A 120,940-nucleotide genomic window follows, 5' to 3' on the forward strand; every position below is an offset into this window, starting at 1 on the left:
ATCCTCACCAACATTTTATTATTGCTTGTATTCTTGATAATTGCCATTCTGTCTGGAGTGAGATGAAGTCTCAGTGTAGTTTTAAGTTGCATTTCTCTAATTGCTAAAGATGTTGAACATTTTTTCATATATTTGTTGACTGTATTTCTTCTATGAAGGATCTGTTCAGTTCTTTAGCATACTTATTGATTGGGTTATTTGGGTTTTGTTTTTTTTTTTTTTTTTTTTGGTGTTTTTTGAGTTCAAAGCTGTATCTGAGGTGCAGGTGGCAAAGATTTCTCTATTTCTGTAGACTCTGTTCATGGTCTTGATTATTTCCTTTGCTGTGAAGAAGCTTTTTAATTTGAAACCTTCCTGTTTATTGATTCTTTTTTTAATATATACATTTTTTTAGTTATACATGGGCACAATATCTTTATTTTGCTTATTTATTTTTATGTGGTGCTGAGGATCGAACCCAGGGTCTCACACATAAGAGGCAAGTGCTCTACCGCTGAACCACAACCCCAGTCCCTGTTTATTGATTCTTGATTTTACTTCTTGCGCTATAGAAGTCTTGTTGAGGAAGTCACTTCCTAAGCCCACGTGGTGAAGATTTGGGCCTACTTTTTCTTCCATTAGGCGTAAGGTCTCTGTTCTAGTGACTAAGTCCTTGATTCGTTTTGAGTTGAGTTTTGTGCAAGGTGAGAGAGAGAGAGGGATTTAATTTCATTTTGCTACATAAGAATTTTCAGTTTTCCCAGCACCATTTGTTGAAGAGTATCTTTTCTCCAGTGTATGTTTTTGGTGCCTTTGTCTAGAATGATGTAACTGTATTTATGTGGGTTTGTCTCTGTGTCTTTTATTCTGTACCATTAGTCTAAATGTCTCTTTTGGTGCCAGTAGCATGCCCTTTTTGTTACTATAGCTCTGTAGTATAGTTTAAGGTCTGGTATTGTGATGCCTGCTGCTTCACTTGTCTTGCTAAGGATTGCTTGGCTAATCTAGGTCTCTTATTTTTCCAAATGAATATCATGATTGCTTTTCTATTTCTATGAAAAATGTTATTGGGATTTTAATAGGAATTGCTTTAAATCTAACAGTTTTGGTTGTATGGCCATTTGACAATATTAGTTTTCTCTGACTGATAGCACTGGAGATCTTTTCATCTTCTAAGGTCTTCTTCACTTTCTTTCTTTAGTCTTATATAGTTTTCATTATATTGGCTTTTCACTTCTTTTGTTAGATTGATTCCCAAGTATTTCATTTCATTTTGGGGGGGGCGCGCTATTGTGAATGGGGTAGTTTTCCTAATTTCTCTTTCAGTGGATTCATCACAGATGTATAGAAATGCATTTGATTTATGGGTGTTGATCACTTATTAGTTCTAGAAGTTTTTTGGTAGAATTTGTTTTGATCTTCTAAATATAGAATTATGTTGTCGGCAAACAGTGATAGTTTGAGTTCTTTTTCTATTTGTATCCCTTTTTAAAAAAAAATTTCTAGTTGTAGTTGGACACAATACCTTTATTTTGTTTATTTTTATGATTGAACCAGGGCCTCACACTTGCTAGGTGAGCACTCTACCGCTGAGCCTCAACCCCCAGACACTACTCCCCCACAATCCCTTTAATTTCTTCTAATTGCTCTGGCTACAGTTTCAAGGACAATGTTGAATAAAAGTGGTGAAAGACAGCATCCTTTTGAAAGAGGGAATGCTTTCAATTTTTCTCTATTTAGAATGATGTTGGCCTTGGGTTTAACACATAGCTTTTACAATGCTAAAGTACGTTCCTCCTATCCCCCCCCCCTTTTTTTTTCCTTGGGGGGGTGGTGGTTACTAGGGTTTGATCTCAGGGGTACTCGACCACTAAGCCACATTCCCAGCCCTATTTTGTATTTTATTTGGAGACAGGGTCTCACTGAGTTGCTTATAGTACCTTGCTTTTGCTGAGGCTGGCTTTGAACTTATGATCCTCCTTCTCAGCCTCCTGAGCTGCTGGGGTTATAGGCATGCACTATATTTCTAGTTTTTCTACTGTTTTGAACATGAAGCAGTGCTGTATTTTGTCATTCTTTTTCTGCATCTACTGAGGTAACCATATGATTCTTGTCTTTAAGTCTATTGATGTAATAAATTACATTTATTGATTTCCATATGTTGAACCAACTTCACATCCCTGGGATGAATCCCACTTGATTGTAGTGTGTTATCTTTTAAATATGTTTTTGTATGTGATTTGAAGAATTTTATTGAGAACTTTTGCATTTATGTTAATCAGGGATATTGGTCTGTAGTTTTCTTTGCTTGATGTGTCTTTGTTTGGTTTTGGGATCAGGGTAATAGAAGCTTCATAGAATGAGTTTGGAAGGATTCCCTTCTCTTCTATTTCATGGAATAATTTGAGGAGTATTGGTGTCAATTCTTCTTTGAAGGTCTTATAGAACTTGGCTGAGAATCTGGTTCTGGGCTTTATTAAGTTGCTAGGCTTTTGATGGCATCTTCTGTTTCATTGCTTGAAATCGATCTGTTTAAATTGTGTATGTCCTCTTGATTGAGTTTGGGTGGGTCATATGTCTCTAGAAATTTATTTATGTCTTCAAGATTTTCTATTTTATTGGAGTATAAATTTTCATAATAGTTTGTGATTATCTTCTATATTCTTCTATAGTGTCCATGTGAAAGTTCCTTTTACATTACGAACTTTTACTACTTTGAGTTTTCTCTTTCTTTGTTAGCGTGGATAAGGGTTTATCAATTTTATTTATTTTTACAAAGAACCAACTTTTTGTTTTGTCAGTTTTTTTGAATAGTTTCTTTTTGTTTCAGTTTCATTGATTTCAGCTCTGATTTTAATAATTTCCTGTCTTCTGCTGCTTTTGGTGTTGATTTGTTCTTTTTCTAGGGCTTTGAGATGTAATGTTAGGTTATTTATTTGGCTGTTTTCTGTTCTTTTAATAAATGTGCTCAATGCAATGAGCTTTTCTCTTAGAATGCCTTCATAATGTTCCAAAGATTTTAATATGTTGTGTTGTTATTCTCATTTACTAAGTATTTTTTGAATTTCATCCCTGATTTCTTCTGCTATCCATTGGTCATTCAATAGCATATTATAGTCTCTGGATGTTAGAGTAGCTTCTATTTTTTATTTTATCATTGATTTCTAATTTTATTGTATTATGATAGAATGTCAGGTATTATCTCTTTTTTTGTGTATTTGCTAAGAGTTGTTTTGTAGCATGATATATTGTCTATTTTACAGAAGGATCTGTAAAGTATTTTTGATCATTGATGGATGAAATACTCCATATGTTCATTAAGTCCAAATTATTGATTGTATTATTTAGTTCTACAGTTTTTTTGTTTAGTTTTTGTTTGGAATATCTATCCAGTGATGAGAGAGGTATGTTAAAGTCACCCAGTATTATGTTGTGGTCTATTTCATTCTTGAAATTGAGAAGGTTTTGTTTTATGTATGTAGATGCTTCATTGTTTGGGGCATAAATATTTACAATTATTATGTCTTTTTGACATATAATTCCTTTAAACAGTATGAAGTGACCTTCTTTGTCCCTCTTGATTAATTTTGGCTTGAAGTCTACTTTACATGATATGACGCTAGAAACCCCTGCTTATTTAGTAATCCATATTGAATGATATATTTTTAGGCATTTTCATAATAATGAGCATTGGTGTGGGGGTCTGTGGTAATTTTGTACATTTGAAGTCCTGTAAGCCTTCTGTATTTGATTTTCCATTTCATTCTTTAGGTTTGGGACATTTTCTGATATTATTTCATGGATAAGATTGTGTATTCCTTTGGTTTGTGTCTCTGAACGTTTAACTATCCCAATAAATCTTAAATTTTGTCTTTTCATGTTATCCCATATTTCTTGGAAGTTCTGTTCATGGTCTCTTAACATCTTCTTTCCATGATCAAATTTATTTTCGAGATTATATATTTTGTCTTCATTGCCTGAAACACTCTCTCTAACTGGTCTGTTCTGTTCGTGATGCTTTCTATTGAATTTTTAATTTGGTTTATTGATTCCTTCATTTCAAGGATTTCTGCTTGATTTCTTTTCCTAATCCCTATTGAAGTCATCTTTCATCTCCTGAATTTTATCTCTTGATTTCATTCCTTACATCATCCTTTACCTTGAGGATTAGTTAAACTATGTACATTCTAAACTCCTTTTCTGATGTTTCTTCCACTGTGGTGTCAGTGGATTCTATTATTGGAACATATTAGTTTGTTTGGGGCAATTTGTTCCCTTGTTTTTTCATATTATTTGTGTGTCTACCCATCTAGCAGTGGATCTGACACAGTACAGTTTCTACCCTGTATCCTTCCCTGAAGGTTTCCAGTACCTCAGTTTTAAGGGGGAGTCAAATAATAACAGCACCCAATGCGAACAATATACAGCCTTAAACCAAATAGTTACTACTAAGACATCTACAATTTTGTCACAATAAACAAATGATGTATTTAGTTATTGCCCACAATAAAAACAGTAAGTCTGCAAAAGGGTTTACAAATGGTGGACAAAGCGAGAACAGAAGTATTGTAGGATGTGATGTTTATGAGGAAGGAGGAGAGAGGATATAAATAAGAAATTATAGGAAGAGTGATAGAGGAAGTAATAGAGGCTGGCTGTTAGGAGAAAAGAGATGGAGAATCCAGGGAAACAGACAAGTGAGAGAAAAAATATAAAGTAAAATTTTAAAAAAATTAAAAATAGGAAAAAGTAAAAATAAAAGACTACAAAACAAAACTGAATATACTATTCAGATATCCCAGTCTTCAACAGATTGAAGCATGAAAAATAATTGATTCAAAAAATGGTAAAATTTGAGAGAAAAAAGAAAAAGAACTCAATGAAAAATTGAACAGTTGTTTCTGTTGGAGTTCAAAAGTTTCTCAACTTCCCTTCTCAATAGTTAGGTGTAGGTATCTGGAATATGAAGCTTGCTCCACCTTCAGGGTGGGTGAGGTTGCTAGGGTAAGGATCCTGGAGGTGGGGTGTAGGCTTAGTTATGCTCCAGGCTCTGAATGCCAGTTGGTCTGGAGATTTTAAGTCAGGACACCTCTAGGGTCCAGCAATTGCTGGTCCACCCTGGAAGACTGCATACCAGGAATCTTCTTTAGGTTCTATTTGTGTGGTATAGGAGCCTGTTCTTAGGCCACCGCGTTGCCTATGGACCCCACGCTTCCTGGTCTCTGATTCAGACGCCAAACTCAATCTCTCCTGCCCCCACTCTTGAATTCCCCATCAGAGGCTTCTCTCCCAGCCAGTCCTGCAAGCAGCTGGACTGAAAGGGGAAGGAGAAGCCAGGTGGGTTTCCATGACCAGTATTCCCCTGTAAACCTCTCTCCACACTTGATTTTCTCCTGGTCACTTAGGCATACTCTCTGTTACACACCGTGGGTTTACCCAGCTTGTTTTTCAAACCAGACTCCGGTCTGCTAGAAATTGGCTCCCCCAGCTGTCAGCCCCAGGCTTCCGCTGCAAAGTGGAAGCTTCTTTTGCATACAAGGATATTATACAGCACAGCTTACTATTTTTATTTGGGCAATGATTCTGCTCTCTGAACTCTATCCTGACTCTCCTCATTCCTACCGAGAATTGGGGGTTCCTCTAATTCCCTTACTGCTTTCCTGTGTTCACGGAGGGACCATTCTGGTTTGTGCCTCCAGCTGCTGCCACAGCTGTAGGGCTGAGGAGTTTTACTGTATTATATTCAATCTCTTCTGGGTTTCTGATATGTTTTGAGTGTCCAATATTAAATTCCAATAAATTCCCCCCTAATTCTTCTTCATTCACCCACATTGCTGCCTGCTTTTTTGGTTTCACTTGATGGAGCTGCCAGGGAAGCAATCTATTCTGCCATCTTCTGAAAAGCCCCTCTTGAGTAGAATTCTGATAGGCCAAGGCTACATACAAGCTTGTATGACCAAAACTCCACCATCAACTGGGTGTCCTAAATAAACCATAGACTCTTCTTATATATAGCTGATAAATCATCATAGGCTTTCATTATTAAATTCATTGTAGATTAAGTTTATAAAATTTAAAGCTTTATGTGTACATGGAAAATTTGTGTGCAAGTCATCATCACATTTATGAAATCATTCAGGGGAACTTGAAACTTAATAACAAGTTGAACTTTACAAATAATTCCTAACTGAATTGACTAAAATACAACTATCATATATAATGCAAATTATCATAAACAAATTAGATCAAACTTAAAAGAAATGAAGTAGCAATGTAAAAAAATCTTAGTTGCAAGTATGTTTTTTATTAATGACCCACAAGAGTCCCATTACTAAAATTGGAGGTGGGACTATTTTTGTGGTTATCTAATATTTGCAGTTATGTGCTTGGTTTTGAATACTTTTAGATAGTAATTTTGGTGCTTTGAAATAATTACCAGAGAATGTCAGTGCTAGCCGTGGAGTGCATCAGGACAACACAGGCTTGCGAACCATGACAACTCACTTTGAAAACATTCCAAACATTGAAATAATCACCGATATTCAGGCATGGAACTCAGAATAGAGCACAGCATAGATGACAGAAAGTGTAAGAATGACTTAAAATACTGAAAGATGGCTGTATCATGCAGTAAAATCTCTTTGCAGTCATGTGTGAGGAAGATGAGGGTCTATGGGATCATAATCCTAAAATTACAAAGAATATGCCAATTAGGATTCTGTTGGAAATGATCAGCTCTAATACAGGGAATAAGAATTTACTTGAAGGGCCTTGGAAATTCATGAGATCAAAGGGAAGCTAAAGAAAGTGACTTAGGATACAAAATCAAAAAACTCCAGAAGTAGTTTTTTTTTTTTTAAGCAGAAATTGCTATTCAATAGGCTTGCATTTATTTCTTCATTGGATTACATTAACTCTTTAAATTCGCGATTCAAGAGAATGAAACCTCCAGGACTCATCCATGGATAAGTTTGTAATGGGTCCATATCATGCTTTGAGTATGAACCTTGCTGTTTGATTGATCACACATGGCTTAATCTTAAACTGACATGTATTTCTTCCTCCTCTCCCAACAGTGGGATTGAGGAAATATTAATGTTCTTCCCATCCTAGGCCAGCAAGTAAAATACAGGCTGGGAACTGGTGCCAGCAAGTGAACAACAGCTCTCTCAAGGTCACTAGATGGACAGTAATTATATCTACTGATAATTATACACAGAGCCTAGTCCTTGAATTTCCCTTTAAAGGTCCTTTGTTTTTCCTTGTGAGGAGAGATGGCAGTCTTTGGACCTTAGTCCACTGCCTTCTTTCTTTGCTAGAAGTTTTAATAAAATTTATTTTTTCTCAAAAACCTTTTCCTCATTATTTGAATTGGCACCAGGCACAAAAACCAAGCCTTCTGTATCAAAATGGTTTGAGAGCAATTATCTTGGTTTCCCTATTGACTCTTTAAGACAAAATGTAACAGGAAAGATATAAAGTATTCAAAGGAAATTATATGTTAGGGCAAAGGGAGCTAGATAAACAAAAAATGGCAAATGGCGAGGTGATGAAGCCACTGGTATTTGCTAAATAAAGGCAATGTTTGAACAAGTAAGCATGCTAGAAGTGTGAACAACATGTATATGGTTTGTGTGGACAGGCTTGTAGGGACTGCTCCATTGGATTCCTTCAGTTTGCTTTTACTTGGTAATAGAGAGCTGCTTAACTCACCCAATTCTCCCTAGGTGGATAACGTTTTTAAAACTTATTTTCATATGGGGGATTGAACCCAAGGGTGCTTGACCACTGAGCCACATCCCCAGCCGTTTTTATTATTTTGAGACAAGGTCTCGCTGAGTTTCGTATGGCCTCACTAAATTTCCCAAGCTGCCCGAGTGCTGGAATTACGGGTATGTGCCACCACACCCACCTAGTGGGTAACTTTTTAATTTGTAATTAAAAATTTTTGTTCCGGATGGTGGACACAAAAGAACAATGGGAACTGAAGTATAACATTGTTTGTTTGTTTGTTTTTGACATAATGTCTTTGTTTTATTTATTTATTTTCATGTGGTAGGCAAGCACTCTTCCACCAAGCTACAACCCCAGCCTTAACATTGTGATTTTTCTTACCTAGACATAGTTATGTTGGGTCTGGGATTGTAGGGCTAGTTTGTTTGCATTACCCGCCCCTCTGGCTTTTTACCACTCAACTACATCCCCGACCCTTTTTATTTTGATATAGAGTCTCACTAAGTTGCTCTGGCTGGCCTTGAACTTGCAGTACTCCTGCCTACGCCGCCTAAATAGTTGGTATTATATGCATGTGTCAGAGTACCAAGCAGGATTGGATTGAGTCAACTGATTTTAGCCAAACCCCTACCCACCCCTCCAGCAGTCTTTTGATCTTGTTGGCATTTGAGCTGGGAGGGATTTGAATTGCAACTTGAGATGTTTAGGGTTCTTAGGGTTCTAGAATCCACTTGCCTTGAGAATGTGCAAGACATCCAGTCCCTCTCCTGCTATGATTTTGGCAAAATTCAGGAGAGGGAATTTCCTAGCCAGTTTGTTTTTACAGGGGGTGTGGTTCCAGATTTCAGTCTGTCCCAACAGTACACTGTTGTCTGGTCCTGACTTAATTCCCATCTCTCTGCAAAATATCCTCCATCTAGGGCAGGCCCACATTTCCATACATTGTAACCATACCCCAGAGTCCACCCCAGAATTAAAAACTGCCAAGACAAAGCTCTCAACTTACTTTCAAAGGGCTTCTCTTTGGGGGATAGTTCATGAAGAATTTCTTGCATCCACTTGTTCTTTTGCTAAGTCTCATAGAAAGGTATTATTTTTACCTTTTCTAGAATGAGACTAAAGTGTCCAAACTCTGGTAGTAATTTATTTGCAGTAATTCAGTAAAATTACAACATAAGCAAAAAACAAACATAAAAAACCCAGTCTTTGAAGTACATATTGTGAGTTGCTTGAATGCCATTTTCAGCATTTAATGAATGTGTACCATGAGTGGCCCAATAATAGCATTTACCAAAGAACTAATTGCATGCTGAGGCAAGAATGGTACCTGTTAATGGGTAATGAAAACCTGAATCATTAAAACATCTCAGGCAAAAGCTGCACCATTTTTCTATCAAACCTTTAGACAGAAGAATAGTTGAGTCAACTGATTTTAGCGTGTGCCATCACAACCAACTAGTGGGTGCCCCTTTCTAATATCTGGTGCCCCTTTCTAATATCCTCATTTCTTGCCTGTGAGGAAAATTATGTTGACGATCAGAGCTAGAACTAAGGGGAAATAATAGAGAAAAGTGAGAAGAAAACAAACTTGCTCTTCCTGAGTAACCAAGATTCTTGCAAAGGAGTTGGAAATTTAAAGGCCTGGTAGAATCATTGATACAAGTGGATGCAGTGGCACATGCCTATAATCCCAGCCACTCAGGAAACTGAGGCAGGTGGATTGGATCACAAGTTTGAGGTTAGCCTCAACAACTTAGATCCTGTCTTAAAATAACAAAGGGCCGAAGATGTATCTCAGTGGTAAGTCACCCCTGGGTACTGAGGAGGAAAAAAAGTTGATATATTTGACCAAATGATCATTGTATGCATTTCCAGGATCTTTTCACAGTATCACTATCCTGAACAATTTGGCACACTCCTTCACTACTGACATCTTCATGCTTATTTTTTGTCCTATTTTGTCCTGCTAATTGACACCAGGAGCCACTAAGTCTGGGGTCAAAAAGGAAGGGACTAGAGTTGACAGCTTCGATTTGTCTGAAAGCTTATACTAGTTTTATTTGGAAGTGAGGATTAATAGCAAAAAAAAAAAAAAAAAATTGCATGAAGCCTTCAGGACAATGAATCAGGGGCTCAAGAAGAAACAACAACCTGCATGCTTGAAGGCCACTGAAAGGATGGGTGGAGACAGGTAATTTTTCTTTGCACATATAAAAGTAGCAGTGCTGAAGTTAGGGGAGAGGCAGGGATTGCTGAGGGGGGAAAAAAATAAACAAAAATTCCTGCAACTATTTCTAAGCCTGCTGGTGAAACTCCTTGGGAGCACTTTTGAGAACAAGATCTGTTCCTTTGAGAAACAGGTGGCAAAGAAGATAACTTCATTGCCTCAAATGAAAGGGAAAAAAGGTCAAATCCTCCTTCAGTGAAATTCTAGGCAGAGGCTCCAGAGCAACCCAGTCACTTTTGAAAAGATCAATCTGCCTGGCTGAGACCAATGTCATTTACATGTACAGCACAAGTTGGAAAACGACATGAGCACCACAAACAGTCCCAAGTTTGGTCTTGCTGTTTCTTTCTAGTCAGTCACACAGCTCTCAAGAGTTGTGTGGTCAGCCCACACCCAGTGCTACAGGCAGAAAAGACAGCCTTTGTTTTAAGAAATTTATTAAAATAAGGACAAGCATTGGTTGTACACAGAAAGAGTCATTGCACTAAATATAGAACTACAGCAAAAGAGCAATTTTAAATATATTTTTTAAAATCACAGAATACATTTTGGTTAAGGCACTATTTCCTATCTCATGTTTTAAATAAATATCTTGTTTTCTAAAAAGGCAGCATTGAGTATCTCTGATTAAATGAGTATAGGCACTATTGTGTTAAAAACAAACTTTGCTGTGGCCATTGTGTGTAATTTATTCTCAAAAGAACTTGTATTAGCCCAGACTTTTTTTTTTTAATGGACAATATGAAAAAAAAAATCAGTTTTCTCTTTCTAGTTTAGGTTTCTCCAATAGAAACCTATGTATAAAATATGCTGTTTTTTCATATATTCCTTGGCGTAAAATTTATGCATAGAGCACAAAAGATTATTTCTTGGAATTAAAGCCATCATAGGATATCTCAGAACAGCCTGAGTCTTTGGAAAAGTTTCAGTTCCAACTACAGTAAAATTAGTGGAGTTTACAAAACCCTGGGCCGTTTTTTATCCAAAAAGGCTGCTTTTTAAGCCCCCTCTGGTCAAAAGACTTTGCTAAGAGTCTGAGGGGCACAGACCCAGCTGTGTTGTCTGGTGTAGACAGAACACCAGACAGGATCCAAATGGCCTGGGCACTCATTCAGTGCCAAGAGTACTTCCTAATGGGAATTTTTCATTTTTTGGTATAATGCTCAGCAGCTCACAAGGCACATGAATGTATATCACCTCATTTTGTTCACCTCTAAGAGAAAATGTTAGTATTTGATAATTCTGCAGTCTTTTCCAGTTCTAGTTCCTTGCTAGTCTGACGATGTGAATTACTTTTGGTTATTTATAGCTGTTGTTGCTGCTGTCAGATAGGCCCCAACCACTCTGTAGACACAGTGACCCACAACAAAGGAGAAAAATTAACTTTCTATAACATGGTCAGATTGATCCATTGGTACAAATTCCTTCATTGAAGTACTCTATATTATATCACAATTTATTAGTCATGGAAGGCCACTGAGACTTCTCTTATTGGAAAATATAACTTGCATGGCAGAAGTAGGTTGCATAGACTCCTAAGACTAAATTCACATTATCATCACACATTTGCTTTATCCAGTCAGAGGATATTGGGTAGTAAGGCTGTGTATAGTCATGAGGTAAATGATTAGCAAGAAACTTGATGTGAGGCACATCTCATTTAGGGTGATGATTTTTTTTTTCCAGTTGTACAGAAGGGGCTGTTAATCCAATTTGTTTTACCACTGGTACATGATATTGAGATTGTAGGTTGACAAGTTTAAACTGAAAAATGTGCTTCACTTTTTTTGCAAGTAAACTAGACACATGGTCAAAGCTTTAGAAATCTGGGACCTACGTGCTCTGATACGGTAGAGAATACAGCTAATTTCATTCTGAAATGTATAACAACATTGCTTTCACCTGCTAATATTTAATCTTCAGTTTGACTTTGATATATAAAAATGAAGTTGGCTTTAAATTATAGGCACAGTTTTTGCGTTTTTACAAAATATTAACTTTAAAATCAGTCACTGAGAAGCAATTTGGATACAAAATATCTAATCACAAAAATAGAAAAGGTAATCAAAGAGCATTTCAGAAGGAAACTTAGGAGCCAAGGTGCATTTAGTTGAGCTTCTCCAGGGACCTGTAATAATCTGTCAGGACTTTCCATGCTTTGGGGGCCATGAAGCCATCTGGGGGATTTTCTCCTTCTCTGGCGAGTTTCCTCATACGGGTTCCTGAGATGAAGTCGAACTCATTGTGCCTGTCACAGTAGAGCAGCAAAGAACTCAGGGTAGGTCAGTAACATCTATCCTAAAGGTTCCTGGAATTAGGTTATGGGTTTATACACCCACATTATTTTCCTTTCTGTAAAATGTTGCATTTTTGAAAATGATCAGTTCACTAAATCTTCAGGAACTTGGCAGAGGAAAAAGGAAATCATGGCAACTATGTATTCAATATTTACTGTCACCTACTCTATTGTGAGAAGTGTCTTGAGGCCCAGGACTGTTTTCTATTTTTCTGCCTAGTTCTGTGGGCTCTCAGCCTGGGGAATGAGTGCATCATAAATACTCATTGAAATCTTTTTCTATGTTGCCCCCCGCCCTTAATGTCCTAAGTATTTGGTGCATGCTGAAAGCAGACATGTTGAGAAAGAAAAAAATATATATATATTGTGGAGCTGAGGATTGAATTCAAGAGAGTCTCATGCATGCTATGCCAGTGTGCTACCACTGAGCTACAACCCTGTCCTTGAAAGAAATATTTATGGACCATTTACTATGTGCATGGGACTGTGCTGCAACTTCAGGAGATAAAAAAAAAAAATGTCCAAGACCAAGTTTTGACTCCAAAGAGACTTCATTCTAACGGGGAGCGTGTGCAAATGTGCTGGAGAGTTTCCCAAAGGGCCAAAATTTTGTCTCATCATTCCAGTCATAAAGATTTTGACTAATTTTTCTCTGGAAACCTACCTTGTTGGATCATAGAAGTCCATGGCTTTTTTAGCCTTATTATAGGCAGCCACTCGGAATGGAATGATTTCCACAGAGGTGAGGCCAGGGGCCATGCTCAAGACCTTCCCCCCATGAGTGGGTTCATACAGGTCCTTCTTGGTCTCAGGGTGGGGCATTCCTGCAGGATCCCTGCCCACGATGTAGAAGTTGGCCCCTGCAATCATCCGGGCCCTGCAGTGCCACTGGACCTAGGAAACATCATATAAAGGACATGATGGTCACCACAGGCCAGGTCTATGGGTCTCTGCTTTAAAAGTAGTTCAGTAATACTGGTCACCTAAAAGTTGCAAGAAAGCCAGTCCTAACTAAGACTGTGCTCTCTTCTTCATGCTTGGTTCTGTTGGGTTCAATAGGAGCTTCAAAGAAAAGAATCACATAATACCCAAAGGACCTAAAATCAGCATACTGTAGTGACATGGCCACATCAATATTCATAGCAGCTCAATTCACAATAGCTGAGCTATGGAACTGACCTAGGTATCCTTCAATAGATGAATGGAAAAAGAAAATGTATATATACACGATGGAATATTACTCATCTATAAATAAAAATGAAATTATGGAATTTGCCAGTAAATGGATGGAACTGGAGTTTATGATGCCCAGTGAAATAAGCCAATCCGCCCCCCCCCAAAAAAAATCAAAGGCCAAATGTTTTGTCTGATAGGTGGATGCTGACTCACAATAGAAGGGGTTGTGTAGGGAGGAGTAGAGGTTCACCAGATTGGACGGTGGGAAGGAAGAGGGAATGGGAATGGGTAAGGCAGTAGAATGAATAGGACATTACTTGCCTACATTCATATATGAATTCACAACCAATGTAACTCCACAGCGTGTACAGCCACAAGAATAGGAAGTTATACTCCATGTCTAAATGTTAAAATACATTCTACTGTCATGTATAACTAAAAAGAACAAATTTTTAAAAAGGCAAAACAAAAGAAAGGATCATATGAATTCCCTCCTTAGAACTCAAGGATGTATTTCCTCATCTCTTCTCCAAACAGGACAGCAGACTAGGAACACTCAGATCTACTGACCTACAAAAACTATAAACTTTGCTATCCCGTCCTTCCTTATTTGGCTAAATCACAGTTTAAAGGAAATTACAGACTCCAACATGAGCTAATAATTACCTTTCACATGCAAACATTGATTCCAGTTCAACAGAACACTGCCCTCTCTAAAGCTCAGATAGAAATACAAAGGATGGAGATTTAAGAGAATTCATGAACTTCAGTTTGGGGCAGCTCAAAGGTTGAGACTTTCATCATACTTTTTTCAGACTTCTTCAAACATTACACTGCTGGTGCAGTAGGACAAAGAAGATCCCTGATGGGCTCACTGGGTTAGGATAAAAGGGAAACATTTACCATTTTTGTGTGTATGTGTGGGCTGAGGATTAAACCCAGGTCCCTGTACATGCAGGCAAGCACTCTACCAACTGAGCTACATCCCCAGCCTGACATTTATCTTTTAAGGACATCCTCTCCCTTCTAAGAGGCTCACTGGGCATGTTGAATCATTTATGATGATTGAATATTAGGCTACATACAACTTGTCCAATAACCCAGATGAGCTCCATTACCTATCTGGTTCACAAGCCAGCCTCCATATTCTCAGAGGCAATATATAATAGGTTTGGCTTGATGTTTCTAGCATTTTTACAAATACAAAATGGCCACATTGTTAAACTGGACAAAGAGACCAGAATTTGCTCATGAGGAAGAGAAAAAGAATCACAGACTCATTCACTCTTCTAGATACACAGTTTGAGCCTGCGTCCTGATCTAATTGCCCAGCTCAGGGATTACTCACCTCTGTGGGGCCGGCATATAACATAGGAGATGGAAAGATAGCAACAATGGTTGATTTGGGGTCCAGGACCCCTTCCTCAAGCACAGCAGCATGCTGTTTCATCCGCCAGTCCAGAGGCACATCATCATCCTTGGTCCAGCCCCCCAGAGGGTGGAGCAGGAGAACTGGGTGTTTGTAGCCCCTCTCCAGGAGCCGGCGACGAGTGTCCTGCATCAACAGAGCATGACCATTGTGGACGGGATTGCGCAACTGGAAGGCAAACACTGCATCTGGGAGAGAAAAGCAGAAAAGTCAAGGTCAAAGAAACGCACTGTTTCTTGTCCATAAGAACAGACAGGAAAGAAAAAGCTATGTTTATAGTTCAGTGTATTCATTACATCCACTTGCTTTTGCCTATCAGCTGGATAATATGCCTGGCCATCAGGAGTGTTAATCAAACCCCACCAATCAATGCAAGATTGCTTAGACAATGAGAGGATGCAGACAGGAAGCCATCAAGGGAGGCTCAGGAATGAACACTTTTTTTTTTTTTTTTTGAACTGGGGATTGAACCCAAGGGTACTTAACCATTGAGTCACATCCTCAGCTCTTTTTTATATTTTATTTAGAGACAGGGTCTGTCTGAGTTGCTTAGGGCCTCACTAACTTGCTGAGGCTGGCTTTAAATTTGCCATCCTCCTGTCTCGGCCTCCAGAGCTGCTGGGATTCTAGGCATTCACTACTGTGCCTGGCTGAACACATTTTTTTGCAGGGCCTTTACTGCAACCAAGGTTCAGGAAGAATCAGTGTTAATCAGTGCTCTTGCTCTAGTCCTGTTTCCCCAGGAGATGAATAATAAGGAAGAACATTTCCTGGGGCCCATGCATGGCGCAATAATCTACAGATATAAATACTACTTTAGTGCACATCTAAACCCAATGACTCAGTAGGCTGAGACAGAAGGACTGAAAGTTCAAGGCCGCCTTCAGCAGCTTAGTGAGAACCTGTCTCAAAATAAAAAATAAAAAAGGTCTGGAGATGTAGCTCAATGGTAGAGCACCCTTGGGTTTGGTCCCCAGTGCCACCAAAAAAAAAAAAGACTTGACCATCATTTTAAAGTAGTTTTAAAGAAAGCTTAAAACCTACTCCACACAATGATAGACTTCTGAGAGCCTTACTCTCTTTCTGGTGGTGAAATATAGTTAATATATATCTAGAATATAACAATCATTCATAATTCTATCATTACTTTTCCTTCTCTTTTTCAAAATGTATAAAGAATTACAATCTTCCCTTCTCCTTAGTCCAACTCCATCCCCAAGAGGTAGGTAGTTGCTGTTATCTGCCGTTTGGTGCCATATTACCCCAGAAACTTTTCTGCTTTTATATACACAGGTTAGGGTTTTAAAAATGATTTTTTTTTCTTCCAAAATATGATTGTGCTGTACATATTGTTCTGCAATTTGCTCTTTTACTTAATACATTTTAGGTATCTTTCTGTGTCTGTGCATATTTCTAACTACTGCATAGTGTTCCAGCATATGAATAGACTACAAATTTGAACTGTTTCTATATCATAGATATACCTATAGATATTTTCATTTTATTTTATTTCTGTTTATTTATTTATTTATTTTGGTACTGGGAATTGAACCCAGAGTCGCTTTACAAAAACTGGGCTACATCCCTAGCTCTTTTTATTTTTTTTAATTTTTTGGTACTGGGGATTGAATTCAGGGACACTTAACCACTGAGCCACATCTCCACTTTGTATTTTATATTTTATTTGTATTTTATTTAGAGATAGTGTCTGAGTTGCTTAGCACCTCGCTTTTGCTGAGGCTGGCTTTGAATACGAGATCCTCCTGCCTCAGCCTCCTGAGCCACTGGTATCATAGGTACGTGTCACCGTGCCCAGCTATTTTTTTTTTTATTCTGAGAACAGTTCTTGCTTAGTTGTTGAGGACACTGTTTAAATCACTGAGGCTGGCCTTAAACTTTCTATCCTCCTGCCTCAGCCTCTGGAATAGCTGGGATTACAGGCCTAATACCAGATGTTTTCATTTTAAAATACTGATTCCTGATATCTTTAATTCTTTTATCAGACTATGGTAGGCAGTACTAACAAATGCACTCAAAGCAGTTTACATACCAGCATTCATTTCTTTACATTTCTGTTTGAGCTCCAGAGGTGTCAGACGGTATTGGTCCAGCCCGTCATTCCATCTTATTCTCTCCAGCACCTGAAGGTCTCCACCAACCAGCCAATCCCCACTTTCCATCACCATCTAGAAAGAACATGATTAAGTGCCCCTGGATTCAAGTTCCAGTATTTTTTTAAAAAAGCTATTTCATAAAGAACAAAACCATAAACAAAAAAAGCATCTAACTTCACTTGTAGCTCAATCATACAAGTACTTTTTCCTTAAGCTAACCATTGTATGTTAGTATATGCAGTGGAAGTACTTTAATGTGTACTTCTCTTTTTGTAACAGGATGTGAGAGAGACATGAATTCAGGTCAAGATTTAATAATCATTTTTAGAGCTTCATCAAGAACATTCTTGGGGCTGGGGTTGTGGCTCAGTGGTAGAGCACTTGCCTAGCATGTGTGAGGCACTGGGTTTGATTCTCAGCACCATGTATAAACAAATAAATAAATAAAAGTCCATCAATAACTAATAAAAATTAAAGAACATTCTTAATTCAAGTTTCTTTTTTTTTATGCAAGCTCATGTTGATGGAGAGTACAATGACCATGCATCTAGTTAGCTGTCACCATTTAGAGTCTAAGGTGCCAGTTTTATGCATGGTTGCTTTTATATCAACTGTGCAACTGTCAACACAGATACACAGTCTTTGTATCATGAGCATAATTTTATGCTTGGAGATTCTCTGGCTAGCTCATGGACAACTCCAGGGTTTGGGAACCACTTCTAGCATACTGCTCCTACAGTCTGATGTATCTTGGACTATTTCTAGTAAGGACCCAAAATAGAGGCCCTGGGGAGGGGGGAATCAGACAAGTTGTTTTCTACCAGTTAATTATTGTTTAGCATAATTTCTAAGGAAACTCTCAAAAGATGAAGCTTCCTTCACTTATATCCACTTTAAAATTAAATCACCAAAGAGCAGCAAAATGTAGCAAAGTCTGCATGGCAGGCTAGACATAGACGGTTCACTAAAACCCCATTTTCTCAATGATCTTCATTAAGGACATCAGGATCACTCTGGGAGAAAGGACAGTCCTTTCAACAAATGCACTGGGGAAAAGGCACACTCATATATTGCTGGTGGGACTGCAAATTGGTGCAACCACTCTGGAAAGCAGTATGGAGATTCCTCAGAAAACTTGGAATGGAACACTTTGACCCAGTTATCCCATTCCTTGATAGGCACCCAAAGGACCTAAAATCAGCATACTACAGTGAAGCAGCCACATCAATGTTATAGCAGCTCAATTCACAATTGCTAAACTATGGAACCCTTCCACAGATAAATAAAGAAAATGTGGTATATATACACAATGGAATATTACTCAGTCATAAAGAGAAACAAAATTATAGCATTTGCCAGTAAATGGGTGGAACTGGAGACTATCATGCTAAGTGAATAAGCCAATACCAACAAACTAAAGGCCGAATGCTTTCTCTGATATGCCGATGCTAACTCACAATCAGGGTAGAGGGAGACAGGGAAGAATAGAGTACTTTGAATTAGACAAAGGGGAATGAAGGGAAAGGGGGAAAATGGGAACAGGTAGTAGAACAAGACAGTAGAATGAATCAGACATAACTTTCCAATGTTCATATATGAATCTTACACCATATCTTACACTTACACTTATCTTACACCATAAACAGAACTTAACTCAAAATGGATTAAAGACATACATGTAATACCTAAAACTACAAAACTCTTAGGTAAAAATGTAGGGAGAAACAAGGAATTCAGTAGTGATTTCTTGCGTATGGAACCAGAAAAGCACAGGCAAAAAAGCAAAAGTAGACAAACGGGATTACTTCAAATTTAAAAACTTGTGTGCATTAAAAAATGGTCAACAGCTGGGCGTGGTGGCGTACCCTGTAATTTCAGGGACTCAGGAGACTAAGGCAGGAAGATCACAAGTTCAAAGCCAGCCTCAGCAACTTAGCGAGGCGCTGAGCAATTTAGAGAATCTTTGGTTTCTGCCTCCTGAGTGGCTACAGGTCCGTGCCACTTCACAGGACTGAGAGGGTCTTGAAGAGATGTTGCTCAGCAACTATTCACAATGGCCAAGAGGTGGAAGCAAACCAAATGTTCACCAGTGAATGACTGGATCAATAAAATGTGGTATACACTTACAATGGAATATCATTAGCCTTCAAGAGGAAAAAACATCCTGTTAAATGCTACAACATGGATGAACCTGGAGGACATTCTGGTGAGTGAAATAAGCCAGTAGCAAAGAGACAACCACTGAATGATTACATCTATATAAGGACAACTTGTCCATCTGAAATATTAATATAGGAGGAGGTGCAGTGAGCAAAAGAAAGCTGATTGATTTAAAAGGTTGCTGAAAGCTGCTCAGAGGCTGAGTCCAGAGGATCCAAGTGTAAGGTCTATTTGGGCAACTCAGTGACAGCCTGTCTGGGAGAAAAAAAAAATGAAATTAAAAAAACAACACCTAGTAGGAAGGCACAAAGGTAGTAGTGGAGCGTTCCTTGAACCTTGCTGTTATGGCCAGATATTGGGGTTTACAATGACCTGCATCCCAGAGGAGTCCAGGGAATGGGGTTGAGGTGAGCAAGTGGTGGTTCTCAATATTCTGCTCATGGTGACATTTGACAGGCATTAGTGATTGCCACATTTAAACTAGGAGAAAGTATGCTATTGACATCCAGTGTGTAAAGGATAAGGATGCTACTATATATCCTGAGCTGCATGGAACAGCTGCCCACCTTCCTCCATGCACCAATAAAGAATTATCTGACCCCAAATGTCAATAGCATTGCAAATGAGAAAACTGGGGTAGAGCAAGGGTAATTGGGCAAGGTATTTGGTTCTGTTTTCATGGCCCCCTTTGTAAGCCCTGTACTCAGGCAAATTATTTAAAAGAATATTTTCAAACACCCATAACTATATATAACTTTGTCCTCATTGCTTAAACTTAGACAACCAATAAAATTTTCAAATTAAGACCCCAAATCCCTGTGGTGCAGTAGCTCATCTGGACACTAGGGGTCCTCCCTGCACTGCATTGCTCTATTGAAGACGCTGACTTCATTTACCACCCAGCCTGAAAGCCAGTCTGATGAGCAGTGTTGAAAGTGTGACATTGGCATTTCTATGATGGGGCAGAATGACTGCAAGGGCAATGCCCTCTCTGCGGTGTTCCAACTATCCCCAGACTGGGTCCAACTGTCAGGAAGGGAGGTCCAGTGCTTGTGGCCTATAAGTTCCCACTCCCTCTCAAGCCTCCTGCCAAAGGGAGTAGGAGGGCCACAGCCAGGGGATTTGCAAAACTGGATGCACCCAGAAGAATGAGGATCAGGCTTAGCAAGTCTGGTGGAGTGGTGAAAGAGGAATTGGGTTTGGAATCACAGGCAAGAAGAATGCATAAAGGAGGAGATAATGAGTTCAAGCACTGGAGCAAAGACTAAGAAAGCCGTGGCAAATAGAATGGGCCCAGAGAGGGCAAGGAGAGGAAGAAGGCAAGGGAGTGGGCAAACTGAAAGGAGAGGAACAGCTGAGAGTGAGAAGCTGCAGAGGCCAGAATGAAAAAAGAAGAGAGAGTAGAAAAAGAAATAGTAGGCTCAGGAAAATAAGGCCACAAATATGGTCATGATGGAAGGGGTTCAAAGAAAAGAATTGAGAAGAAAAACCAACATGATACAAGCGGGGGATATACATTCTGTTCTGCAGTGTCTATCATAGTCATGGAATCTGGAGTTTTAAGGGACCTGGAAATCATGAGGATCTAATGTTTTCATTTTCAGGTAGGAAGGCAGTTTTGTGGAGGGAAAGTAGCATAGTTCAAGGGCACACAGCTGTCTTACCAAAGCCAGAATCCAAGTCTAGGATTTTTACAAACCAGGGCTTTTCTTTCCACCACACCCAGTGCCTCTAATCAGTGGCCCACTGCTTCCTGTTTCAGCCTCACCTTCAGTAGTACCTGTCAGAGGTGTGGGCAGGACAAGTACAAATTGCTCTGGGAGCATTCAGAAGGCATTTATTCATGCTTATGTGTCATGTGCGTTAGGGCTGACTTTCTTAAAGGAGGGAATAAGATGAAGAGGCAGGAGTGGACAGTGTCCTACGCTGAGGGAATGAGCATGTGCAGAAGTAAGAGAGGGTATCATTTACTGACCAGAAGAAGATGTGCTGAGTGGCAGTGGTGAAAGGCTAAGAGATAAGTCCCATCTTTGCAAAGGGGTTCTCAAATAAAGTTTGAACAGTTCACTCTGGCTGAAGAATAGATTAGAGGGATAGGGAAGAAATGAAATGTCCTGGCCCAAACTGAAACAGGAGTGAATAAATTTAAGTAATACCTGGGAGGCAGAACTTTGTGGTTGAATGAGCAAGAGGAGAAGTAAGAAGCAAGAACGACACCCAGGTTTCGGTTATAGATCACCATTTGGATGGTAGGGCTGTTGGTGAGATAAGGGACACATGAGGGGGAACAAATCTAGGGAGAGGATGAGCATGTTGAGTTTGGGGTGTTCTTCGATATATCCAGGTGAAGTCATAGGAAACAGCTCCAGGTAATTATCTACTGAAGTAGTTCTCAGCACATTCAAATCATGGTGAGATTTAAAACCTCCCAGGACCAGGACTGATCCAAAGCCAATTTAATCAGAATCAGTGAGAGTGGGATCCCATCATGGGTAATTTTTAAAGCTGCCCAGGTAATGCTATTGATCGAACTGAACTTCTGGTCTGTATTGTGGAGTTAAAGGACATAATTATGACCTCTTTTTCCTATCCTTCACTGGGAAGTCACACTTTGTTCTCTTAGTTTCTACATCTATAAAATGAAAGAAATGATTTTTTTTTCCTACTTCACAAGAGCATTGTGAGAAATAATTACTGCCTGGAAAGGCTTTGAGAGCTATGGATGAAAGGCATCTGGGTTTCTCCAAGCGTTATTTTTACAAGTTTCACCGGCTCTTCCTCATGATTTCATCTGGGATCATGTCACATGGTTTCATAGTGACTCAACAGAGTCCTTGAATGGACCGTCAGGAGTGTCATCAATGAGGAGCTATGGGAACAGACAGTCCGTTTCCTTGGTGACATAAAGAAAATGCCATTCCCAGTGCCACATGGAAATACAAGTCCTATGATTACTTTTGGGAGTAACAACTTTTGGAGGTTTAGGGTTCTAAAAAAAAATTATGCTAAAGTATGACTGAGTTCCAGGCAGCTAAAAAAAAAAAAAAAAAAGCACAGCGAAGAGCTTTTTTCCCAATAAAACCAGTGTTTGTGTTTTCCAATAAAATTCTGTGTGTCTGGTAGATGCAACAACCCAAGGGTAGTGTATACCGGATGAGTGGCTTTCTTTCTCTGGTTATCCATGGCCCATTTCTCACCATTAGCTCACTGAGAATGTTTATAGAGTCTCTCTAACGATCTAATGGTACAGAGTCACTGACAATATTGTCAAAGTCACAATAGCACTCCTTGGCTTCTAATTCTTACTCCAACTGCTGACATACATCAGCAAGACAAGATGAAAGACATAATCACTTAAGATCACCCAAGAGCTTCCTGAGGGTTTTTTTTTTTTTTTTTTTTAAGTGCAAGTCATGTGTATGTGGATGTTAGACCTAAAGAATAGAAATATCTGATCTGCCATAATGAAAAGCCGTTATTCTTTGGGTCACTGGGCAAAGATAAGATCCCAAACCCATATGATTAGGATCAGGAAAGAAATGACCAGAAATATATTTGAAGCCTAGAACAAAATATTCCTCAAACAGCTCTAAGTCAGTATTCAGAAATTACAAGAACTGTCTGGCAGCCTCTTTGAGAAAAACCGTGTAAATGTATTTGATCTAGATATGCATTAAGGTTGAAGATTCTTATTGTTTTTTCCTCTCCTAATGCTGGGTATTGAACTCAAAGATGCTTTACCACTGAGCTACATTCTCAGCCCTTTTACCCTTTATCGTCATCATCATCATTATTTTGAGACAGGTTCTTACTAAATTGCCCTAGCTGGCCTTGAACTTGCAATCCTCCTGCCTCAGTCTCCTGGGTTACTGGGATTACAGGCATGAGCCATTGCACCTGGCTAATGATGCTGATCTTGAGGGTGGCTAGCTATATCCAGTGAGTGAAGAGGCTGCTTTGCTTGCCCAGTGCCCTCTTTCATTCGGATTAAGAAATTCCCTGGAGCCACTCTTGGGACAGGACCAAAAGGGCCATAGTTCGGTTCCCTTGCTGAGGCTTTTGGCAGGCTGTTATGTTTTATTTTATGTTTTTAGTATGTAGCCAAGGCCATAAATTGGCTATGTTATGGTTAAGGTGTAGTCAAGGTCAGAAACATTATATATATATATATATATATATATATATATTTTTTTTTTTTTTTAAGTTGGACATGATACCTTTATTTCACTTATTTATTTTTATGTGGTGCTGAGGATCGAACTCAGGGTCTTGCACATACGAGGCAAGTGCTCTACCGCTGAGCGACAACCCCTGCCCAAGGTCAGAAACATTCTGATTCAGTGTACATGCTCAAGGTTATAAACATTTGCTTGTGAGCATGCCCATTGATGTAATCTGTTGGCAGTGTGCCTTCTTTGTTAGGACTGTATATAAAAAGGGAGCTAAGTACAACTGGCTGGGGGCTGAAGCTGGAGGCTAGAGGCTGTTTCCACCTCTGAATAAAGCATGTCTACTATCCTAACAGCATTCTGCCTCTTCTTCCACCTGCTGGGATCCCAAATCTGTTTCCTGGGTCTGAGCCCTGGCATAACATCTACCAACAGGGACCTTGAAAATGTCCTTTCTGTCTTGGAGCATTTCACAACTGAGAACAACAGCAGCATAATTTTCTCTGGGGTCAAGGGACTGGAAGAAACCTTAGAGTTATTTTGCCTGGCCGTTTCTTTTGTCAGTGAAGAAACAGGTCCAGAAAGATAGCATACTTTGTCCACCAGGAGGCTTCTTAGAGCCTCTGGGCCTTGAACTGCTCTTGATGAAACTTGGGAACTTGCTGAAAGTTATTCCAGTTGGGGAATCTGAGAAGTCAAATTAGTAGTATTTCTCTCTCTTCATTTTCCATCCTAATGTGTTTATCTTGGATGAGAAATGGTTTCTGAATCCAATTTCACATATTTTTATTTATGGGAAATGGAGATCCCATAATGCCCTCTCACTCTCACCCCCACCCCCAACAGCAGTTAGAAGTTGTGAATGAACCTGAGGAGGTTCATTTATGATAAATGATCCTACTCAGAGGAACACATTTTTCAATCTTGAACATACACACTGATGAAAATGTATTAACCTTCCTCTGGGAACTCGGCCACTAACTATGCTGATTTGTGTTTACTGAAAAGGTTCTTTGACCCCCTCACTGGCCACAGAGCATGAACTCTGAGTTCACTCTCCAGAGGTTGACTGGGTTTGTTCTGTGTGAAGATATTTTCCTTGATCTTTTTTAAGATGAACAGGGCTAGCGGTGAGTTTGTGCATAACTACACAAATTTAGTCTGGTATCATGATTTCCACTCATGACACCAGACTAATTTATCTACACACTCCCATTTAGCTGAGGATGTGACCATCAGAGGATCTGAGGTCTCAAGGATCTCAAACAGAAAGACATTTCTGTATCCCCCTTTAAAAATATCTTCCAAAGCCAAGCTTGCAAAACCAATCTTAGAAAAGCATTCTTCCATTGAACCTCATTCTTCCATTGATTCCTCCATGAAGGAATTAAAAAGAATGATTTCTGTTCTTGGTTGAAATAGATCAGGAAAGTCCTTCCAAAGATCTCACAACTTACTTTGATATGGGGATGTTTTGAACATGTGGTCCCCCACACGCGGGAACAGTGCTCCTCTTTCCTATGCTCGTAGAACTCAGGGTCATGCATGATAGCCACTCTTTGTCCACCATGTGTCAGGACAAACTTGCTGCACCCTTCCAGCCGTGTCTTATCATCCGTAGAGACGGGCAGCACGATGGGAATGCTCATGTTGATCACTCCATCTGTGGAAAGACCCGTGTGATATGTGAACACTGGAAGTAAGGTGTGCCCTCCCTGCAGGATGTCTCACATGTGCACAGTGTCCCTTCCAAAGAGTCCCTTTGAATGCTTTAAAACCCAAATCCAGCATGGCTAGGTCAGCTGTGTGGGGTTTTGTTTTTGTTTTTGGTACCGGGGATTGAACTCAGGGGAACTCAGCCGCTGAGCCACATCCCCAGCCCTATTTTGTATTTTATTTAGAGACAGGGTCTCACTGAGTTGCTTAGTGTCTTGCTATTGCTGAGGCTGGCTTTGAACTCATGATCCTCCTGCCTCAGCCTCCCGAGCCACTGGGATTACAGGTGTGTGCCACCGCACCTAGCTGCTTGTGGGTTTTTCTAGAATTAGTGATGAGAAGTCCTGAAGGGCTTCCCAGAGCAGGAGATGGGCAGTGGGTGAAAAGTGGGCTGAGTGGCCCACAAAGGTGGCCTAACCTTGGGTATGGGAAGGCCATGTATCTCTTTTGGGGTTCTGCTTTTGTTTGTTTGGTACTGGCGATAGAACCTAGGGATGCTTTAAAACTAAGCCACATCCCCAGCCCTTTGTATTTTTTTATTTTGAGACGGGGTCTTGCTAAGTTCCTGATAGATACTCATTGAGTTGCTGAGGCTGGCCTTGAACTTATGATCCTCCTGCCTCAGTCTCCTGAATAGATGAGATTACAGGTGTGCATTACCACACTCGGCCTGGGTTCCATTTTTAAAGCTTTGTCCTGATCCCAATGCACGAGGAAGCTTAAAGCCTTCAAAAACCCAATTAAACAAAATAAAGTTTGATGAAACAAAACAAAACTCTCTAGTTTTTTTGGAAACCAACACTAGGCATGGCCAACCCACTGAATTGAAAAGAGAGGAAAACTCAAGACAACCCACAGTCCCTGGGACCCCAAATACGTAGTCCTTCTGATGCTCACTGTGGTGCAGGCACAGCAGCACCTTTCAATATTTTTGAAGAGACTGGTAATCTGACTTTTCTGGGAGTCATGAGTCTTGCAAGCTTAACTGTAATTGAGAACCATCAGCCAAAAAATAGGAGGAATAAGAAATGACAGGAGGCCATTACTGAAGCTCCTGCATTTTCTTTGGAAAGTGAGTCCCTCTCACCTTTATGCTGAGTCTTTAAGAGGAATGTAAGTAAACTGCATGTTCCGACTTCTCAGTATATAACACAATGAATCAGAAGGTATAGAATGCACGGTTCAAAGAAGCTACGCCTTCAGCAACATAGCATGTCAACATCTTGACCACAAAGGAAGAGGCAGGAAAACTCTTGATAACAAAGAAACAGGGATGGCTGATTTTATATGAACTCTTGAGTTTGCTCTCCACGGCTAGGCCATCATACCCAGATATTTGGTCAAATGTTATTTTGATGATTCTTTGAAGATAATTTTAGATGGGATTAACATTTAAATCTGTAGACTCTAAGGAGCTCATCCTTCATAATGTGGCTGGGCCTCCTCCATTCAGTTGAAGGCCTGAAAAGAAGACTGATCTCCCCAGAAGAAGGGGGAATTCAGGCAGCAGGGTGCCTTTAGATTTCGACTACTACGTCTCTGGGTCTCCAGCCTGCTGGGCTACCCTACAGATTTTAAAGTTGCCTCCAATCGCACGAGGCAATTTTTTAGGGTAAATCCTTTCTCCTTCCCCCTGTCCCCTTCACATATATGTATATGTGTTATGTTTTTTGTATGAGAACACTAACACAGAAGCTAAAAATACAGAAACACCAATAATCTCACAAATGTCTCAGGTATCAGACATGAAAGCCCAGCTTAATAACTAGTAGGAGTAATGAAAACAGAGTTATTGAAAAGTTTGCTTATGTTAAACTTTTGTGTGTGTGTGTGTGTGTGTGTGTGTGTGGTGCTGGGGATTAAACTCAGGGTCTCACACATGCTAGGCAAGTGCCTATCACTGAGTTTTGCTTCCCCCTCCGTCCCCCAGTGAATTTTTTTTGAGTGAATAAGGGGGTTATTTTTTTTAAGTAAGAATATTTTGAAGTGTCTCTAGATAAAATAGTTAAAATATGTAATTGTTTTTCAGTTGGAAGCTTAAAAGAGTAGAAATTGACTCTCATGTTTGAACAATGTCAATGTAAAAAAATAAATATGAAACCGTGCCCCCCAATATCTTTTGTAACAATGCTCTAACATTCTAATAAGCACATCTGCCTCTCAATTGTACTTACAGGTGAAATTGTACTTACTGGTTAGGTGTGTAACACAAAAGAAATATCAGGGAAACAGATTCCAAAGAGAATCAAAGGAAGATGAATAAAGGAAACATTCAATTCCAGAGTAAATACGAGCAGCTCTTCATGGATTTGAGAAAATATGTCATAAACTAATGAAATCATTTAAATCTAACTTTCAAATCCAACACTTACAATGCCTCTGACAGAGTTAAATATTTGAATTCTATTGTTTTGGGGCATGAGACTCTACCTTAGCAGCTATAAAACCAAATTTTCCAGGCATATCACTTTGCACCTTTTAAACACTCTCTAAAATTACTAGGACCTAAGAATATCATAGAATACAGACAGCAGTTACCAACCACAAAGAAACCCAGACTATCATAAAAATTCTGCAACATACATTAGGACCCTTAATAAGACACAAATTAGATATGTGCCTTACAAAAGTAAGTCTTTTGTCATTCAAACAACTCTTTGTTTCCAAGGTCAAGGACACTTAGAGCAGCCAACCCCTTTGCAGAAAACACTAAAGTCTAAGTGGGGAATTTCCCACTTACAAAGTATGTGTCATTCAAATTCTCTGAATTCAGTTTCCTCACTTTAAAAAAAAAAAAAAAGAGGGGAATAGTAAATAAGATGTATTTCTCTGGTTTGATATGAGGGGGCATACTGTTCAGCACTAAATTAATGGTGGTTCATGATGAAAGATAATTAAATATACAGTAGTTCAAGTGAGGAAAAGAGAGAGAAGTAAATTAAGAATACCACTTTCAAGGATGCTGACATTCTAATTAGAAATTGTGCTTATGCCAGACATGGTGGCCCCATGGTATAATCCCAGGGAGGCTGAGACAGAGGATAGAAAGTTTGAGGTCAGAATTGGCAATATTTTGAGACCCTCAACAATTTAGCAAGACCCTGTCTCAAAATAAAAATAAAATAAAAATAAAAAGGATGGGGATGTAGCTGAGTCATAACTAAAGCACCCCTGAGTTCAATATTGTATACCAAAAAAACCCCCAAAACCATGCTTTCTTTGGATTGCTTACTAGTCATACTTGCTAAAAGAAGGACCATGATATTTGACTCTGTTTCTAAAGAATGACTTGACCAGAATAAAGCAATCTGCAAAGCCAAAAGTAGGACATCACGCTGGAGGAAGCCTCGTCCTGCCAGCAACATGCCTGCAACTTTGTCTTGCATCAAATGTTCTGGGTGGAAATCCAAGGGATGCTTCACTTCCCGTTGCAATTTTCTCCTCTGGTCCACCAGGTTACTGCCCAACGTAGCCTCTATTCCCCCTTCATCTCGTCCTGGAGTAGGCATCCATAGTGACTAAGCAGCACGCCCCTACCGTGGTCCAGGTCAAGGAGTGCATCTGTAGGATGCTATGGAAAGTAGTCCTACTGATCCCACACCTGTGGCTGCAACTGCATTTGGGAATAAACAGATTTACTGTGGGTTCCCTATCATCTTTCTCAACTTTTCTAATACATAATCTTAACTGTGCTAAACATCCTCCGTGGCTTTAAACATTGATTCAGGCTTTCTGTCTTTCCCTTCATGTGATTCCAGTTCTGGTGGGAACTACCTTGGGATCATGTAGCACATCCCGTTATGGAAGAGTACTGTTTTTTTTGTTTTGTTTTGTTTTGTTTTTAACGAAGGTAAATCCAACAGATAACTTCCTGTTCAACTGAATGATTTTTCTTTTGCTTTAAAAATATTTTTCAAGCCTTCTGTTTCAGTTTTGGAGATCTGCTTATGGGTTGTATAGATTTTCTGTGTAAACACCAAGTTAATCTTTGTTATATAACTAGGTTTTTTTTTTTTTTAAGGAAGAATAACAATGATGAAAATAATATCAGAGATAAATGATACCTTTGGAATTTTACCTCTTCATTCTGGTACAATTCAGAAATTTACATTCATAGCAAATGTATATTTATTCCCATTTCTATAACTATCAATTATGATAGCTTGAAATTAAATTCATGCATAATCACACATCACAAATAAAGTACAATCATACACAATCCAACCAGGTGCATCCACTTTAAATTGCATCTAAAAAGGATTTTTATCCTTCATTAATTAAAATGTTTTGTAAACATGGTAGAATTTCCAAATTTGTGGAGCTAAAAGGGAACCAAGAGTCATTGGGAAAGAATTATAAATTTAAAAGTACTCATGAACAAAATATGCAACAATAATTTAGAAACAAGTTTACTTTCATCAGCTAAACACAACATTATAAACAATAGTTGCACCTAATCCAGAAATTTCCTGTTACTCCAATTAGCAGAATATAATGTACTATTATTCTACTATAACTGGTTGGATCATGAATTGATAACGATTCCAACTGGTTAATTAAGATTTTTTTTTTAGTCATGTCTTCAACCATTTTGAATTAATGCAACATATCTAATTATAATAATTTAACTACTTGGAAAGTTAAAGTACATACCATAAAGGACCATGCCTAGAGAAATACAAACACAATTAAGAAATATGTTTTCAGCTCTCCACCAAAATAATCTTAAAGTAACAATGTCAAGGAACCAATTCCTGTTATGACACTTCACATTTATAACATACAAATATACTGAACTCTTCCGTTATGCTATGTTTAAAAACAAAGAATATATGACACCAAAATGTTGATAAAACTCAGAATTTGTATGGAATATTGTTCAATACATTCCAAAAACATTGTTAGGATGAATACCTGTTTTTAAAAAAAACAGATTATTTTATAATTATAATATGTTAATAACCCTTCCAACTTCAGCAAGAAGTTATCTCTTGTAAACATGTGATATTACAACCACTGTCAAATGATTTCCAAACCAAGCTCTGGGAGAAGGTGTAGAAACCAACTACCCCAGGATTTCTGGAATCCCAGGTAATTAGAGGACATGAAAGCATGCCCAGGAAAATAAGCACAAGTGTCAGAGCCTGGATAAGCTGGATTTGAATACAAGCTTCAAGTAAGTTGTTTAACTTTTCCAACTTTCTTCCTTCTGTGGATAAAATATCTTCACAGTGGTGTTATCCAGACTAAATGTGATAGCCTACATCAAATTCCAGAGTCACTGGTGTTAGTAAGTGCTGGTGGTGTGTGTGGCACCCTGGTGTCCTGCCTTGGAAAGCCAGCTGCAGGAGAATTGCCATTAAGTGACGGTGTCTCACAAGGCTGTCACGTCTTGATCCCATTTGGAAGTCATCAATGTAAACTTGGTGTTCCATATTTAAATGTAAATGGGACATGATAGGAGGGTCTGTGACAACCCTGGAACTATATTTCCAGTGAGAGATAAAGTGACACAATACATTGATACGGAAGTGGGCCCTCCCTCCTCATAATATACAGTTACCAAAATCACTGACAAATAATTCCTTTTGGGCTTTTGTTTTGCAGCTGTTTGATGATAGGTGAAAGTGAAAATGTGTCTGTGGCTACAAAAAAAACATTTCAAATTTTCAGTGGCATTGAATCAAACCTTTAAGAATGGGTTGAAATTAAATTATATTGGGGCTGGGGTTGTGACTCAGTGATAGAGTGCTCGCCTAGCACCTGGGAGGCACTGAGTTTGATACTCAGCACCAAATAAAAAATAAATACAATAAAGATATTGTGTCTATCTACAACCAAAAGAATCTTTAAATGGTTTTATCTTCATATAGCTGAATTTGTCCATTTAAAAAATTAAATTATATCGATATGAATGATATCTTGCCCCATCTTATGATATATAAAGAAATCTCTTTTGAGAGTTTAATTCTGTGTCCCCAGTCCTGACGCCATCAAGCCAGGCACTGCCAGGAAATTGCTGTGGTATGGAAAATGTGGAAAGTTCCATGGTATGAAAGCAGTTTCCACTGGCTTCCTCCAGATACCCACCAGCCTGCTGCCCAGGAGGAAGGCCAAGCTCCCAGCCCCTCCTAGGGAAGAAATTCCACTTCATCTGTGGTATATATTACATCAGGTTTCCCTGAAATAAAGAATTCTATGGTCTCAAAAGAATCACTGATGTGGGAGAACCTGCTGCTCTCAGGCTTAGAGGAGAAGCCTGTCTGTCTGTCTGTCTGTCCAGTAAGTGAACATCTGCCTTCACAGCCACTCTGTCCTCAAGTGCCAGGTTAACTTGTTAAAGTATTAACAAATACTTATACAAATAAGTATTTGTTGCTGGCTGATGAGATTATCTGTGCTAATTCAACCTGATGTGACTGTGTATAAGCCACTTAGTGTTTTCAACCCTCCAAGTTCTTTTAACTGTATGCAGTAGGGTTTTGTTCATGATAATAGCTAACATGTGTGGAACATTTACTATTGGACTGCTAAAACTTTCAATATTCCAATAAAGTCAGTGTGTAACTAATATTCCCAAAGATGAGGCAACTAAATGCAGAGAGTGTTGTAAGTAATTTTGGCCCAGGTTCATAGTTCATCACTGACATACAAACCTAGCTCCCAGTTTGGCTTCACAGCTCATACTCTTATCTACTACGATATTCTACCTCTGCTTTGACTAAAACTAAACTGAGATACAGAAAGTGGCAGAGATAGGCAGGAAATCATATCCTGGTATACTTTTTTTTAATTGATTGATATAAGAATGGAGGAGGTTTCTGGGGGGTATGCAGAACTTGACTGTAACTGGGGTTGCACAGGTGTGCCCAATGGACTCTGGTTGCAGAGGCAAATGTGCAGCCAGCAGAAAATTTCCATAAGGAAACAAGGAGTCTTCCAGAAAGCCCCAGAAATGGGGCCGGAAGGGTGGAAGGGGTTAGGGGTCATGGAAACAGCATGACATCTGCACCTGAACCCCTTGTGACATATCCCCACTGGAGACACAGGATAAAGGGATTCATACAGATTCCAAGGCATTTGGTGGGACTCAAGCAACTCACTAGAGAGTGCTCAATTGAGGTTAACACAGAGGAAGGGAACATTCTTCTTCCCACTTGAGAAACAGCCCCACCAGTTACCAAACTTAAGTGGTCTGGGAAGGATTTATACCACTGTGGACACAGATAGCCACACGTATCCACACAGCAAGTGATACGTGGCCATGGGCCTGATGCAGAAGCACAAGAAACACACTTCCTATGAACCCTTGGGCTTAAGCTTTGGAAAGAACTGGAATTTCATATGAATAGATAGACTTGAAACCATTGGGGCTCAAGTAGCAATGGGAACGTGAGCTCACTGGCATCCCTATGGTGGTGGGTTTAAGAGCCAGACATTACATGGATTATATGAGAAGTAGGAGCAATAAATGCTTCATTCACCTCATGGTAGTAAGGACCAAATAAGGAGTAGAAAATCAATGTATTTTGCTCATGAAATGAAATGGATATGGTGTGAGAGAGAATTTGCCCAAATCACCAGATGGATTATCTGCATTAGTTATTTTTCATCTTTTTTGGGTCATAGACTCTTTTTTTCCCCCTGTGGTGCTGGGGATTGAACCCAGGGCCTTGTGCATGTGAGGCAAGCATTCTACCAACTGAGCTCTATCCCCAGCCCAGGTCATAGACTCTTAAGAATTCAGCAGACACTATGAACTCTGAGCTCAGGAAAATGACCTCTCCTCCCCTTCTCAGAACAAGCTACTTTTGCCCACTCTGGGATGTTTTCTGTCCCCCACTGAAGACCTAGATCCTAGGTTAAGGAACGTGGACTGCCATTAACATTGACTACTGCAACCATATCTGCCACACTGGCATTTTTCTTTATGGAACAAATACTTGTCAAAGGCACCATCTGTAAAGGGGCCTCTTTTGATGTGATTCACTTGTCTTTTTTTTAAATTAATTAAAAAAATTGTTCTAATGAGTTATACATGACAGTAGAATGCATTTTGACACATCAGACATAAATGGAGTATAACTTCTCATTCTTCGTCTTTTGGCCACAGCTCCAGTTTGGATGCTCATAGTCATGGATGGCTGCAGAATTCAGGGACATTTTCTTGAAGCAGCCTGTGTCTGGCAAGTGTTGAAACTGAGACATCAATGTAAACATCAGCCTTCCTCCTACAGAAATCCTGACCTTCTAGATTCTCTTAGAAAGGACATCAGGAGAGCAGCCTGGTGTGGAAGGATCACCTGTTTTCCAGGGCTTTTGTAAGGATCAAATGAAATAATGCCTGGGAAAATGCTTTAAAAATAGAGAAATGCTATACAGATTACATTATTATCACTGTCAAGACAAGCTAGAAGTAAAGAAAGTGGGTTGTTTTTTTTTTTTTTAATCTGACTTAATCTGATAAATAAAGGCCTCAGGTTGTGAGGCATGAACAGCAGAAGAATAAGGGAAGAGGGCTCATTCTATCTGTCTTTAAGTTCTGATTCTAGCTTTATACCTCATTACCCAGGCAGAATCAGAAAGACGTTCAGGACTTGAACATTTCAAAGAAAGAACATCTGATTTTCCCTTTCTTCCTTAAAGGTCTGGAGCTCTCTGCTCAGTGTGTCTCTACCACTACTCCTTCTCCGTTTCTTAGCTATTTCCCAAGGACTTGAAATAATGTTACATTTGATAAGCTCAAGCAGCTCTAGGAAGGAAATGATCACACAGGGGTCAGGAATTCTTCTGAATAACACATGCTTCCGACCTTAGATCAGTTTTTTGTTTTTGTAGTTGGACAGAATGCCTTTATTTTATTTATTTGTTTTTATGTGGTGCTGAAGATCGAACCCAGTGCCTCACACATGCAAGGCAAGCGCTCTGCCACTGAGCTACAGCCCCAGCCCCTTGGAGAACTTTTCTAAAAAATCCATTAGCCTATGCCCAGAAAGCTACCTTGAATCAGTCCAGCTGGAGTTTAGAGGACAAAAACCGCCTAATGTATCTCATGTGTGGACAAACACTGACACTCTAGCATCCATCAAGGAGAGCAGCTGCTGCAACTCTGCACGACAGGAGCAACTTGGAGGATGGGAAGTGCCCCGTGAGTCAGTCAGTAACCTCTGTGGAGCTGGCCTTGGCTGCCCCAGGATGCAGCCATCAGAGGTGAGCTGGACTGCAACAGTGCTTCTGAATATCAGGACCAGCAAAGAACAGGTGGAGATGAAACAGATTTAACCTTCTTTTGGATTTGTGTGCAAGTGAAATCTTCATTTTTCAGTTCCTTAATTTTAAATAATCAATAATCCTTTGAAAATGATCAAAAAAATCCTACAAATGGAAGTTTACACATAGTAAAATTGGGAACACTGTAAAAGATCTAACTATTTTTTCAAAGCCATTTATAAACCAAAGATGAGTAGTTCCCATTCATGTGCAAGATGCTGGCAGAAATTTTTTCTTTAGTAATAAAGAGTAAGAAACAACAACAAAAGTCATACCATCTAGCAGGGTGTCAAAGTGTATAGTTTGCAAGTATTCCTTCTCCCGCATAAAACCTTTGAGGGGAGTGGCCCAGCCTTCACTCAACACCTGGACCCACTGGAGATCCAGCTGCAAAACACAAACAGCAGGTGAATATTTCCATAAATTCTGTTTCTCTGGCATCTGGTCCCAGGCAGTTCTTTCTTATTCAGTTGTTTGGAGGATGAGGGCTAAATCTTTTGTTAAGTGTTTCCACATATTGTGCTAACCTGTGATCCCAGGGTCAGATAGTCTTAGGTCTAGAATTTTCCTATGGAAGAGCCGTAAAAAGATTCCAAATTGAGATGATTTTTTTTTTTTTTTTTTTTGGACACTCCAGCCTATAACTTTCATTGTAATATGCAACAGCTGAAATTTCAGTCTTCATTCATTTATTTTCCACAAAAATCCTGGTTTGGCTGAATGTTTTTTTACCACATGTACTTACTGGTCATTTGATTGAATTGAGCAAACTATTGAGTCTAAGATAAAGTCCAAAGTTACTAGCATGATAATGAAAGCCCTTCTGGCCCCTAGGACTCACAGAGGGACTTCTGCCTCCTTCCACTCCAGCTGGGGACTACTGGTCAACAATTCCAGACAACGTGTACGTGGTCTAAACACATAAGTGGTTTCGAGCCTGGGTTTTACCCATCCTCTTCTCCACTTTCAACTCCTATTCATCATTTAAAACCCAGCCCATGGGTCATGGCTCTAAAACCTTTCCTATCTTCCCCATGACTGAAAGAATCAATCTGAAGTTGAAGTTCTCCGCCTCACAGATTGCTCTGTTTGGAACTATAATACCACATCCCAGCTGTCATCATGTGTTTTCTCCCCTGCTTGGTGCTCTTGGTGCTCAGGATCTGTTTCACAGAGCTGGGGTTTTATTTATAAATTGGTCATGACTTTTTAGAGTACTCTAAAAAGTCTTCATGAGCAGAAGCAAGTTCCCCATTCACCTTGTCCCTTATGAAACTCCAAAGTTTTAATAGGTAATAAATAGGTCCCCATGAAGACTTGATCACCTTGTGTGGACCAACTAAAACTGACCACAAACAGGCCCTTGTGGGGCAATTGCTGGGATTGCACCACATATCCTCCAGGTAGTAAAATCCTCCCCTCCGGCTGCAATGTCCCCGATGAAGGAGCACTGCAATTGTAGAGTAGAAAAGCCTAGAACATTCCCATCACTGGATATCAGGGCTACTTTCCATTTTCTTCAAACTCCTTCTCAGTTGCCCATAAAGCACTTGCTTTCCAGGCTGTTTCCTGAGCCACTGCTAACAAGTAGTTATGGGGATGCCTGCCCTTGAAAATGACTGAAGGTAAATGACAGCTGTGTAAAACTGTCCCAGGCAAATATAGCCGGCACTTTCCCAGCCTGCCCCCATACATAGCTCTGATCAGCCGCCTTGTGGCAAGTCTTGGGAAAGATTTGCTCAGAGAAGAGGTGGGGGAAAAAATGACAAAAATGAAGTGTCCCTTACTCATACTTTCCTTTTTAACAAGAGTAATTATAAATGAATTATAATGACAGATATTAAGCGTAATTCTCCTTTGGCCAGTCTGTACCCCTTACCTTGGTGATCGATAACGAAGGGAGATTCTCAGCCTCAGCCCGGACCTGATCGAGTTTGTTTTCTGGCACAAAGAGTTCATGGATGCCTCTGATTGTGGCATGGGGTACGATGTTCTGAAATGAAACGGAATCAGCAACAATTTCCAATGAAAACAACAGGAAAGAGTGCTTTAGGAAAGAGGCCTAAATTGTCTTTCGTGACTTAACTAAATTTAAAAAAAAAAAGAAAGAGAGAACCATGTGCCCACCTGTTCTTGTAGAAGTTCCACCACCTGCTGGACACAGTCGCTCACTGAAGACAAATTGGTTTTAAGCACACACTCAGGAGTTTCAGGCTTCTCATAATCAGAATCGATACCTGTAAATCCTGCAAGACATAAGGGGGAAATCACATCTGTCCCAATGGAATAATTATTTTTTAATCATTAAGGCATAACCCATGTTGGAATAATATGTTAAACTGAGAGTTTGGATTATAACAGAAAAGGTCAAACTGCCATCCTTGACCTTTTGCCATAGGTAAGAAAATATACAGCTGTGTTTTCAATATGGAAAGCCCCAAATTATGAATAATATCTAGCAAAGTCCAAGCCATCTATAGGTAATTAGAATTGTTATTTTTCCTTTTCTTTCTTTCTTTTTTTTTTTTTTTTTAGTACTGGATATTGAACCCAAAGTTGCACAACTATTGAGCCACATCCTGAGTCCTTTTCAATTTGTATTTTGAGGCAGTGTGTTGTAAGTTTGCTGAGGCTAGCCTTCAACTTGTAATACTTCTGCCTCCTGAGTCATTGGATTACAGGCATGTATCACCACACTGGGCTAGAATTGAAAACAGAAAAAGAAGGGAAAACTCTGAAATACCCCCCTCACAAACGTATATCCATTTTATTTCTCTGAACCTGATTGCTTTCACAATTAGATGAGAGTTCTTGAAAGAAAAAACTCCACATTTTAATAAGCCTATGGACATATTCAATATATTATGATTTGATAAAAAGTTGTGTGTTATATGAAATTTTGGAAAATAGTTTGAAACTTCAGACAGATTCCTGAGGATATAATCAGAGGATTGATAGGCTAAATAATTGGCAAAGGAGCCTCTGGCTGGTTCTCATACTTCTTTTTTTTTTTTTTTTGTGGTACTAAGAATTTAATTCAGAGGTACTTAATCACTGTGCCACACCCTCAGCCCTTTTAATTTTGAGACAGGTCTCTCTAAGTTGCTTAGGGCTTCACTAAATTGCTGAGACTGGCTTTGAACTCTAGATCCTCCTGCCTCAGCCTCCTGACTAGGATTACAGGGATTACATGTGTGCACCATTGCACCCAGCTGGGTCTCATACCTTTAATCTCCCCAGCTCGAGCCCGTTTGTAGAGGCCTTTTACATCTCTGCTTTCACAAATATTTAGAGGTGCATCTACAAATATCTCAAAGAATGGCAGTCCTGCTGATTCGTGGATTTTACGGGCATTCTCACGATCCTGAAAAACAGAACATTTAAGAATGGAAAAAGAGGTTTGTTATGGTTTGTACACATGCCCCAAATTTTATGTTGGAAACTGAATCCCTAAATTCATACATTGATGATATTTGGATGCGGAGCCTTTAGCAGTAAGCTCTTGAGATAAGGTCATCAGGAAAGAGCCCCCACAATGGGACTACATGGCACACATGTTCTGTCTCACCGCCACTTAATAGCCCTCCACCATGCTAAGATGCAGCCAGAAGGTCCTAACCAGATGCTGAGCAGATGCTGGTGCCATGTTCTAGATCTTCTTAGCCTCCTAAATAATGAGCCAAACAAACCTCTACCCTTTATAAAATACCCAATCTGCGGTATTTTGTTACAACAGAAAATGAATTAAGACAAAATTTCACAATGAAATTCTTTGTCACAAAACAAAATGAATGCTCTGGCATTTGGTAGCCTTGAGATAACACTAGGCTATGGAGTCCTTTAGAGAGTCCAGAAATGTCACTCTGGTAAACACAGCTCTCTCAAGAAATTTCAGAGCAAAACAGCCCCTCTTAGCAAGATGGTACTGGCAGTATGAGCATATTCCATCCAAAGGATGTGCTCAGAGCACATAGCACATTATCCATCGCTCCTGGGAATTTCTAGTTTTAAAACATGAAGAGTGACACTCCACCTCAGCAATGTGCACATCAAACATACACAATCTGAAGCTTTGTAGTGAGCTGTTCTTTTCTTTAGCAAGCTAAACATTCTTTTCCAACAACTGAAATTACAGAGTCTTAAGAGTTCTGCTTGTTTAACTTTCTCTTCCTGTCAGCTCTGACCAATGTCCTTTATAATTGTGAACATGAGAGAGTTTAGGTCAACTGGGGCCTTGGCATCTGGAAATGAAGGAACTCTCTTTATATAAGCAATTGTAAATAGAGGAAATGAGGGAGCATGGGGGGAGAGGAAGAAATGGTGGGTAAATTGAAAATAAAACATTCGGCTCTCCCTTCCCCTCCACCAAACTCCTGTCCTCAGCCGTTGGAGAGCTCTCAGACTGTGTGTGAGAGTTGTGCCCAGACCTGAATCTTTTTACCTTTGCAAATGGAGAGATGAAGCTGGTGATGCAGACCAGACCAGCATCAGCAAACAGCTTAGCCACCTCAGCAATCCGGCGGATGTTTTCTTCTCGGTCCCCAGGCGAGAACCCCAGGTTCTTGTTAAGGCCATGACGGACATTGTCCCCATCCAGAGAATAGCACGGGATGGCATGGGAGACGAGGTACTCTTCCAGAGCGAAACTTACTGTTGTTTTTCCAGCACCAGAGAGACCTGTCACAAGAATAAGCAAGACAGACTAGTGTTGTCCTGGATTGTTAAAGATGATACCTTCTGAACCAACCTGACTTTTTTGTTTTTTTGTGGTGCTGGGGATTGAACCCAGGGCCTTATCTATGAGAGGAAAGCACTCTACAAAATGAGCTATATCCCAGCCCCCTAATCTGGCACTTTTATATGTACCTAAAACCCTTGTTACAATATTTGATTGATCTTAAATTAAAATCATTAAAGTCTATAAAGAGTATAGTTTATTAAAAGCCAAGTACTTGCATCTATCTCAAAATTTGAAATAACTCTTTGTCCACTATTAGGATTAGGATTTCATAGAAAGTGGGGTTTCTAAAATAGAGACCTGAGGGCTACATACGATCCTTGGTGTGTTCTTTTGCCTACAGGAAAAACAGGATTTTCTAATCCTGTTTTCAAGATTAGAAAATTGTGCATATAAACCCAGATTCTGGATTCTTTTGAAAAGCGGAAGATACTACACAGTGGTCTTATCTTCCCTCATATGGGAGCAATTAGTAGAGAGGAGGGGGACAGACAGCCGCTAGAGAATGGCAGGCCCACCTCCCTTGCAAATGTCACTGAATATCCATCTGACATAAGAGCCCATATGCTTCCAGATTTTTCCAAAATGATTCTCAAAACACAAAAATGGAGAGTCACCTTGAGCTAGGCTGCAGAAGGATTTAGAGCTCTTAGGAGTATTTATAATCAGAGATTTAAAGCTTTGTAGGGTCTTTATGTGCCAATAGAGTTACCAGGGGCCTTCCATCACGCTGTCAAAGCACAATGATTTTATAATTTCCAGATAAGGGAGAACATAGGGATTAAGAGGAAAACGCAATCTGAACCACCCTGCACTCTAAAAATTCACTTGTCCTAAAGGTCTTAGAACCTGAAGGATATTCCATGGTGCTAGGCCACTGTCAGACGACGCCCAGCAGGGAAAAGGGAAAGTTGAGAGGGAAGAAGAAAAGGGCAAGAGGTTGACACAGAGAAGACTGCAGAAGGAAAGAGCAAAAGGTAGAAAAACACGAGAGCAAGGCAGGGATGGAGGTCTAAGAGGAAGGGAAACTTCAATGGGGAAAAAAAAAAGATGATCTACAAAAGATAGATAAAGTGTTTTCAGATATTTTCTTATGTTTCGAAGTCATGCTGTTGGCTTTGACAGAGGATCATTAGAAGAAATAGCTACGTGAAGAATGTGTTGTCAGTCTTTGCTAAATCATTGTTGAATGTGTTCTCTACAATTATGTATTGGGTTTCAAATAAACACTTAGATGATAAATGCTTAGAATCGATGCAGGGTTATGGGGTAGGAGAAAAGGGAATCTTGAATATCTCGTATGTTCTTTCATATCAGAAAAATGAGAGAAATAGATTTCCTTCCATTTTTCTTCAGCTCTCAGAAAACAAAGAGCTAATTCACAATAACTGTATTTAACTAGACTGTTGCTCTATTTATTTTTAATATACTGGGAAACACTATATACTAAGAGCTTTACCATGGGTCAGGCACTACGCTAAGTGCAGTGATACTTCATTTCATATAGTTCTCCCAAACCTCCATAGATAGGTAACTAATCTTTTTTTTTTTTCCAGGTAACTAATCTTTATTCTCACTTTACAAACAAGGAAATTGAGGCTTAGAGAAATTAACTGGCTAATTAATGTAGGTTGAGTGAGAGTTCAAATCTGAATTTCTGGATTTGAAGTATATGGTTTCTTCTGGTCTGCCTGGTCAATATCCTACTTCTGAAACATAAGAATAAAAAAAGAAGCTAGGAAAAGGTGATTTTTTTTTTGTACTGAACCCAGAGTTGCTTTACCACTGAGCTATATCCCCAACCCTTTTTAGTTTTTGAGACAGGGTCTTGCTAAGTTACTGAGGGTCTCACTAAATGGCTGAGGAGGGCCTCAAACTTGTGATCCTCCTACTTCAGTCTCTGGAGTGGCTGGGATTACAGGCATCTGCCACTGTGCCCAGTGTGATTTTTAATTCATTCTTATTTTTATGTTTTTGGTCCATTTTATTTCATTTCCCACCTTTTTTTATTGGTGCATTATAGTTGTACATACCTGCATGATTTTCCTAAAGAGTAAAATAAGAAAGAGAAAATATATCCTTTTAATGCTTTTCCCCTCTCCTACCTTTTAAAAAATTTTTTCTTTTCAAGGGAATGTCACATTAGAGGAGTGGGCTTTGTGTGGATGTTCCAACACAAAAACACAAAGGTTGTTTCCACAACTGTATCTACTGCTACAAGTGGTGTCTCCTGAGGGAGTTGAGGAGGCAGCACAGGGTCCATGAAGGGGAGCTCTGAGCACCTGCATGGAGCAAGCCCCCCGGCCCACTGTCCTTCCTTACGCTAGAGGCTGGGGAAGCTGCTTCCTTGCAGAGCACAGGAATGAAGAAGCCAGGCCACCAAAGGTACCAGGATATAAAAAAGTGAAAAAGATAAGAAGAACAAGGCTGGTTTGGAGAGGAAAGGGAAATGACTAGAATAGCAAAAACCAACCAACCAAACAACAACAACAACAACAAAACAGATGTAAGGCAGGTCCCTGCCCTCCAGGTTCTTTAGAATACATTTGCTACTCTCACTCAACCTGCATTAGCCAGTGAATTTTTTCTAAGCCTCAATTTCCTTGTTTGTAAAGTGAGAATAAAGATTAGTTACCTGAAATAGAAGAAGGAGGAGGAGGAGGAGGAGAAAGATTAGTTACCTGTCTTATGGAGGTTGGGAGAATTTATGGATTATAAAACTAATCTAAGATGGAACAGCAGTTACATCTGGGATGATTATGAGCACACTCATAATCCCATTCAGTAAAACATTTACTGAAAAGCTATGTGTATGAAATGATTTTTTTTTTCCTTTTGAGTCCAGGCTACTTAAAACTCGTCTCCCACTGTGTATGGTGGTGCATGATATAATCCCAGGGACTCCAGAGGCTGAGGCAAGAGGATTGCAAATTTGAGGCCAGCTTTAGCAATTTAGGGTGATCTTGTTTCAAAATAAAAAGGGCTGGGAATATGGCTTGGTGATAGAATACGGCTGAGTTCAATCCCCAGGATCAAGAAAAAAGAAAAAAAAGCCTCAGTTCTAGGCAACAATTCTCTCTGTTGTACTCAGAGTATGAGGGTCTTGGGAGTCTTAGGTCCTGAGTCCAATTCTGTCACTAATACTTAGCGTTGGCATTCTGTGACTATAAAAACATGAGAAAAGGAAGATTCACTGGGTCACCTGGGTGGGAGCTAGTGATTTCCATTGTTTCCACAGACAAAGGGCACTCCTCAACTGGTGGAAATATAGTGTCCTTACATTTGCTCAATTGTTTGCTTAAGTGAAACAGTCCCCTCAAATATCAGAACATCGGAAAACAAAAAGACTCTCTCTAATCATCCCACACCTGATGGGCCAGCAAATCCTCCATGTCAAGTTAGAAAAGCCCCATTCATAACTGCCAGCCAATGCTGAGATGAACGTGAGGTGTATTGAATTTCTTGGAGTTGAGCAAGGGTGTCATAATCCACTTGTCCCACCATGTCCTGTCAGAAAACTGACAACTTAAGACTTCCCACTTCTGGATCAGATGTTATTTCTAGAGTCAGGCCTTGACTCTCTTTTCATTGATGAGAGAATTAGGAGTAACACCCAGGCTTTCTACTATAGCTCTCAGCCTCTTTCTTAGGTTAAAAATAAGCACGTACGGTGTGTGAGATGTTGCACTAATTTCCTTAAAAGTGTGTGCCACATTTCAATTTCAAAAATGTATCTATATAGCTAGGCAGTGGCACACACCTGTAATCCCAGCAGCTCAGGAGGCTGAGGCTAGAGGATTGCAAGTTCAAAGCCAACCTCAGCAATTTAGTGAGACCCTGACTCTAAATAAAATACAAAAAGGGCTGGGGGTGTGGCTCAGTGGTTAAGTGCCCCTGAGTTTGATCCCCAGTATACACACACACACACACACACACATACACATACATATATATATGATATATATGTCCATACCTGTTAGCCACACGGTACATCCTCGGAATCCACCCCTCGTTCCAACCACCTGTCCTCTCTTATTCCTGCTGACGTGATGGGCCTGATACACTACATTGGTAGATTTCTGTTGGTTGTCCTACAAAACAAGACAAGGTCAAGCACAAAATTGGATTAATAAAATACATATTCTTCACCAGAACAATAAATATCCATTTAAAATTTTAATTCAAAACCGATATATGTAATGTCTACAAAACATTTTTTGAAAAAGACTCACCCTTGTCCTTCCTCATATTTTTTTTCCATTTCTGCAGATTACCCTGAGACATTTGCCACATATATATATTTTTCATAGCTGTGAGTATACACACATAATTTCTTTATCTGTTCTTTTCTGTTAATGTAATTCATAAGAATTTGGTTTCCTGAAAATAATGATTTTTTAAAAATTTATTTTTAAATATCAATCTTAAATTAGTGGATAATATTTCATTGGTTCATGCAACACAACCTGATAAATAACTAATAAAATTATAGTGTAATAACAGATTACATTCATAGACTTCGCCAACCTTATCTTTCTTTTATATCTGGAAACAGAGTTACCATTATTAATTCTATCAATTTACAAACCAACACTACCTTTAGAATAGTGAGAAATAGAAAGCCCAGTGGTCCCTTTTCAGAATACAGTATTCAGCCTTAGTTGGATCCAATTATAGTCATTTTACTGATAGCCCTTCCCTTTGTCTGCCCCAATTTTAAACTTAGCCAATCGCATAGATGGTAACCCCGAACTCCTCACACCCAGGCAAAGGGCAGCCTGACTTAGGGATAAAATCCAGCGGGGCCACCTAGCAGCCAGGTTTCCTAGCAAGCCCTTCAGGCGTAGTAAGCTTTGCCTTGTTCACCCAATTTTCCAGCACATTTGATTTCTTGGGTACCTCGGTATTTCTCACGATATCCATCACAATCCCTTCAGAATATAATTCAAATTAGGCTGTTCTGATGCTAAATAACAGTTCTCCCCAGGGAGGTGAGGAGACATCACAGGGACTGTGATTCCATGACATTTTAGTTATGCACCTGGGGTAGAGACTAGGGATATGTCTTTGTTTCTATAGATGCCTGGTCTCCCCAAATCCAATCAGTTTGAATGGAGAACATCCCAAACACTCCAGCTGGGGGCATGCTGGGGTGGCTGGTGGAGCCCTGTCTGTGGAGCCAGGGAGAGGCTCAGGGTTAACGTCAGCCCCAGACAGCAGTGAGCAGGTCAGAGGTTCGTCCCTGAGCACACAGGGCTACTTTCCTCACAAGAACTAAACTTTGCTTCCACTCTCCCCTGGGTCAATGTACAAGTCTTTCAAAACCCCAGCAGAAATTCAAATGTACCAGTTATGAGACTTGGGGGAAATTCAAACACCAAATGTTTTGATTGGGCTAAAAATCAGCCTACTGAGGGAACAAACTATCTGATCCTGATTCTAAACTCTGATTTGAGGTCAGAGGTCTTTCCACATGAAATGATTGTTCAATTCTTTCCTTGTGTTTAAAAACAGGGTTGTCAGTTGGGCGTGATGGAGCACGCCCATCATCCCAGAAGCTTGGTCGGGTGAGACTAGAGGATTAAAAGTCCAAAGCCAGCCTCAGAAATTTAGCAAGACCCTGTCTCTAAATAAAATATAAAAATGGACTGGGGATGTGGCTCGGGGGTTAAGCGCACCTGAGTTCAATCCCCAGTAAAAAAAATAAATAAAAAAAATTGGATCGTCTTTATTACTCACTTGCAGATGTTCTTTATAGACCTTTCTATAGTATACGTGTCTGTGTGTGTGTGTGTGTGTGTGTGTTTGTGTGTGTGTAAGCTTCCGCCTCCCCTAAGGAGTAGGGCTGAGTATTTGATCATCTTCTCTTCTATCCAAATGATGCTGGGGACTCAGCTTTATTCAGTACTACATTCCCAGCTCCTATGGTTGCCCCTGCCATATAGTAGGAGCTCAATAAACATTTACTAACTCAATGAATGAACGAATGAACTGACTTTTGGACCTGATATTCAGGTTAAATGTTCTTGAATTTAATGGTATTAGGAAAAATGGCACAAGGAAATAAAAAAAAGAGGAAAGCTAAATGTTAATATCTTGACTAGTAAACACTTGGCTAGTAAGCATGCATGAAATGCTCCATGTCATTGGTCATCAGAGAAAGGCAAATGAAAACTAAAATGAGATGCCACTGATAACATTTAATGGCAGCAAGGGCATGTCCTCATATATTGATGGTGGAGGTATATAGGGGTACAACATCCTGTAACTACACCTGACAGTTTCTTTCAGAACAAAACATTTACCTCCCCTATGATTATCTAATCAAGAGAAAGGAAAACACGTTTCCATAAAAAGACTTGTGCAAGAATATTTCAGACTAAAGACTAGAAATGGTCAATTGTCCAGCAATAAAAAAATAGATACTCCAAAACTCCCCCAAAATATAAAAAGCAAAACTCAACCTCAAATTGAAAAAGATGCAGAGTGGAATAGTATTTTTCAATCAAAAGGAATGGACTGCTGATAGAGACAACAGGGATGATAATGAATGGAAAACATTATGCTGAGCCAATAAAACTTTACAGAAAAACTACATATGCATGATTCCATTCACCTCAAGTTCCAAAACGGGGAAAACTAATCCAAGACAGAACAGCAGTTACATCTGGGATGATGTAACAGCAGTTACATCAAGTTTTATGTTTTGATAAGGAGTTGAGGCACAGGGGCATTAGCATTTGTTAGAACCCATTCAGGTATGCTTAAGGTGTGTATTTTGTAGTGTATAAATTTTACCACATTCATACAAAGAGCCATTATAAAAGTAAGCTGTTGGGTGAGGTGGCACAGGCCTGTAATCCCAGCACCTTGGAAGGCTAAAATGAGATGTGGAGCCAGGGAGAGGCCCAGGAGGATCAACAGCCTTAGTATAATCAAGGTACTAAGCAACTCGGTGAGACCCTGTCTTTAAATAAAATAAAAGATAAGGCTGGAGGTGTGGTTCAGTGGTTGAGTGCCCCTGAATTCAATCCCAAGTACTGCCCCCCCAAAAAGAAGTAAGCAAACAAGCAAACAAAAAACCATAATAGTATTTCAAATAGTAGAATTAACTGGTTCAACATGGTTGCATTTATAGAAAGGGACTCGGATCCCAAACTCGGTATATTAGACTAAAAGACTACTGCTACTGCCCACCTGTGATGTGAACCCCATCAATGTTTAATTTGTTTACAGAGATTGGGTTCCTTTTCCTCTCTTTTGACAGTTTTTCTTTTCTCCAGACAAGCAGTGAACCAGAATAAACCCAGGCTCTGCTAATCTGTGAACTCTGTTATGATTTTATTAAATGCCATCCTAACAAGCTTTTTTTTTACATACTTGTTTATTTTTTAGTTGTAGTTGGACACAATACCTTTATTTATTTATTTATTTTTATGTGGTGCTGAGGACTGAACCCAGGGCCTTGCAGGAGCTAGGCAAGCGCTTACCACTGAGCCACAACCCCAGTCCCCTAACAAGCTTTTTGTTTTTTAAAAATAGTTCACAATTCACCAAAAGGAACTACTCTAATACTGTATAATAGTTGCATCTTCATCATGGGTCTTTATACAAATTTCTATCGCCGCAGCAATATTTAAACAAATAAAATATTTTTAGGTCCCCAGGTACTGGGGTCTTTTGGTTCAGCAAGATATTTTGCTTCTTATTTATTTCAAAATCACCCTTGATGTTTTGCAAAAGGCAAACTAATAAAATAAAAGCAGATGTTTTAAATGATATTTGAACTGTAAAGGGGGCAGGGCAGCCAAAAACTTGTCCTTGCTGAAAGCCTTACACTCCTCTAAAAAGCATATGGTGTTCTAAGCTTTGGAAAGAAAGTGGCTGTCAGAAAAAAAGATCCTCTACAAAAAATAAAACACATGTTGAAGGAAAAAATGCCTGCCTCTCTGCGTGGTCCTAGGAGCACCCAGACATCCTTAGCACCTTGACTAACACACACTCAGCAGAAAGTAGCCCAGAAACTACAACGCTAGCGGCGTACTTCTATCCTGGGTCCCCAAGAAAAACCTTGCAAAAATCCCTACTTTCTTCCAGGTCAGTCCCCCACTGCATGCACAGGAATGGCAAGAGTGGTTTTGGAGTCATGCAAACTTAGATTTGTGCCCACTTCACAGCCTCCTGAGGCACTTGATTGACCAGATTAACATCCCTGATCCCCATTTCTTTCTCTGAAAAATAAGAATAAAAATACTTTCCTCTTGGGATTGCTGAAAGGATTAAACAAGATAATTATTTGAATAAAATGGCAAAGAAAATACTAGACACACAGTGGGATGTAGAATCTAAAAGTACCAGATGGCATTTAATCTGGAGAAATAATAGTAATTTAGGTCTAAATCATCCAGATTTAGAAGGGTTCTGGGGACTTGGGTTCTCTCTAAGGGAAGTCTGGGGAGGTGGGCTCATGATCAAATCAGCCAGTGGACAGGACTTTGTATGGGGGGGTGAATATTTCTCTCACATGTGCACACACCCCACAGATATACACACATATGATATCACCGTCATCATTGCTGCTCTGATGACTTAATTCCAGCCAGGAAGTACCCACGCTGACGTGCACCAGTTTGAAGCCTCCTCTTTCTAACCCCAAACTTTACTGTCCTTGTTCTGGCTGTCTTGGAATCATGAACACTTTGTTACCACGAAGGAGAATGGCCTTTGCCCCAGGTCAGTAGTGTCTGGACCATGTCACCAAGCCCAGGGTTTCAGTAAGTTTCTCTGCTGGATTCACCCTCGGCTCCCAAGTGTCAAAGCAGCTTCTGGAACTCAGGATGAGGCGCCCTGGGTCATGGCAGAGAGCCTCAGCCTTTACTTGAAAAGAACAATCTGGGTGAAAGACTTCAGATGGCTTTGGGGTGGGACGGGACATGCTCACAGACAACTCCAAGTCACATCACAGTTAAGCCCGTCCTGAAAGAGAGAGCCCTGAGGGAATGAGGAAGCTGGAAAGCACACGTCAGGGTGTTTTTTCCAACATGCAAAGGATTTTTCGCTTTTGTTTTTGGGTTGTGCATATCTTTAGTAAAAATGAGCAAGTACATTTGAATTCCCTCTGTACCCTGCCACTTCTCTCACGACTCAAACAAATCCACTTTACTTTTCTAATTAGAGCCACTTTGCCCTCTTTGAACTTGGGCCTCGAAGCTGCTGCACTGTTTCACTGTTCCCTTGCTGATTAAAAGTGTTCCATCTTCTTCTTCTCTGGGAAAACACCAAATGGCAGATCGTGCCTGTGCAGCGGGAGGTCTCTGAGGTCCCAGGCCCCGAGACCCTGCCCCCCACCAATGGGTGGCCACAGCAGGCTTCAGCAGGTCTCCGAGGCAGTGGTCAGGACTGGGGCCATGGCCTCAGGGCTCGTGGAGGTGAGGCTGAAGACAAGGAGTGGATCCCGGTCACTAAGCTGGGCCGCCTGGTCAAGGACATGAAGATCAAGTCCCTGGAGGAGATCTATGTCGTCTCCTTGCCCATCAAGGAGTCTGAGAGCATTGACTTTTCCCTGGAGGCATCACTCCAGGATGAGGTTTTGAAGATCCTGCCTGTACAGAAACAGGCTCTGCTGCTGGCTAGTGGACCAGGGTCAAGGCATTTGTACCTAATGGGGACTACAGGGATCACGTTGGACTGGGAGTAAAGTGCTCCAAGGAGGTAGCCACGGCTATCCGAGGGGCCATCATCCTGGCCAAGCTCTCCATTGTTCCTGTGCGGAGAGGCTACTGGGGGATCAAGATTGGCAAGCCCCACACTGTCCCTTACAAGGTGACAGGATGTTGGGGTTCTGTTCTGGTACAGCTCAACCCTGCCCCCAGAGGCACTGGCATTGTCTCAGCTCCTGTGCCCAAGAAGCTGCTGCTGATGGCTGGTATTGATGGCTGCTACACTTCTGCCAGGGGCTGCACTGCCACCTTGGTACCTCTGCCAAGGCCACCTCTGATGCCATCTCCAGGACATACAGCTGTTTGACCCCCGATCTCTGGAAAGAGACTGTGGTCACCAAGTCTCCCTATCAGGAATTCACTGACCATCTTGTGAAAACCCACACCAAAGTCTCTGTATAGAGGACCCAGGCTCCAGCCGTGGCTACAACACAGGGTTTTTATACAAAAATAATGATAATAAAGTGAATGAAACCCGTTTACAAAAAAAAAAGTGTTCCATCTTCCCCCTCCCCATCCTCATCATTTCAAGGTCCATTTTCAGAAAGAAGCAACCTCAACTATTGCCCTATCAAGTCCATAGTAGAAGCTACACTTTCACATGTATTCTCTCTCTCTCTCTCTCTCTCTCTCTCTCTCTCTCTCGCACAAAACCTGGAAGTTAGGGAGGCTGGGCTTTGTGATCCATTTACAGATCTGAAAACGACTGCTCAGAATCAGGGATGTGGATGAGCTCACACCTGGACGCTAGAAGATCCAGGTGGGTTTATGTCCAGGTCTTCCTCCTGCCTAGACAGAACTTGTAGTTACCCAGGCTCAGCTCTCTGATCTGAGTTACAGTTCCTTGTTAAGGATTAAAGGAGACACTGCATATTAAGACTTTTGATACTATATTAAAATGTTAAAAATTAAAAAATTATTCTCACTTAATTTTTATTACTTAATATGTATAGCTATGAATATTTCAAGAATTTTTCCCCTTTCAGATTTTTTTTCCTGAGGATGTATAATGCAAAGTGTATGACTGCATATCAAGAATGATGAACCACTTTATAGTTCTCATTATATGGAGCCGGTTCATTTTCCAGGGAGACAAACCAAGTTACCAATCTACCTTTTTATACATATTTCTAAATGATCCAACTACTTTGCTGTGTTTGCATTTTTACCATTTTTCCCCCAGGTTGATTTGTATTCATTTAGTTACTTCTACAAACATGCAGTTTGGTTTTTCCCTGTAACAAGTTATTTGTGACTTTTATGGGTTTTTTTTTTGTTGTTGTTGTTTGTTTGTTTGTTTTTGGTATTAGGTATTGAACCCAGTGGCACTTTACCACTGGGCTTCATCCCCCTCTCACTTTTTAAATTTTTATTCTGAGATAGGGTCTTACAAAGTTGCTGAGAGTCACTATGCTGCTGAGGCTGGCCTTAAAATTGTAATCCTCCTGTCTTAGCCTCCTGAAATACTGGTATTGCAGATGTGCACCATCATGCCTTGCTTAATTTTTTTGATACATGTAAAATGTGCTTAAATGGTTCAATTTTATGTCTTTTCTATAATTATCTCCAGTGATCTCAAATATATTATATTACAACTCATTTTTGTTACTTTGAATGTCTTTTAAAATTTTGATTTTTTTTTCAGAATTCTTATATGTGCATGTATATATTTTTTGTAGTTCTGGGGAGTAAAACCAGGACCTCACCCATGCTAGGCAAATGTTCTACTCCTGAGCTATACCCCCAATCCTTTATATATTTATAATAAAGAAATTTTCTGCTTTAGTGTAAATACCTATGGTTCTGATGGTTGTCATTTTTTAATATGCTTTTATATCTTGAAGATTGAAAAGCTCATTCATCTTAAAAAAACTTTTCCTTTTTAGTTTATTCTAAAATGACATTCTCTCATTGAAATAAAATTACACAACTTTTGTTGAGAACATACAATGCTTCATTGTGATTTTCTTTGCTAGACTCTTTAATTCTCAAAGAAGCCCAACATCATAATATAGAAAAAGGAGTTATTGTCCAAGATGTTCATAGTAGTATTATCTAAAATTGTGAAATCAGAAACAATAAACATGTCCATCAATTAACTAGATTATAGCACACACATATGATGACCATGAGCATCTATATTTATTGACCTAAAAATACATCTTGATTTACACCCAAGTGAGAAAACAGTTTACAAGGTAAGTAAACATACATACTTATATGCATAAGGCTATGTCAAAGAAAAGTCAGGAAATCAAAGGCAAAATTGTAATAATAATAACCATCTTGGGGGTTGAGTAATTTTGGGTAATTATTTTCCATCCTGTCTCCATATTCTGATTTTTTTCAATATTAAATTCGAAAATAAATATATTTTTAAAATACAAAGGCTTTCTCAACCAGAGATGGATGAGACCAAAATGATAAGATTCTTGATGCGCAAGGGATCACAGATACGTGGACACAAGCCGTCCTGAGGTAAGTTACAACCAACACGAAAATTTCCAAACCAAAAACAGACAACAAACCAGCCACCTAATATCCTGACACCGTGAGACACCTTCAAGACAGCCAGTCCCTCTGAAATGTCTAATGATGTGCAGTGAGCTCTCCACTGATCACCTTTCAAGCATTTTCCATTGCACTTGATCATCATGGTGACCATCTCCATCATTTAGTTACTTCATCCAGAGAAAAAATGGGGAAGATGCAGCAGCTTTTAGAAACTGATGAGGAATGGGGCTCCCTCTTCCATATATTCTCCATAACAAGGCCCTCACTCTTCACCTACAGAGTCTGAGTTTGTTGCATCACCTCCTAGGAACCTCCCAAGAAAGTCATCCTGACAGTATTAATGAAGTGGCAGCAAGACATCACAAAGGTGATTTTGCTCAACTTTGAGGCAATTACCACCAATAAATATGTAAGGTTTAAGGTTCGATTCTACTTTTTTAGTTTTTAGTAGAGAGGGAAGTAGGTTTTTATTTGTTTTGTTGTTTTTTTATTTGGGTACTAGAGTTTGAACCAGGGGCACTTAACTACAGAGCCACATCCCCAGCCCTTTTTAAAAATTTTTGAGACAAGGTCTCGTTAAGTTGCTTAGGGCCTTTCTGTGTTGCTGAGGCTGGCTTTGAACTAGCAATCCTCCTGCCTCAGCCTCCCAAGTCACTGGGATTACAGCCAAACACCACTATGCCCAGCAAGAGGGAAGTTTTAAAAGAAGTGTCACTAAATTTGAAAACATACTTTGAAAAGAAGTTTATCTTGAAGAAAATATGGTTTTAAAATCTTCTGTGTAAAGAGAGATTATGAGTAAAGCATGCTAAATCCAACTCTGTGAACGCAGTTTTCACAATACAGTGTATTTATTACTGTGTTAGCTTTCCGTAAGTATGACAAAATATCCGAAATAATCAACTTATGGAAGGAAAGTTTTATTTTTATTTATGGTTTCAGAGGTTTTAGTCCATGGTTGCTTGGTCCTGTGGCCTTTGGGTCTGTGGCATCACACTATACCATGGCAGAAGCACATGTTGGAGGAGGACTATTTACTTCATGGAGGCCAGGAAGGAGGTGGGGAAGGCTAGGCTCCCAAGGGCACACCCCCAATGACCTCACTTCCCTCAAATGGGCTCCACCTGTTAAAGGTTCCACCACCTCCCAACAGTGTCGCAGGCTAGGAACCAAGTCTTTAGCACATGGGCCTTTGGCAGGCATTTCAGATCCAAACAATATCATTACTTATCCTGATAAACATAACCTCCCTAAACCCACCAACCCTCCAGGGTTACATTTGTGTTAACCTATTCTTGAGTTATAAAGGAAATAATCACATGAGGTAGCCAGGGCAAAATGCCAGCTGTGACAATTGAGACAAAAGAATTGATAACTTTCTTAGAAGAACAAATTGAATCATTTTCCAAAATAGTTACTGGACAGTACAAAAATTGTTCAAATCTGGAATTTATAAATTAAAATTGTGATCAGATTGAGGAAGTTTTAGGATGGATATAAATTTTCTTCAGGACAAAAACTTATCACTGTCAACAATTCCTACTAAGGAAAGTTCTGCCAAGTAGATTAATGCTGAGAATGAGAGAACAATTTTTAAAAATCCACCACAACTAAGTTGATTCAACTTTTCAAAGCTACCACTAAGAAATAAATCACAGGCTGATAGTAAATGGATAAAGTTTGAATACTGTGAAAAATGGCAGCCAAATATATATATATATATATATATATATATATATATATATATATATATATATATGAATGATGAAGGGGCATCTTAATAATATTAATATCTTTTTAAAAATCCCATGTGGATTTTTATAGTATTTGAAAAAGCATCTGAAAAACATATATTGTTGAAAATATATATATATTGTTGAAAAATCCTGGATGGCAATACAGTTTGTAAGCATCATTCACACATTTGCCAAGAAAAGTAAAGGAGACCCTCTCCTCATGGGATTGTGCATTGTGTTCCAGATCTTTTATGCACACAGACATCAACTCAGAGGTGAGTACAACAGTTGCAAACAAGGCATCATCTGGAAGGGAAGGGATTGTGGAATTTCCATTAGCTGGAGAACAACCCAGCTCCAGCCTTTCCACATACAGAGCCAAGCAGGAAGGGACAGGTTTATGACCCTGGGGAACTTTGGCTGCATCCTCTTTTTTGAGTCATAGCCATATGTCCTCAGTTGGTTCTGCTCAGAGGCCCTGGAACCTGCCCAATTTTCTTTGGCCTGCAGCTGCTTAGTAAACTCACTTGACGTAACTCTTCCTCTGGTTCCAGTCTCCAGCTGTACAAACCAGGGACAGACTGTGATATACCCTGTCCACTGCCCACTCCTAAAGCACAGGTGTGCTGCTGCTTCTAGGTGCCCTGAGGGTCAGGGGTCCATGTCTGACTTGGCCAGAACTTCATCTCCCCATAATGGGTGCTATGCTGGATAAAGTGAACCCAGGTGCCCTTTCACCACCCTCTTCATCATCAAGGGATGGAGCAAGGCCCACACCACATCAGGACAATTGCTAGGAGTTGCAATCTGCCAGGACGCATGCTGGGTCAGGCTGAGGCAAAGCCTTGAGTTGGCCTCATCTTCCCATTTGACATAATCACTTCCCAATTTGACCATGATGAAGAAATATCATGCAAACCCTGAGAGGCATCCTATGAAATATCTGGTCAGCATGCCACAAAACTGTCAAAATAATCAAAAGCAAGCAGAGTCTGAGACGAATGGAATAGCATAGAAGACACAAACCCACATAAATACAGTTATCTCATGCTAGACAAAGGCACCAGAAACACACATTAGAGAAAAGACATCCTCTTCAACAAATGGTGCTAGGAAAACTGAAAATCTATATGTAGTAGAATGAAATTTAATCCCTATCTCTCACCATGCAAAAAACTCAACTCAAAGTGGATTAAGGACCTAAGAATTAGACCAGAGACCTTGTGCCTAATAGAAGAAAATGTAGGTCCAATTTTCCATTATGTCGGTGGCTCAGGAACCAAGTTCCTCAACAAGACTCCCAAAGTGCAAGAAGTAAAATTAAGAATCAATAAATGGATGATAGCAAACTAAAAAGCTTCTTCACAGTAAAGGAAATGATCAAGAACATGAAGAGAGAACATACAGAATGGGAGAAAATCTTTGCCATCTGTACCTCAGATAGAGCATTAATCTCCAGGATAAATAAAGAACTCAAAAAACTTAACACCAAAAAAAAAAAAAAAATAACCTAATCAATAAGCGAGCAAAGGAACTGAACAGATACTTCACAGAAGAAGAAATGCGAATGGTCAACCAATATATAAAAAATTTTCAATATCTCTAGCAATTAGAGAAATTCAAATTCAAACAGTGAGGACGTGGGGGAAAGGTACACTCACACATTGCTGATGAGGCTACAAATTGGTACAACCACTCTGGAGAGCAGTATGGAGATTCCTCAGAAAACTTGGATTAGAACTACCATTTGACCCAGTTGTCACACTCCTTGGTATATACCCAAAGGACCTAAAATCAGCATACTACAGTGACGCAGTCATATCAACATTTATAGCAGCTCGATTCACAATAGCTAGCTATGGAATCAACCTAAGTATCCTTCAAGAGATTAATGGATAAAGAAAATATGATATACATACAAATTGGAATATTACTCGGCCATAAAGAAGAATGAAATTATGGCATTTGCCAGTAAATGGATAGAACTGGAGATTATCATTCTAAGTGAAATAAGGCAATCCCCCCAAACTAAAGGCCAAATGTCCTCTCTGACATTCGGATGCTAACAAACAATAAGGCAGGGCAGGAAGAAGAGAAATTTATTAAATTAGACAAAGAGGAATGAAGGAAAAGAAGTGGAAATGGGACTAGGAAAGACAGTAGAATGAATTTGTTGACTTTCCCATGTTCATACATGAATACATGACCAGTGTAACTTCACATCATGTACAACTTCAAGAATGGAAAGTTATACTTCATGTATTTATAATATGCCAGAATACACTAGAAAGAACACATTTTTAAGAATTTAAAAATAAGAAAATGGTGTTAGAAGATGGCTGCTGCGCACGGGGGTTGCTGAAGTGCTGAGCGGGGTGCTCAGAGCAGCGGCTTTAATCGAGATTTCGCACAGCGTGTAAGAACCCCTTCCACCGTTAATCTGTAGTGGACCACTTTGCCAAGCAGCAGGAAGAACAAAGAGATCGAAAAAGAGACGCTTGGCTCCCGGACGCTTTGCTGCCCAAAGCCGCGGGCGCTTTGCTCCCATCTGCTTCCTCTTTCGCTTCGCTCCGGGCAGAAAAGGTGAATGTGTAATCAGCAGTTGATTGTAAGTACTCTAGGCAAAGAAAGCTCAGTGCGCCCTGCCCTTTTTTTTTTTGAATATTTTTTATACTGGGAGAGTTTGTGGATTGGGATCGTTGGCGGGGCTGCGGTTTCTGTGCCGAAATTCCACTCCGCGGGAGCCGCCATTTGCTTTCTGCCGGCTGTCTTGATGGCTATGGCTACATTGTCCAGCAGCCGCACCTAGAGGTTGGAGCTGGGCTGCGTGCCGAGCCCTGTTCTCCAAAGGCTGGACCGCAGCCTTGAGCGCCTGGGTCGCCTGTTTGCCGCTGCACCCTCGGGCAGAGTCTGCTCTGGGGTCGTTCTGCATGCCCCTACGTGGGGACCCGTGCTTCAGAGGAAGGAGCTGGAGAGCCGCGGCGGCAGCCGCTTGGGCCCTGGGGGCTGGGCACCGGTTCTTTGGCGCAGCTACGGTCGCGGACGAGAGCGGCGCCCCTGAGCGTGGCCCCGGGGAAGAGGCCATGGCGGCAGGGTTTAATTTCTAGAAATCTGGACTGGAAACAGAAGCAGCAGTTTGTATAATCCCAAGAACTTGCTTATGCCAGGAAGCTGTAAGGGCAACATGAATATCATTGAGGAGATCTAACATGGCAGCGGGAGGGGAGAGATCAAGTCTCTGACCTCTTCAACTGCGCGGGCATAGGGAGCCGTAAACTGTATAAATGCTGTTTGCCCAGGATCACTAGGCAATGCTGAGCTGATGTGGATCTGGGGTGTACAGTCTGGGCCCCTCAGAACACACACACCGAGCCTGGATCGGCTGCATCCAAGCTCCGGTTCGCCTGCTTCTCGTGACTCAGCACTAACAATCCCGCTGAAATAACTGGTTGGCCCTTAGGAACTTTCAGAGGTAAAAGCCAACCGAGCCTTCATAGGCAGTGGCCACAGGATTGAAACGGGGATTGGGAGAGACAGTCAGGACCCACCCGTTGCACTGGTCACCCGGCAAAGGGAACGAATGGTCACCATTTACATGTGATACCACCTTGGCAGAGAACTGAGGTCACGGGCGGAGGAGATAACTGCATTGAAACCAGCGCAACAGGGCTCCCAGGAACAGCAGACATGGTGTGTAGCCAGCATTGTGGTGAGCGTCACAGGTGAGCACCGCCTGGCTTGAGGAAACACAAGAGAAGGCCCTAGGCAATCAGGATTGGAGACCCACCCAGTCTGTGAGGAAGAGCTGCTACACAGTGATTGGTTCCCACTTAGTGAGAGGAGAAGCTTGACCCAGTGGGCACAGCTCCACCTACTGGAAGAGAAATTAATCGAACTCTATGACTGCATTTATTATTATTATTATTATTATTATCATTTTTTTCTTTTTCTTTTTTTTCTTTCATTTTCAATTTTTTATTGTTGTTGTTCTTTAACTTTTTTTAATGTTTCTAATTTTTTTTAAATTTTTTTATTATTATTATAATTTTTTCAATTTTAATTTTCATTATTTTTATTATCATTATTATTTTTGTAAAAAAAATTTTTTTCTTTTCTTTCTTTCTTTATTTTCTAACTTTTGTGTGTGTGTTTTGTTTTTGTTTCTTTTGTCTTTTCATTTCTTTTCAATTTTCTTATTCCCCCTTCCTTGAATTCTACCTGCCTACTCTCATTCTCTTTAGTGACTTCTTCCCTTCCCTTCTAATATCTTTCCTCCCAAGCATCAAATAAATTTATAAGAGTAAACAGTAACTCAGCAGTCAAGCAGAACAAGAAGTAACATGAGCAGCATAAAAAAGCAAGGAAGAAAAGGGGTACAAACAATGAAGGACAGCCTAAATATTCAGGAGGACCTAGAGTCAGCAGAAAAATGGTCATATAAAGAACTCAAGGAACACCTTAGACAGATGGAATGGAACCTTAAAGAGGATACGAGACAGCAAATCCAAACAGTGAAAGAACACTTTGAAAATCAATTACATAAACAGATAAAAGAAGAAGTTAAGCATCTTTATCAGGAGATAGAGATTATTAAAAAAAATCAAACAATAATTCTAGAAATGAAGGAAACGATAAACCAAATTAAAAACTCAATTAAGAGTATCACTAACAGAGTGGAGCAAGTAGAAGCCAGAACGTCAGATAATGAAGACAAAATATATCATCTTGAAAAGAGCCTAGCCAACTCAGAAAGGCTGGTTAAAAATCATGAGAGAAACATCCAAGAGATATGGGATAACATAAAAAAACCAAACCTACGAGTCATCGGGATAGAAGAAGGTACAGAGATTCAAACCAAGGGAATGAGTAGCCTGCTGAATGAAATAATTACAGAAAACTTTCCAGAAATAAAAAAGGGAATGGATATACAAATTTTAGATGCATACAGGACACCGAGCACACAAAATCACAGTAGACCAACGCCAAGACATATTGTTATGAAGATATCCAATATACAGAACAAAGAGAAAATATTAAAAGCTACAAGAGAAAGGAGGCAGATTACATTCAGGGGTAAACCAATAAGGTTAACAATGGATTTTTCATCACAGACGCTGAAAGCGAGAAGATCCTGGAACAACGTATTTCAAACACTGAAAGACAATGGATGCCAACCAAGAATTCTGTATCCAGCAAAATTAAGCTTCAGGTATGACAACAAAATAAAAATCTTTCATGACAAACAAAAGCTGAAAGAATTTGCAGCCAGAAAACCAGCATTGCAAAGCATCTTGAGCAAAACACTACACGAGGAAGAAATGAAAAACAATAACCAAAACCATCAGTGGGAAGTGCCTCTATAAAAACAGAGGGCGGGGGGAAAGCTAACCATGGAGAAACAAACTAAATTAAATTAAAAAAAAAAAAGAAGATAAATAATCAAACATGGCTGGAAGTACAAACCATATATCAATAGTAGCTCTAAACGTTAATGGCTTAAACTCTCCAATAAAGCGACATACGCTGGTAACATGGATTAAAAAAACAAATCCAACAATATGCTGCCTCCAGGAGACACATCTGATTGCAAAAGACATACACAGGCTGAAGGTGAAAGGTTGGGAAAAAATATACCACGCACACAGTCCTCGTAAGCAAGCAGGGGTGGCCATCCTCATATCGAATAAAATCGACTTCAAGACTAAGTTAATCAAAAGGGATAAGGAAGGACATTATATACTGTTAAAAGGAACCATTCACCAACAAGACATAACAATTATCAATATTTATGCACCAAATAATTGTGCTGCGACGTTCATAAAACAAATTCTCCTCAAGTTCAAGAATCAAATAGACCACAACACAATAATTATGGGTGACTTCAACACACCTCTCTCACCATTTGACAGGTCCTCCAAACAAAAGTTGAATAAAGAAACTATAGAACTCAATATCACAATCAACAACCTAGACTTAACTGACATATATAGAATATATCAACCATCATCAAGTGGATATACTTTTTTCTCAGCAGCACATGGATCCTTCTCAAAAATAGACCATATATTATGCCATAGGGCAACCCTCAGTAAATATACAGGGGTGGAGATAATCCCATGCATTTTATCTGATCATAATGGAATGAAACAGGAAATCAATGATAAAAGAAGGAAGGAAAAATCCTACATCACATGGAAAATGAACAATATGTTACTGAATGATCAATGGGTTACAGAAGACATAAAGGAGGAAATCAAAAAATTCTTAGAGATAAATGAAAATACAGACACAACATATCGGAATCTATGGGACACAATGAAAGCACTTTTAAGAGGGAAATTCATCGCCTGGAGGTCATTCCTCAAAAAAAAGGAAAAACCAACAAATAAAAGAGCTCACACTTCATCTCAAAGCCCTAGAAAAGGAAGAGCAAAACAACAGCAAATGTAGCAGAAGGCAAGAAATAATTAAAATCAGAGCGGAAATCAACGAAATTGAAACAAAAGAAACTATTGAAAAATTAACAAAACTAAAAGTTGGTTCTTTGAAAAAATAAATAAGATCGACAGACCCTTAGCCATGCTAATGAAGAGAAGAAGAGAGAGAACTCAAATTACTAACATACGGGATGAAAAAGGCAATATCACAACAGACGCTACAGAACTACAGAAGACAATTAGAAATTATTTTGAAAACCTATATTCCAATAAAATAGAAGATAGTGAAGACATCGATAAATTCCTTAAGTCATATGATTTGCCCAGACTGAATCAGGAGGATACTCACAACTTAAACAGACCAATATCAATAGATGAAATAGAAGAAGCAATCAAAAGACTTCCAACCAAGAAAAGCCCAGGACCGGATGGGTATACAGCGGAGTTTTACAAAACCTTTAAGGAAGAATTAATACCAATACTTTTCAAGCTATTTCAGGAAATAGAAAAAGAGGGAGCTCTGCCAAATTCATTCTATGAGGCCAACATCACCCTGATTCCGAAACCAGACAAAGACACCTCAAAGAAAGAAAACTACAGACCAATATCTCTGATGAACCTAGATGCAAAAATCCTCAATAAAATTCTGGCGAATCGGATACAAAGGCACATCAAAAAAATTGTGCACCATGATCAAGTAGGATTCATCCCTGGGATGCAAGGATGGTTCAATATACGGAAATCAATAAATGTTATTCACCACATCAATAGACTTAAAGATAAGAACCATATGATCATCTCAATAGATGCAGAAAAAGCATTCGACAAAGTACAGCATCCCTTTATGTTCAAAACATTAGAAAAACTAGGAATAACAGGAACTTACCTCGACATAGTAAAAGCTATCTATGCTAAGCCTCAGGCTAGCATCATTCTCAATGGAGAAAAATTGAAGGCATTCCCCCTAAAATCTGGAACAAGACAGGGATGCCCTCTATCACCACTTCTATTCAATATAGTTCTCGAAACACTGGCCAGAGCAATTAGACAGACGAAAGAAATTAAAGGCATAAAAATAGGAAAGGAAGAACTTAAATTATCACTATTTGCAGATGACATGATTCTATACCTAGAAGACCCAAAAGGGTCTACAAAAAAACTACTAGAACTAATAAATGAATTCAGCAAAGTGGCAGGATATAAAATCAACACGCATAAATCAAAGGCATTTCTGTATATCAGTGACAAAACTTCTGAAACGGAAATGAGGAAAAACACTCCATTCACAATATCCTCAAAAAAAATAAAATACTTGGGAATCAACCTAACAAAAGAGGTGAAGGACTTATACAATGAAAACTACAAAACCCTAAAAAGAGAAGTAGAAGAAGATCTTAGAAGATGGAAAAATATACCCTGTTCATGGATAGGCAGAACTAACATCATCAAAATGGCGATATTACCAAAAGTTCTCTATAGGTTTAATGCAATGCCAATCAAAATCCCAACGGCATTTCTTGTAGAAATAGATAAAGCAATCATGAAATTCATATGGAAAAATAAAAGACCCAGAATAGCAAAAGCAATTCTAAGCAGGAAGTGTGAATCAGGTGGTATAGCGATACCGGATTTAAAACTATATTACAGAGCAATAGTAACAAAAAGAGCATGGTACTGGTACCAAAACAGGCGGGTGGACCAATGGTACAGAATAGAGGACACAGAGACTAATCCACAAAGCTACAGCTATCTTATATTTGATAAAGGAGCTAAAAGCATGCAATGGAGGAAGGATAGCATCTTCAACAAATGGTGTTGGGAAAACTGGAAATCCATATGCAACAAAATGAAACTGAATCCCCTCCTCTCGCCATGCACAAAAGTTAACTCAAAGTGGATCAAGGAGTTAGATATCAAATCAGAGACTCTACGTCTGATAGAAGAAAAAGTTGGCTCCGATCTACATATTGTGGGGTCGGGCTCCAAATTCCTTAATAGGACACCCATAGCACAAAAGTTAATAACAAGAATCAACAAATGGGACCTACTTAAACTGAAAAGTTTTTTCTCAGCAAGAGAAACAATAAAAGAGGTAAATAGGGAGCCTACATCATGGGAACAAATTTTTACTCCTCACACTTCAGATAGAGCCCTAATATCCAGAGTATACAAAGAACTCAAAAAATTAAACAATAAGAAAACAAATAACCCAATCAACAAATGGGCCAAGGACCTGAACAGACACTTCTCAGAGGAGGACATACAGTCAATCAACAAGTACATGAAAAAATGCTCACCATCACTAGCAGTCAGAGAAATGCAAATCAAAACCACCCTAAGATACCATCTCACTCCAGTAAGATTGGCAGCCATTATGAAGTCAAACAACAACAAGTGCTGGCGAGGATGTGGGGAAAAGGGTACTCTTGTACATTGCTGGTGGGACTGCAAACTGGTGTGGCCAATTTGGAAAGCAGTATGGAGATTCCTGGGAAAGCTGGGAATGGAACCACCATTTGACCCAGCTATTGCCCTTCTCGGACTATTCCCTGAAGACCTTAAAAGAGCGTACTACAGGGATACTGCTACATCGATGTTCATAGCAGCACAATTCACAATCGCTAGACTGTGGAACCAACCCAGATGCCCTTCAATAGATGAATGGATAAAAAAAAGTGGCATTTATACACAATGGAGTATTACGCAGCACTAACAAATGACAAAATCATGGAATTTGCAGGGAAATGGATGGCACTAGAGCAGATTATGCTTAGTGAAGCTAGCCAATCCCTAAAAAACAAATACCAAATGTCTTCTTTGATATAATGAGAGCAACTAAGAACAAAGCAGGGAGGAAGAGCAGGAAGAAAAGATTAACATTAAACAGATACATGAGGTGGGAGGGAAAGGGAGAGAAAAGGGAAATTGCATGGTAATGGAGGGAGATCCTCATTGTTATACAAAATTACATATAAGAGGTTGTGAGGGGAATGGGAAAATAAATAAGGAGAGAAATGAATTACAGTAGATGGGGTAGAGAGAGAAGATGGGAGGGGAGGGGAGGGGAGATAGTAGAGGATAGGAAAGGTAGCAGAATACAACAGTTACTAATAGGGCATTATGTAAAAATGTAGATGTGTAACCGACGTGATTCTGCAATCTGTATTTGGGGTAAAATTGGAAGTTCAAAACCCACCTGAATCAAATGTATGAAATATGATATGTCAAGAGCTTTGTAATGTTTTGAACAACCAATAAAAAAAAAAGAAAATTATGTTATACAAAAAAAATAAATAAATAAAAATAAAAATAAATGAATAAATACATAAATTCAAAAAGAAAGAAAAAGGAAAGTCTGAGAAATTGTCACAGACAAGAAGAGACTAAGGAGACGTGACAATGAAATGTGACATGGAGTGGATTCCTTGGACAGAAAAATAATATGAGGTAAAAATTAAGAAAACTTGAAGAAAATATAGACTTCAGCTAATAATGACATATCTTTTTTTTAATGTTATTGGCACATTATAATCACACATTATAGTGGGATTCCTTGTTAGGTATTTGTACATGCACATAACATAACAATATAATTTGGCCACTTTTGTTCCTCAGTATCTCTGTGCTCCTTCCTGATGTATTTTTTTTCATTGAGTGTAAAAATGTGCCACACTGATGTAAAAGTTCCTAACAGGGTAAAAGAAGTGTAAGGGTATATGGGAACCCTTTGTATCTTCTCCTTGATTTTTCTCTAAGTCTACAACCGTCTAAAACCAAAGGGCTTAAGTTTTTAAAAGTACATTTCCCTAAGATTTTGCAATAAACAAAACCATGAAAACCTAAGCATTTCATAATCACTTTAGCTTCTGCACTACTTGATTCTTTATCCCTCCTGACCATGTTTCTTAAAGTAGCTGAGTTCATTATTTTTACTTCTAATTTAAGGATTAAGTCTGCTTGGGGTTTTATGAGAAATCCTTTCATAAGCACATCACAGAGTAAAGAAAGCAGAAGGGGACAGAATGACAAATGGACAGATGCAACAGTTGGGTACACATATCACAAGCATGGACATATCCACAATGTGTATGGACAACATTTAAAAATATTACCAGTGACATTTGGGGTTTGAGTGAAAACAGAGGAGACCTAGCAGCATCTTCTTTGGATTCCCTTTTGTCCCTCCAAAACAGAGATCAGTCTTCATTTGGCCCTGTCTACGTCCCCAGACCTCCCATTATGAATACATTACTCCTAGTTTTTCCATACAGAGGGGTCAAAGTAAAGAGAGAAAGGAGAAGAAGAAAGGAGATCTGAAACTGCTTAGAGGGGGAAAACTCAGAAGGGCTACATTTTTCTTTTGGAAATAGGACAGCAGAAGAGAAGCAGTATGCGTCTTTGCAGGTAAAAGCATAAATATTTTTTTTTGGAACAAATCATTCTGAAATTACATCCTGTTCTAGAATGGAGACCCAAGATGAAGAAGTACATAGCCAGAAGTTTGGGGTGGATAAGTGTGTGGAGTTTACTTTCGAGGATCTTGAAATTGACCAAATTTTGCAATGTGCATGTGTGAATGTCACAATGAATCTCACTGTTGCACATAATTATAATGCTCCAATATTTTTTTTTTTTAAGGAGAAAGGCTTACACCCTGACAGACACTCACAATCTTTATACCTGATCCTAAAAGCCCTCTTCAGTGTTTGGGGTAGAGATTGCTCACACTTGTGCTGAGAAGCAGGAGGAAAGGTAGTAAAGCCAGAGGAAGTTCGATTTCAGGGTTATATAAGGTTGCAATATTCCTGATACATTAGACTATTTTAAACACATTTCCCATGGAAACAAGTTCTTAATGACAAAATTTTTCTAAGGCCCAAATAATTGTTTTCCAAATAACCTTTGGAACTTGCTCCTGGGACTAGGAAAGGCAGTAGAATGAATTGGACATGGTTTCATGAATACACGGCCAGTGTAACTCCACATCATGTACAACCTCAAGAGGCTTGAGACCCACTGCTGTCCTTCCTCTAATTATCTACAAGTCATGTCGAGGCTTTCTTCATGATGTCATTCATGTAAGATCTTCCAATTTCCACCATCAACACTCTTAGATCCTTCATGTCTTTTTTTGTTTGTTTGTTTGTGTGTGTGTGTGTGGTGCTGGGGATTGAACCCAGGGCCTTGTGCATGCGAGGCAAGCACTCTGCCAACTGAGCTATATCCCCACACCCCCTCCATGTCTTGGTCCCCAGGACGTCCACTATAGTGTCCAGGCCTGACTCCACAACACACAGTGAGCAGGCTTCCTGAGGATGCTCTGCCTCGTCCACACCCACTGACCTCCATCTCTGCTATGCTCTGCAGTATAACCTGTTCTGAGTTTCCCAAAGATTCTGAAGCTCATTCTTCATTTATAGGCTGCAATGGTCTGAATTTTTGTGTTTTTTCCCCAAAACCTAGCCTCTAACGTGGCGATTATTGGGTGGGGCCTTTGAGAAGTAATCAGATCCTGAGGGTAGAGCGCTTGTGAATGGGATTAGCGCCCTCATAAAGGGGCCCACAGAGTGGCCTGGCCCTTTTTCTGCCCTAGTTAGAAGGCAGCCTTCACCAGACACCGGATCTGCTGGAGCCTTGATCTTGGACTTCCTATCCTCCGGAGGTGTGAGGAAGGATTCCTGTTGTTGATGAGCCACCCAGTTGATGGTATTTTATGATAATCTCTCAACTGGACTACAAATGGCCACATTTCACTTCTCAGATCCACCTGGGGAGGTGAATAGCTGCTCTAGACCCGGCCTCCCTTAACTTCTTGACCACACTCTGCAGGCTCCTCTGGGTGCACTGTCCCCACTGCTGTAACTACACATCTCCCTTGGTCTGGCCTGACTCTCTGGACCTTATTCCTGGACACAGTCCCCTGGGAACCCTGCTCCTTCTGGGTCTGCTCATGCTTGGGAAGCCTCCATTCCCCTTTGTCCCAGAGCCCCTTGACTGATCTCTAGAACTGATAATCAGGTTAATTTTCTTTCTTTCTTTTTATTTTTTAGTTGTTGATGGGCATTTATTTTGTTCATTTATTTATAGGCAGTGCTGAGAATTGAACCCAGGGCTTCAAACATGCTAGGCAAGTGCTCTACCACCGAGCCACAACCCCAGCCCTAATTTTCTAGGTCACTTTTTAAATCATGTTAATTTTGTATTCAAAATTTTTCTTTTTAATTTTTTTTTAGTTGTAGATGGACACAATACCTTTATTATATTTTATTTTTATGTGCTGCTGAGGATCAAACTCAGTGCCTCACATGTGCTAGGCGAGCGCTCTACCGCTAAGCCACAAACCCAGCCCTCAAAAGTTTTAAAATGGCTTTCTATTAGCTACAGAATAAAGTCTTACTTCTTAGCTTGGCATTGAAGGGCCTCCACTGCAGGCTCCATTTACCCTTATAAGACACATTTTCTACTCTCAGATGCAAAACTTCTGTTGTAGGTGGTAGATCTAATCACAATTTCCTGAACACAATTTTGCACCTTTGTTTTTTTTTTTTTTTTTTTTTGGTCATTCAGCTCTTCCCACCTGGAAGGGTCTCCATGTCCTCAACTCTCCATATATTGCCTGTTCTTCATGCAGTACAACCCACCGGCTTTCTTTGATGCCTCTCCTAAACTCCTATAGACATTACATTCTGTGGCATTTTCCTAATGTTTTAGATGTGTGCCTTACATTTTATGGATTTATAGATTTAAATCTTGTGTTTTGAACTTTAGTGTAAACCTGCATGGTAAAAGCCATCATTTTGACTTCCTAATAGGGCCAGGCTCAGAGGAACTGATAGGAGATTTTAAAGCAGATAACTTAGAGTCATTTTCAATTCTGGCTCCATTAGAACCTACAACAAGTTAAACCTAACCATTACATCTTTTGAGGCTGTGCTATTCTTATTAGATTCTTGCTGATTGTTGCAAGGATTAAAAAGAGGTGGAAAATAAAGGACTTTATTGGGTATTAGCACATGTTTGTTGAATGAATAATAGAAGCTTAATAAATATTCTGTTGATTGACTGATGTGGATATAGGCCTTAGTAGCAATACACAGTAGAATGACACTTTCCAAACTTCAGTTATAGCTCCTGTTATGCAGTGCACTAAAAGTCTTACTTTAAAGTCTTCAAGTAAGACCTGCTGTGGTCTGTCTTCTCACAGCCAGCACACTTCAAATGTTAAAAAGAACAGAACTCCCACTCACAAATGCATTAGTAAAATATTCCTTGACATCTGTTTCAAAGAACTGTGTATGATTTGTGATTTGTGAACAGATTATGATTCTGTTGAGTTCTCCATACTCTATGAGAATTAATTCAGCATTTGTTAGCACTGAAATCAAAACTAACACCTAAATCCAAAAAACAATTGGACAATTGTTTAACCCTGCTCGAATATGTCAAATGAGCCACACGCTTTCTGAGAACCTCCTCAAGCAGATTATTCCACTGCTTTTCCTCCCATTATATAAATTAACATCCCAGAGATAGTCAAATAAAAGTCTATATTATAAACTAAAAGAGTTCTTCAGCTTGAAATGGCCTGAAGTCCTTCTGAAAAGTTTATATTAAAAAAGCAGATTCAATGTGAATGTTGCTCACTCTGCTCAGGCACCGTCTCAGTCTGTTTCATGCTGCTATAACAAAACACTATCAACTGGGCAATTTAGAAAAAGAGGAAATTTCTTTCTCACAGTTCTGGTGGCTGGAAAACCCAGTATCAAGAAGCCAGCATTTGGTGAGGAACCTCTTGCTGCATTATGGAAGACAAGAGGACTCTGAGGCAAGATAAGAGGGTAAGAGAGAGAACAGCTCATTTTTATAATGGGGTTCTCATTAGTTCTCCCTCAGCAGAACTTCCCCTGAACCCCCTTAGTGATTCCCACCTGCTCCCAAGGCTTGGTCTACCATTGTTACACTATGAATCCCAATTCTTTATCAGCAGATATCCAAATGCCTAGTAGTTACAATCCCCAGAGCCATTGAAACACAGCATGAGCAAACAGAATTCATCTTCTTGTCATCACCCCTTGCTCCTCTTCCCAGATTCCTCACCACGGGGCAATGACTCACACCTCTCTCCATTATCTGATCAAGGAGTTGTTCTACTGTCCTCTCCCTCACTAAAAAAAAAAAAAAAAAAAAAAAAAAAAAAAAAAAAAAAAAAAAATCGATCTATCACTAAATTCTGTCAAATTTAGCTAATACCTCTCAACCCATTCTACTACTGTTAGTTAGCTAATTGTTTCCAGGAGGCCCCCTGACACCCTTCAAACAGGATTCCCTGTCTCTTCCCTGGTGTCATATCCTATGGTGGTCCCTGTGGCTTTTAGGGTAATGTCCACAGACTTCATGTAGGGACCATGGCCAATTTTCCTGCTTTACCTACCACCCTTCTTGACCATCACACAAATCCCAAGCTCCCACTGGGATCAAACCATTCCTTTTCATGCTTCTTGCTTGGAATGTCCTTCCTCTCTACTTGTTTGCTTACTCACTCATTAAGGTGTGGTCTACACACTGCTGTGAGGCTTTGGCTCATTTCCCATCACACAGGCACACTTAGCAACTTCCTCCTCCAACCCTACAGGATCCTGTTTGGATTCAGAGCTGAGTTCCCCAACTTACCTAATTGTAACACTCTCCTTGGACACTTGTTGAAAATACAGGGCCCTCGCTAAGAAATTCTAATTCAGTTGCTCTGAGGTACTGACACTAAAAGGTTTTCATTGCTGTTGTTGTTTTATTGTGTGTTTGTTTGTGTACCAGGGATAAAACCCAGGAGCGCTTAGCCACTGAGCAAAATCCCCAGTTCTTTTTGTGTTTTGATTGTTTTAATTTGGAGACAGGGTCTCTCTAAGTGGCTTAGGGCCTCCCTAATTTGCTGGGGCTGACTTTGAACTTTTAATCCTCCCTCCTCAGCCTCCAGAGCCACTGGGATTATAGGTGTGCATCATGCCTGGCTGTAGGGGGTTTTGATGTTGCTGTTGCAACAACAAACTTTTACAGTGCTTCAGATAATTTTAATGCTTAAGCAAATTTAGGGAACAATAACAAATCTAAAAGAAATTAGGCTAACTACGGTTATTTGCTGACATACCATTTACTTCTTACACAAGGTTTTTATAAGGGATGCTCGAGTCACATTTACCTTTGAATCCATGTGCCTGCAACATTGTAGAAGCTAAAAATTTACCGAATAAATGTTAAGTGTTTTCACTTCGTTAATTTGTCATGCTCATGATATTTCATACATTTAGTTAATTGAGTGTCATGGTTCACAGATGGAAGACCAGGTGCTGAGATAGTGCTGAAGGAAATGTGTGCCATGGTGGTAGAACTGAGTCTCAAAAATGGGAGAAATGTTCACAAGTCTCAGCTGGGTTACAGATTTGGGGTCCTTACTTAGTAATCGTGAGTTCAACAACATTTATAACATCACTGTGTAGAAAGACTCTTGTTCCTACCCCCACCCCACCCACTTCCCTCTCTTGAAAGTATGTTTTCTTAAAGAAGCAGAATGTACACCAAGATCACAGTGACTGATTGGGCAGCCTCGTTCTACCAGCAGCCCCCTTTGTGCCATGGAGCAAATTATTTAACCTCTCAATTCGTTTATACAATGGATTTAACAGTAATTGCTGCTTACTAGGCTTTTAGGAGGATTCAATGGGAAGATGTACATAAAACAGCACCAGTCAAGCCCTCAGTTAGTGTTAACTTGAAGAAGAAAAGTAGTTACTTCTAGTGATAATTAAAAGTTATTATTGCCAATAAGATAATTAGAATAAGAAAAAAAATTAAGGAAATTTTAAAAATTAAGGAAATCAGTTAAAATTTAGGCAGCTCTAGTGCTTCCCTCTGCTCGGGCTTTCCCTGTCATGAAAGAAGTAGTGTAGAAAGAAATTTAATGATTTCCCTCAAAAATTGGGATATTGTCTTTTATTTTCCAACTATGACACCTCCCAATGCCCTACTATTTCTAACAGAGCAAAAACATACATAGCCCTCTCACCCATGGGCAGAATGGGCAGCTGTTTTCTATTGACTGAAGTATGCTCAAGAACCGTGACAGTGGTCAGCACCTTACCAGGGAAATTTACAGTTTCCAAAGCTACACCTGAGCCTCACTAAACACAATGGCATGTGACATACCTCATCTGGACCATTTCACAGAAGAAGAACTAAGGTTCAAAGATGTTAAATGTTTTGTCTGAGGTCGCATAGCTGGTCACTCAGGGTCTCAAGTCCCCATCTTCTTATTAGAAATTGATCCGTCTTCGGGGATCTTAAAAGCTCAGCTTATAAATAAGACCATAAGGAACAAATTGTTAGAAGTCACCATGGCTTCTTAGAAGCTATCATAGGGCTGGCAGACAAAGCACAAGAGTGTATCGGTGATTCCCGAAGGAAGCACATTTTGTTTTATTTTCCCAAAGGATAAAGTCTGGGCTTGCTTTTCCCATGACCCCCCACTCCATCTACTTAGACACGGCTGCTAGATATGTCCTGGGCATTTCTGCCCCAGATCCCTTCCTGGGCTGCACATGGACTGCTGTCCTCTCCCTCTGCAGGGATTCTCTGGCTTTAGCCATTCATCCTAAGCCTTCCTGGAAATCACCTCCCTGCACCTGGTTTGACTTTCTCACCTGCGGGGTCTGGCACCCTCATCGGCCAGCCTTCCTCCAGGGCAGCTCCTTGTCTCTTCACTCCCCTCTCACCACTCCCCATCTTCACATTCTATGCTCCTGTCAGTCAGACCGCTGAAGTTCACCCCAATGGCCAAGCTCTCTCTTGCTGCTGGGCCTGGGCACACAGCAGGTATGTGGAAGAGAGCTTCTTTCACTCCAAATCCCATCATCTCCCCATCCATCTTTTCCACCTCTGATGGAAATAGGTAACCATTTCTGTGAGTTTCTCATACGTCCTGACAGTTTCTTTGTGTAGAAACTGTTTATTTATCCTTTCCACACCCTGCACACTTTGCCTTTTTAGCTCTCTCCTTTCCTTGTAGAATACAGAGAGTTTTCTCATTCATTTTGCCTTTGCACAATGTTCCATTGTATGGATATACAATAAGATATTTAACTGCTTCCTTTTTGATGGATAGTGGATTGTTTCCAATCCTTCATTATTACAAACGGTGCAGCAGTTAATAACTTTAAACATAATTTCTCACACGTGAAAATATATATGTAGGATTAATTCCTAGAAGTGGGATTATTAATCAGTCGGTAGGGGCTTTGTAATACTGATAGATAGAACCAAATTGCCAAATTGGAAGATTATACAAAACTCTACTCCTACCAGGAAAATGTGGGCATTCCAGGTCCCCACTGCCATTGGGGACACACACACAGAATATATTAGCAAGACTTGGATTTCTGCCAATCTGATGGAAGAAAATAGTATTTAAATGACATTTTTAGTTCAGATTTCTATTTTGAGTGTCATTGCACACTTTTTATTATTTTCAAGATGGTTTGTATTTTCTCCTGATATGTAAATGTATTGGTTAATCTTCCCACCAGTTCTATATCCCTTAACTTTATGAATGTGTTGTTTATGACTTCGTTTACGGTGTTTCTTGACACACTGTTTTTGTATTTTTTTTAAAATAGACCCCAAATTTTCAATCTTTTCTTTCCATTGGGATTCCAATTTTAATGACTGAATGTGAGTATCACTTCAAGCAAGAAAGAAATAGTCTATATAAGAAAGGCTAGAAAAGTATAGATAAGAAAGTGTTTAGGGTTTTATTCTCAGAAACTTGTATAGTTCTTCAGGGTTTTCCTCTGAAGGAGAAAGAGATTATATGATCTCAATTATAAATGGTATACTTAAGGTCTTACAATCCTGAGATTTGAGGAGTCTATGATTATGTTAAATTTGTGTTTTATCTTTATATTTCAAAAAATAATAAACTCTAACAACGAGAAATTCTATATGCCTAAGTTTTATACTAGAAAAAATATTATATATTAACTAGCCTTCATTTAAGGCTATTATAGATGAAAGTGTTATAATGAGTTAGAAATGCCTTAGAAGGAAAATCTAGATCAAACCAATAATTTTACTTAGTAGTAAAGCTCTAGGTCACAGCTGATTAGTTAGTGCCCATCCATTTCCACTCCATCAAATTCAACTCTGTCAGAAATAAGAGAATTAAAGTCATACAACTTATTTGATAGGAACTGTAGAATAAAAGTGTATATGAAAAAGGAGATAGGCAATGTTATGTTTAGGAGGGCAATTTAAATCAGAAAATTTAAAATATTGCATTGAATTTAGGTTAGACCATTGTTCAATCCCCAGTTTAATTATCACTTCTCTTTGAAGTGGGAGTAACCAATTTAGTATCTGAATTATTTACCTAAGTGGGCTAGTCTATTAAGTAAATAAATCAGCTGAAATCCAAAACTAGATCACATTAGTCACATTATCTTTATATGTATGAGAGCTTGCATTCCTACCTAGGTTAGAAGAATCATTATATTTTGTAATTCATTTATTCCTTTGATTAAAATTTTCAAAAAATATTTATTAATCATCAACTCTATGCCAAACACTATGCTGCAGCCTGTGGATACAATGGTTTAAGAGACAAACATAAGGCCTGGGGCTCCTGAGGTCACTTCATCAAACCAGAAATACTCAGCAAATATTAATTGTTGAAATCATATTGAAAAAAATAGCTAGAGTTGTTAGATTTAACAAATAAAATTACAGGGTGTCTCATACAATATTTGGGACATATATATACAAAAAATATTCTTTATTTGTCTGAAATTCAAATTTAACTGAACATCCTGTATTTTTATCTGGAATTCTAATAAGGGTTTACTTCTCTAAGCCCTAACCTTGCATTTATTAAATTTGTACATCATCTGAACAGTGCAGATCTCTTTGCCTTGTTCTTTAGGAAATCTTTTCAAAGGAATGTACATCTTCTCTGGTGTTGATCAGAGGGGATGGTTTGTTTTTAACTACTATATCACTGCTATAAACAATTGCATTGTGAGAGAACAATCTCTAGAATTCACAGTTCTAAACCCAGTTGTGAAACTGCAGACATCATGATTTTATAGAGTTTAGATAATTTTTCTACCAAGACCTAATACCCTATATTAAGACCATTCAGCTTTCACACATTACCTTGAAATTAGCTGAGAGCTGGTTCATTGGTTGGGAGTTGGTAGAAGGAGATACAGAATCCAGGAGAAGATGTGTGAGTGAGAGGTGAGGAGGACTTTGGTGGAGGTGAGAGAGAGAAGGAAACTTCAGACTCCACAATGACTGAATTTAGACAATTTAAACAGCTGCACACTCCCCCTTTATCAACCAATGAGTAAAAGTGCTTTCTTTTTCTTTTTTATTTATTTATTTTTTTAATTTTGGAAATAAGCCATTCTCCTCCTGGCTGGCACAGCTCACAGATTCCACAGGGGAAAGGAGTATGTGGAAGAAAAGGACAAAGTTCTACAGAAGACAGCTTGCACACTTAGCTTTTGTAAAATGACCTTAGAAAAACAAAATATTTCTGCATACATACACAACCACTTTTGTCAGTATATATATTAAAAAAAAATTCTTCCATCCAGACTGAAAAGCTGCCCGAGTTACTTCCTATTTTTCAGAGAAGAAAACAAGGTGTATGATTTGCATTCTTGAGCTGGAGAACATCTGGTTTCTGACAGAAGGAAGCGTAGACCTCCTGTGTACTTTCGTTATCATTCCAAAAGCCAGTAATACATTAGCAGATCCAACAAACTTTGGCAGTGTCTAAGATGGTCAGGGAGAGATATGAAATCAGAACATCTTGTATCCTACTACTAATGGATTTTTTTTCCCACTTTTTAAAATTGGTGTACATACTGATGGGATTTGTTTTAAGATATTCATGCATGCACACAATACACAACATAACAATATAATCCTATTAATGGATTTTGAGAATAGGTTGCCTTATTCATACCCCTCCACTTCTATTCAAGGAGAGGCCAAGAACTGGCCTCCCATAAACTTTGTGGTACTGACTTCCTGACACAAGCCTGGGAAGCTGACCTTAAAAAAAAAAATCTATTGCTTTTTTGAAAATCTGTAGCTTCTACCTGAATGTCTCTCAGGAAGCACTCACAGCCTCAGTCTCCCCATCTGCAGAATGGCTGGAAGAACAGCAGCTACATTACAGTGTTGTTATAAATATTCAGACACCTATCAATCAACAGTAGACTGGGTAAATAAATCAAGGTGTTTACACAATGAAATCCAACACAACAATAAGAAAGAACAAAGGAGAGTTAGGCACAGCTTCAGGGATGGGTCTTACAGACACAATGTTGAAAGAAGATGGTCACAGAAGAGCAAAAAAACATATGGTGTGACTCCATTTATCTAAAGCTCAAAAACAGGCTAAGCAAATAATCTAGAATTCAAAGACACAGCAGCTATCCTGAATCCTGACTGTGTGCTTGGCGAGTCACACTGTGAATGGGACCTGTCACAGGCATATGTGAGCTGTTTCCTGGGGACTTAGAAGTAGTATTAGGGGGCTGGGATGAGAGCCTGAGAAACATGGCTTACCTTGGCAAGTACAACTGGATGACAGCGTGATCTAATATACTGCCTAACATGGTTTAATCATGTACCCCATTACTGCTTTCATGCACACAGATGAAAAAAGACTCCTGAACCAATATCCAGCCAGTCCAGCCAAAAATCTAGCTCCTGAAGGGGAAGACAGGGATTTAAAAGAAAAAAATCAAAAAGAGGATTAACCTGAAGGGCTGGCTTCAACCTTCATTGATCACACATTAAAATTATTATGCAACTCTTTTTTTTTTTTTTTTTTTTTTTTTTGTGGTGCTGGGGATTGAACCCAGGGCCTTGTGCATGCAAGGCAAGCACTCTACCAACTGAGCTATATCCCCAGCCCTTTTATTTTCAGACAGGGTCTTACTAAGTTGCTCAGGTTGGCCTTGAATTTGTGAACCTCCTGACTCAACCTTTCAAACAGCTGGGATCACAGGTGTGTACCACCATGCCCAGCTCAAACATCTTTCTACAGGCCACACTTTATAACTTTTCTCTAACACAAATAATCTGAGTAATTACCATACATACACTTTCCATCTTGAAGATGGAAAGTGTATTTTTTATTTTTAATTTCTTAAAAAAATTTATTGCTGAAGACTTAATCTTAAAGCTCCAAATCAAAAATGAAGAATGTTCCCACAGAGTTAACATGGTTTTATAGCCCTGGGAAATCCTCCAAGTATACATTATTTTAACTTGAAATTATTTTAAATTTTTATTTACTTATTTTTAAAATATTTTTTTACTTGTAGATGGACACAATATCTTTATTTATTTATTTATTTTTATGTGGTCCTGAGGATTGAACCCAGTGCCTCACGCATGCAGGCAAGTGCTCTACCATTGAGCTACAGCCTCAGCCCCAATTTTTATTTATCATATAAATAAATCATTCACTCATTCACTTATTCTTCAGCTTTACTAAGGTATAATTGACAAGTGAAAAATTGCAATATATTTCAGAGTGCACATTATTAAAATTGTCTGGTTTGAATGTTAGTTACTAAATCTGACAAAAAAACAGGGTCTTCTTGGTTCAACTGGAAAAATCATCCTCAGGAGTGTACTGACTGGATCTATGGGGCTGTTATTCTGCTCTTCTGTGGATCAAAGAACCAAGCTAACCAAGCACACCCTAAGCAGAGATCTTTTTTTTGGATATAACTATTAAAATGGAAAGTTGGATTGGGTAAGCAGAATTTTAGTTTTTGTGTTTTCTTTCTTCTTCCATCCTATCTCCTCTCTTCTCTTTCTTTTCCTCCTTCTTCTTCTTCTTTTTAATAGATGGGACATTTGTTGATGTTGGATAGAAATGTAAAGCTGAATTTTATTGCATGGACAATATAAAAATACCACTTAAAAGGCATGGGTGACATTTACATGAAACTTTGATATTTTCATTATTTACGTAGATTTCAAGTTCTTCTGCATCCAGAATGTCAAAGTGAACACACATGCAATGGAGATAACCAATATTTATTCAACCCAGTTGGGTAACTAGAATGCTAAGGATAAAATTTCATGACAAATAAGTCATTCAGGTTGCCTTGATCCAGTTGGCCACTGCATGGGTAAGATGCCATATTATTCATGGTCACTAACTATAGAGCCAACCAACCATAGCAGAAGCACTAAAAGAGTGTGAGAGTTTATTGAATGGGAATGAAGAGTCACTTTTTAAAAAACCTAAAATAACCAATTTGATTCATGAAAATTCAATCTATGATATAAATAAGGAATTCACCATAAGTGGTAAAATTGGGTGGTATCAATACTTCATGAACTGCTTTCTTCAGATTGTCCATGGAGATATTAGTACATTTTACATTGTGGGGGTGGCAGGGAAGAGGGCACTGGCCAAGTAATTTTGGGAAACATCGAAAATGATATAGAGCATTATCCCAGAATCACCTAAGCCTAGGGACAACCCTAAGCATGGAGAATCTCAATCTGAACCTGAAAGGGCAGTAAGCAGGCTGGTCCTATGCTCTGGCCCCATGCTCTTCTTCAAAAGCCTGCTTGTATTAGCCATTTACCTACCTCTGCTCAAAAGTACTTCATGTACTTCTTCATGAAAGCCCCAAACTGGAAACACCCCAAATTAACCTGTGTGTGGACAAAGGAATTTGTTTGGTTGGCCCACACAATGGAATCCTATTCAGTCATAAAATAGACTGAAGTACTGCTACAACATGACTGAACCTTGAACCTTGAACTAAGTAAAAATGTTAGTCACAAAAGACCACATATTGTTTTATTCCATTTATAGGTAACATACAGAAAAGGAAGTATCTGGAGACAGAAAACAGACGGATGGGGACTTAGGGTAGGAATGGGAATGATTGCCAATGGACAACAGGAATCTTTTTGATGTGATGGAAACATTCTAAAATTAGACTGTGGTGATCACTGCACAACTGTGTGAATTTACTAGGAATCTTTGAATTGTATAGTTAAAATGGGTGGATTTCATAGTATTGAATTGTTCCTCCATAAAGTTATTTTCAAAAAAAAGCCCTTTCATTCTTTGATGAAAACCTTGAGCTAGTCCATTTCATTCTCTTATCTAGAATCTCTTCAAATTCATAAAGCAGTTCCAAAACACACAATTTTGTCTATGACCGAGACTGTACACGGTCAGTCATATTCACTCTAACGCTTTATTTAACAAATAAAGATTCTTCCTGTTTGTCTCTATTCCAATAAAACTGTGGTTTCAAGAAGCATGGTTTCAAGAATTTCAAAGCCAGGTTCAAGCTGTGTAACGCTTACGAATGCTCCTACACAGCAAGGTTTCTCATTGGTGGCCTGATCATTCTTGGTCATGAGGCACTGTCCTGCGCATGGTAGGTTGATGATCAGCAACCTCTCTCTGACAATCCTGAGTTGTGACAACTAGAAAAATGTCAGTGAACAATGCCAATTTCACCCCCACTGAGAACCACTTCTATATAACAATGAGAATGAACAAATCCCAATGACCCACAAACAATATGGATAACACAAATATAAATTAGGGCAAAAGAAGCCATGCACAGAAGGGTGTATAATGTAGAATTCTATTCATAAGAGTTCAAAAACAGGCAAAATGAACTGAAATAGTTAATTAGGAGACGGAGGTAGTGGCTGGAAGAGGTTTCTGGGATTCAGGAAATGTCTATTTCCTAATCCGAGTGCTGGTTACACAACTGTGTTCACTTCATGAAAATTCACTGAGCAGCACATTTAAGATTTATATATTTTTCTTAATGTATATTATACTTGTACTTTTAAAATATGGGTCATTTCTGCTGCAAAAACAGGGCATTCAAGGTGACTCAGGAGGGGCTCAACACCTTTCTAACAAGATGTTAATTCATCCATCACAGACCTACCATGGTGCCTCTGGCCCACCCTGAACTGTAAAACAGAAACCTAATGTGTTCCGTTGATGAATGAAAGCTTGTTCCTATAGCCCCTTAGTACCCAGGTGCCAAAGCCAAAAAGAATCCCACCCTCCCTACAATTTTCAATTCATACTTACTCAAAATTCATTTCAGTTTGAAACAGAACTAGAATGAGACCAAAGAAAGGTTCACTAAAGAAAATGTTGGTGCTAGTTCTCAAATTGAAGACTATGTAAAAATCCCTGTTCAGTAATGAAAGTGCCCAAGGTGACATTGCTGGTGACTATAGTTGTTATAGTCAGGGAAAATGAGTTGTGCTGAATCACTTGTTTTGTCCGTTGAGATCCCTCCTCTTGACCAATAAATTGACCTTGCAGATAGTGGACCGATATAAAATTGGAGTTTGTGACCATAATGACCTTCGATCCATGTTAAGTTAGGTGATAGCAGACCCAGGTCTAATAATCTAACCAATAATCAATGTATAAATATTTTCAAACAACCTAGTTAAAAAGCCTTAAAACAAGTGGGGCACGGTGGCACACCCCTGATCCCAGCCGCTCAGGAGGCTGAGGCAGAAGGATGTCGAGTTCAAAGGCTCTAAGCAACTCAGTGAGACCCGGTCTCTAAATAAAATACACAAATCAGCTGGATGTGGCTCAGGGGTTAAAAAGCACCCTTGAGTTCAATTCCCAGTACAAAAAAAAAAAAAAGCCTTAAAGCATCAGAAGTTACTTTTAGCCTTTAAACTTTATATATACACATATACGTATGTGTGTACGAATGGATGGATCATATACATAATGAGAAATAAGCAATTCTTCATAAGTATCTGTGTCTCTGAGCAGTCTTGTGAGTGTTGTGAGTGGGGCTAACTGCCATTTATTCCAGGTTATCTTTTCAAGGATGTTTGTATAGTGAACAACTTGGAAGCCTGAGCACAGGGCCAGCCTGCTTACTGCCCTTTTAGGTTCAGATTCAGATTTTCCATGCTTAGGGTTAAATAGGTTATTCCCTGTGCTTAGGCGATTCTCCTGTAATGCCACACACTGTTTGTACAGGCATCTTTCTAGATGTATCCGACAATCCTATGGGAATTGGGGGCAAGGGAAACTGACATGCATGCTGGTGCTCATTCTGCTTGTTATGCCTTGAGTAATAAAGTCCTTTGTCTTTGACCCAGAAGTCTCCTGTTTTCTGCCAGTATCCACGAAACTATGGCAAACTAACTTCTTAGACCATAAGTGGGGTAAAAAAATCTCAGACCCTTCACAGTTCTTGTCTGGATATATTATCTCCACACATATTTTTAATTTTCTGTTTTCAAAAAGTAAATCTCAGTGCTCTCTCTGTCAGCTTCCCTGTGTCAGTGAGCAGGGCAGCTCTCCTCGGCCACACCCATCAGTCATCACATTCTGTCTGCCTCAGGCCCAAAACAGTGGAACCAGCTGACCACAGACTAAAGCCTCTGACAGTGTGTGCCAAAATAAAATTTTCCTCCTTTAAAAAAAAAAAAAAGATAAAAGAAAAAGAAAGAAAGGAAAGGGGTGGGGGTTGGAAGAAGAAGGGGAAGGGAGGGAGAGGAAGGAAGGAAGGAAGGAAGGAAGGAAGGAAGGAAGGAAGGAAGGAAGGAAGGAAGGAAGGAAAGCAAGAGGGGCATGGTGGAGCACATCTGTAAACCCAGCAGCTCTGGAGGTTGAGACAGGAGGATGGAGAGTTCAAAGCCAGCCTCAGCCATGTATTGAGGCCCTAAGCAACTCAGAGAGACCCTGTCTATAAATAAAATATTAAAAAGGGCTGGGGATGTGGCACTCAGTGTTTGAGCGCCCCTGGGTTCGATCCTTGGTACCAAAAAAAGAAAAGCAAGTCTCCCTGTCCTTAGTTCTCTTTGCTGGAGGCAGTAATATTCTTGGTTTATTATGTATTCTTCTAGATATATTATATGCATTTATAAATATATGTATAATTTTCTTTTTCTCCCAAATATTACCTGACTATAGATACTGTTTTTGGATTGAACCCAGAAGCACTCAACCCCTGAGTCACGTCCCCAACCTTTTTTCTTTTTTATTTTGAGACAGGGTCTCACTGTGTCGCTTAGGGCCTTGCTAAATTGCTGAGGCTGGTCTCAGACTTGTAATTCTCTTGAGGCCGAGGCCTCCTGAGTTGCTGGAATTATAGTCCTGTGGTGTGGGCCGGTTTTGTTTTTTTAAGTGCTTAAATCTTTGCTCCATCAAACCTTCTCACTTTAAAATCAATTCTTAAAGTACACATTACAATGTTTATCTTTATTCACAGGCTAAGCATATCTTTAAAACAAGATTATTTTTTCAACTTTGGGATCACATTTTTTTTAATACTCATCCTTTGGCAGGCCTAGATACATTGTGGTTCACAGTGTACTGCATTTATAAATATATGTATGGACATATGGACACATACAATATTAGTCTTATATGGTGAATGTTGTCATCCCACAAAGAAATAATGCAGAGGTCTCCAGTAGTAACTCAATGGAGGGATTCTGTTGTACAAATTTTGATACTGTATTGCCTAAGAAAAACAAGATGATCCAAAATTTTAATGTCATCTGATTTTTTTCAAAATAGTTGTAATTAAGTTCACTTCAAAATAACAGAAGAAAAATTAAAGTTAAAATTAAGAAAAATTAAAAGAAAGTTGTTATTTTTTAAAAAACCCATAAGTCAGAAAACCTGTTATCAATTTAAGAACCGCCATAAGCTTGATTCATCTAATCTGTATAAGCCTAAATAGCTGCATTAAATATCTGTCTTTGGGCTTATTTACTGCACTAAGAATGAATAACCACTAGGAAGATAAGTGCTATATAAGGCAACATTTTATTAATTTCTAAACCTAGTGGGACAAACAAAGTGGATCACAAACCCAAGATCGGATAAATTAAAGCAAAAAATCTCAGATGGAAAGAGTACAAGATTATTAATTAATTTGATGCCCTCTATGTTATTTTAGATGATGAGTATGAAACATAAATGGGCGGCATTTTTTCCCATGAAGTACTCCCATATTTTCCCCAGAAGTGCTAGATTCACACTAGCTCACCAAGGAAAGGCAGGCCCACTTTCCAATGTGGTCTTAAATATTCAAGCCTATCAAATGTAACGAGGAAAATCTTTGAGATTTATTCCTATCAGAACAAACGTGATCAGTAAGGTCTGGAGATGTACAATATCAAGAATTACAAGCTACTGGGGGCTGAGGTTGTGGCTCAGCGGTATAGCCCTCGCCTCACACTTGCAAGGCCCTGGGTTTGATCCCAGCCCCACATAGATAAATAAAATATGATATTGTGTTCAACTACAACTAAAAAATAAATATTAAAAAAAAGAATTACAAGCTACTTACTTATGCCACTCTCTTAATTGTGATAGGAGAATAGGGCAAATTTACAGAAATAAGTGGGCAAGAATAGTTAAGAAAAAAATAGTCTCCAGGTTTTTCCAGAAAGTTGTTTGCTTATCAGGTAATGGTAAAACATGGGAAGCTTTTAGTGTATAGGTTGGAATATTTAATTTTAAATATTTCTTGAGGAGTGCGGTGACCACAAAAGTCTACATTAGCTGGTAAATGACCTAATGTTTTTTTGGAAAAAAAAAATCTGAGAAGGACAAATAGCATTCTGAAATAGAGAAAATCCACCTGTTACTAACTAGCCAGCAGCCCTCAGGCATGTGGCAGTGCTTCTTGTTTGTATGAAGGAGTTATGCTGGGTCATGATCTCAAGCCTGGCTGAACTGAGGAAGCTTCCCTTCTGTTTTTAAAAGTATTTTTTAAACATTTAAAAGCATTATAACGTCCCACCACACACCAGTTCACTCAGATGCTCTGGGAGTGGAGTCCAGGTATCCATATTTTGTGAAGCTTAGAAGGACTGAGAAACATGACACTATAAAATTTCTAAGGTCCCACCCAGATCTCAGAAAATTAAGGGAAACATTAGATACCAGCATAATGAACAGAACTTAAGAAAGCATAAAGCCACTACAGGTATAAGCAAATCCTAACCTGCGACTGACAACACATACATATTAGCAGAAATTATGTTCTCAGTTGAACTGTGGCTTCCCTATATACGAAAAATAACTGTGGGTAATAACTCTGTGTTGTAAAAACAATGACATAACTATTCATGGTACAGAATAATATGAAAGGTACTATGTCATTAACCTAATATGAAAGGTACTATGTCATTTACACTTTTGATCCAGTTCCAAACTTATGAAATCAATACATAATGTGTTGTAAAAATTCAAACAAAATGTTTTTAAAATAGAAAATTAAACTACAAATCAGAGTGTGAAGTGGTAGATTTTTAATTTATCACTGAAAATTATCAAGAGCCTAACATGATACAAGCCAAGAGAATTATCTTTGGGGGACATATAATCTCCTCTTCTTGTAAAGATAATGCTAAAAGACAGACCATGGCAATGCTCTGATGAAGAAGAGAGTGTAAGTCAATTCCCATAAGTGATTCATTGAATGGGGCCTTAAGTAAATCAAAACAAAATAAAGCCCTTTCTCATATAGCTCACTAACTTGAATTTTAGCAATATGGCTAGACATGGACTTGTAAGGGGGAGTCTACAAACACCCTGAAGCCTATGAACAAAGAGTGTGTGTGTTTGTTCATGTGGGTACATCCTTGCAGAGGTTTTCTTATCCTTTTTTTGAGTCAAGAACCTCTTTGGTAGCCTATGGTCCCCTCCTCAGAAAAATGTCTTTAAGGCCTAAGACATAAAGAATTGCAAAAAATAAAAAATAACAGTTATGAAAATGATTTTTAAAAAATTGTAGCACAGTAATAAATATGCTCCTTTATCAATACCAAATAATATCTAGCTATCTAGTTAGACAGCTGTGATGATGATGATGATGATGATGATGATGATGATGATTTTCAGCTTTAACCCAAGGTCACTGAGTTATGTCCCCAGTTCTTTTTATTTTTTGTTTCGAGACAGGGTCTTGCTAAGTTGCCATAGCTGGCCTTGAACTTGCAATCCTCCTGCTTCCATTTCCTGGGTAACTGGAATTACAAGAGTGTGCCACAGCTCCTACTTTATGACTATCTCAACTCTATAGTAATAAGAACACAGATATGTTGCAATATTGCAGCGTTTAGTTACAGTAAAATTAAATGAAAATTTCTGTAGTTTCTATTGGTGGCTTAGTCATAAGTACTGTTAATATTACTATAGGGTGTTGCCTGTGATCATATTTGAAGGAAGTGGTAGATTTCTGTTATAGGTATAAAAAGTATTCCCATCCAAGTTCACCATCCTCCTAAATTCTGAGTGCCTTAGATAAAGAACTTCTGATCTACAATCTATGTCTTTATCCATCTTGAAAGAATTTACTAATACGCTTCCAGGAAGGTAGAACATTCTAGAAATGTTAGAAAGCCCTCATTACTTACTTCATGGACTGGCGCTGGACCCTATACTCACAGAGCCCTAAGCGGTCCCAAGCACGAGGTGCTTTTTGAGGCAGTACAGTGATGGAGAGCTCTCTGAAGTTCTAGAACATTCAAATGTCCTTTATTATTAATTTTATATATTTTAATGTTCTTCATGGTTCCCTAAAAACAGAGTGACTTACATAAAGCATAGCAAACAGTTGGAATCAGAAATGGGTGAGTAAAAGAAAAATCAGCCTAGGGGTATAAAATGAAATGGTACTAACCTAAGCAAACAATTCAACAGGGCTTTTGAGGTATAGCCGGGTATGCAGGTCTCTGAATTCAGGCACATCCAGTGACTTACTGACAGGACATCAGCCTCATCATCAGAACTTACATTATCTACATCAGGAGGTGACAAACTATTCTTAAAGGGTCAGACGACATATATTTTCGATTGTGCAGGCCTCACACACTCTGTCACAAATACATATCTTTCCTTGCTGTGAGAGCATCCATAAACATTGTATAAAACAAGCATCATATGTTCCAATAAGTTTTACTTATAGACAATGAAATTTGAATTTCTTATACTTTCAACAAGTTATGAAGTGTAATTCTTTCTTTGATTCCCCTCCCCCACCCCATCTAAAAAGGTTAAAAAAAAAAAAAAAGCTTACAGGCTTACCAAAACAAGCCGGGAACTGAATCTGACCCATAGGACTTAATTTGCTAGCCCCTGATCTACAGGATCAAGTTCCCCCCCAAGATATCTCCTTGACTCTAGCATCCTTCTCTTTCTCAGGCCTCTGACTACGTCCGTGTTTTAGGTTTATTCACAACTACCCACAAAGCCAAACATGGTGATCCGTAGGCAGAAATGGCTTTAGATTTTTTCTATTTCATGGAAATAAGGAGGCAAGCCGGAATGAATTAGCAGGGAAGAAATGGTTGTGTTCCCAGTGTCCTCATTAAAATAAACATGCACCCAAAAAGGGTAGAAAAACCTCAACATACAACTTTCTCTATTTCAAGGATCATTTGTTAGTTTGTTAGAAACATATAAAATATGTATAAATAGCTGAATCATTTAATTCATGCATTGTAGCATTTATAGTACCAGCTCTCTCCATGAAAATGAGGCCATATTACATTTCACAGCACACAATCAACTTGGTGCAATCTTGATAAGAAACCCTTCATTCCCATGCCATTCGGGGATCTCTGAGCTTCTTTCTGTTTTGAGACAAAACACTGGAGTAGGCCATTGAACTTGGCAAACTTGGGTTGTCTCTACTATTATATTGGCTTACAAGAAGACTGCAGGGAATTTATTTCATCTCTTTAATGTTCCCATCTAGGATTTTGTAATACTTATAATTACTCATTATAGAGAGCTTCTATGGTAATGAATAAATTGTATGAATAAGCCTTGATGAATATAATGAAATAAAGGATTATGCACAACCAGAGAAATCCTGCTGTAATACAGGGAGGTAGCAATTACCCTCTTGGTAATACCACACAAAATTACTGTGTTCAACACAGGTCATAGTGGCCCCTCTCCCCCTCCCCCTCCCCGAGTTCCACTGGGGACTGTTCTGTGTCACCTCTGTGTATCTTCTTAATACTGGCAATGAGGCTGTGTATATGACACAGGCTTCTTGAGCCATGAAAGAGTGAAATTCTGTGCTGAGTTGTGGAAATGCCAGTGAAACCTCTCCTAGGTCCAGAGAACAGGCCCATAGCTTGTGGTGTTTTGGGAACTTGTAACTCATGAATGCCTGACTGTGCAGAGCTCACATAATGAACAAGGCAATGTATAGAGTTACATGTAAGTCTCTGCAACTATTTCTAAGAACACTTATTCTTGAGCACATGCACTCAGCCATTAGAACACTGAAGCCTTGTATTACTAAGGTGAAAGTTGGGTTTGATTCCAAGGGACTCCTATTCCTAAAACTGGCCACAGAGCCTCATCCAAGCTAACATTTATTGCCTTTTAGCAGCATTTGCTAAAATCCACATCTTCTAAAAAGTTACATAACATTTCAAAGAGGCCCTTAGGAAAATCACTTTCAAAGCAATCGCAGCATCTTTTTAATTTCTTCACTGCTTGAATCTGCATCCTCAAGGACGAAATTAAAATACATGTTTACATAATCAAACTATTCTTCATTCTCAGAGTCATAGAATCTATTACATGAACTGGGTTGGGGGAGTCATTGAAAAGGGATACTCACAATTGCACATCCTAAGGTAAACAGGGGCATGTGCACTAACTACTCCATATGTTATCCTAAGATGAGATGGGATAATATATGGAAAGTTCTTGGGTAATAGCTCATTCGCTTCCCTTATTGGAAAAACCTAGTTACCCACGGTGCTTTCTGGAATCATAAAAATTAATGATGTGAGGGATGTTTATAAGACTTTTTCAGTCAAAATCTCAACACTGAGAAGAAAATGAGAGAAACCAGGTGTTCCCATATTTTGCCATTCACAGAATGTGGCTGTAATAAGAAGACGTACCCTTGACAGCATTTTGTGTCCCACTGTGAAGACACAGAGCATGTGGTTCGATCTCTGTGCAGTAACTACGACTCTTTTCATTCAAATAATGTAGCCCTTCTCTAGCATTACATCCAGCCAACGCTGCCCTCTTCAACATGGACAATAATCTCCTGGGTATAGGGATCCAGACCTTTCTAGTACCTATTACTGAGATGCTGAATCAGGATTGCTGAGAAACTTGGACTTCCTTGACTTCTGAGAGAATAAAGCAACTCTCCCCATCTCTCTCCCAAACATCCTGAAAGATCCCTTTTGCAGTTTCACAATTTCTAGGCACTCCTCATTGATTTCCAACAAAATGGAAGCAGTATATGGTTGACAACATCCTTAATCCTGAACTGCAGTTTGGTAAAATTTTTATTTTATGGGTGGCCCAGTTTCCTTTTATCATCTACAAATCATACTTACAACTTGGCTCAAATATCAGCAGCCTTGGTGGAAACAATCTGTTCACATTTACTGAACACTGAAATGGCAGTAAAATAAAATCATTACCCATACTTGCTGAGTCTGAGAACAAATAAAATTTATTTTCTACCTCACATCACCATAAAGAAAGAAAAAACATGCGTGATAGTGGGGATAATGTGTGTTTGCTAATCTATGCCATTTACTCTTTTTTAAAACATACTAAGGAAAGTCTCTAAATTAAATTATTATTATCTGAGATATTAGCGGTAGATAGCTGCCAAAATATTATTCAAATGAAGCAGCACTACGTTATGAGTTACCTAATCCAGCTGATGGCCTGATGTTTCATTCCCTTGACGAAATAAACAACTGCTTAACCACAGAGAAGCTCGGAAGATTTTAGCTTCTCCTTTGGGTAACTCTCAAAAGGCTCATCTCAATTAAATGAGCTCCCTTCAGACTATTTGCTTGTAGGCTTGTTTCATGAGGTGGTGAAAACCAAATAAGTTAATGCACAGGAAGACCTTGCCTGGTGCCAGATGCATAAGTGCTCAATAAATGTAGGCAATAGAGAGATCACAACAGAATGGGACACTTCTAACAAAATATGCTCTAAAAAGTAAAACTCCTGGTTTTTGTATAGGGGATCTTTTCCTTAATTATATGAATATATAAATTCATATATTTATATATTTATATTTATATAAATATATTTACATATTTATATTTATATAAATCCCTCAGTTGGAATTTTAATGTTGAGTTTTATTTAACCTTTTTAAAAATCTGTATGGTTAATTTAAACCCCAGGGGTGACTGGTAATCCCAGTAATTTGGGAAGCTGCGGCAGGAGGATTGCAAGCTCGAGGCCAGCCTCAGCAATTTAGCAAGACCATCAGCAACTTAGACCTGTCTCAAAATAAAAAATAAAAAAGGACTGGGGATGTAGCTCAGTGTCTCTGGGATCAATCGCCAACACCAAAAAAAAAAAAAAAAACCCGAGGTATGGATGCAAATTTTTTCTCTTATTTTTTAGTAACTACTCAAAACACTGTCATAATAGTGACTCAATTATTCATATAATTAAGGAAAAGATCCCCTACTGAGAGTCAGCAAGTTAGAGCTTTACCTGACAGGACCTCATGATTACTGAATGGATTCTTGGTGCTTCATGAACAGGAAACAGTGGAATAATACAAAGCTGAATTGAGGCTTTAGTGTGTACCTGAACTTGGTCTAGCATTTGCCTAAAATGGTTTTCTCTGCATTGCCCATTATATAATTATTGGCATCTCTTTTTCTGATAAGATGATTAAACAGTTTGAGAAGACTTAAGAGGAGTGCGTGAGGGGAAAATAGGTTGAACTGTCTATAGAGAAAAAGGCCAGCCAACCCAAGATATTTTAAAGTTGTAAATTTACATCTTTCAAATGCTGCTCTTTGGTCTGTCATTCTATCTCCAGAATGTCAAAGTCTGAGGGTGTAATGTGACTCACTCACTGATAAACCACCTGAGAGGGAGAGTTTGTCTTTACCATTAAAAACAATTTTTTTTTTGTAGTTGTAGGTGAACAGCATGCCTTTATTTTATTTGTATACTTTTTTATGTGGTGCTAAGGATTGAACCCAGCGACTCCCACCTCCAAGGCAAGCGCTCTGCTACTGAGCTACAGCCCCGGCCCTGTCTTTAATATTTGTATAGAAAATGTTTCTTGGTAAGTAAGAAACAAAGCTGTAGGAAATGGTAGAGCCATTTTCAAAGGGCATGTGATAGAGAAGTGCTAGATGTATAGTTTGGTGATTTAAGAGTTTCAGTTCAGGTTCACATCACCAATCAGTCAGCTAAGAAGATGGCCACAGCGTCCCCGCCCCGTCTACCCCTGCCCTCCACTGTGGTGCTGAGGTTCCAACTCAGGCCTCACATACATTAGGCAGGCACCATATCACTGACCAACACCCCCAGCTCCTGAAGGTGTTGAATACTATGTCAGCTATAATATAAAGAGCTTAAAGAAGCGGGCTTTTAATTTTCCTTCCAGAAGTGAACTGCTAGGATTCTTTAAAAATACACACATACTTTTGAGCAGGGACAGCCTAAATAAAAAGTAAATAATTTAATAAAGCTAACTTAGTAGAAAAAGGATTTAAATACGTAGGAAAAGTCAGTTGGGGTTGTTGTTGCTTTTGGCTCAAGTCCATTGCAAGACTTACTGGGCAGAAAGTTTATAGAATATAAAGGTTGTGGGTGGGGTGTTTCACTTAGAAAAAGTTAATGCTGTGTTTTGAGTAGTTAGTTTGAATGAACTGAAATCTTTAGGTAAAGAATGTAAGGCTTCAGTAGATACAGTCCGTGAAACAAACAGAGCTACTAGTTTGGTCATTCAAGAAATATTTACTTAGTGAATAAACAAATACTAAGTGAGGATTTTGACAGGAGTTTGTAAGAGAAAAAATTATCAAACCCTTCAGGGGATTAAAAACAAAAACAAAACCAGAATGGGACCACTATCGGAGGATGAAAATTTCATTGTTTTTTAATGCTGGACAAAAATTATAATTACTGTCTTATATTGCCAATTTTGTTGGAAATTGGAAGGTGTGAATCATCCATAAAATAATAATCAGAAAAGGATGTAGATGAATGAGGTGTGTAAGAATAAAATCTCAAATTTTATTTACTGGAAGTCATTTAAATCAATAAATAAAGTCTGCAAATGATTTTCAAAGCACCCAGTCAGCATAAATTAAAGAAAAGGTAATTGTATATCATTAGACTGGATGTAGATGTTTGGTGGACAAAAATAATGATTTTTAAAATAACAAAATATGTAAAGCAGATGTTAACTAGATGTTTAAAGCAAATGTTAATCTAGCATAGAAATGAGCTTTATTAATGATGCAGCATTTGATATATTTATGTAAATATTTTGGAAAAGCTTTGTAACAGATCACAGGATATATAGTTTTACTGCCAAAAGTTATATTTGATGTTAGACAGATTGTTTGCTGTCTTTATATTATAGTCATGCTTCCACAATACCAATTATAGCAAAATCAACTTCAGGAGTACATTTGAAATACAGAAACAGTTGCTGATAAGATTTTAATGAACGTGGCACCAGCCAGATGATGAAAGCCATTTTACACACCACATGCCCTCAGAGAAAGTTATATTTCAAATTCTAATTCAGTTGTACTTTTGCAGAGATTTAAAATATTTTTGAATCTCGTGCAACAATTTATTCTAAACTGAAAACAATATATGAATATCAAAAGCAGGAAAGAAGGGCTGGGGATATGGTTCAAATGGTAACACACTCGCCTGGCATGCATGAGGCACTGGGTTCGATCCTCAGCACCACATAAAAATAAAATAAAGGTATTGTGTCCACCTAAAGCTAAAAAATAAATATTTTTTTTTTAAAAAGCAGGAAAGAAAAATAAAACCAAATATATAACAAATTCAAGGCTTGCAATAAACCCATTAGCCTTCCGGGAAAACTTTATTTAATTTTTGTTAGAAGAGCAGCAAAAGGAGTTTAGAGGCCAGGGTAAATCTGAAAGAAGGAGTGTTGGGCTTGGGGAAGATGGAAGCCGAATAGCTTTGGGGGCTCCAAAAGGTGAGGGCATTGGGTGTGTTTCTGACCTCAGAGGAGAAGAGACCTACGTGGACTTCAGCATCCCCCAGGGATTTTCAGTGTTCCAGCATGTCAAAGCAGGAGGCCAGCCGTTCCCACACTGCTGAGAGTAGTGAGGAAATATCAAGGCCCTTAACCAGACCCATCAAGATTTTCCCAGGGCCTCAGAAGTTTGTTGGAGCAACACAATAACCTCAGGATACCCAGGAAAGAATGAAAGAGAGAGTGGCTAAAATGGAAGGGGCCTTTCAGTTAAGAAAGCACCTGGGCTAGATCAATACTGAAGGTCAAACAGGGCAAAGGATGTGGACCTTCTCCAAGGATGTGGAACAGGCAGAGGCCACCAAGATAAGGGGAGCACACACACTACCCCCACTTCTGGAGCACTTTGTAAGGGAAAGGGATTGAATTACACATTTCTGATTAGCTGACTCAAGTTCATTTGTTCACTAAAGCACTTCCTTTGTAAGAATGACACAGATATGGTAAAGTACAGGTAAGATATGAAACGTTAATGATATATAGGAATTCAGATGAGGAAGAGGTTGGTTTCTAGCTGTGATGGGTTAGGTCATTCAAGACTCCTCCTTCCACAAGGGGGAGGACACAAAAACTAAAAATGCTAGTTATAATATAAAATAATAGAACTAAAAGAAAACAGTTGATGAATAGAAACTGCCAGGTTGAAATCTGGGGGAAAGCAGAAACTTAGAGCCGGGAGATACTTTCTTTATTTTTCTGGTGTTTATTTTATTTTATTTATTTATTTTTACAGGGAGATACTTTCCTCCTTATCAGGACATATTTGCTGATAAGAATCTTTTTTCTTCAGTCATACATAGACACAATACCTTTTTTTTGTTTGTTTTTATGTGGTGCTGAGGATCGAACCCAGTGCTCACTTGTGTGAGGCAAGCGCTCTGCCACTGAGCCACACAACCCCAGCCCTTGAGAGACTTTTTAAATTGATTTCAACAGCCTCACTGGTAAGGGTGGAACAGAAATTAAAGCCCCGGATCCACATAAGTAGGGAGAATAAAAGGTCCTCACATTATTCTGGGCTCCTAAGAGCCAAAACCTGAAAATAAGAGGAAGCAGAATGAAGCCTCATTCCACTCTGGAACCCCTCTCCCCAGGGATAGCTGCCTTGGCATGTCAACCCTATGTGAGGTGTGGGAGGGGGCTCCCTGAGAAGTCCTATCCACAAGCTTAGTCCTACGTGCAAAACTACAACCCAGATTCACATCAACTGGGTGATAAAAAAAAAAATGTTAAATTTAAGTGGTCCCAGAGTAGGAGAGCTGCCAGGCACAAGGCAGAACTACACCAAGTAACTCATCCTCCCTGAAAAAAGGCAATTCATCCTAAGCCTCAAAAGAATATTTGCAAGTAATTTTTCATCAGTAATGACAAATACCCCAAAATAATCAAGCACAGAAGAACTGATCAATAAAAGGGGAGAGTGAGAAATGTAATAAAAATATAGATCCTGAGAACTAATTTATTGCTTTAAGAATTCTGTAGCCATTTATTCAACAAATATTTATTGCACACCTACTCTATGCCAGGCTCTTTGGCAGATGCTGAACATATATGCTGTGCTAACAGTCATATGAACAGATCTTCCAGGGTCTAAAAGGTCAATTAAGTCACCATTACATTGATGCTTATTTATCTTTACTTTCTGAGTTCTCCTAATACAAAGACTAAAGTATGCCCATTACTATTTAGTGATAGATCTTGAGATAAACAGTAATCTCTTAGGACTGAGACTGACATCATTGACTCTTTTCTCAGATTCTCATTCCTTAAAGGCTCCATGGTGGAGTTAAGCCTAATTATACCCTACGCAAACCATGGAGTGACATGTATTAACAGAAAAGTGACAAAGACAAAGAAAACTATCTCAAAGAGATGTAAAGCTCAATGTTAACTATATTTATCTTTATAGTAAAGTCCAAACAGATGGTCTATTATTGGGAATAACAGCATTAACTGGATAACATTGATTTTAAGGTAGATGTGGAAACAGCTGAAAGGACAGGAAGGGTGGAGGGAAGTTAGATCAATATTTACTTATATGCAGATTGCCTTTCTTAGCCAAAAACGTGCTAATACAGTATTTGGGTTACTTAGTTGTGTCTACACTAATAGTCAATCTTCTATTCAAGCTTTCACAACAAGGATTCAAATTGTCACGTCTATATTTCTGCATTTGTTTTCCTGTATTAAGTATTTGGATGGTTGTCATTTACTGAGCCTTCAGAACAGTATAACCTGTGCTTGCTTGCTTTCTCTCTCTTTCTTTAATGATGTGTGCTTTCTTCCTGGGTATGCTAAACCACAACAGTACAGTGTAATAATAATGATCAAAATCATTCTTGTCCCATTTCATAGATGAGGAAACAATAGGCCAGACAGGTTACAACCTGAAACAGAGGTATAGAAGGGGCAGGAACAGGAGTGTCGATATTGGACAGGCCTGAATTTAAATCGTGTCTACATCCCTGGTGTTACTCCTCCCCTGGAGATAATACTCAGTTTTCTGAGGTGAACTTCAGTGTGTATGGGTCAACGGCCTCTAGAAAGTCTTGGTTCCTCATCTAGAAACTCATGTCTTGCATGTGGCTCTGAGCTAAAACACATTCTGAGTTAACATTTAAAGTTTGAGAGATTCCATGTGTATTTGCACATGGGCTTGCTGTAAATAGTACCAATAGTACCCATCTGGCCCTTTTTGGGAACTTGGATTGGTAACTGGATTATAACTGTTTTTAGGTTAAATAAAAATTCAGAAGTCCTGTTTCAGTTAGGTATTTCAGGTGTTAATGTAATCCTACAGCCCCCACAAAAAAAAAAAAAAAAACAGAAGGTTCAAAATGTGTAAATAGAAAAACCAAACCCCATTCCTCAATTTTCTCACTTGTGACTGTGCAGAGTCCCCAGGATGGATTTGTAAAACCCCTGTCCTCAACTGTCCACTTCTACAAGCTTTTGCTAACTGGAGGCATGAAGAAGAGAGAACCCTCATCCCTTTCTGACTAGTGCTTGACGAAGCCCCACATTGGAACTAGAAGGCATTCTTGATGTAAGCAGGGAGGCAAGAATAAAACCCCATTATAGAATAAGTAATTGCTACAGCAGCTTGTCATTTAGATGTCACCCCTTAGAATCTTACAGAAATTAATCATATAAAATAGGAAAACAAGTAATCATCACTTAATATTTTACAAGAAAATTATGATACTGAGTCTCTCTCCTTTAAAAATCACTCCTATAAGAGGCAGATGAACCCCAACTATTGCCCCACCCCAAACTGATGCCACCTTTCCTCTTGGGCCAGTGTGGTTCCCTGAGGCCATAGAGTCCCCACCCTTTTCCCTTGCTGCTCAAGTCACACTTCTAGTACCTGCATGGTCCCTCTACTCTCCTTCCCCCTGCAATTTTTTCACATCCTGTCCAGCCCACCATAAGTACTGTACACCTCAAAGATATTTCAGCATTCTATAAGAAAAATAGTAAACATTTATTAAACATCTGCAATGTGCCAAACATACGTTTAACTCTTTGAGAGAGGACTACCTATTTAGTGGTCACCACAATCATCTGAGGCTTGCAGTGTTGTGGTTAAAGATGAATGTCCACAGCCAGACTGCTGGGCAGGATTTTAATCAAGGCTTGTAGACCACATCTGGGGTGACCCAAAAGCTGTCCTTCCAACTCTTAGAGTCTACGATTGTTGCTGTCATTTTCCCCACCTTTATTGGGGTATAACTGACAGAACTGCTGCTATTTTTAAGGATGCAAAATTTGTAAGAGTCTGTGTTACTATATAGGAAAGGAACGTTTTTTCTCTTTAATAAGCCTTCATATTTTGCAATGAAAAGGAAGAGCTCAGACTGATTCTGGAGAAAACTGCACACCCGCCCCCCCAAAAGTCCCCTTATCTTGCTCCACCAAATCGAGGTGCTAATTCTCAATACTAAACTTGAGATGTCACTCAATGTCAACAGGGAACCGAAGTATGCTAGAGGGTTAAGTCCTGCCTGTATATAAGTGCAATTTCCTCCAGTTAGCCTAGATAATTGCAGTTTCTTCTATGAAAGTCTGTCATTAAAGTCCACTCCAAGAAAGTTCCGTGGTTAAAACCTCAGTGACTGTCGCTGACGTGTGCTCAGCGATCAGACCTGGCAGAACCGGAGTCAGCTCAGCCCACCACCCACTCTGCTTGCGCAGAGGTCCCATCGAAGAAAAGGCGGGTCTGGGAGCGCTGTAAGGGGAAGAAAGGGAATTTCCTATCTTTGGTCCTGTCTAGATCCAGACCCACTCTGCAAACTCGGGAGGTCTCTCTCAGGCGCTATCACCAACAAGCGCGGTTCTGAGAGGCGCTGCGAGGAAAGGAGCTGCCTGATGAGGACTGCTCCGGGAATGCCGGACCCCACCTCGCCCTCCTGCTTTTCCTCCTCCGCGCCTTTCTCTTCCTCCTCCTCTTCCCGGCGCCCGAGCCTCCGCGCTGCGGTGGCTGCCTCCTCCCGAGTAGGGTGGGACCCCAGTGCCCAGGGGTGGGTGCAGCACGGTAGGAGGGGGCGGGGAGGCAGGAGACTGGAAGCCTACCGTCCTCTGTTTCTTGACCCCAGACATTCTGGCTGGCTGTGGCGGAGCACGGGTTCTGGGACCAGAGACCGAAGGTCGCACGGATGGCGGCGGTGATGGTGGCGGCGGCTGCTGCTCGACTCCCGGGAAGGAGGTATAAAAAGGCTCCGCAGACACGTCGCACTTCCCTTGACCAGCCCCCTTCTCCTCCTCCCGCCGCCCTCCTCTCCGCCCCGTCGGCTCCGCCAGCAGCGCCCAGCCCCGGGGACCCGGCTAGCTGCCTGGGCGGGGTCCCGGGCCCGGCCCCCTACTCGCGGGCGCGCGCTCTGCCAGCCCAGGTCCGAGGCAAGATGTTGCAATCCGAGCTGTAGACTGGCACTCCCCGCGCGCAACCCCGGGTCAAGTTCGTCCTCGCCCCCAGCACACCTAGAGGGTTCCAGGGCGTCCTCCACCTCTGGCTCCATCCAGGCCTTCTGGACCCAAGAATTTATTCGGATAAGGGCAGAGATGCTTGAAGTCTCAGGGAGGCACGCCGGCACGGTCCTCACAGGGCCCTGAGGTGCAATTTGTCTTCACATACATCACTTAAAAGTCGTTATAGATTGAGAGATCCTTACTCGGCATTCCCCTGAGCTTTGCTGTAGTGCTCAAGTCCCCCCAACCCCGAACCCTTCCCCATCCTGGCCCTGCCCTAGGCAGCAAGTCCTACTTTCTCTCTATTGTACAAATGAGTCAATCGAAACGTTCAGATTTTGCCAAGATTATATTCCAAGCGAGAGGATTCAAACCAGGCTGTCAGCCCCCACCGTGCAGACTTTGTACACCAGTTGCACCAAGCAAGATGATTAGAAAATCGTGAGGTTCAAGAATCACTTGTGCACTATGCACCAGGCACCATGCTAAGGGTTTTACATGCATTTATTCCATTTAAGCTCACAATACTATCCTGACAGTACCGACTGGCCAGCAGAGGCACAACCCCGACTCACAAATTTAGGTAAACTAGTCCAGCTCCAGGCAATAGCCAGTGGTAGTTCAGAGACTTGTTTCAGTACATCCCCCAACTAGGATGGGCTCCGTAAAGGAGAAAAAGGCACAAAGTGAGAAGGCTCCTGGCCCCAAGGTTTTTTCAGAGATCAGTGAGAAGCAACTCTGAAAAGACCCAAATGTCAGGTAGGAGCAGAGGGGAGGAAGAGAAACTGCCCCAAGGGAGCAGTCGCTTAGTTTCATACTTAACTCCTTGCATGGTGCCACGAATAGATTAATATGACAGTGCCCTCAAAAGAACCAAGGAGGGCTGGGGATGTGGCTCAAGCAGTAGCGCGCTCGCCTGGCATGAGGGCGGCCTGGGTTCGAGCCTCAGCACCACATACAAACAAAGATGTTGTGTCCGCCAAAAACTAAAAAAAAAAAATAAATATTAAAAAAAAAGAACCAAGAAGACACACAAGAGTCACAATCATTCTAACTCTGATCTGCTTTCTGTGAAAGAACTGGAGAAGTTATATTCTAAGGAAATGAAAGATGGAAATTTCCCTTTATACCTAATTGTATTTCTGAATACTGCCAATTTTCCAGACAGCATCTGAAGATCTGAGTATTCACTGACTTCGTTTCTCCATGGGAAGGTGGAAAAAAATAAATTTGAGTCAAAAATCTTAAAAGGCACCCTGCATGTCTGTAGTCTTGAGATGTCAGCTTACTTATTTTATTCATTTTGAGTAAACTGCAACCACTCCCTTCAAATGCAAGCATCTAGGAGGCAAATGCCGATTTTGAGTTTCTGTGCTGCACACAAACTAGATCATTTTGAATTTATCTGAAGTTTAAACAGCAATATCCTGTTTTTATTTCACTGGAAAATCCTTTTGTATTAGTTCCAATCATATCCTGGACCTTGTCAAGTTCTGTCCTAAAGAGAAGGTAAGTTAAGTGTAGATTGAGAAACCATGCAATTTGAATGATTACTGTGTTTTAGTTCATATTGCATCTAAAAAAAAAAAAAAAAAAGAGCTGTGTTCTTGAAACAGAAAGAAGTTAAGGGTAAATCCCTAAGGGCTACTTCCTGGAAAAGAAATACATAATTATTATGACCTGGGAAAGATTTTTAGATCCAATGTAAAACTTGTGTTCTGGGAAGGAAGATAATTTGACCAGATCACTAGTTAGGCTAGGCAGGGCCGAGACTCAAACCCAGGTCAGCAGACTCCCCAAATGCTATGACCACTGAATTACTCATCTTCTAGGTTAATTATTTCAAGACCCCATGATAACTGTAAACCAGAATGTTTATCTTGTTTTCAATTTAGTTAGTTTTCAAATAATACTTTGGAAAAACTTTTTCTTTCTTTTTAAAAAACTGTTCCAAAGGCATGTGAAATTGGAGGACTTAGCCGTCTTGTATTTGAGCTGTGTTCTTTATGACCCTTTAGTGTCACAGTTTAGTCATAATTCAGCATGGCAACTTACTAAAAAGTTGAAAAATAAATAAATAAAAACCTTACTTTCCTAGGGTCTTTCTTCCTAAAGGCAATGTCTTGAATTCTTTTTCATCTGTCTTCTTGATCCTATGAGAAAGCCTTCCTGCTGAACAGATATGAGCAACTAGAGAAGCCTAATTTAGGGAGTTTATGACTCTGGCACACAAGAAGTGGAGAAGATTCATTCAGGAAATGGGAGGAAGGGTCAAGGTTTGTTCATTCAAATGGACACATTCTCCATAGCTTCCTCATTAATGTTTCCTCCAAGACTCCCCTGTAAAACACAGTAGACTACATTATATCAATATATATAATCCTTGATATTACTCACAACACTCACATGAGGGCTGGGCTTTCTCCTTATTTCTTCTTTCCAGAAACTGGTTGGGCTTGAGTATGTTAATAAGGTGATGCTTACCAGTTGATCCTTTTATTGTTTAGAGGAGTTGGAATTGGCCAACAGAGGAAACATATATAAAGAATGTTACTGTTGGTGAGATATCTATGACACAGGTTCCTAAGCCTTTTAGAAGGTCTCATCCCATTTTCGTGGATCCAGCAAGGAAGAACCTCCCCTGGATGGTCATCACAAAGGAATGCAACTATATTCCCCCCTAGTGGCTGTAATGCTTAAATGCTAAAAGAGACCTAAATGTTGAAACTCCCTGTTACAAAACGTGCAGCATTCCACTGGGTAAGAATGCACTTAGTGAAAGTCCTCTCAGCACAAGCATTATGTAACAAATAAGAGCAAGCCATTGTCCCTGTCTTCAAGAAACTCACAATCTATTTGAAGGAAACAGACTCCCCCTAACCTCGTAATTTTAATATAATGGATAATTGGCAAAGGTAAAAATGATAAATGCATGCCTTAGACATTTTATTTTGACATCACATATATACTTTACTAATATTTTGATATGGCTTCTATCATGGTATGGGTCTACTGATGGGAGTTCCACAATCCACTTTCATTAGCTAGCTTTAACCATTTTCCAGCTGGGGATTTTAAAAAGTTAGACATTAAGGGCACTTAAGAAACAATCAGAGAAACAACTATCTTGATTCCTTCAAGATCACTACTTTCCTTATTCCATCTTTGTAGTCATGCCTGTGACTAATCCAACAGTACAATTTTGAGAAGTTTATCTTTCTAAAACATCTATCTGTTTTTATAAAAAATACAACTCTTTTACCACTCACATATTATTCATTTAAGTTACATCTAATTCAGTTCCTTACTACACTAACAAGTAGTGGGGCATACATAAGTTAAAGAACAAACAATGGATGTCAGCAAGCATCCCACTTAGGTGCTGAAGGGTGTAGACTTTACAGTGCATCTTGCTGTTGAAGGACATTCAATTTGTTGTGGACCTTCATGATTTCTTTTTCTTTTCTTTCTTTCTTTTTATTTTCTAGAAGAAATGGAGAGTACAGATTAAACTGGCCAGTCAGCTACAAGAAAGGACACTGTGGGAGCAGTATGGAAGGACATCCAGTTCCATTTCAGGAGAAGGGAGAATGGAGACTGATGTCATGATTTTCTTGAAGAAGAGGATACATGAACTGAGACTAAAAACAGGTTTGCTAGCCCTTCCCTCTCCAGAGTGCATGGTGTGGAAATTTAAAAATTGAAAGGCAGAGAGATGAAAGAAATAATATGGCATGCTCAGAAAATTATAAGTATCTATATTGCTGATTTTAGGAGACAACAGAAGAGCAGGAAAGGTTGTAATAGAAGACATGCCACAGACAATCATGCAACAGTGTGATTTTGCACGTTCTCTTCATGCCCATCAGAGTGTGTTAGCCATAAGACTGGTCCTCATTATAACTTGGGACACTTCTCAGGTCCAAGACTAGAAATCATTGTTCTGAGGTGTTAATGGTTTGGTGAAGGAGATGGACATATAAACAAATAATTCCAAAGAAATGTCTTTTTTTGTTTGTTTGTTTGTTTTTGTTTTGGTACTAGGGATTGAACCCAGGGGCACTCAACCATTAAACCACATCCCCAGTCCTTTTTTGATTTTTATTTTTCATTTTGAGATAGTATCTTACTAAGTTGCTTAGGTCCTCACTAAATTGCTAGGGCTGGCTTTGAACTCACAATGCTCCTGCCTCAGAGCTGCTGGGATTACAGGCATGCGCCAATGCACTCAGCTCAAGGAAATGTCTTAAATGCTGGAATGAATGGATATTCAGAGTAATAGGGAAAGTGCAAAACAAAAAAAGTTGGAACAATGACTGCTACTGACAGGAGATGCTATGGGTGGTGATATTTAACTTGAGTTTTTAAGGATAAAAGGAAACTAGATAGGAGCCCCCTATTTACTGATGGCTAACACTGCCTGAGCTGTCTTCTGGCTTCATGAAGTATCATGAAGTATCATCCCACCATGATGTTCCCTGGGTCTCCTTTTTGAAGTACCCTAGCCTATCACTAAAGACAGGTAATGTCGAAAGAGAAAAACTAGTGACAACTGGAGATGACACTTGCAACAATGACCCTGTAACCAAAGTTTGCCCAGAGGGAAATGTCTTCACTCCCAGCCAAAGGAAAACCTTTCTGCTATTTTTTAGGTGGAATGCTGTGCAAAGTTTTCAACTATTCCTTATATTTGTTTAAAAGGAAATCTACTTATTAGTGTACTCTTACATTCCACAAAATAGAAACTATTAGGGCATTTATGGAAATGCTCTCCAAATTTCAACGGATCTCAATGAAAACAACAATTACAAGCAAACCAATTAGTTCAGTTAATTAATTGACTGAATTTTTCATACTTCAACAGATTCTTTTAAAATATGTTTAGCAAAGTGGCAGAAAACTTAATCCATGTTGTTTAAAAGATTAAATCAGAGAAATAACCAAATTTAGATCATTAACTTAAATTATTTAACTGTTACTTTGTTTAAGTTATGGAAATATCCAATTTAAGTTTTAAGTTTAAACTTAGCTGAACTTTAAGAATCATATTTTAAAGAAATGTAGGAAGGAGCTGTGAGTGGTGGCACATGCCTGAAATCCCAGAGACTCGTGAGGCTGAGGAAGGAGGATTGGAAGTTCAAAGCCAGCTTCAGCAACTAGTGAGACCCTGTCTCTAAATGAAATGTTAAAAGGGGCAGGGATGTGGCTGATAGTTAAGTGTCCCTGGGTTGAATCCCCAGTATCAAAATAAATAAATAAATAATAATTATAATAAAATAAAAAAATATGGAAAAACAAATCAAAGTTATAATTAAACAGATGTGTCTTTAATTATGAAAAGATATGGGTCTATATAGTAAGTGCTTTATTTTCCTTTTATTGATTTTTCATTTAGACAAACAATTCTGCTCTGGACAGGAGGGAATTCTTTGAAGCCCCAGAGGTTCTCAAACATTGTTGCATGAGAACCTGAGAAATGTGAAAAAATAAATCTATATTATCATTATTAGGGAATGTCATAGATATTGTAAGCAGACAGTTAATTTGCAAAGAATCAGAATGCTCTATAAAGAGCATAATTTAGTTTATGAGTGGGTTCCAAACCTTTTGGAGGGATTTTATAAATTTAGGCAATCACATCTTAAAAAGATGAGCAGTAGAAAACCAATATAATCTCTCTGTCCCTCTCTTAGATAAAAATAAATGGTCCATAACTAGTGAGCCTTTGGCCTCCTAAAAATATTATAAGAGAGTTTATAGGAATCCTGTATATTTTCTGAATAAGTAATAGTTCAATTAATATTCACTTAAAATGTTATTGAAGTCAATAGATCTTTATAATAATATTTTCAGTCATCAAATACTAAAAATCATCCACAATCATCATGTTGTATATTACAATCATATAAGGAACCACATACCTGCCTAATTAAATCAAAATCTAGTGATGGTGGGGAGGTCCTAGGTACTAGGCATATTCATTTTTTAAAAACAAATTTAATTAGTTATATATGACAATATAATGCATTTATGCACTTTGATATATCATACATAGATAGGATATAATTTCTCATTTTTCTGAGTGTACATGTTGCAGAATCATACATACAGTAATAATGTCATTCTACTATCTTTCCTATCCCCACATCCCCTCCATTCCCCTCCCATCACTTCCCTCTGCCTAATCTAAGGTAATGCTATTCTTCCTTAATGCTCCCCACTTTATTGTGAATTAGCATCTGCATATTAGAGAAAATATTTGGCCTTTGGTTTTGTGGGATTGGCTTATTTCGCTTAGCATGATATTCTCCAACTCCAACCATTTACTGGCAAATGCCATAATTTTATTCTTCTTTAAAGCTGAGTAATATTCCATTGAGTATATATACCATATTTTCTTTATCCATTTATCTATTGAGGAACACCTAGGTTGGTTCCATAGTCTAGCTATTGTGAATTAAGCTGCTATAAACATTAATGTGACTGCGTCACTATGTATGCTGATTTTAAGTCTTTTGGGTAAAAACCAAAGAGTGGGATAGCTGGGTCAAATGGTGGTTCCATTCACAATTTTCTGAGGAATCTCCATACTGCTTTCCAAAGTGGTTGCACCAATTTGCAGTCCCCACCAGCAATATATGAGTGTACCTTTCTCAGCACATCCTCACCAACATTTATTGTTTCCTGTAAACTTATCTTTAAGAGAATCATTGATTCTCAAACGTTTGGCAGGATCAAATGGCCTGGATGGAGGGCTTGTGGAAATTAAAGATTGCTGTCTGTTCCTGACCAACCAAGTTTCTCATCCAGCAGGTGGAAAGTGGGCTACACCATCTGCATTTCTAACAAGCTCCCTGATGATACCCATGTTGTCCAGAGATAACACTCTGCTTAGATATAGGTCCTCCAACTCATCCATGCCTTCTCATGTTTTATAGTAAATATATAAAATAAGTACAAAGAGAAGAAATGTGTATGTTGACGAGATAATCTTGGATGTATTCTAAAAATTCAAAATCTAATAGAATTATGGGAAAGGAAACAGACCCACAATACTTAGCTTTGACTTGTCACTGCCATCATCTGGGAAGCTTTAAAATAGAAATCTGCTGTCTGGACTTCTTTCCACCATACCATTCTAGAGATGTCTGCTGGGGGTGGAGGGGCCTGCAGCAGAACATGTTACTCCCTCAGGTGATTCTGCTGTGCAGCCAGGTGGGGAGACCCCAAGCCAGCCCACTGGTTCTCCAACTTCAGCACGCACAGAAATCCCCTGGAATGCTTGTAAAACACACATTCCTGAATCTCACCCTGGAATTCCTCCACAAGGTCACTTATCTCTCATTTTAGTGGAGGGCTTTTTATTAGGCTGGCTTGCTTTTTCTCCCAATGTTTTGTTTAGTCTGAGCTCTTTCTTTTCTTCTCTCTCTCTCTCTTTTGTGTGTGTGTGTGTGTGTGTGTACGTACACCAGAGATTGAGTCCATGGGCGCTTAACCACTGAGCCACATCCTCAATCCTTTGCCCTTTTTTGTATTTTATTTAGAGACAGGGTCTTGCTTAGGGCCTCCCTAAGTTGCTGATGCTGGCTTTGAACTTTTGATCCTCCTGCACAGCCTCCTGAGCCGCTGGGATTACAGGTGTGTACCACCATGCCTGGCTCTGAGTTCTTTCTTTAAGGGCTTCTACCTTTTGGACACCAAAATCAGAAGACTTTGATTATAGTTTCTATTTTCAATCCTGAGTCAGAATGGTCTTGGTTGAATGGTGAAGAGTACAGGATATGAAAACATTAGGTGTAGAAATCAGCCAATGTTTAAAAAATATTGCCACGCCACTCTCCTTATTCTAATAATTAGTCATTCTATTGGTTTGTGGTGCTTCCTCTATTATGTAATGTAGCTGGCAGAGGCCACCACTAACAATCATTGAGTCACACTACCAAATCCTTACCACTACTTAACATGGAACCCATGTGAGAAGCAGCTCGGTTTTAAAATCTGAAACTATTTTTTACCTGTTTTCTCTTCCAGAAGAATTATCAAATTATTTTATTAAGCCCCTTCCCTGCTCCCTAAAATTGTGTAGGGTTTCTGAAAGTGAAATAAGTAAATAAATAAATTAAACATGGAATTTGGGAAGAACTGATACAGAGATTAAGTTTCCTCTCTGTCACAGGGTCTCTCTCTTTCTTCAGTTTTCTTAGGTCTCATACTCACATTCAAGTAACTCTTAGGAATTATAAATGGATTTCATACACTACTACTATCATTCTTATTTTGGAGCAATGCTATGGGTTTGGGGGTATTGTCTGATACTCAGTTACTTTGTTAAACTTTATTGATTAATAAAATAATAAAATTATATTTCCTTTTTTCGGTACTGGGAATTGAACCCAAGGGCACTCAACCACTGAGCCACATCCCCAGCCCTTTTTTTGTGTGTTTTATTTAGAGACAGGGTCTCACTGAGTGGCTTAGTGCCTCACTAAGTTGCTGAGGTTGGCTTTTTTGTAAACATTTATTTTTTAGTTGTAGGTGGACCTTTATTTTAATTTTATTTGGTGCTGAGGATCAAATCCAGTGCCTCACGCCTGTTGGGCAATCGCTGTACCACTGAGCCCCAGCCCAGCCCTGAGGCTGACTTTTGAACTCACAGTCCTCCTACCTCCACCTCCTGAGCTGCTAGGTCCTTTTTTCCTTACAAACATAATTCGCACCACACAATGAGAAAAAGTAACCCAGAGAGTGGAATCAGAGGCAGGTAGAATAGTGGGGCTGAGTTACTTCTACAAGTGGTCAGCCTCAAACTGTCTTTTATCAGCATTCTGAGTGAGGATATGAGGGTGGGCCAGTCTATTAACAAATGTATAAGGATATACCAAAAGAATCCTAGGCTTGGAGGCATATTTTTTGGTCCCTTCTTCTGTTCCTTAGGGGTGGGTGCTGCAGGCTGAGCATAGCCCCGGGCAGCTGCATGTCCACTTTGAGTGCTTTTCCTGGATTTTTCTGTTGGAGCTGTGAAAGGAGCCCTTTCCCTTAGTTAGGAAGTGTCAATACTGTGTATAAAACCAGAGATGCTGGTGGTCACTCCTATGTGTACAAGTCATAAAGAATGACTAGTGGGGAGAAATCTAGTAGTGTCCAAATCCTGGTCCCTGTCAGGTGTGGTGGTGTAGGCCTGTGGTCCCATCTAATCAGGAGGCTGAGGCTGGAGGATCGCTAGAGCCCAGGAGTTCCAGACCAAACAGGGCCAACATAGTGAGATCCCCAACTCATAAATTAGTTAATTTCTGGTTCCTGCAAGTTTTCCAGAAATACCCTACTTCCTAGGGCTCCTGTGGTTCTGTGAGTTATTCCAATAGCCACCTGGTAAATGTAACCCTTTATTTTGACTAGGATAATTAGAGTTGGGTGGCCTCTGTTAGGACTAACACATAATCACTACATTCTTGGACCACCGTGAACTGCATAAAGAGATATGTGTGAAGTTTCCAGCATGGTGTTGAGCAGCACTCAATAAATCTACAGAAGGGAACTGAACCGCGTGCTAATCTAGAGTTGCCTTTTCATGGCCGACAGTTTGGGGTTTCAAAGTTAATGGGAAACTTTATTATAGACTCTCACTTATTTCACATTTTTAAAGAGATAAAATAGAAATGTCTTGAATCCTCCCCCAAATTGGAAGACAGTCAAAAACATATAAATTTGGTGACACTTTTAGTTTATCGTGGAAGTAGCTTCCAGTTGGCTTCAGAGGGACCCTCTGCCCTCCCTTTTTCTGCCTTAAAGTGGGTCACATTTCTCCTTCTGTAAAGGTAACACAACTTTGTCTGTAGAGGTTCCTTCTGCCCCTTGTCTTGGGGAGAGAGGAGAGCAACCCATGTCACAGGAGACAAAAAAATCAGCACCCAAAAGTGTCTAACAAGCCTTACTGAAGTAACCTTTGTCTTCCATGAGTTTCCCCCACATATTTACCCTCCTAAAAATTACCAGCCCTAAAAGCCCAAACCTCTTTTCCTTTGTGTTTTCACACCTCCACAATTTATCAGCCCTTGGTAAAAATGACTTAGACATTCTCAGGCCTAACTGCTTTGGGGGTTTCTTTTTCTGTAAAGCCTCCCTACCCATTTGCATGTAAAATAAGCCTTTTAACTTATTTATTTAGCTTATTAATTTGTCTTTTGTTAGTCCCCAGCCAAGAGGTAGAGGAAAAAATTTTGTTTTTTAATTTTTATCCCCTTCCCTACACCTGGAAGCTCCCTGGCCATATTTCTTAGCACCACCATACTCAGGAGCTGTCTCCAATTATTGTTACCTTTAACTTTCTGACATATCTGGTGCAAACATGGCAAACTGATGTCTATATTTTCCATCAGGAGGTCATGATTTTCAAGTATCTAATATTCATATTCTCCATTGTAAATTCTATGAAATAGCCAACTGAATCTCACAAAATGTTTTTCTTGATGTTTACCAGGTTAAAGAATGTATCTATAACCACAGGTTGGCTGTGAATTCTTTAGTGAAAATTTTAGCTTCAGTGCTAACTTCATGTGTTCATCAGTGACATGAGCAACTTCTTTGCAGAATAATAACTTCTGAAGAGTGGAAGAATATTGCTATTTACAATGTAGTGTCTACATGATCCATCTGTAAACTAATCTTTATTATTCTATAAAGCTTAGTCTGACATTGCAAAAATCTTAGCAAGCAGTCAATTAACTGAGTTTACCCAATACAGGACGAATTCAAGGGTGGAACTATATAGGTGTCAAATTCAGCTGCTTCTTAATCTTTTGGTAAAGGTGACTGCTGCCAGAAACTAATCCCAAGAACTCCTTTCTGGGATTGATGCCAGAGGTTAGGAAAGGCCTGTACTTCCTTACGTGTTAGCCCCTGAGGTGTTGCACGTTGTCCCCTCTCCTGTTGTGTCGCCTTAGGAATGGGCTGGACTAATGACAGACTTCTGAGGACTAACAATACATCAAAACTGATGGAATGTCCCTTCCAAGATTAGGTTACAAAAAGGCTGACTGCCATCAACCTCACTCTCCCCTGCTATCTCTGGCTCCCTCTGCCACACTCTGAGCTGCCCTAGGAAGAGGTCCACCTGGGAAGGAATTGGTATCTCCAACCAGTAGCTAACCATGGCCTCAGGCCTGCCAACAGCCACAGAGTAAGCTTGGAAGCAAATCCTCCCTTCGTCAAACCTGAAGATGAGCAATCACACGCAGGACAGAGTCACTAAGGTGAAACATCTGATCCTTGAACCCGCCTGACACCTTGATTGCAGCTTTGATCGCACCCAGAGGCAACAGCACCCAGCTAAACCATGCCTGGAATACTGACCTATAGAAACATCAAGATCATAAATGTTCCTTGTTGAAGACCACGGCATTTAATGCAGCTATGGATAACTGATCTACACCATTGCAAATACAATGGAATATTACTCTCTCCATCTTACAGAAGAAGCAAACAGCTCTGAGTGTTTAACTTACCCAGCTTTGCCTTGCCTCATGTATAAAGGGGCTCAACTGGGTTCGGTCAGGTCTCTGTTCTCTGCTTCTCTGCACCTGCCACCTCCAAGTGGCCTGAAACAGTAACATATTTCAGTTCCAGCCAGGGCCCGGATGCGTCCCACCATGCTCCCTTCAGGGCATTCAGGTATTGGTTAGCAGTGTAGTGGCTCACACACTTCATCATCCAAGTACTGCCTCAAATCTATGGAATGGCACAATGGGAACTCTTGGGCGGGCTGTTATCTCCGTTCTTGCTACACCTGCATTCCTTGCAATTTTATTTGTAAGGTCCTTTCAGAAGGACAGCCAGAATTTCAAAGTTTGGAATGAGAACATAGAATATATATTTTTTCTTTCTGGAAGATATTGGCCACACTCACATATTTTGAGCTGTGAACCAAAATTATTTCCGTATTTTTAAGTATTTGAAAAGAATGGTATTATTTCAAACTTGCAGCACAAACAACTGCTGAACCCCATAGTGTGAGTAAACTTTATAGACCAAGTTGAAGAGAGGTGCAAGCTCTTGTAGAAGTGCAAGGAGGACCCTAGCTAAAACAAAATTCTGGTACTCCCGTCTAAATCAATTACCAAATGCTTTCCATACCTCCTCCCACTTTTCTGTTCATACTGGTATGTGAAATTTTTGTCCACATGAAGATGAGTCAGTCAAGTTGAGATGTTTTTGAGCAGAACCTAAAATAAAATGCCAGTAAGTTGAATATGTGTGTACTTGTATCCCTCCAAAAAATACTTGTTTGTAACAGGAATTGTGATATCATTACATGTAAACCATAAAAGTCTATTTTACTGAAAGGCAATTATTTTAACTCATTTGTCCCAGGATAAGCCCACTACTTGGGTATTGGATTCACACAAGAGACAAACATCCCCCAAAATGACAGATGGATGAGAATCTCTCAAACTGGCACATGGTGTTCTTTTCAAATAAATTAGGGGGAAAAATCCATGGGATTCTGTAAACTTTTCTCTGTCTAAAAATCTGTTCTCAAACATAGTCTTAATTATACATTCCATTTCTTAATCTACTTGGCATGGATACCATTTTTAAGAATTCTGCTGAGAAAGTACCAACTTAACTCATCTGTGGTCTAATGCTTGGGTTCTTTTATAATTACAAATTCCCAAGGTGGTACAACCAAATGATGTTGAGTTATTAAGATTAACTTGTTATTTTAGGTCCCTCGCTTAGTTGACTAAGTCGAAACAATGAAGCTCACACACACAACATTTGACACTATTGTAAATGCTTTCATATATTAACTAATTTAACCATCAAATTTAGCAGCTGTTAAACATGTAATGTTGCTATTCCATTTTATAGAAGAGTAAATGATGCACAAAATGACTAAGTAAACAACAGAGCCAAGATTTAAACCCAGAGGGTCTGGCCCCACAGTGCATGCTTATAGCTGTTATACATGCTGTCCATTTGATGCTTATGGATACAATAATTTTTACACACTTTTGAAACAGAATAAAATTGTCATGAACTTGGCATTATTTGTGGAAAAGTCATCCTCAATAAGTGAAAAGAGGAGCTTAGATGGTTTTAGAGAACTACCTTTTGTTTTTTAATTTTAGTGATTTAAAAAAAAACTTCTATAATTTTTTTCACATACCTTCAGCAATACCAATTAACTCTTATCTCTTGAATTATGCCTCAAGATAGAGAGCCTGATAGGAAGGAGCATAAACTATGTTTAACCATTTAAGGAAGTGCTGGGATGTTTCCCAAAGCAGTTGCATCATTTTATTATCACATCAGCAATGCATAAGGGTCCCAGTTTCTCCACATCCTCACTTGTTATCATCTGCCTATTGTTCTTGTTATTACTAATTATTATTATTGTCATCCTAGAAAATGTGAAGTGGTATCTCATGGTTTTTGTTTGCATTTCCCTGGCTATTGGTATTGAACATCTTTCATTGCTTATTGGCCATTTATATAACTTCTTTGGAGAACCTCCCATCATCACTCAATGCTTTCTCTCCCTCTTTATTTCTTCCTCTCTATCCACCCTGTACTAGGGATTAAATGGAGGGGCACTATACCACTGAGCTGTAAATCCAGCCCTTTTTATTTTCTATTTTGAGACAGGGTGTCACTAAGTTGCCCAGGCTAGCCTTGAACTTGTAATCCTCCTGCCTCAGCCTCCCACGACTACCATCACTCATTTTGCTTCAATTTCTCCTCTAATGGGGAAAACTTTTGCAACACAACTCTCTATCACTGGCTTCACTCACCTTGTTACAATTCATAATATCCAGCAAATAGTGAAAATACATTTATAAAGTACATAAATCAGCCAGTGATTACTTATATTGTTGAAGTCATGTTATTAATAGAGTCTAAGACTTGAATAAAGACTCCAAGAGCTCAAAGCCCATTACAAATGGACTTACCTTATATCTAACAGGCTTTACTTATCTGAAGGCACCATTTAACCTTCAACACTTTATATATGTGCCTATAACTCAGGACAAGATCCAGTCACAGAATATCAGATGAAGGATTCAGAATAGAAAAATTAATGGTTACATAGTATGTCTTGGTGCCTTTCAAAACCCAAAACAGTTAACACACCATCAGTTTGCCTGGGTCTATCTTGGTTTTTAAACTCAAAGTCCTGGGGAATATCTTAGTCTTGGGCAAGCCAGCCTATTAGTCATCCAAAGCCATCTCATTCTCCCAGTTATATAGATGATAAGGTCATAAACAAGGATGCAGTAAAAGGTACTGGCTATGTGTTTAGGCCTTGCTGACAGCATGGGATTGAATTCTGCCCTGCTATTTAGCGAATTTTGGTATGCAACTTCACTATAAGTTTCAGGCAAGTTCAGATGAAATGCAGTGGGGCTCAATCTAACATGCCTTAAGTCCAGAAGTCAGTTTCTAAGGGTGATATTCATATGCAGTCAACAGGAACCCTGCAAATCCCTCAGATACAAAACCAAATGTAGCTCCAAATGCATCGCTTGATATGATCAATGCTAATAATTATTTTCTCAGAGTCTCTAATTCTTCATTAATTATTCTCAATGAATTCCTCACTTTCCCCTATGACCCCTCTCATACCTGCCACCAGGTATGGATCAATCTCTTGCAGTCACTTGCCTGGTCTTTCAATCAAAAGATTCCAGTCAACAAGTATTGCTGCTCTCAGGAACAACACCCCATTGCCCTGAGCATGCTCATCAGGCAGACGTGTAGGGCATTCTCTGCATTACTTGAATTTTTTTTTCTCTTTTTGCTAAGTACTCATGGTAGGAGTCTTACAAGTTAAGTGTGTGTACTCTATTGAGAAGTATATAAACTTATATGTCACTTAGCAAGGGGCTGTGTAAACCCTCTGCCCAAGAAAATGTCAAAGCTTCCAAATCTAAGCCGCTTTGTGGGTGAGGAGGCAGCCTTTAGCTTCCCCTCTTGAGAGAAGAGCAGTGTTCTCTGAGGGCAGAGGCTGCTTCCGAACTCTGATTCCCAACCTGTTTTGATGACTGTCCCACAGCCACTGTTCTGGAAGTCTGCCCAGCTCAGTCCTACCTAGCCTTTCACTTGGTACACAAATCACAATTGTCATGCCAGAGGTCAGCTGGGTGCCTGGGAGAGCAGTTCAGTTAAACGCAGTTGGATTCGGAGCGTTAGGGTCACTCTGGGGCCATAGGAGGGTTTCAGAACTTGCATTTGATAAATGATGAAAGGCAAGAATATAATACCCCTTCCTTTACCATGTACCATGATGAGTAATAATGGGTGAGAGGGCACAGATACCATGTGCCAGGAAAACCAAGGCATTTAGAAGCTTACTTGGAATCACAAGTTGCTCCTTCCCATTGCCACGGCTTTAGATTTTGTTTTTGTTGTTGTTTATTTTTTGGGAAGCTCCTAGTGATGTCTCTTAAAAGGCAAACAAACACTTGATCAGCTGAATCAGAAAGTCCTTATTGGTGAAAAAGCAAAAGAATACCAATAAAACATACATCAATAGAGGGTTGGTTAAAATAATTATGGTATATCCTTATAGTAGAATGTGATGCAGTCATTAAAAAGAACAAGGTAGAGCTATCTGTTCTAATATGGAAGAATCTCTGAGACATGTGTACTGTTATGTGAAAAAAGCAAGGTGCATAATAGGTACATTGATGTTGCTGTTCGTGTAAAAGGGAAAAGGAAGCTATGGAGATAAGTTGATATGATTATGCTTATATTTGCTTTGCATATCTCTAGAAAGAAACGAAAAGCAGCTGTTACTTCCATGAGGAAAGACGTATTTATTGTACTGTTTAAAATTTTTTATGTGTGCTTGTATTAAATTTTCAAAGATCATAACATGGAAGTCCAACCACAGGAAACGAAAAATACTTGCAACTCACCTGCACAATGGTGAGTAACAGAATTTCTACTGCTCTTTGCTTTGCTGGCAAAAAAAGTTCTGCAATCATTAAGTAAAGTGATCCATATTTGAGTTGGACTACTTCCCACATACAATAGAAACGTTCTGACAATCTGTCAATGACAAATAATAAATCAGGTAATGGTAGTTTCTGGATTGGATCAGAGTTATAATGGCTGGGCTCATTAATCCCATAGAAATTCTCCCTTGACTAAGAAATGAATGCTTAGTAAAGATGGAATAAGAAAATGATTTCAAGAATCATAAAATTTATTATTTCTATGAATAATTGATATTGAGCCCATTATTTGAAAAATTGTGAGAGCAAGAATTTGTAATCATAGAAAGCATGAACCAGGAGTGCACCTGGGTAATCAGAACTGGGAGAAAAGTTTCTTTACCGGGGGAAAAAAGTGCGTGCTTGTCTTGGCCCTTCATTTATTCTATAAGCTTCACTGAGTACTTGCCCGGTGGATGGAAAGTGTAGCAAAGTGCTAGGTTAACAAAAGGAAGTATAGCTGACATGCCTTCTCCATGCCCCCAATCCATTTCTCCCTTTCCTGTGACAATATCTGATTTTCCTTTGGGAAACTACCAATTCTCTCCTCTTGATACACATACACACACACACACACACACACACACACACACACACATTTTTTTTTTTTAAGACGAGACTAACCTTGCACCTTGACACCCTTCCCCATTGACCACCACAGGTATAGGAGGGGTACCTGGTGTATTCTAAGCCCTTGGTCACAGTGCTGTGCATGGAACTTGAAGAAAAGCAATCCTGCGACTTTTGTGGAACTATTGGGAAGAGGAGGATCTCCTCCCAATGGAGGCTGAAGCTGTGAGGATGTGAGCTTGAGGCTTCCAATAATTAGACAAAGAGACCAACAGAACCAAAATGAGAGCTGAGGGAGACAGTCTGGGTAGCATCAGTGGATACTAGGTCCAGCCACACCTGAAATAGGACTGCCTCTGGTCTTTTTAGTTACAAAAACTAATACTAATTTCCTTTTTTGTTTAAATCGGTTTAGTAATATATTTGTCACTTGAAAACTGAATGATCTCAACAAATAGAAGAGATGAAAGACAATTCATGCACCCAAAGTGCTCCAGTTCACCAGGAAAAGCAGACACATAACCGAGAATTACTTACCTGCAAAGGGCACTATGACAAGGTTCATACCTGGTGTTACGAGACATGGAAAATGTATATAATTTAAAGGGTAAAGTGTCTTAATGTTTATCTGCACTTGTCCCAGAATTCATGTCTAGACTCTGAAGCCCAGGCTCACACAAGAGATACACAGTAACTAAGTACAGGTCCCAACTCTACTCTATCCCTCTTGTGTAAGTCATTTATAAATAGCAGTTTTTCTAACCGTAAGAACTTCATTTTTTAATATTCATTTATTCAATATTTATTTCTACATCTTCAATGAAGAAAATGTATTAAACATAAGACCAAAAAAGAAATAAAAATCACCTAAAATATTTACTAACCAAAGATATTCACTTTGGTATAAATTTGACCAAACATTTTAAATTTAGAGGCTGACGCAGGAGGTTTCAAGTTCAAAGCCAGCCTCAGCAACTTAGAGAGGCCCTAAGCAACTTAGCAAGAATCTGTCTCTAAATAAAATATTTTAAAAGGGCTGGGGATATGGCTCCATGATTAAGCACCCCTGGGTTCAATCCCCATTATACTGCCCCTAAAAAAACTTTCTTTATGAATTATTGATTATTTTTTAAACTGGGATCATATCATTTTATAACCTGCTTCTTAAATTTAGCACTACATTATAACATTCACCCATATTATTTGATATTCTCCTCCAAAATATTTAATTGGCTGGGTAACATTTACCTAATCTCCTCTTGAACAGTTGGGCTGCCACCAATTTTTTATTATATGCAATATAGAGAAGGATGTCCCTCAGATAAGCCTTTGTGGTCATCCTATTTCCTTGAGACAAATTCTCATCCAAGGAGTTTCCCCCAACATAGATAAATATTTTCCATCAAATACTCAACCTTTCCTGGAAGGAGCAAAATCCCCAGTCAGCTGCATACAAGAAGCAACGTGTTTCCTGATTGTAGGAGTTAATCTTCCAGATGCAGACGGGAAAGGGAATAATTTCGGGGAGTCAGGAAGCCTATCTTCTGAGAGAAGGGTGTGGAGATACGACTTGTACTTGTTAATGTGTAACATATCATAAAATCTAAGCAGTATGGCTTGAAGAAGAAAAGTTATAAACACGAAGAGAGCTCTCCACCTTCAAACAGACTTTAAACCCATCCATTATGCTGTCCAACCCCAGAATCACTGATTCTGACACAGATCAGGTCTAAACATCCTCATCTAAACTCTTATCTGGCCCTGTACTGCTTCCTGATTAAAATCCTTTAGGTAGGCCTTAACATCTCAGTATATGATTCACAAACCATACTTTGAGCCTTAGGTCCCTTCTAAGTCACCTGTCCCAGAGGCAGCATGGCCTCTGCTCACTGGAGGGATCCTGGACATGACCTGCTGTACACTTTGGTCCACATCATTCCAATTTTCTAGAAAGACATTCTCCCCTTCTCTACCTGTTGAGATCTTGCCACCCCTTCTGTAAAACTTTGAAGCTTATTGCATCAAATCTCTTGTTCCCCTGGTTTATCTTATGGTCGACCATGGGCTCCTTGAAAGCTTGATGTCTCCTTTAGCTTTTCTTGCCAACCAGCCCAGTGCCCTGTACCAGCACATCCCCCAAATGAATGTTGATAGAATAGTTTTTTTCCCCAAGCATTAAACTTATGTGAAATGGCACACAATCTAGCAGGATCACAATTAATGGAGTTATTCTCCTTCATTAGATTATCATATTGACCATTCTTGTCTACATCCTAGCCTTCTTAGACAGTTCAAAAGAGGCTTATTTTTGGTGTGGAGGGTGTTACTTGCAATAAAATTCAGCTTGAAATATGCTTTTAGCATTTAGTGGCAGTGTGAAATTTTGCATTATGCTTAGGGAAATTCTGAAAATAGCTTGAAATTGGACATTATAGTTTATTTTAAGGAAACAGAAGTAACAGCATACCAGAAAACTGGACTAAATAAATGGGCTTATGTTTTCCCTTCAGACTCCCCACAAACACATACAAATATGTGCCCAAAGCAATCCTTCCTTAACAGAACTCCACAAAATGAATCTCCAGCATTCATCAGATGAAACAATTTTGAAAAGGGCTTTAGAACAGTTTGACTCAGTGCTGAGACCTCAGGAGGAGAGGAACCAAGAGAGCCTTGTCCAACTGTTGAATGTCTTTTTATTCACCGCACTCTGCCTGGAGCAGCTGAAGAATGTGGCTCAGGGTGTTATTGGACACGCTGTGGGGAGTCGGTTTGAGTGAGGTTGACATTAGACACTTGCCAGCAAATAAATCTCCAGTACATTTCCTAGGCTGTCTCAAAATGTATGCTGTGCAGAAACTCAGGTCTGTTCAGAATGTATGGGTTTTGAAAGGCTAGAGTTGTGGTTTCAGACTTGCCACATCTGCATTTTGAGGAGAAGCCCGAGAACCTCTTTCATGGGTCACATGCGCTTGCTTGCCACTTGCTTAGGCTTTCAACGGGAGGTTGTGAGAGGGAGATGGGTCACACCCCTGCTCTGTCCACAGGGTGCTAACTGCGCAGACCTTTGTGTAAACCACTGAATTCTGTGTGATCCATGCAATAACAGAACCGCACGGCACTCACAGGGAAGAAAGCTGGGGGACGCTGGGGTGAGCAAACACAGCAGACCTTCGCACACTTCACACAGCGTGCGGCACGTGAGCCAGATTTGGAAGGATAAACAAGACTTAGCAAATGGACAGGGCAAAGGGCAGCACAGGCAGATGGAGCCGTGTGTACAGAGGCACAGCAGCATGAACTGCTCAGTGCAGGGGAATCGAGTGCCACAGGGAATTAGCATGGAAATAAAGTGAAAAGTCGGACACAGCCAGGTATGTACCTGTCTATGCAAAAGCACACATCGGTGCTTGATAATCTTGAACTGATCCTCCAAATCAGCTGTCCATCCTGTCCTCCCTACTCTGTCCCTGTACCCAGGAGGCTGATCTCTGAAGTCAACACCCATGGGCTACCTCGCCCCCAACTTGGTTAGTTTTACTGGCAGGAAACCAAAGAGAGGTCAGGTAAGATATCCGCATGAGAGAGTCAGAGGTTTTAAGGAATTGCCTTTGGCCACTGTGGGGGCTGCAAGCCTGAGATCTGTAGTGCAGGTTGCATACCGGTGATAGTTGGTGTAACCTTCAGTAAGAAAACAGTCTGAGGCCAAACTCTTTCCTCCTCAGAGGAATCTCTGTTTTTTTCCTATTGAGGCTTCAAATTGACTGGAAGAGACCCGCCCACGTTATGGAGGTTAATCTGCTTTACTTAAGGTCTGCTGATTTAAATATTAATCACATCTTAAAAATATCTTCACAGCGACATCAAGACTGGTGTTTGATCAAAATCTGGTTTTGAGGCCCAGCCAAGTTGGCTCATAAAGTTAACCATCACAAATATTTATTGCCCCTGCTTCTTCCCTATCAGGTGCAAACTGGTACTGAATGCCTCCTTGAGGGGCCCTGACTAGCTGTCCTCTTGGTCTTCAGGCACAGGCCTGGAAGCAGTGATCTATTGTTGCTAGCTCCTGGCTGCTTCCTTAATCCTTGTGCTTCTGTCAACCCTGACTACAGCTTTGTAAACAGTTCCTTCATTGGACACTCTTCAATTATCCCACTCTGGTATTTTATTTCTTTCCTATAAGCATCCCATCAACGAATCTGTGCCACCTTAGAGTTGATAATCAAAAAAAAAAAGGAGTCAGCATGGAGGCACACGCCTCTAACCCCAGCAGCTCAGGTGGCCAAGGCAGGAGGATCACAAGTTTGAGGCCAGCCTCAGCAATGTAGCAAGGATCTAAACAACTCAGTGAGACCTTGTCTCTAAATAAAATATTTTGAAAAGGGCTGGGAATGTGGCTCAGTGGTTAAGTGTCCCTGGATTCAATCACTGGTACCAAAATAAATAGATAAATAGAAACTCAAGTCTCCAGACAATTTATAAGCTCAAGAAATGGCATCCATGATTTCAGAGATGTTATTGGTCATCTCTGTCATCTCAGGAGTTTTCGAATACTATCTCTCTGCCTGGGACAATATATTTGGCTTCTTACATACCCAGCTCTACCATTCTCTGAACCCCAAGGACTGATTAGCATTTTCCCATCTGCCCTCCGTAGTAGTCCCCTCTGAAGGGTTCACCAGATGGGTAAAATCTGGTCATCACTACCGTCCAGCACAATTCCTAGCAACATTCTTCCTGAGGGCGAGACCCAGCTTGTTCACCTCATTATCCTCCTCATTATCCCTAGTACTCCGCCCAGTGCCAGCCCTCACTACTACTAATAGTAACAACTATCATATTTATAGCTAAGGTACTAATCTGGGTAGCTTAGAACAACAGAAACTTGTCACAAAGTTCTGAAGTTAAACAAAATCCAGGTGTTGGCAGGGCCACCTCCCCTCTGAAACCCCTTAGGGAATCCTTCCTAGCTTTTGGTGGTATTGTTTTTTTTTTTTTTAAGTGATTTTTTTTTTAATAATTTTAAGACAATTGAATGGGAGAAAAGACAGTCTTTCCAACAAATGATGCTGAGAAACCTGGATATCCACATGCAAAAGGATAGGTATTCCTTGGCCTGCAGTGTGTGATTGCAATCTCTTCCTGTGTCTTGCGTGGCCTTCTCCCTGTGAGTCTGTGTCTTCACATGGCATTTTCCTCTTAACAGGTGCACCTGTCATGTTGGCTTACAACCTTCCCTGATAACCTTCTTTTAACTTGATTACATCTACCAATAAGGTCATTTTCACAGGTACAAAGAGGACTTCAGCATAACCTCTTAGAGGTCATAATTTAATCCATTACATTGAGAGCTGAGTGTGGGCAGGCACTATTCTCAGTGTTTCCCATCCATTAATTCCTTTACATAATGCCCTTGTGAGATAAGCACAATTACCCTGCCCAGGGTTGGAATTTAGGCAAAGAGAAGTGTTGGCCCAAGTTTAAATTGTACAAATTTGATAAGTAGAGGAGGCAGAATGCTCCTTCCCATCCTTCTTATTTCCTTCTCCTTTTCCTTTATGAATAATTTTAAAGCTAAATTTTAGGAATTACATAGATAATGCTCCTCGAACTTTAATGTGCCTATGAATACTGGGATCTTATGCCAGTACAGACTCTACCTCAGTTGGTCTGAGATTCCATCTTCCTAACCAGCTATGGGGGCCCACTGCTGCTTCTGGTCTATAGACATACTTTGATTGGCAAGACCACTTGGTCTCTAAGGACTAGTCATATCAGAATCATTTAGGGGTATTTTTTTTGGAGGGGGATACCAGGGATCAAACTCAGGGGCATTCAACCACTGAGCCACATTCCCAACCCTTTTTGATATTTTATTTAGAGACAGGGTCTCACTGAGTTGCTTAGCACCTCGCTTTTGCTGAGGCTGGCTTTGAATGTGTCATCCTCCTGCCTCATCCACCCAAGCCACTGGTCATTTAGGGGTATTTTTTTAACTATTAATTTTCCAGAACTCTTTTTTTTTAAAGAGAGAGAGAGAGAGAGAGAGAGAGAGAGAGAGAGAGAGAGAATTTTTTAAATATTTATTTTCTAGTTTTCGGCGGACACAACATCTTTCTTTTATGTGGTGCTGAGGATCGAACCCTGGCCGCACGCATGCCAGGCTAGCGCGCTACGGCTTGAGCCACATCCCCAGCCCCTTTCCAGAACTCTTTTAAACCTATTGACAGATTCTCAGAGGAGAATGAGAATCTGTATTTTAAGGGAAGGGATTCTGAAGGGCATTCAAGTTTTCAGACTACTGACCTAGGCAAACTATATGTTGATTGGAATTGGCCTGTTATAATGTCTTTTCCTATTGGAGCATTTTTATTAAGTGATGGCAATTAGAACATTTAGAATTAATTGGGTAACTCTATTTAAAAAAAGTCAACTGAGAGGCAGTCCCTTAAGTGGGTGGTCTGACCCTGTCCTGGGCAAGATTACATGTGTTGACATAAAAAACTGTACACTTATCAAAGTTGTAGATGGTAAATGGCTGGGCAAGAAAATTAATGTGATTGCTAAAAGAAAGCCAAAGTTTTTTTATGTAAATTTTAAAATTTAATTATGACATCAGAATGCGTTACAATTCTTATTACATATATGGAGCACAATTTTTCATATCTCTGGTTGTATGTATAGTGTATTCACACCAATTCGTGTCTTCATACATGTACTTTAGATAGGTGGCATATATACACAATGGAATTTTACTCAGCAATAAAAGAGAATAAAATCATGGCATTTACAGGTAAATGGGTGGAGTTAGAGAAGATAATACTAAGTGAAGTTAGCCAATCCCAAGAAAACCATCCAAAGTTTAAAAGAGGCTCAGTAGGCTACAGCATACTCTGAAAGCAGTAGCTTTAGGAGTAATCATAGTAAGCTATAGTCTTACATCAGGTTTAGAAAATGAATGTAGAAGCAAATGATGGTGAAAACCTGACTTGAAATTATTGATGTAAAAAGAATCTAGAGAGTTTAATTGATCACTAACTCATTATAAACCCAACAGTAGAATGCAATTACCATTCTGTGTCTTCAGAACAAAGAGGTGGCAATCTCAACTTTTCTACCTGGTGAGAGCAGGGCAGGTACATCATGTTTACTTTGAGATGCCATGTATTAGGAGTGGCATTGGATTGTGCCTTGTGGAGAAAGATCAGACTGGTGGGGAAATTGTAATTCACTGCCCCCAGAAACAGGATGGAAGAAATTGATACTACTTTGGAAGAGAGAAGTCAAAATAGTACTAGATCCAGGCAAGGTGGCTCATGCCTGTAATCCCAGTGGCTCAGGAGGCTGAGAATTGCAAGTTCAAAGCCAGTGTCAGCAACTTAGCTAGGCCCTAAGCAACTTAGTGAGGCCCTGTCTCAAAATACAAAATAAAAAAAGGGCTGGGGATGTGGCTCAATGATTAAACACCCCTGGGTTTAATTCCCAGTACCTCCCTCCAAAAAAAAAAAAAAAAAAACCCTGAAAATTTGGGAACTAAGTGTCTACAGACAATGACCTCTTTCTAAGTGGGCTCAAAGAAGCAGAAGCTGGATAGGTGGCTGGAAATTGCAAGGAGACAATGTTTAAGTCAGCATACATAGAAGAATGTTCTAAGGCTCTATCTGACTGAAGTGGAAGGAGACATTTGAGGAAGGATTCGTTTCTGTGTCCCTCTAGGTGTGTTAGGAGCTGTGCTATAGAAAGGAGTCTTTTCACTTTGGAGGCTGGGCCAGCTGTGCTCTTACACATGCCCAGATGAAAAGCATTGGTTATCCCAATAATGTGTAGGAAATAACCTACTTATGTGTTACCAAGTCGGTCATCTCCCAGAGGGGTTTTCCTTTCCTCTTTCTTAAAAACAGAAAAAATTATGGGCACCCTTCAAATCCTTATTGAAGGTAGTTTGATATTGCTGAAAATAATATTTTGGCATAATAAGAATTTTCATTCATTTTATTCAATATATGTTTATTGAGCACCTAGTATCGACAATAATTTGTAGAGATAGTAGCTAACACATATTTATAGAGAAGCAAACTGAGTCACAGTGACATTAAGAGATCTCAGAGAGGGACAGAGGCAGGATTTGAACCTGACAGCCTTGCTCTAGGATTGTTGCTTCTCTCTCTCTTCTCTCTCTCTCTCTCTCTCATATTGTTGGTTGAACCCAGGGGCACTCTACCATGGAGCTACATCCCCAATTCTTTATATATATATATATATATATATATATATATATATATTTTTTTTTTTTTTTTTTTTTTTTTTTTTTTTGAGACTGGGTCTCACTAAGTTGCTGAGGGGCTCATTAAGTTGCTGAGGCTGCTCAAACTTAGGATCCTCCTGCCTCAGCCTCCTGAGTTGCTGGGATTACAGCCATGTACCTCTGTGCCCAGCTAGGGTTGTCATTCTTAACGACTATATCAACTCTCTGTTTCATGCAATATAGTCTCAGAGCTGACTATCCACTAACTGGGAGATCAAACTCGCACGTGACTGAGTTAACTTCCTGCTGGGATATGGCGTTAGGTACCCATGCTGCTAGACTGCCCCGCTCTTCTGGGGTTCGAGTACTGGTGACTGTCTTCACGCCAGGGCGTGTCTTCCTACAGCCCCATGGGTGGAGCTATGCTCACCTGTTCCTTTGTAATATTACCCTTTGCCCTGTTTAGGATAGAATGTTCAATGTAAGTGCCTTGTGTGTGTCCCCTTCTCTTACTGTGGCCTTGGGTGTGGCCTACCCAGGTGTCAGTCAACCTGCTGACAGTGGATATCATGAAGATAGACTCAGCCCCTTGAAACCTGACCCCTTGCCTCATTTGAATAGCTTCTTCTCAATAAAAGGGGTCAGCGCATGTGCGCTCTCTCTCTCTCTCTCTCTCTTTCTGTGGACCCTTAAGGTCAGAGGAGCTGTCACAGCGACCCCAAAGAAAAAGGTATTTGTGTCTCTTGTGTGTTATTTTGTGCAGTCCAGTTAGCCCAGTTCAACTGGAGTGACCCCTGAGCCTTTTAGTCGCGAACAGAAACTTGGCAACTAACCATAATGCCTACAACCTCACAATACTTTATAGGGCCCATAAAAATGTCTGATTTCTTTTAAATCAGGAGAAAGAGAAATGAGCTTAGAGTTAAGAGAATGTTTTTTGCTTTTTCTCACACCAGAAAAAAATGTAAAACCATTATGGTGAGAGAGGCTGTGAAGGAAAAGTGCACCCATGAAAGTCAATATGTGGCCAGAGCAGCTCATACAGGGAATTTTGAAACGTGATTTTCGGGAAAGGTAGTATTTTAACTGGGCTAGTGCTCTTCCAACCTTTGAAGTGGTACAAAGGAAAAGGGATTGATGGACAGGTCACTCCACGTGCAGGTAAGGGGCCCGGAGATAGGGCAGTATTAATCCAGTGGTGTGAGTGGGGCAAGTCAGACATGACCTACTTAAATTGCTTACTGGACATCTAGAGAGCAGTGAGGGAAAGCAGTTTGAATTAGGGCAAAAGAGCCCAGAGTCCATTTTATGCTGGAAGAGACCATCTTGTCCCAAAAGGGAAATGATTGCTGGGGAGGCGGGTGCACGGAGCCTGGGAGGTGTGCTAGAGAAGAGGAATCCTTGTCTTCTCTGATCTTTTGAGTTGTTAACCTCTAGACAGCGTTCACACTCTCAGTGCTATGCTCTAGGGCCTTTTACGTCTGTAAATTCTCCTCCTAGGATATTCTATCACTGAGCAAATCAAATTTCCTGAGCTGGTCTCCTTCCTTACCTGTATTTCCATTTCCCAGATGTGTTTTATCTCTGCATTACCAGGAGAGTAACTCCCCCTCTTCTTAC

General features: G+C 39.5%; 1 protein-coding gene and 1 pseudogene across 1 annotated transcript; one reads left to right on the forward strand and one right to left on the reverse strand.

Moving 5' to 3' along the window:
• Nucleotides 1-10,863: 10,863 nt before the first annotated feature.
• On the reverse strand, nt 10,864-94,361 carry Papss2 (3'-phosphoadenosine 5'-phosphosulfate synthase 2). Its single transcript, XM_027949248.3, has 12 exons — nt 94,118-94,361; nt 42,982-43,099; nt 38,712-38,947; nt 37,496-37,634; nt 36,398-36,516; nt 36,150-36,263; nt 34,546-34,657; nt 24,742-24,947; nt 16,892-17,027; nt 14,761-15,029; nt 12,901-13,130; nt 10,864-12,188 (listed from the first exon to the last, which is right to left on the reverse strand). Exons 1-12 carry the CDS (start codon nt 94,142-94,144, stop codon nt 12,047-12,049), a joined length of 1,848 nt encoding a protein of 615 aa, XP_027805049.1. The 5' UTR covers nt 94,145-94,361; the 3' UTR covers nt 10,864-12,046.
• Nucleotides 48,291-49,218, forward strand: LOC114103514 (small ribosomal subunit protein uS5-like; annotated as a pseudogene).
• Nucleotides 94,362-120,940: the final 26,579 nt, after the last annotated feature.

The sequence above is a fragment of the Marmota flaviventris genome, chromosome 4 (genome assembly GCF_047511675.1).
Source record: "Marmota flaviventris isolate mMarFla1 chromosome 4, mMarFla1.hap1, whole genome shotgun sequence".
In the NCBI taxonomy this organism is placed as follows: domain Eukaryota; kingdom Metazoa; phylum Chordata; class Mammalia; order Rodentia; family Sciuridae; genus Marmota; species Marmota flaviventris.

Excerpts from the sequence above, each read along its gene's own strand:
- Papss2 (XM_027949248.3), bottom strand. The coding sequence starts at position 94,144 with ATGTCTGGGGTCAAGAAACAGAGGACG. Across the intron at positions 37,635-38,711 it reads TCATCTCTCCATTTGCAAAG|GATCGTGAGAATGCCCGTAA; the intron begins GTAAAAAGATTC and ends TCTGTTTTTCAG. Across the intron at positions 34,658-36,149 it reads CTTCGTTATCGATCACCAAG|CTGGATCTCCAGTGGGTCCA; the intron begins GTAAGGGGTACA and ends TGTGTTTTGCAG.